We start from the raw sequence: 121,896 nt of genomic DNA on the forward strand, positions 1-121,896 counted from the left end.
AATTCAGCTGGGCTCCGGCCCGTCGTTGTGCTTGGGGTGCTGTGCTGTGCTAGAAGAAATGCGGCAAGGCGGTATTCCCAGTCCCCTTGTGTCATGCGGCGGAGGCTGTCCTTGGTGGTCCGCACCATGCGCTCCGCTTGGCCATTGGTGGCAGGGTGGAATGGTGCTGAGCGGATGTGGCGGATGGCGTTCTGCGCTGTGAAGGTCTGGAACTCCTCTGACGTGAATGCGGTTCCATTGTCTGAGACGAGGGTGTCAGGGAGCCCGTGGGTCGCAAACAGCTTACGTAGTACCCGGATGGCTGCCGCCGTAGAAGTGGATGGTACCAGTGCGACCTCCAGCCATTTGGTGTAGGAATCCACCACTATGAAGAATGTTTTTCCCTGGAAGGGGCCAGCGAAGTCCACGTGCAAGCGTGACCATGGATGTCGGGCGGACTCCCAGGGCTGGACTGGGGCCCTTGGGGGATCCGGGCGGGATTCTTGGCAGGTCTGGCAGTGTTGGACCCAGGCCTCTATCTCTCTGTCAATTCCCGGCCACCACACATAACTCCTGGCAAGGGCCTTCATCCTCACTACCCCTGGGTGTGTCTCGTGTAGGGCTGTGAGGACCCTTTTGCGGAGGGGCTGGGGAACAACAACCCTGCTTCCCCATAACAGGCACCCCTTGTGGGCCGACAGTTCATGTTTGCGGTTTGTGTAGCCAGCGAATTCTGGCCCGGGGCTGCTGCTGGGCCATCCTCGCCACACCCAGTCCAGGACCCGGGAGATGACCCTATCTTTTGTGGAATGGTGCGCAACTTCTTGTGCCTGAATGGGTCGGTCGGGAAGCAGCTCCAGGGTCATAACCTCTTGCGCAGGCGCTGGGTCGGGGCCTGTTTCTGGTAGTGGTAGCCTGCTGAGGGCGTCTGCGTGGCCCATCGCCTTCCCAGGGCGGTGGATTAGTGCATACTGGTAGCCGGCAAGGAAAATTGACCACCTGAGGACACGTGGAGACAACACTTGGGGGGTCTGCTTCTCAGGGGCAAACAGGCCAAGCAACGGCTTGTGGTCAGTCACTATGGTAAAGGGCCGCCCGTACAAGAAATCATGGAATTTTTTTACGCCCTTCACGATTGCCAGACCCTCCTTGTCAATCTGTGAGTAGTTTCGTTCGGCTGCAGCAAGCGTCTGGGAGAAGTATGCCACCGGCAACTCTCTTCCATCCGGGAGTTGGTGTCCCAGGACAGCGCCGATGCCATAGGGAGAGGCGTCGCATGCCAGCACCACTGGCAGCCTCTCGTCGAAGTGTGCTAAGACCGAGTTCGAGACGAGCAAGTCCTTGACTGCCTGGAATGCGGCCCTTTGTCGCTGGCCCCACACCCAAGGGGCCCTTTTATCTAGGAGTCTGTGTAGGGGCTCCGCTACCGCTGCCTTATGGGGAAGGAAGGCATGGTAAAAGTTCAATAGTCCCAAGAATGACTGAAGTTCGGGCTTGCTCTTGGGCGCTGGGGCCTCACAAATGGCCCGTACCTTGTCACCGGTTGGATGGACCCCTTCTGCGTCCACCTTAAATCCCAGAAAGTCCACCTGCGGCACTCCCAGTAAACACTTTTCCCGCTTCACCTTGAGGCCCGCCGTCTGGAAACGGTGCAGGACGGAGCGGAGGCGGTCCTCAAATTCCTCTGGTGTGGGCCCGGCGATCAGTACATCATCGAAGAAGGGGGTGACGCCAGGAATCCCTTTAAGGAGAGAGTCCATTAGATTCTGGAATATGCCTGGTGCCACGCTAACGCCAAATTGCAGCCGCTTAACTCTGAATGCCCCTCTGTGCGTCACAATCGTCTGAGCCTCTGCTGTGGCTTCGTCCACAGGCAACTGTTGATACGCTTGGGCCAAGTCCAGTTTGCCAAAGATTTTTGACCCAGCCAGGGTGGCGAGGACATGGCTGACCACTGGCACTGGGTATGCATGGGCCGTGAGAGCCTTGTTTATGGTGCATTTGTAGTCTGCACAGATGCGGACCGAACCGTTAGGCTTGACGGGTGTGACAATTGGAGTTTCCCAGGGGGCGTTGGGCACTGGCTCCAGCACTCCTTGCTCCACGAGCCGGTCCAATTCCTCGTCTATGCGGGGTTTCAGGGCGAACGGGACCCGGCGGGCCTTGTGCCTGATGGGTCGTACAGCGGGGTCTAGCTGTAGGGCAATGGGGGGTCCTGTATATCGTCCCAATGCCCCATCGAAAACCCCTGGAAACTCTTTGCATATGGCGTCCACGTCCACTTGTAAGCTAGTGCGGTTCACCCCGGTAACGGCTAGCCCCAGAGGTCCAAACCATGCCAGTCCCAGTAAGCTAACGTAGGGGCCCTTAACTACCAGCAAGTCCAATTGTTGCTTTCGCCCTCGATATTGCACCCTGAAGGTCCCCACCCCCATAGTAGGGACCTTACGTTTCTGGAAGTCCCGGAGGGTGAATGGGGCCGGCCTTAGTTTGGGACCCCCATTAGGGCACAGTTCCCTTAATGTTCGGGCCGAGATTATGGATAGAGTTGAACCCGTGTCCAGCTCCATGCGGCATGGGGCTCCCTCTATCTGTACCTCTATATAAATTTTCTCTGTGCTGGGATGGGGCAACTGGAATACCTGGTAGTCCGTGATCTCCGTCGAGTTGCCTTGGTGCATGGTGCCGTGTGACCTGGGGCTCCTGGGTCGGTCATCTGATGCTTGTCGACGGGTGAGTCGAGCCCGACACACCCGGGCGATGTGTCCCAATTTTCTGCACTGCCTGCACTCTGCGTTGCGGAAACGACAGGTCCTCCTCTCGTGGTTCTCCCCGCAGCTTGCACAGTTCCCTCCTTCTCGTCGAGGCTGCTGTGGTGTGTGTGCTGCTTGAGTGCGCCGCTGTACTCGGTGTACTTCCTCCCTGTCAGATTCGGATTCGTCGGTGAGGTCTTCGTGGTAGACCCTCGGTTGGGATGGCGGGGCCGGTCGTGCTTCTTGCGTTGACCTCTCGGCGGCTTCGGTTGCCAGGGCTTCCTCCAGAGCAATCTGGAACGTGAGGTCTTTTTTGGCGTAGAGGCGTCGTTGCAACATCTCGTCCCTCAGGCCACCGACGAGGCGGTCACGAAGCATGTTCTCCAATTCTGAGAAGTTGCATAACCGGGCGGCTTGGCGGAGGGAGGTCACAAACCCAGTTATGGTTTCCCCCGGGGCTTGCCGCTTTGCGTAGAAGGCATTTCGGCAAGCTACCACCGAGGGCTGTGGTGAGAAGTGCTCCTTCAGCCGTTCCATTATTGTTTTGTAAGAGACGGTAGCGACATCTCTAGGTGCAAGGAGAGCCCGGGCGATTTCAAACGTCTCCTCTCCACAGACGCTGAAGAATGTCGCCCTCTTCATGGCATCGTTGGTGACTTCTTTCGCTTGCAGGAGGAAGTTGAAACGGGCGGCGTACCCTTCCCAGTCTCCTGATGCTGGTTTGAATGGCGAGAAGCTGCTGTCGGTTGCCATTCTGGGTTCCTTGGGTCCTGGAGCTGAAGCCTGGATGCACGGTGCGATGCAGCGGTGCAGCAGGTGGCGGTGCTGCGGTGCAGTGCGTGGTGGCGGTCAGCTCAGCAGGATCCCACCTTCGTCGCCAGTGAAATATACTCGGAGTCAAGAGTGAATTTCATGCTCTTTATTCAGCTCATAGTCATCAAGGAGGAGAAGAGAAGACGAATGAATCTTTTCCCCAAACCATCTGCTTATATACATTATTTACACAATGGGCCTTGCGTGATTGGCTACTTCAGGGCTACACCTGTGGGCCAATTATATTGTGGATTGACTTCTGCCTGCAGCCTGATTGGCTGCTCCTACAGGCCAATCAGGTAGCAGATTCACTTCTGCCAGCCGCCTGATTGGCTGCTCTAGCAGGCCAATCAGGTTGCGGATTCACTTCCACCTGGAGTTGGATTGGGTAGCTCCCGCTGATTCTGAATCCTATTGTTCTAGGATTCAGCTCAGTACATAACAGAGATGGTATAAAATGTGAAGAGGGGCAGGGAGGGAGGAGCCCTCCTCCCCACCCCCATGTGATCCATCAGGGACCTTTCAGTGGCAGGATGATTGAGAGCAATCAGAGCGTGCAGGCCCCCTCCCTCCCCTCCCCTCCCCTCCCCTCCCCTCCCCTCCTGGGAGGCTTTCCAGATAAACACAGGGAGTTAGCAGGTGTCAGGAGGCTGTCAGCGTCTCCCCGGCTGGTTGCCCAGGAAATTATAAAGACGAGGAAAAGTTTCTTACAGTTCTTTTTTATTTCAGTCTTCTATACAGAGAGAGGCTATAGAACCCAGCCTCTTGGATAATGGTGTTGTGCCAAGTGAATCTCCACCTGCCCATCTCTCCAACAGCTTCCTCATTCGTCATTCTCGTTGTCTCCTCTACAGGTGCTACTATGTGTGCCCTCTGTCTTTGAGCTCTTTGCTCTCCTATTTTTAAGGCTCACCGGGTTCTGGGAGATGGAGGGTCTGGGATGCTTGTTCTGGCTCTCCCACGATTCCCCAGCTTTTCCCCTCATCTGCCTCTGAGCTGTGACCTCCCTCAACCCCCTGTTGTAAATCTATACTGTCTCCCTCTTGCTCCTCCCTGGAAGGGTGAGGATGGAGAAGTCGTCTCCACCATTCCTCCTCTGCCCAGTCCCTGACATCAGCAGCACCTTGGAAGAGGTGGATTGAATCATCCCTTACAAGCGTCTTGATGAACAGCTGCCCAGATGTTCTTCCCTTTCCACTGCACCAGGTTAGAAAGCCTGTCTGCCAGCCTCCTCAGCACAGTTCCTCCCCCCCCCCCCCGCGCCTGCCCCTCACAAAGCTCAATTAACAGAGGCCAGAAGTGACAGAAGGTGGCCTTGGCTGAGTGGCACCCTGCCCCATTGCAGGTAAGAATGTGAGTGACAGGAAGAAGTTCCGATTAAGTTGCATTGTTCCCAGTTTAGAGGATATGACCCTGTCTGTGATGATCTAGCAATCATGCAATCTGTGATTTGGCTGCAGATCCTCCTACAGAACTACAATTTCATGGTTTGCAGGAGGTTTTTAAGCAGAGCTTGGATGTCTATCTGTCAGGGGTGCTTGAGCTGTGATTCCTGCACTGCAGGGGGTTGGACTAGATGACCCTCAGGATCCCTTCCAGCTCTATGCTTCTATTATTCCTCATATGGGGGACAAATGCCTAGATAGGCTCCTGTCGGTACAATTGTTCTCCCACTTCCACTTTCCCTGGCTCTGGAACATGGGAATGAAGGAAGTTGACTTAGACTGACTGAGTCAGACCATTGGGTCCACCTAGCTCAGTAGTGCCTGCACTGACTGGCAGCAGAGGCTCTCCACGGTTTCAGGCACAGGCGTCTCTCTCAGCCCTACCTAGAGATGACACCAGCAGGGATTGAACCTGGGACCTTCTGCTTCCAAGGTAGACACTCTGCCCCTGAGCTATGGCCCTTCCTCTCTGCTCCTCAGCACAAGCAAGTGAGGTCTCTTCTTCCTTCATCACAGCTTTCTCTCCAGGCCAGGAACTCCTTACTTTCTTCTTTGCCATTTCAAACCTGGCCAGAACCTGGGAAGAGACCCACCAACCTGGCAAGGTGCTGCAATGGGGCCAAGTTCTGGTCAACCCCTCTGAGGGCAGGATGCTGGTATAAATGGGCCATTGGCCTGATCCAGCAGGCTCTTTTGGTGTCCTTACAGAACCTCCAGGTCCAGGGGCAGTCTATCAAGATTCCTGGGGTCATAGGATCAGGATCAGGATGCTGATGTAGATCGGCCACTGGCCTCATCCAGCAGGCCCTTCCGATCTTCCTACGTACAGGGTGGGGCCAGGTGCTTCGAAGGGTTGCAGTTGACTGATCGCCCACCCCACCCCACCCCAAGGTTCCCTTTCTCTGTAGGTCTGAAGGGATCTCCATCATGAGGGTGAAAGCCCACCCACCCAGCCCACTGCTGATGTGGCTTGACTCCCTGGCAGGCCCCACCCAAGAGATGGCTGCCTGCGTCCTTGGCGAGTGTCCGCGTGCCGATGAGCAGAATGCAGAGCCTCCCATCCCTCCCTTGCCTGAATGCAAATGACGGTGTCAGAGCCCTGCAAGGAAGCAATCCCGCTTTGGGAAGAACTAATTTGTGCCCATCGCAACAGCCAGCTGGGAAAAGACATGCTTTTCGTCAAGTGAGCCCATCTCAGCTACTTAATCTCAGGGGAGACAGAGGCTTCTTCTTCTTCTTCTTCTTCTTCTTCTTCTTCTTCTTCTTCTTCTTCTTCTTCTTCTTCTTCTTCTTCTTCTTCTTCTTCTTCTTCTTCTTCTTCTTCTTCCTGGAAAAACAGCCCTGCAGTGAAGAGCAGCTGACCTTCAGAAGGAGGAAGAGGAAATTCTTGCCCTCTGCCCAAGAGGATTCCATAGCCCTTGCTCACAAGCATGTGTTCCCGTTTGCTCCAGCCGTGATGGACGGGGCTGGGGGTTTTCATTTCCCTTTTCTGACCACCCCCACCCCCACAAACACATTGTGGGAAATGGGAGGGAATTAACCACACCGGCTCCAGAGCTCCTTCTAGGCCCTCCACCGACATCCCACAACAAGCCTGTTTTGACCCCCACAACCAGCAGAATTTTGCTGGTGGAACATGCCCACTGGGTGTATCTGGAGGGGGGCACTTTGATGACAAAAGAGCCCCCTTCTGCCAGTGAGTCTTTGCTTCCAGCCGCCGTGGAGCTTGGCCATTCTGCCGCATCTCTGCCTTTTGGCCTTTGGCTTTGGGAATGCTGCCAAAGATGGCAAATGTTTATAGAGGCTGCGATTTGATTTTATGACCATGGCTGAATTTGCTTTAATATCTGCCCTATTAATTCTTCCCTGTGTTTTGTTAGCTGATGTGCAGTTGCCTGGTCTATGTTTTATTGGATCTGAGATCTTTTGTTGTGGCCCCATAATAAGTGTCCCCAGGGGCGTAGCGAGGTGCTGTGACATCCAGGGCAGCAAATTGCCATGCACCCGGGGGGGGGGTGCATGGCGTCGCTACGTAGTGACACATGCGTGTTACGTAATGCATGTTACGTAACATGTTGCATGCATCATTACGTGGCGGGGTATCGCCGCCGCCCCCCTCCAAAGCCACGCGCCTCCAGCTACAAACTCCGGGTAGAAAGCCCGCTTGGTGCAGACTTTTTACTGGGAGGCTGGAGGCTCGGCTTGGGAGTCGCGGGGGTGGGGGCGCCAAATGGCACACACCCCCAGAGTGGAACCCAGGGCGTACCGACCCCATCGCCCCTCATTGTGGTGCCCCTGAGTCCCCCCCCCACATTCCTGTCCCGCTCAGAAATCTTTCCTGCCTGAACTTTAATACCACCTTTCCCTACTTCCAGATGAAAACAAACACAAGGGTGGAAATGAGAAAATCAATTCTGCGTCCAGGCTTCACAGCCGTGAGCTTCTGAGTTCCGCCCCTTGTCTAGGATCCTTCAGGTGGGCACAGCTGGGACCTTCCCTTCTGCTACAGAAGCTCACCTGGAAACGCTGCTTCTGCCCCACAGCAGAGGGTGAGGCTGAGAGAAGAGGAGGCCCTTTCAGAAGTGCGTGTCGTCGTCCCCCGCTCATGTGAAGGAGCCAGCCCAGAGTGGCTACAAATGCGTGGCTTGTTGTTTATACCCTGTTGTTGTTCCTTTGTGGCTCTGTGCTGAGATACGGCCCCCATTACCTGCCAGCCCCAGATTTGTAATGGCCTTCGGGACATTTCATCTTGTTAATGCTCCTGGTCTCAATCCAGCTATTTGTAAATCTTTCTCCCACTAGCAAGGCTTAAGCAAGGAGAACTTTAATATGTAACACAATTTTTCTTTTTATAGCCTGTAAAGCAGCTCCTCCAGCGAGTAATGGATGGCACCTGGGACTGTTTTTATGGAGTAAACAGAGATTAAAACCATTCAAGACCCCATTTTTGCTCATTGTTCTGTGCCAGGCTCTGAACTACGTCCTCCTCCCGCGGAGCAGGGAGGGCTCAGCACGTGAAGCGTGTCCCTGGAGAAGCAGCTGCAGGATGAGGAAGGTGGCAAGGGGCAGGTGAAAGAGACATGTGGGCATCTATCCATCATCTGGGGCAGGAGACGGGTTGGTGGCAAAGAGCAGCTTGGTGAATCACTGGCTCTGCCCAGCCGCAGCAGCAGCAAAACCGGGCTTGGGAAGGTCCGCCTCCACAGCCTAGCCCTGCAATGCCTTTTCACTCCCTTCACTTTTTCATAGAATCGTAGAGCTGGAAGGGACCCCTAAGGTCATCTAGTCCAGCCCCCCTGCAATGCAGGAATCTCAGCTAAAGCATCCATGGCAGAGGGCCATCCAACCTCAGCTTGAAAACCTCCAAGGAAGGTTTTCCCGCAAGGGAGTCTGTGTGGGATGTAACATAAGCAGTCAAGTACAACACTTCCTGTTTGCCCAGAGTGGACACGCAGGGGGGTGTTAGTCCAGACAGGAGGACTTCCTGTCACACCTGGTCTGGAGCATCCTCACCCTGCGTGTGAGACCGGGTATGTGGGCATGACCCTGGCAGACACCATAAAAGGAGCTGGTCACAGAGCCACCACCCTCTTCTTCCTCTTGATGCCATTTCTCTCCTGATACAGATGTATTTTGCTGTCTGCTGGCTCTCAGCCAGCAGCACATGGGCTTAATCCCCATATGGGGTGAACTCAAACTCTCTTCTGTAACTACAAGCTAAAGCCTGCCTTCAGGGAATCCAACTGTGAACTGAATGTGAGTAAACATCTTATTATTTAGAAAGAAGATTGTTGTGTCTCTATTCTGTTTAGGAGGGATAAAAGGGAAAATTACAATGAATAACCCAATCTGGACAAAGCCAGACTGGATTGCTTAAGCAAAGAGATTCAAACAAATCTACCAATTAGCTTCCTGCTATAAATTGGGTTATGTCGCCCTGTTGCTGACTCACAAGCGTGAGTGAGGAAGGATACTATTAAATCCATATTTCCTCTCCTCGTATCCACAACATTCCCACAGTCTGTTCCATGGTTGAACAGCTCTTACCACCAGAAAGTTCTTCCTGATATTTCGTCAGAATCCCCTTTCTGGTAACCTGAAGCCATGGGTTCCGGTCCTACCCTTCAGAGCAGGAGAAAACAAGCTTGCTCCACCTTCCATGTGAGAGCCCTTGAGATATTGGAAGATGGTTCTTATGCGACTTCTCAGTCTTCTCTTATCCTAAACATCCCCAGATCCCTCACCATTTCTCAGCCTGATGAATTGGCTGCTCCTTGCAGCTCCTGGTGCAGTGAAGCTGGCTGAAGAAGGGGCCTCCCCCGCCCCCTCAGGCCCTGGGCTGCTCTTTCACTCTCCCTTCTCACCCTTTGTGTCTCTGAGCAGAAGATGGAGCAAGCAAGCCCACCTGGCAGCTCACCTGGCCACAATCTTCTTCCCCAGGAGGGCAGGATGCATTTGCATTTAAATTTCATTTCACTTTCTAAATGGGTGGCAATCACTGCCTCCTGTGGCAGCGAGTTCCGTAGTTTAACAATGAGCTGCTTAAAGAAGTACGGTACTAAAGAACCAACCTAGCTGGCTTTAAAAGAGGACGAGACAAATTCATGGAGGGGAGGCCGATGGATGACAGCTGGAGGCAGCAAGGATTCTGAATGCCAGCTGTTGGAAACCGCAGGAGGGGAGAGCGGACTCTTGTGCTCGGATCCTGTTTGCAGGTTTCCCATTGCGGCATCTGGGCAGTCACATGGGAAAGCAGTGATGGTGGGCTAGATGAACCACATTGGCCTGATCCAGCAGCCAGGCTCTTCTTATGGAACCTCCAGGCCCAGAGGCAGCCTATCTCAAATCCTAGGTTCTATTTGGCCATTGTGGGAACAGGATAGAACAGTGGGTGGCGCTGTGGGTTAAACTACTGAGCCTAGGGCTTGCCGATCAGAAGGTCGGCGGTTCGAATCCCAGCGATGGGGTGAGCTCCCGTTGTTTGGTCCCAGGTCCTGCCTACCTAGCAGTTTGAAAGCACGTCAAAGTGCAAGTAGATAAATAGGTACCACTACAGCAGGAAGGTAAACGGCGTTTCCATGTGCTGCTCTGGTTCGCCAGAAGCGGCTTTGTCATGCTGGCCACATGACCTGGAAGCTGTACGCCAGCTCCCTCGGCCACTAACACAAGATGAGCGCCGCAACCCCAGAGTCGGTCACGACTGGACCTAATGGTCAGGGGTCCCTTTACCTTTACCTTTACGGGAACAGGATGCTGTCAGGAGGACACAGGAGAGGCAGCCGTGAGATTGCCAGCCTGTCTCCAGCCTTGGAGAGGCAGACCCAGCTGCCCTCTGAGCAACTGGCACTGCAGTCCTTGTGGTTTTGCCCTGAGATCTTCCAGAGGGACGGGAGTCTGAGGCAGATATGGCCAATGGTCTCTGCCTTGTAAAAAGCAGAGAGAATCCTGCCAGACACTTGCAGACAACGAAATCAAGCGAATGCTCCCGTTCAGACAGGCAGGATCCGAATCGCGAGTCCAGCGCCGCCTTCTCCATTCTTGTGGAACCTCCAGAAGGAGCTGCCACCTTGGATGAAGCAGGAAATTCCTCCTCCGCCTTTGCTTAGCCTCTTATAAATATATCTTATTAACCCATATAATAAAACAGCAGCAGCTGCATTATTGATGTGACACTGCCTCTTTAAAAAATGCCCATTTTTAATCAGAATCGGGATTTACGAAGAATTTCCAGTCCCGCTGGATTTAAATGGCTTTGGAGAATACCTCTTGCAAATAAAGGGGGGGGGGCTTTGGCTCAGACTTGGGTGGTCACTGCCTGTCCTGTCTAGGCTGTGGGGACGAAGCCCCCCTCCCTGGATCCTAGGAAAGGGTCCCACTGGAACCCCCCTCCCCAACCTTCTCACTGTGGACTGGTGGTGTGACAGTGTGACAGAGTGGGGCAAACTCCATTATTAGAAAAAAATTATCTCATAAAGGTAAAGGTAACCAGGGGATTCAAGAAACATGGCGATTTTCACGCTATTTGGCATGATTTTATTGTTCATACAAATAATGAAGCACATGGAAGAGAAGTGCCTGCAGCATATATTATGGTCTGGCTCGTATAAATTCGTCTTATTATTTTTTGATCCATTGCCGTCCTGTAATAAAGAAAGCAAAGAAACAATTAATAGCAAAATAGATGCAATAATGAGAAACCGATTCAAATGTGAAGTGGGGGTCTTGTCCTTGACCGCATCTCATTATCCTGCATTTTATTGATTTTGAATTTCCTTTAAGTTATGCTCTTCTTTTAGTTTGTCTTTGTATATACGATTGCACCAAGAATTCAATGAAGATTGTTTTTTTAAAAAAAGAAGCAAGGACCCTCCATATCACCAGGGGGCCACAAGGAGCCTTAGAATCATAGAAGTGTAGAGTTGGAAGAGACCCGCCTGCCCCCCAAGAATCATCTAGTCCGGAGCTGGAAATCGGGGCTCCTGGCTCTGTTTCTCGTGACAGTGGTGGGTCCAGGAGGACCCTCAAGCGCTGGTCTTGTCCGGAAAGGCGGTTTCTGTTGCGCCTGCCTGACATCAATAGGCAGGGAGTTCCAAAGTGGAGGCGCCGCCCCATGATAAACAATAGTGTTCCTACAAATGCGGGACGGGGGTTATTTGGGGGTGGGTTTCCCTGTAGCAGAGCCAGCTCCGCCGAGCGAACCTAAGCTGCTAGCAGCGGGAAGGGAAGGGGAGAGGAGACCACCGGCTGGAGCCACCTTTTTCGTGCTCACGACACTCAATAGACATGGGGGGCAGGGGTGCGAGGGGGAGGGGCTTCTCTCGCTGGGAGGCAGGACTCCTTGGCGCCCCCCCCAGTCCCTTTTCGCCATGCGGAGATGCCCCGTTGCTATTGGGTTTCGGGGAGCGCCCCCGTCGTCCTCCCAGAGCGCAGGATCGGACCCGAAGCCGAGCTTGGCCTCCGCAGAGTCGTCGGGGTGGTGGGGGTTGGGGGTTGGGGGTTGGGGGTTGGGGTGGTTTCTAGCCAACGAGCCGCCTCCCTTCGCACTTATCCAAATTGAATCCCATCAGCCATTTTATTGCCCAATCACCCCTTTTCCCGAGATGATTTGGCAGCTCTTTCATCACAGGCTCCCGACTCAAACCACTCCGAATAATTTTGCATCGCCTGCAAATTTTTATCACTTCCCGGCCCGCTCCTCCTTTGATCCCCATCTCGGCACAGCACCCCCACCCCCCACTCCCGGCAGTGAAGGTGACCAGCCTTGCCTCTCCCGCTGCTCTCATTTGATAGAGTCATAGAATGGTTGAGTTGGGAGGGGACCCCGAAAAGCCATCTAGTCCAACCCCTTGCAATGAAGGAACCTCACTCAGACGGCCATCCAACCTCTGCTTAAAAAACGTACAAGGAAGGAGAGCCCACGTTTCGCTTGTTTTCCTACTTGCTCTTCCATGGAGCAGATCCGATCAAACTGTGGAGCGAAGACTCGATCTGGCGACTGTTCACACCCGGCTGCCCTGAGAAACATCCTTCCTGCATCGCAGGGGGTTGGACTAGATGGCTCTGGGGGTCCCTTCCAACCCTACCAGTCTGTGATTTCCGTGATCACTAAGGGACCTGCTGGCGGTGGGTCGCCGCTCAAGATGACCTGGCCTTTCCCACAGCCCCCCCCCCCCGCGCACACGCGTGGTCAGCCTTGCTCCGGACGAGAAAGCCCAGCCAGCACCCTGCTCAGCCCGAGAGGCCGTGGCAGGCAGGCAGGAGGAGAAGGACCCTAAGCCCCTTGCGCGGGACTGCAGCCCCAGTCCAGGGGCTGCAGTCAGGGCAGGATGCCGCAGCTCGTCCGCATTTAATGCTTGTCCGCATTTAACAGCTCCAGTGCTCAGTGGTCTACGCTGGTCTCCCATTTGCTACTGGGGCTGAGTTCGAGACTTTTACCTACGAGGTGGCCTCGCCCACCCAACCACTTGCATCAGCATCACTGGCAGAGTTGCAGGCGCAGTTGTAAGAACTCGGTCAGCACCTGACCATTGGAACTCCCTGCCTCATGACACCAGGCAGGAGCGCTCACGGGACTCTTTCCAGCAGCTGCCAAAAAACAGCCCACCAAAGAGCTCAACGTGGCGCACGTGGCGGCTCCTCCTTGTTCTCACTGGATTGTCATCACACAACCCAGCGAGGCTGGCAGGCAGTGACTGGCTCAGTCACTCTGTGAGCTGTGTGGGAACTTGAACCTTGCTTCCCCCCCCCCGCCCTCCTCTGTCACTCTAACTGCACCCACACTCTGAAAAGGGATTTTGAGGTGTGTCTTGGGGAAGTTCCTCGCCAGCCAGGAGGGCTCTGCCCTGCCTGCACAGTCGGGGGCAGCAAGGCTTCTGAATCCCAGATGCCGACAACCGCTGGAGGGGAAAGGGCTCTGGTGCTCGGGACCGGGTTCCCACGGGCAACTACTCAGCCATTGTGAAAACAGGATGCTGAACTCAATGGCCGACCGGCCTGATCCAGCAGGCTCATATGTCCGTATGGAGCCTCCAGGTACAGAGGCAGTCTATCTGGATTCCTAGGTTCTTATGGGCTGTGGGTTCTTATGTCACTGTGAGACGAGGCTGCTGGACCAGATGGCCACCATCCTGATCCAACAGGCAAATATTGGCCGCTGGCCCCCCATGCCAAACCCTCCCCTGGGGAACTGGTCAGCCTGCTGCGGGGAGGGGGGGGAGCTGGTGGAGCCAGGACTGAGCCCGCGGGCATCCCGTTGGCCAAGCCGGTGGAGAGTCTCCATCCAAGCCTGGGCTCCTCGACATATCCCCCGTCCTTCAGACCCCTTCCCGGTGTGTCTCGTCAATTTTCCCAAGCATGAAAGCATTTGAGCTCCTTTGAATATCCTCAGCTCAGGTTTCGCTCAACGACTGTTCCGAGAGGGGGAATTGCCTTTCTTTCATCCCAGTCCCCCCAGGGACACTCCTCTGTCTTGTCTGCCTGTCTGCCTCTTATGCTTTATACCGTAGTTCAGCCTGCGAGGACAGAGGATGAAGGCGTCGGGCTCGGGCGGGCTCACCAAAGACGCAGCCCGCCCCCGCCCCCCACCTTGGCTTGCAAAAAGGATCTCTTCCTGCAAGTGGGAATGGGCTCTCTGGGGCAGATGGGGGTTGGACAAAGAGAGCCCCCCAGCCAATAATTCCTAAATGCCCCAAGAGGCAAAACGAATGAACAAATCGAAGTACAGTAGACCTTTTGTTCCCAGTGAACGTTGGAGGCCGGTTTTTGTGCCGTCCAAGCAGGAGGCGAGGGCGAATTCCCTTCTTTTCTAGTTGGTCCCAATAGCTGCGTGCTGTCTACACAGGCTGGCAGCCGCGGCTCCGCTGGGCTTCAGATGGGGGGGCATTACCAGCCCTGCCTGGAGACGCTACGACTGGGGATCGACCTTGCGACCTTTTGCCACTTGGGGAAGAGATCCAGGACTCATCGGCTGGGGATCCCAGAGACAAGTCACCTCCATCTCCAGTCTGGGCACGCATTTCCCTGCAAATGTCAAATTCCGAGTCTGAGGCCGACCTCCCTGCATTTCCCACAGAATATGGAGAGAGACATTATTTCTGACTTAATGCGCATGCTGGGCAGGGACACCCCCCTTTCTTTTATAGCCTTTTTAACATCAAAGGGAATGACCTTGTAGCCTCCAATATAATCCGGCGATAAGCTTGTCATATCAATGAGACGCGGAGTTCTCAGGCACAGGCTGCTCAGCAACGGAGACAGATCCTGCCATTCTGCAAGCCCCCCCCCACTCCTCGCGGCAACAACCCCCCCCCCGTTCCCTCCCCTCCCCCACCGCCTGATGGGCCTGGATCCCTCCCTTGACAACCCACTGATGAGATAAGCTCCGGGAAGAAAGAGATTCAGCCTTAAAGCCCGCGTTGATGGTGGAGGAGAGTTGGCGTGGGAGAGAGACAGGATGCCCTCCCCCCCATCTGCCAGGAGGGAGGAGGAGAGAAGAGGGTCGAGGGCAGGGTGACATTTCCTCTGGGGGCACCACCTCCTTCAGCCATGACAGCTCCAAATGGTGGTGGGTGGGGCTCTGCTGCTTGGACACACAGACCAAGACCAGCCCCCCACCCTATTTGCCCTCCTTTCCCTTTTATTCCTGATCTTTATGTCGATTTGGGGGGTCTTCGGCCCAGGGAGAGGACAGGAGATTGCTGCACTGGTCAGGCAAGCTTCTTGCAAGACAGGGACTTCAGCTGGCCATCCGAGTGACCTCATCAGCATCCCAAAAGAAGACCTTCCAGGCTTTCCTCCACCTTCCGGTCACCACCAACAAGAGCCACTGGCCAGACTGATGGGAGACAGCAGAGCTGGAAGCTGGAGGCACAGACACCTGCTCTGTGCTGGATCCAAAGCTACGAGTGGCGGAGAAGCAGGGTCTGTTGGGGTTGTCTATACAGCGAGCCCCCCGTCCTCCTCTGCTCAAGTTGTATAGATGGGGAAATAAACGCATAGAACTTCCAGACACAACTCTCTCTGCCGGCCTTTATTCCAGGGAAAGTGGACCTGGGCAATCGCTGGATTCCCTGCAGCCTGCTTGGAAAGGGGGTGGGAGTGGACAGGGTGGCGTAACAGTATCTACCGGTAGCAGCCCTCCTCTCTGTGGGAAGCAACTGGCTCCTGAGCCTTGGCGGCTGGCGACCCACTCTTCTTATGACATCCACAATACCGGGGCGGATGTTTTATGAACTGGTTAATTGCAGCAATTTAACGGTGGCTGCGCTTACACAGTGGAGTTATTGTCCCAAAGTCAGCTGAGATGTGCTGCAGGCAGTCGGGCGGATGCTTCCCCCTCCCCTCCAGTCCAGGGAGAACCCCACCCCCACCACGGTAGGGATCCCTTGCACCACAGCGAGCCACGTCGTCCCAGGGTCCATCCTGCTCCTCAGCACTAAACCCGGCAGACAGCCGCTGCCAGATTACAAGCGCAGCCCATGTAATCTCTTCAACTCTGCCACTCACTGCAAATCGGATTCACCAACCATTCCCCCCCCCGAAAGAGGCCTGGGAGAGTCTCTCCTTCAAGGAAAGCGGCTTCTCTCTCTCTCCTCACTGCCTTCCCACCCCCCGCCCCGTTCTCACAAGCTTCCTCCTTCCCAGTCCCATTCCATTTTCCAGAGGGCGAGATCCCTTTATTAGCAGGCTTGACGCTGCCTGGATATGAGCCCAGAAAAACTTCTCTCTGCCTTTCCGTTACCGTCTCGCCTGGGCAGAGAGACCCGCCTGCAGGGATGCTGCAGATGGGGGAGGGGGACACACACAGAGAGAGACAGAGAGACAGAGAGACAGAGAGAGAGAGAAATAAAATAAAATAAAATAAAGTCTAGTAGCACCTTAAAGGTAAAGGGTAAAGGGACCCCTGACCATAGGTCCAGTCGTGACCGACTCTGGGGTTGCGCGCTCATCTCGCATTATTGGTCGAGGGAGCCAGCGTATAGTTTCCAGGTCATGTGGCCAGCATGACAAAGCCGTTTCTGGCAAACCAGAGCAGCACATGGAAACACCGTTTACCTTCCCGCTGTAGCAGTTCCTATTTATCTACTTGCATTTTGACGTTCTTTCGAACTGCTAGGTTGGCAGGAGCTGGGACCGAGCAACAGGAGCTCACCCCGTCACAGGGATTCGAACCGCCGACCTTCTGATCAGCAAGCCCTAGGCTCAGTGGTTTAGCCCACAGCGCCACCTGGGTCCCAATAGTAGCACCTTAGAGACCAACTTAAGGAAATCAGCCCTGAGTGCTCCCTGGAAGGACAGATCGTGAAGCTGAGGCTCCAATACTTTGGCCACCTCATGAGAAGAGAAGAAGCCTTGGAAAAGACCCTGATGTTGGGAAAGATTGAGGGCACTAGGAGAAGGGGACGACAGAGGACAAGATGGTTGGACAGTGTTCTCGAAGCTACGAACATGAGTTTGACCAAACTGCGGGAGGCAGTGCAAGACAGGAGTGCCTGGCGTGCTCTGGTCCATGGGGTCACGAAGAGTCGGACACGACTAAACGACTGAACAACAACAGAGACCAACTAAGTTTGTTCTGGGTATGAGTGTTTGTGTGCACGCACACTTCTTCAGATACACTGAAGAAGCCACCAGGCCCTTATATATAGTGGGAGGGTGGGGTGGGGTTTTTCTCAGAAGGAAGAAAGAACAAAGAGACTTCTCCAATGTGCTTGGGCTCCTTTCTTCAGCCTTACTCCGCCCCCTCTGGCCAGGCGTCCTTTGTCCTTCCTGGCCAGGTGGCGGGTCATAGGCCAAGTCATTCAGGTGGGTGGCACCGGCCAGGTAAGCCCCGCGCTGGTGTCGCAAACCCCGCCCACCTGAGGGGAGGGGTGAGGGCAGATATTCTCAGAAGGGTATTAGGAGATGGGTGATTGACTCAATGGGTATGGTAAACCTGTTGACCACTGTTAAGGACTGCAATCAGTCCTACAGGAAAAAGCAAGTAATAGTACTACTGTATATGCAGATGACCAAAAAGCTTTAGCATATGTAATGAGTCAAGAATCCAACATCTCTATTCACACACAGCAAGAGTTCCATTTAAGTCTCCAAAGGAGCATATGGATAACTTTATTCCTATGAGGAATGATCGCATTCTTACTTATTCCATTTGTTGAATTTATACCCCGCCTTCCTCCCAAAGGAGACTAGGGCAGAAAACAATTCAGCATCTTAAAATCAATTCCAATGCAGTCTAAATTAAAAGCAGTGATCTCCTGAAGTATAAAAAGGGTGCTGGTACTCACCATGAAGTTGTTGCAGTAAGTGCCACACAAGAGGCTCCCTTTGAAGGTGACCCAGAAATTGCAACTACTGTAATCCAGAATGCAGCAGCCAAACCGGTGACTGGGAGCAGCTGCCGAGACCATATAACACCAGTCCTGAGGGACCTGCATTGGCTCCCAGGACGTTTCCAAGCACAATTCAAAGTGTTGCTGCTGACCTTGAAAGCCTTAAAAGGCCTCAGCCGAGTATACCTGAAGGAGCATCTCCCCCTCCCCCCATCATCCAGCCCGGACACTGAGGTCCAGCGCCGAGGGCGTTCTGGTAGTTCCCTCGTTGCGAGAAGTGAGGTTACAGGGAACCAGGCAGAGGGCCTTCTCGGTAGTGCCCCCCCCCCCGTGGAATGCCCTCCCATCAGATGTCAAGGCAATAAGCAACTACAGTGGTACCTCTACTTACGAATGTTTCTACTTACGAATGGAGCTCTGTCCGCCATCTTGGATGCGGTTTAGATAGGATTTTTTCTACTTACGAATTTTTAGATAGGGTTGCTTCTACTTACGAATTTTTTCTCTCAATGCAATCCTATGGGATTTGACTTACAATTTTTTCGACTTACGAATGTGTGTTCGGAACGCATTAAATTCATAAGTAGAGGTACCACTGTATCTGACTTTTAGGAGACACCTGAGGCAGCCCTGTTTAGGGAAGTTTTTTATGTTTAATGCTGTATTTTGTTTTAATATTTGGTTGGGAGCCACTCAGAGTGGCTGGAGAAAGCCAGACAGATGGGCGGGCTAATAATAATAATAATAATAATAATAATAATAATAATAATAATAATAATGGGCTAGGAATGCTGCTGGTACTGAATACCCTCTAGTACCCCCATAAAAGTACTGATTTTTTGCAGAGGGTCTTTAGTGGGCCTCAAATGTTCCTGCCTCCAACCTTGACCCAAAGGCATAGAAGCCTCTCCTGCCAGCATAACTCAGAATGGGTGCAGGGTCAAGTGTCCTCAGGCAACAAAAAGTGAAATGCAGCAATAGGAGAACCCAGGAAATCTGAAACTGGTGCGGAATCTAATATATAATGGGCAGCTTATCAGTAAAGTGCTCTTCAGATGAGTCACCCCAGGTGGTCTCCACTGGTCCCTGGGTTGGGCAGATCCCAGAATTGAGCCACTGTTGGGGGAATCCAGTGTGCTTTCTTTGCCCCCATAATAGAAGTCAAGTGTCCAGATCAAGGGAAGCCATAGTCCCACTTTATTCTGCCTTGATCAGACCACACCTGGAATACTGTGTCCTGTTCTGGGCACCACAATTTAAGAAGGATGTTGATAAGATGGAACATGTGCAAAGGAGGGCAACCAAGATGATCAAGGGCCTGGAAACTAAGCCTGATGAGGAACAGTTGAAGGAGTTGGGTATGTTCAGCCTGGAAAAGAGTAGACCTAGGGACTGTGGGGACTTCGGCCCCCACAATAAAATATTTGAGGGAGCTGGTTCCCCACAAAGTTGATGGGCATTCCTACTCAAATGGTGTGTGTGTGTGCACCACATCATGTGATCAATTATGTGGGGTGGGGCTTACCTGAGCCACCACATTATTTTATTCAAGTTGGCACCCCTGGAGGAGACTGAGAGGAGATATGAGAGCCATCTTCAAATATCTCAAGGGCCTTCACATGGAAAACTGAACAAGCTTGTTTTCTCCTGGAAGGTAGGACTCGAGCCAATGGCTTCAAATTCCAACTAAAGGTCAGGAAGAACTTTCTGACAGTAAGAGCTGTTCAAGAGTGGAAATTGTCTCCCACAAGAGGTGGTGGACTCTCCTTCCTTGTGGGTTTCTAAGCAGAGGTTGGACGGCCCTCTGTCATGGATGCTTTAGTTGAGATACCTGCATTGCATGGGGTTGGACTAGATGACCTTTGGGATCCCTTCCAACTCTATGATTCTTTTAGCTGCTGGGGCTTCCACTCATGTGATGCCTAGTGAGCTGTCTGAGTTCCAGTGGGGCTGCACAGGGGCAGCGGGGCAGAGCCTGTCTACGTGTGCATTTGCAGGGACTCCACCTTGCTTGGTTGCTGGGCTCCTGCCTCCTTCCCTGCTGAGATTTTCTAAGACGCACTGACTCGCAAGAGAGATCCATGGTCCATTCAGAACTGGGGAGTGCAAGAGACTCACAAGAGTTCTCTTCCGTTTGCTCTGCTCTCCTCAAGCACACAGACCCCCCGCTGGCTTTATGGAGTTTTGTAACAAATGTCCTTGCACCAAAAAATTATTTACAAGTCAGCGTTGCTTGGTAACAAGGACTCCCCCAGCATCTGGCTCGATGAGAAGCAGGTCTGTGGAGACTCGTGCACAGAGAGGGAGGCCCTGATGCTGCTGGCGCTGGGACTCTTCACGTGGAGCTCTTTTGAGAAGCTTCAGACCAGCATCTGTCTCAAAGGCAGCTCACAGGTGGAGGAGGCTCTTGGGGGTAGCTGGGCCTGGGGGTCTGCTCTGGCCTCCAGCATAGCGTTGGAGAATTGGAGAAATGAAAGGGACACCACGGCTCATCTAGTCCAACCCCTGCAATGTAGGAATCGCAGCAGAAGAAAGCAACAAGTGGGAAGGGATGGAAGGTCAGGAGTGAAGGAGAGAAGAAAAGAGAGAAGGGGAGTCCCCACTAGTCAGACTCCCAAAAGAGTCTGCAATATTTTCCACCAGAGCACACCCTATATAGGTAGCATGGCTGTCCAACAGGTCGATCGCAACCTAGTGGTTGATCGCGGGCTGTCCCTGGTCGATCCTAGTCAATCTTGTGATTTTGTGGTCTCCACCTCAACAACTTTGGCTCACCCTTCCGGGAAAAGTTCATCAACAAATTTGGCTGGCCCTTCCCCTCCAAAAAAGCTCAACAACTCGGGTCAATCCTATGGGAATGTTAGGGATGTGGATTAGGATATATTATTAGATAGATCCTATCCAAGCTTGTGTTAGCAAGCTTCCAATATTAGCAGAGTGACATTCCCCTTTTGTGCGCAGCAAAGCATGTGCGTTAGATTCGCTAGAATCTCTATAACAATATTACACTTTATAGTTCAATATTACACTTCCTGGCAAAGGTCCCCTTTGTCCCTCTTAAAAGAAAGACACAACACAGTGTTTATAAAATAAGATAGAGTTTACTTACAGTTTCATCCTGAGTTACAGCATAATCTCAGAAAGGCAGGCTTGCTTAGAAAAGTTACAAGTATATATACATCTAGAGACTACTTAGTAAAGTAAGACTCCATTTGGTCTCACTCTTGGCTGCAGGCCTAGAGTGAGAACCATGCTAACTAGAGATTCTCTGGAGATGTGTTCCCATCGAGGGAGGAAGTAGCTAAGAGAGAGAGTGATTGCAGGCTAGGGGCTTATCTAATCCAACTCATTTGCATGTCTGAGGGAACAGGAACTGACCTGTAGTCAGGTGTTCCTCCAGGTGAGTTCCTGTTAGTGGACACTCTAGGAACTGTTGTGACTTGTCTGCCCCAGTGTTCCATCCCACAAATCCAATGCGTAGATCACTGACAATTTATTTATAGTGGGAGTAGATTGCAGTCTTTTTGAAGTTGGACACCCCTGCTATGTAGGGAAAATATGTCCCCTTTGGCTGCTTATCTCCTGCCCAACCCCTTTCTGCCATCCCTGCAACCTCACCATCTCTCATCCAAGCAGAGTTCTTGAAAGCCCTTACTCAACCCAACTGTGGGAATGTTGTGGATATAGGAGAGGATATATTGATTAAATACTATTCTTCCTAACTCACACTAGTGAGCTAGTAGCAGAGCACATTCCCTTGTATAAAGCAGGAAGCTAGTTGATGGATTCGTTTGAGTTAAGCAACTTTTATAGGGTTTGCCAGGATCACATCCATCTACCTGGTCACATGCAGGGGGAGGATGCTCCAGACCAGGTGTGACAGGAAGTCCTCCTGGCTGGAGCAACATTCCCCTGCATGTCCACTCTGGGCAAACAGGAAGTGTTGTACGTGATTGCTTCAGTGATGTTACATCCCATGCCAACTTTATCCGCTGTACTAGCAGAGCCCTCCTTGAGTCTCCTCTGAAGTTGCTCTTCACTCTAACAGTCGGTTGCAGGTTCCTCCGAAACCGGATCACAGCTTTGCAGAATTTCTACCTCAAGTTCTGTTGTTGTTGTTGTTGTTTAGTCGTTTAGTCGTGTCCGACTCTTCGTGACCCCATGGACCACAGCACGCCAGGCACTCCTGTCCTCCACTGCCTCCCGTAGTTTGGTCAAACTCATGTTCGTAGCTTCGAGAACACTGTCCAACCATATTGTCCTCTGTCGTCCCCTTCTCCTAGTGCCCTCAATCTTTCCCAACATCAGGGTCTTTTCCAAGGATTCTTCTCTTCTCATGAGGTGGCCAAAGTATTGGAGCCTCAGCTTCACGATCTGTCCTTCCAGGGAGCACTCAGGGCTGATTTCCTTAAGAATGGATAGGTTTGATCTTCTAGCAGTCCATGGGACTCTCAAGAGTCTCCTCCAGCACCATAATTCAAAAGCATCAATTCTTCGGCGATCAGCCTTCTTTATGGTCCAGCTCTCACTTCCATACATCACTACTGGGAAAACCATAGCTTTAACTATACGGACCTTTGTCGGCAAGGTGATATCTCTGCTTTTTAAGATGCTGTCTAGGTTTGTCGTTGCTTTTCTCCCAAGAAGCAGGCGTCTTTTAATTTCGTGACTGCTGTCACCATCTGCAGTGATCAAGGAGCCCAAGAAAGTAAAATCTCTCACTGCCTCCATTTCTTCCCCTTCTATTTGCCAGGAGGTGATGGGACCAGTGGCCATGATCTTGGTTTTTTTGATGTTGAGCTTCAGACCATATTTTGCGCTCTCCTCAAGTTCTAAATGGGCACAAAAGAGCAGGACTTTGCATGGGGAAGATGCCTCTTGGGGCTGCTTCCCAGAGGATCACAGAGCTGTGGAGTTGGAAGGGATCCCGAGGGTCATCTAGTCCAACCCCTTATAACGCGGCACCCTCTCAGCAGCAACCACAAGTAACGATGGCTTTTATGTGTGATCAGACCTTCACATCATCACCTTGAAGAGAAATGCTTTGCAACTGGGGCAGCTCACCTGGCGATGGGGGGAGAGATCAGGTGTTGTTGTGGTACATGTGTGAGGGTGCGGGGTGTGTGAGTGAGTCAGCGGCACACACAAGGAAGCATTGCAGGCAGAAAGGCAAGGCCTCAGCCTCAGACCTTGGTGGACTCTGATACTGGCCAGCAGACCTTGCCCTCTCTCTTTCTTTCTCTCTCTCTCTCTGCCTCTCTCTGCCAAGGGGTACAGTCCAGGGTGGCAAAAACTGGCACTCAGCCCCCTCCCCTCACGGTGCCCTGAAGCAAACTCTTCCTGCTCAGTTTTTTTTTTTAGAAATCTGATGGTTTTCTAAAATTAATTGGTTCACCAGGGAGCCAGCAAAGATTCTCGTGAAACAATCTGAATTTTCCTTTTCAATAAATGGCTTAATCAGTAGGAATCCTGGCTTTTTGATTGAGCAATTTGTTAGAGGAATTTAATTTTATCTCAGTGCAGGGGAACGTCTTCTGGCTGGGGCTGCTTCCTGGGGCAGTCGGTATGGGATTACTAGAGCAATCAGGCACAACATTTTCCTGTTGCCGAGAATGGACACCCAGGGGAATGTGGCTCCAGACAGGGAGGACTTCCTGTCCTCCCTGCTCTGGAGCTTCCTCCCCTTGTGTGTGACCAGGTATATGGGAGTGACCCTAGCTGACCAGATCAAAGGGCTGGCCACGCACCCATCTCTCTCTTGGTCTCTTGCTCTCCTGGCTCTTAGCCAGCACATGGCTCAACCTTCACACAGGATGGAGCCCACAAGCAGAAAGTCTGAGATGTAGCTCAGACTTCTTTTCACTGCAACCACAAGGTAAAGCCTACCTTCAGATTACTGCTGTGAACTGAATGTGAGAAAAACTTTTGAAAGAAGACTGTGCTGTGTTATTATTTTAAGAGGGAAATAAAAGGGGAAACTTACCAGGAACAATCCAGACTATACAAGCCAGACTGGGTTGCTTAATTAAAGGAATCAAACAAATCATCAACTTGCTTCCAATAAGTTGCAAGGGGAATGTGCTCTGCTGTTTACTCACTAGCGTGAGTGGTGAGGAGGGATAATATTAAAACAATATAACCTCTCCTACCTTCCTTAACATTCCCACAGTCGGAAGGCTGCAGCTTGGGGTGGGGGTGGGGAGCGCGTATTTGTGGAAGATTTGCAGGAAACCACAATGACACTCTTTGTTTTCATCCCTCTTGTTCCTCAATCAATACTTGCATGTAGCACAAGCCTCTAAAACCTACAAGGAAGAGGAGACCACTCAAAAAGCTCTTTGTGATGTTATGGAAATGACAGCCCCCCACCCCACCCCACATCTTTAATGTTACAAATATTATGCCTGAATGTATCCTTTCGAATTGACAGCTCAGGGAAGATACCTAGCTTTATAAATTCGTAGAAAATCCATACTTTAACTGACTCTCCTCAATTCAATGCCATTTTGGTCCTTAAAGAAAGGTGAATTTGGGCTCCACCTCCCTCCATGAACCAAGAAGCAGGAACAAAATAAAAAAAATCCTTCAGTAGCACCTTAAAGACCAACTAAGTTTTTATTTTGGTATGAGCTTTCGTGTGCATGCACACTTCATCAGATACACTGAGACAGAAGCCACCAGACCCTTATGTATATTCAGAGGGTGGGGGGTGGGGGTGATGGGAATGGGTGATGGGCTGATAGGAGTGGAAAACCTGTTGATGACTGTTAACGACTGCAATTGGTCTTGCGGGGGGGGGAGCAAGGGCTAAGGTGCTAAGGAAAGCTTGATCATGTATAATGAGATAAGAATCCTATGTCTTTGTTCATTCCAGGTGGCTCCATAGTTTTAAGGAAGTCACTGTAGGCAGCAGGAACAAGGCACCCCGCCATTATTCCCCAAGCGTGAGAGCACATACAGGGCACCCCACCCAGGGAGTGGCCAAGGGGGCAACAATAGTTTAGCCAGTCAGGTGTTCTGAAAGCCCATCTCCAGACAAGTCCTGAGGGCAAGGAGATGTCAAGAGTTTTATTGTTCTTTTGGTGATGGGGGACTTAAGAGGTGTTGGGAAAGGTGTCTGATCAAGTGACCTAATGTTGCACTTGTGTAACCCTTGTAGACCCCTCCCCATTTGTGACATGCTAGGGATGTAGTGATGATGTATCAATAATGCTGTACGAACTGTATTATGGGGGAAGGAGGGAAGTTTTAAAAGCCAATGTCACCCCATGCTCGGGGTTCTTACCTCCTTGGGGACTGGTTGTGGAACAATTAAGATCATAGTCTACTGACCGCTCATTTGCTCCAAATTACTTGTCTGGAATTTCCTTCTTTTACTGATGTCATGGATCCGCAGAGGACTTGCACCCTGATGGGCTGCTGAGTAGTCTCTCACCTCGGAATTTTTCCTTAACAGTGATGTTCAGTCAGAATCTCCTTTCTTGCAATTTGAATCCATTGGTACAGTTCCTCCCCTATGGAGCAGCAGAAACCAAGCCCTTGAGATATTTGGCTATTGCACGGTCTTCTCCCCCCCCCCAAGCTAAACAGACCCAGCTGCCTCTTCTAAGACTTGGTTTCCAGTCCCTTTTTTTTAATTAACGATTTTCTTGATTTACAAAAATATGTGCAATGTCTCTCATAACATTTTTACAAATCAGTTTCATTTGTTGAGACATAGGGAAGAAAAAGGGGGAAAGAGCTAGATGGGGAAAAGATGGGTGGGGGTGGGGTGACAATGTTTCTATTTTATTTAATATATGTGGGTTTTTTTGTCAGCGTCGCTTGTGCAGGTTCTCTCCTATTTGCTTGTGTTCCTTTGGTGGTGAGAGATGTTGGGGTTGGCCTAGGGTATGGTTGTTCATTTGTGGTTGGCTGTGGTGGTCTTTGTTTTGTGTGTGAGTGGGGTGGGTGGGTGTTTTGGATCATGTTAGCCATATTGATTTGTATGCTGTTGGTGGATTTTTGTCATTGTCTTGTTGGGCTGTATATGTGATAAAGGGGAGCCATATCAGGGTGAACCCGTCTTCTTCTATTTGTCCCCATGTCAGTTTCAGCTCAATGGTTAATTTTTCTAGTAAGGCTGTTTCCCATACTATTTTGTACCATTGGTCCACGCTTACTCCTGACAGGTCTCTCCAGTGTCTGGTTAGGGTGTTCTGACTGCTGAGAGTAAGTGGGTTATGAGTTCTTTGTGATGTAGGTGGGCATTATTGTCTTGGAAAATGTTTAGTAAGGCCAATTCTGGGGTTATTTCTAATGTTTGCTTGGTTATTTTACACATTTCTCTCATGGTTGTTGTCCAGAATAGTTGGATTTGGGGGCACTCCCACCACAAGTGGGAATATGTGCCTGTTGAGGTGCACCCTCTCCAGCATTTTGGTGAGGTTCCTGGGCGTACTAGCGCTTGTTTTCTTGGTGTTACCGGTAGGTACCACCTGTAGGTGAGTTTCAGAGTGAGTTCTTTTGGCTTCCAGTCCCTTGACCATCTTGGCCACCCTCCTCTGCACACCCCTCTGGCTTGTCAATACCCTCCAGAATGCTCGGTGACTGCCAAGGGAGGGCAGAAAGACCAGTGCCCCCCTGCTTTACCAGCCAACTCCACGACTCAGATTTCTCCTGCATTATGGGATGAAAGAGGACACACAGATTCACCCACCATGCCCTGGCTTGACAGAGCCCATCAGGAAGTTCTTCTGACATCACAAAATCCCATGAACTATGCAAGTGGAGCATGCTGTTCTCCTGCCTGGTTCCGCATCTCTCGACACACCCGCCTGCCTGTCGTTTGCATTCATGTCAAGCTTTTGAGCTCTTTTAATAATTGAAAAAACAAAACAAAAAACATACACCGTGCTGAAGAAAGGCAGCCCTGTACCACCTCGGTTAAATTTTAATATTTGAAGTTGACAGGATGGCAGAGCGAGGGAGAAAACAGATTTCTCTTAAAAAGAGTTACTCGGGCTTGACAAATAAATAAACAATAGCCCGAAATAAGCCTGGGAGGGAGGGGGAGCCTGGAAGATAATAGGATGGCAAACTCAGGCAGAGTGGGAGACGAAGGGAGCTTCGAGAAGACCCCACAATTCTTTCTGCAGATCTCTCCTACAAGAGGAACAAGACCCTTAACTAATCTTAACTATAAAAAAAACAGAGCAATGAAAAGATCTCTCTCCATCCAGCACTCTCATGTCCTGACAGTCAGGCTGGTCCCCCAATATTAAAATGTGACTGGAAAGCAAGGGAGTAACTTTTTATGCCGATATTTGCAGGTGGCTGTTGTTGTTTAACTGCCTTAGAAAACCAGCAGTACAAAACTCCCCACATTTTTTTCACTCTGTGGTTTGCCGGGTGGGTCATTGAGAGCCCCCTTATATATCAGCGAAGGGAAAGAAGAGGACCTTCTTCCTGAGGTTGGATGTTATGTGCCGCTCACCCCATAACAGGATTCCAGGAGCCCCTGGTCCTCACCAAGAAGCTATTGGTGGCTCCTAGCCAGGACTTGGGTTGTGCTCAGCCTCCTGTGGGAAGAAGCTGCAATGCCTCCGAATCCCACTTGCTGGAAGCCACAGGAGGGGAGAGCTGTTCTTGTGCTTGGATCCTGCTTGCGGGTTTCCTGCAGGCAACTGTTCCACCACTATGAGACCAGAGTGCTGGGCTAGATGGGCCATTGGCCTGATCCAGTAGGCTCCTCTTGTGTTCTTAGGTTTGCTGCCTGTGTGCTTGCTGCTCTGGGCTCCGTTGGGAGAAAGCGTGGGCCGGGGGCTATCAATTTAACTAAGGAGGATGTGTGGGCCACTGGGAGGCCTCAGAGGACTCTGCTCCTCCCTGCCTTTCACAAATGAAGGGCTGGTTCAGATCCACATTAGCCACACTGAAATGCCGAGCATGTGCCATTTCCAAAGGCAGCCTTGAGAGGGTCTCCAGGCAAACCCACCTTCTCTCCTTACCTCCATCCACTCTGGGCCATGGCTCCCAGCTGCATCTTCTGAGACTCTCAGGCAGGGCCGGCTCTAGGTATAGTCCCGGTGGCGCGGGGCGCCAGGGCGCCGGGCTGGCAGGTGGGGCGCTGCGCGGCAAAGCTGTGCAGAAGCCATGCTGCGCGCTGCGAGGGTGCCGGAGCAATCTCTGCGCCTCAGCGCCAGGGCGCCCAACCTGCTCGAGGCTGCCCTGCTCTCAGGAGTGTGTGCAGGAGCCAGGCCCTGTGACCAGTAGGGCTTCGCAGGACTGGGGCTTTCCTAAGTTTGTTCTGAGCGATTTCCATAACAGAACAGGCAAGGCGAGGCCGCACAGGTAAGGCCGATTGGTAACTCACAGCACCTGGTGGCAAGGGGCGGGAAGGGATATAAGCTCAGCAGTTCCCTTTGGCTTTTTGCAAAAGCAACATGCTTCCTGCCTTGCTGTGCTTGGCTTATTGAATCCTTGCTTCTGTTGGATTTTTTGAATAGTCAAGTTACTTTAGAGCCGGTCTAATGTAAATAATGTCTGTTTAAGAGAAACAGGTGCCGGTGTTTCTGTTAATTGCTCACAGGCGTGGGCTCTGCTTCTTGTATATAAGGCTCTGCCAGAAAGCCTTCTGTATCTCTTAGTTAGATCTTTCAGTTTGATTCATCTCTAAGTAGATCACTCTCTCAGTTGTTCTCAGTTTAAGCGATTCCAAGTTGAATCTTAGTAAGAGAGACTCTCAGTTTAAGAGATTCCTTAGTTGAATCTTAGTATGAGAGTTGCTTAGTTATAATGCTAGTTTGCTGTTAATTCTTGGGTAGTTTAATGGGAGTTTTGTGGGAGTTTGAGGGAGGTTTGGAATGTGGGAGAAAGCATTTATCTTTAGTTTAGAGTCTCTTTAGATTCAGTTTGTTTTTCAGTTAAAGAAACCCAACCGTTTGTATTTTCATCTGCATACTTTTACAAGTGTGCAGCTAGTAAGGGGTTTCATATAAGGGAGATAATTCCCTACGCTCTTGGTGGTGTTTTCTTAGCCAGGTCAACTTCTGACTGCGTATACTCTGTGTGAAGCATACTTTAAAGGGCCGCTGTAAAACTGGGATATATGATTTAGGTTAAGCAGGTTTCAATATCCAGTTTTCTCCAATATTATTATTTTCATATATATATATTATTTCTCAATAGCTTCCTGATCCTTGGACCCTTGGCTTCCTGACTCCCATTCCTGCTCCCACCCTGCTGTCCTGCTCCCACTCCCGATGTCCTTAGCTGGGACTTTGACTGCCTGTAAACCGGACTGTGACAGTGACCTCCCAAGGGAATCACAGAAGGCTGCTACTACACCTCTAGGTCTGGACTCTGCAAAGGAATCAGGATGTTGTCTGGGTGGTCAAGGGGGGGTGGGACAAGCAAGGTGTCCATGAGACACAGCACTTTGCAGAGGGGGTTAGGACAGAGGTGGCTCTACAAGGAGGTGGAGTGAGGTGGGCCCTTGAGTGGCAGTTTGGGAGGGGTGGGCACAAAAGCTCTTAGGACTTCACCAGCTGGGTTCTCTGCAGGGCCCCACATCTCTCCCTCAGAGCAGGGATGCCAGTGGACCCTGCAGTTAATACACATGTTGGGACCCATATTTCAGTGGAGGGTGATTGACCTATGCTGGGGGGGGGGAGTCAGTTAGGGGAGAAGAGGGCATCTCCCCCTGGTGAGCCCTGACTTGTCCCTAGCAAAGGCGGGCAGCAACAACGGCCGCCCTCCAGATCCCACCTTCCTCCTCCTCTCTCCCTCCTTCCTCTTTTGCCATCCAGCTTGCAGGGAGCGGGATCTGGCCATCCCGTAGCCCCAGACATGCTTGTCTTCATTTCAGAGGCTTATGTGGGGCTTAGCAGGAGCCTGATTCTAATCAGCCTGGAGCTCATCTGGAAGAAACTGCACTTGCTGCCAGATAAGGCTGCTCACATCCCTAACTCAGCAGCTTAGCCAAATGGGTTTAAACAAACAGGAGGAGCTTATGAATGGAAGGGGCCTTCTCACCTGAATCTCCCTCCCCCCTCCCTGTTTTCAGCCCTGCTGGAATGATTGCTCCACCCTGCTAGGCTCACTGCCCTTCCCTGGGAACCCAAGAGGCACCCAGGATTTCCCAGCAAGCTTCTGGACAAAAGAGCCTCCTGTTGAGAGCCAGTGTGGCCTAATGGTTAGTGTTGAACTAGGACTTGGGATACTAGGGTTCAAATTTCCACTTGGCCATGGAGAAGTTCACCGGGTGACCTTTGGTCAGTCACAGCCTCTCAGCTTGACCGACCTCACAGGGTTACTGTGAGGCTAAAACAAGGAGGAAGAGAATCGTGTATGTCACCTTGAGCTCCTTGGTGGGATAGAAATGCAACAAAAATACAGAAAAAGAAGGGGCGGCCAGCAGCTGAAGAAGGGGACCCAATCCAAGCTGTGAGGGGGCAGCCCCTCTCTTAGCTGTGTGGGATGTAACATAAGCAGTCAAGTACAACACTGTCAAGAGTGGACACAGGGGGGGGGTGTTACTCCAGCTAGGAGGACTTCCTGTCACACCTGTGTGTGACCATGGGAGACCCCATAAAAGGGCTGGTCACACAGCCATCTTCCCTTCTTTGTTTTATTCCATCTTGATGTATTTTGCTGTCTGCTGGCTCTCAGCCAGCAGCACATGAGCTCAATCCCCATATGGGATGAACCCACACTCTTCTGTAACGACAAGCTTAAGCCTGCCTTCAGGGATCCAACTGTGAACTGAATGTGAGTAAACTTATTGTTACTTTTAAAGAAGACTGTTGTGACTTTATTCTTTTTAGGAGGGATAAAAAGGGAATTTCCCAGGAACAAAACCCAGTCTGGACAAAGCCAGACTGGATTGCTTAACTAAAGAGATTCAAACAAATCTACCAACTAGTTTCCTGCTATATACTGGGGAATGTACTCTGCTACTGAGTCACTAGTGTGAGTGAGGAAGAATACTATTAAATCCATATATCCTCTCCTATATCCTCAATATATCCTCTCCTCTCCAGTGTGGTGTAGTGGTTAAGAGTGGTAGACTCGTAATCTGGGGAGCCGGGTTCGCGTCTCCGCTCCTCCACATGCAGCTGCTGGGTGACCTTGGGCTAGTCACACTTCTTTGAAGTCTCTCAGCCCTACTCACCTCACAGAGTGTTTGTTGTGGGGGAGGAAGGGAAAGGAGAATGTTAGCCGCTTTGAGACTCCTTCGGGTAGTGATAAAGCGGGATATCAAATCCAAACTCTTCTTCTCTTCTTCTTCTATCCACAACATTCCCACAAGCTGCGTCAGTCCCTTGGAGAAAGGCAAGGCTGCCTCCATGGCCGTGGGCACAGACTGCACCATGGCATGAGGAGAGTGATGGGGCAGCTCCCCTTCTGCTCTGTGGGGCTGGGAATCCACCTCTGTCAGCTCTGAGCCACACACCCCATCAGCATCTGGCAGCCGCAGCCCCATCTGGCCTGGAATTATTCATTTGGTGGTGGAATGAAAGGCCACTTAAAGCAAGTAGGAATCCATGCACTGAGGCTGAGCCACAGCAACCACAGAGGAATGGCTGATGAAGCAGAGGGGAGAGGAGAGCCTGGCTGAAGCACAGGCCCAGGAGCTTTGCAGAACAGCTTTGATTCACCTGGACCAACGGCTTCAAGTGACAAGGAAGGATATTCTGCCTAAGCATCAGGAAGAACTTTCTGAGGGCAGTGGCGAACGGTGCTGCTTGGCTGCCCCGGGGTGGCACCCCCTGGGGGTGGGGCATCGCTCCACAGCGCACATGCATCCTGATGCATGTGTTGTGACATCACGATGCGTGCGCCAGGAGGAGCCAAGATGGAATGTGCATGTCCGCACATGTGCAGTCCATCCGGGTTGGTGCTGCTGCTCTGCTTGGCCGGCGTGATCGGCCAGTGGCGCTCGGGGGGCACACTCGGGCGGCGACGCTCAGCAAAGGAGGTGAGGGGCGGGCCAGGGGCACTGCCCCCGCCAGAGTGGAGCTAGGGGCAGCCCACCCCCTACGCCCCCTCTCTTGCTACGCGCCTGTCTGAGGGTAGGAGCCATTCAACAGTGGGATGCACTCTGTTGGAAGGTGGTGGAGATGAGGAGGTTAAAAGTGTAATGATCAAATGGGCACAGGATATGGGTCACAACATATTGATGAAGGATTAGGGGAAATTGTGGAAAGTAGATTTAAAGTTTACGGATTGTATACATTTAAAAGAGAATTATATGAAAGTGATGTACCGATGGCATATAACTCCGGTAAAACTTGCTAAGATGTATAGATCAAGTTCTAACCAATGTTGGAAGTGTACGGAAAAAGAAGAAATGTTTTATCACATGTGGTGAAATTGTAAAATAATCAAAATGTATTTGAAATGAAGAAAATGTTTAAAATAACCTTTCTCAAAAAAAAAACCAGAAGCCTTTTTATTAGGTATTATAGGACAAGAGCAACCAAAGGAGATGAAGAACTTATTTATGTAGGCCACAACAGCAGCCAGGATTCTAGGAGCACAATCTTGGAAAGATGAAAAGACACCAACGAAAGAAGACTGGGAAGCCAAAATGATGGACTATGCAGAATAGGCAAAACTCACAAAAAGATTAAGAGATAAAGATAATAGAGAATTTAGAGAAACACTGGAAATAATAATAATAATAATAATATATTTATACCCTGCCCTCCCTGCCCTCTGAGCCAAATAGGATCCCAGACGGCAGACTTAGCTTAGAAAAGGTACATACACCTGGAAACTATCCCATAAGGAGATAGCTCCTTTGTCCTCTCTTGGTTGGAAGCCTAAGCTTGGCTAAGCAGATGTTGCTTCCTCAATGAAATGTAGTCAGAGAGAGAGAGAGAGATGGCGGCCAGCCCTTCGCTTTTGTTACCTGCACAGGTGAGGCCATGCCCACCTCTAGTCAAATGCAGAGGAAATCTGTCCCAGCCTAGGAGATACAGGAAGTTCCAACTGGCTGGTCTAGACATCCCCTTCTATGTCCACTCTAGGGATGTTGTACTTGACTGCACACAAAAGCTCATACCTATGACAAACTTAGTTGGTCTCTAAGGTGCTACTGGAAGGATATTTTTTTATTTATTTTATGTTTTGACTGCTCTTGTGTTTCACATCCCACACCCTCCAGCACAAGGCAAAAGGGCCGGCAGTGGCCACTACTCCCTGCTCTTTGAGAACAGCTGCATGAGGTCAAAGGCAGCACCGGATCAGAGTAAACTGCTACTGTATATGGGACTTGGAAGAAAATGATGGTAGGGAGGCATGGGGCAGAAAGGCTGTGGTGTTAAGGAAAGCCTATCGGGCAGTGCATTTTCTCCCCACAAAATCACCCTGCAACCTCCTTGGACGAGACAATCCATTCAAAACAGTCCTCCCTCAGAGATCTCCCAATTCTTCTTTGCAATCGATAATCCATTAAACTGCAAAGAGACTTCTTGGAGTTAAGGCCAGCTCCTTTCTCTCTCTCTCTCTCTCTCTCTCTCTCTCTCTCTCTCTCTCTCTCTCTCTCTCCAGCCACGCCCCCTTCCCAGGATAATGCCACAAAAAGGAGCTTTCAAGACTCTCCCTTCAGAGTTCCGTCCAGCAATGGGTGCATGAAAGCATTTCTTTCTGAGGCTCAGCAAGAAGAAGCAACGAGAAAGAGCAAAAGGGATTTTTCTTTCCCCCCAGAGTGAATTACAGCTCAGAGAGAGAAAATCAGGCACACCCTCTTGAGTAAAGGGCTTCATGTTTGTTTCTTGCAGAGCAAAGTGAAGTAGCTTTCCTAAGTTTCACGAATGCAGCAAGCGGCCCACAAGTAATATATGAAGTTCCGGGGTAGAGACATAAATGCATACAGATGAATGGGAGAGGCCCCCTGTGTCAGAATACTCCTCCTTGACAAAGGAATAGCAATTGGCTTTCAGATGAAGCCCGTTTCAAACCCTTCTCTGGGGGATGGCGGAGGGAGGGAAGGAGAGTCCTGGGCACTGGTTGCTTCGTGTGAAGGAGGCTGAGAGGGTGGTGGGCACTTTGGCAAAGCCCCTCCACTTGCCCAGCCCCCTCTGTGGAAAGGAGACTGCTTTAGGGAAGGGTGGATCTTCTATGAAATGAGTGAAGCTTAAGCTTCAGGGCCCCTAATCCCACAGGCAGGGCCAGTGCTAGGGTTTTCTGCGCCCTAGGTGAGATCACCTTCCGGCGCCCCCCCCCAGGCGTCTGCCTCCTCCCTGTGGGCCTGGTCCAGCTTTTACCCCCTTCCTCCCGCTTACCTGCAACGTCGACGGCTGGGTTGCTCTGGCTGCCCTCGGGCTTCAGCCACAAACCCCCGGGCACAACAGCAGCTGCTCCCGCCTGCCCAAGAAGTAGAGCGTGGCAACGGCGCCTGGAGCTGAAGACCCGGCTCTGGCACACGCGTGCCGTGGGTAGGGGCTGCTCTCACCCCACGTGTCCTCCATACACTGCTGCCCTCAGCATTCTGGGTACGCCTGGGCTGCGCCGGCGCCGCTGCTGCCACCCGCCCGGTAGGTGGCGTTGGGGCTCAGCGGCCGCACGGCAGAGCGAGTCCTGCGAAGCCAGCAGCGCTCCCCGTCATGCCAGCGCCCCCTCCATTTTGGCGCCCTAGGCAACTGCCTAGTTTGCCTTAATGGACGCACCGGCCCTGCCCACAGGGGACCAAGAAGCAACTTTAGTTCACATTGCTTAAAATGTTTGGGTCTAGTAGACCCCCTTTGAGTGGCATGACTCAAATGGATTCATTTTTCATCGGATTTATTTCAAGAATCCCAATGTTTTGAGAGTCGGTAGCACAGATGTTGTAAAAGTGTAGCAGATCTGTCGTGGAACAGCCCACTGAAGAAGAACACAGCGGTTACCCTGCAGTTACCCCGACTTCATTGCTAGTTATGAAGGGACCCCCGTGGCTGTTCTCAAACCTTAGGGCCCCCAAAGTATGTGGGATGTAACATAAGCAGTCAAGTACAACATTTCCTGTTTGCCCAGAGTAAACACGCAGGGGGGTGTTACTCCAGCCAGGAGGACTTCCTGTCACACCTGGTCTGGAGCATCCTCCCCCTGCATGTGACCAGGTAGATGGATGTGACCCTGGCAGACCCCATAAACGGGCTGGTCACGCAGCCACCTTCCCTTCTTCTTCGTTTTAGTCCCTCTTGCTATTATTTTGCTGTCTGCTGGCTCTCAGCCAGCAGCACATGGGCTCAACCCCCATATGGGGTGAACTAAAACTCTCTTCTGTAACTACAAGCTGAAGCCTGTCTTCAGGGATCCAACTGTGAACTGGATGTGAGTAAACTTATTATTTATAAAGAAGATTGTTGTGCCTTTATTCTGTTTAGGAGGGATAAAAGGAGAAATTACAAGGAATAACCCAATCTGGACAAAGCCAGACTGGATTCCTTAAGCAAAGAAATTCATACGAATCTACCAACTAGCTTCCTACTATATATTGGGGAATGTTGCCCTGTTGCTGACTCACAAGTGTGAGTGAGGAAGAATACTATTATATCCATATATCCTCTCCCTAGTATCCACAACCTTTCCACAAAGTGTAGGCCCACCCCTGTTTACGAGAAGCAGGATGAATCCACAACCCCTGCAATTGCACCGGCACAGAACTTCCCGCAATGGTGCAGAACCTTTTCGGCAGACTGCCTGCCTCCACCCTCCCTTCACCGGCTTCACGGCTTATAAAACCAGGAGTCCAAATGGCCGGGGGTGGACTAGAAGATCCTGTGGGACCCCTTCCAGCTCTATAGTATCTGTGGTTCTAAGAAGGCTGCATCCACAAAGAGACCAAGAAGGAAGGACCAAGAAAGGCCTCCTTCCTGCCCCCTTGGGGTCCTCACTTGGCCACTAAGTGGTTGCCTTTTGATATGGGGCTTCACCCTGGGAGTGTTGCAAGTCCTCCTCTGGACTTTGTCAGCAGGTGCCGAGGGAGCGCATGTGTGGTGTGGAGGGTCAGAGAGGAGAGGACTGGTGATGGAGCTGCCCCCCCCTTTCTCTCATATTTTCTCTCCTACTCCCCGCAGAGAAATTAAGCTGCTATTGACCCTCTTCAACAAAGCTGCTGATTTCATCTGTGACGATAAGTGAACATGGCAGGAATATTATGCTGCCATCTCCCCACCCTGCCGCTTAAGCAGGGAGGAAAAAAGCGCTTGGATTGAGTCAGGTTTGCCTCCGACAAGAGAGGTCACCGAGATGAGTCCTCTTGCATATGGATAAGTTATTCTGCCCTGATGGCCTCTTGGCCTCCCTAATTGTGGGCAGGCCAGCTGCTCGTTAGAGCCCCGCTGTAGGGATGATGATGTTGGAGGGCTCTGCAAACACAGAGTGTTCAGGGAGGGGGGTTGAGGGCCAGCCAGGGACCTCTCCTCAGATGAAGTGGTTTATCTTCTGGAAAGTGGTTAGAATAACAGGCCAACTCTCACACAAAGAGCCACAGCAGCAGTTGAGCAGGGAGGGGATGGGCAGGAAATATTGAGGGGGAGAGGGGGCACGAGTCTCACCCACTCTCCCTCCAACCTTCCTGGAATTCCCATCAAGCTTACGGCAGCAGGTTGGCAGCCCATGGAGACCACTTCCACTGGGGAAGCATGCAGAACTTGGGGGAAGATGTCCTAACAAGTCTTCCCACTCATCCCACCAAGCTTTAACAACAACAACAACAACAACAACAACAAATCCTCACTCCTGTCAGCAATCATGCTGCAGCATTCTGCACTAATTGCGGCTTCCGGATCAAGTGCAAGGGAAGCCCCACAGAGAGCGCATTGCAGGAATCCAGCAGTGAAGTCACCAGCGCATGAACCACTGTGGCAAGGCTTGCCCGCTCCAGGAAAGGCTGCAGCTGCCGAACTAGTTACAGCTGGCCAAAGGCACTTCCAGCCACTGCAGTAAAGAACCGCTCTTGTTCTGGGTTCCTGCATTGCATGGAGTTGGGCTAGATGACCTTCCAACTCTGTGATTCTATGCATTTGAAGGTCTAAGATGTAAAATAAATATTCATAAATGTACCAGGGAAACACATACATAAGAATATAAACCATGCATCTGAAATAGTACAGGAGAACAATCCTGAAGCCATTTTGATTCTCCCAAACTGACCTCAAATATCTCTCTGCAAGGAGGAAGGAAATGGGGAAAGCTTTCTCATTGTCTTTGGACTGTAGGGGCTTAAACCTCCCTGTATCTGTTTGTTGTTGTTTAGTCGTTTAGTCGTGTCCGACTCTTCGTGACCCCATGGACCATAGCACGCCAGGCACTCCTGTCTTGCACTGCCTCCCGCAGTTTGGTCAAACTCATGTTCGTAGCTTCGAGAACACTGTCCAACCATCTCGTCCTCTGTCGTCCCCTTCTCCTAGTGCCCTCAATCTTTCCCAACATCAGGGTCTTTTCCAAGGATTCTTCTCTTCTCATGAGGTGGCCAAAGTATTGGAGCCTCAGCTTCACGATCTGTCCTTCCAGGGAGCACTCAGGGCTGATTTCCTTAAGAATGGATAGGTTTGATCTTCTTGCAGTCCATGGGACTCTCAAGAGTCTCCTCCAGCACCATAATTCAAAAGCATCAATTCTTCGGCGATCAGCCTTCTTTATGGTCCAGCTCTCACTTCCATACATCACTACTGGGAAAAGCATAGCTTTAACTATACGGACCTTTGTCGGCAAGGTGATGTCTCTGCTTTTTAAGATGCTGTCTAGGTTTGTCATTGCTTTTCTCCCAAGAAGCAGGCGTCTTTTAATTTCGTGACTGCTGTCACCATCTGCAGTGATCAAGGAGCCCAAGAAAGTAAAATCTCTCACTGCCTCCATTTCTTCCCCTTCCATTTGCCAGGAGGTGATGGGACCAGTGGCCATGATCTTGGTTTTTTTGATGTTGAGCTTCAGACCATATTTTGCGCTCTCCTCTTTCACCCTCATTAAAAGGTTCTTTAATTCCTCCTCGCTTTCTGCCATCAAGGTTGTGTCATCTGCATATCTGAGGTTGTTGATATTTCTTCCGGCAATCTTAATTCCGGTTTGGGATTCATCTAGTCCAGCCTTTCGCATGATGAATTCTGCATATAAGTTAAATAAGCAGGGAGACAATATACAACCTTGTCGTACTCCTTTCCCAATTTTGAACCAATCAGTTGTTCCATATCCAGTTCTAACTGTAGCTTCTTGTCCCACATAGAGATTTTTCAGGAGACAGATGAGGTGATCAGGCACTCCCATTTCTTTAAGAACTTGCCATAGTTTGCTGTGGTCAACACAGTCAAAGGCTTTTGCATAGTCAATGAAGCAGAAGTAGACGTTTTTCTGGAACTCTCTAGCTTTCTCCATAATCCAGCGCATGTTTGCTATTTGGTCTCTGGTTCCTCTGCCCTTTCGAAATCCAGCTTGCACTTCTGGGAGTTCTCGGTCCACATACTGCCTAAGCCTGCCTTGTAGAATTTTAAGCATAACCTTGCTAGCGTGTGAAATGAGCGCAATTGTGCGGTAGTTGGAGCATTCTTTGGCACTGCCCTTCTTTGGAATTGGGATGTAGACTGATCTTCTCCAATCCTCTGGCCATTGCTGAGTTTTCCAAACTTGCTGGCATATTGGGTGTAGCACCTTAACAGCATCATCACCTGTATCTGTTAAGTACCTGTATCTGTTAAGCTGAGCACACTCTCAATATGCAGAAGAGTTACAGGAACTAAGTATTTACCATCACAAAAGAATGGCCAGATTGCCCAGAAAATGCCATCAGTGACCATTATCAGGTATCTGGCAGACAGAATTTCTGCTGTAGACTGCCTCCTCTGCTATACACCACCCCTTGTGTGATGTATGTATGATGTTTCAGGGGGGTGGTCATGGGCTCCAGGGTGGACAATTTCAAAAGTCTGTATAAGAGCTTGTACACCAATGTTCAGGGTTCCTTCTTCCTCCTGTGTGGTGGGGAGCACCCTGTTGCAACAGTTTAATAAAGATCACACTTACTAGCTGCTTTGCTTCTCAATATTCTCTGGTTAGCCTCTGTTATTTTCTCCTACTGACAGGGAACCTACATAAGGACTCTATATGGGCTCCCATAAGGGAAAAGGAACAGGTTTTTCTTATAACACCACCCGGAGGCAAAAAGACATTCTTCCGATGCTACTCTCTGGACTCATTCCTGAAGGTAGAATTGGAACCCCTGTAACCCCATGTCCCCAATTCCTATTTCCCGAAACTGGTCCAGGAGGATACCGTGGTTGATGGTTTCAAATCAAGAGATTTCAAGAAGCAGCAGCAAGATCGCCCTCATCCTGTCCTGCTCTCTGCAAAGGTCACCCATCAGGGCCACCAAGGATGACTCAGGCTTGGACCCAGATTGGGATGGATTTAAATACAGTACTGTAATATCCGCCCTCACCCATCCCCTCAGGTGGGCGGGGTTTGCGACACCGTGCGGCGCTTACCTGGCCAGTGCCACCCGCCTGAGTGGCTTGGCCTATGACCCGCCACCTGGCCAGGTAGGACAAAGGACGCCTGGCTGGAGGGGGCAGAGTAAGGCCAAAGAAAGGAGCCAGAGCACATTGGAGAAGCCTCTTTGTTCTTTGCGTACACACGCGCTAAATCCTGTCTGTGGTGCCTACCCGCTTCCCCAATAAAGAGGCAAGAGTCAAGAGTATGGATTAAAATTGGCCAAAACTTTATTGAATTTGGGAAGTGGGAAACTTGGCCCAGGCCTTGGCAGGTAACCCTCTCAGCCCCTCTAGCTGAGGATATGCAGGTTGATGAGGCCAGTGAGAGGGGACTGTAAAGCGCACACTTACACAGCATGCCCTTCCACTAACCCCATCTGGGAGTTTGACCTACGAGCCGCCGCTCCAGGGCCAGGGACTCCCGATTTTAGCCCTTTTAAATGGGCCCCTGCAACGCCGCCGCATGGGAACGGAGCCTGATTGCATCCCTCCCAACTTGAAGATAGACAAAAGGAAACCTTGCCAAGGCCTAAAACCGCCAAAGTTGTGACGAATTGCTGCGGGGAAGGCGAAACCTGCCAATGCAGGGGAAATTCCTTCCCGGTTCTGAATACAGCAACCATCTTATGACTGCAGGAGCGCCCGCTTACCTGCAACGCAGAATATTATATTGGAAAATAATATATATATGATAAGAATAATATTGGAAAAAACTGGATATTGAAACCTGCTTAACCTAAATCATATATCCCAGTTTTACAGCGGCCCTTTAAAGTATGCTTCACGCAGAGTATACGCAATCAGAAGTTGACCTGGCTAAGAAAACAGCACCAAGAGCGTAGGGAATTATCTCCCTTATATGAAACCCCTTACTAGCTGCACACTTGTAAAAGTATGCAGATGAAAATACAAATGGTTGGGTTTCTTTAACTGAAATACAAACTGACTCTAAAGAGACTTTAAAGATAAATGCTTTCTCTCTTAGCAACATTCCAACCTTCAACCCATTCCAAACCTCCCACAAACTCCCACATAACTCCCATTAAACTACCAAAGAATTAACAGCAAACTAGCTTTATAACTAAGCAACTCTCATACTAAGATTCAACTGGGAATCTCTTAAACTGAGAACAACTGAGAGAGTGATCTACTTAGAGATGAATCAAACTGAAAGATCTAACTAAGAGATACAGAAGGCTTTCTGGCAGAGCCTTATATACAAGAAGCAGAGCCCACGCCTGTGGGCAATTAGCAGAAACACCGGCACCTGTTTCTCTTAAACAGACAGTATTTACATTAGACCGGCTCTAAAGTAACTTGACTATTCAAAAAAATCCAACCTATTATGCTGTAAAGAAAACACCATTAACCTGATGATCCTTCCTTCCTTCCTTGGCTGCATCAACACAAGTCTAGTGTCCAGATCAAGGGAAGTAGCCTTACTGCCTTATCTCTGCCTTGGTCAGAACACACCTGGTGTCCTGTGTCCAGTTCTGCTTAGAAGACCCCCAAGGAAGGAGAGTCCACCACTTTTCTTGTGTTTCAAGGATTGTGTTATTTTATGGATTTCATGGGTTTTTAAAAATTTATTAGATTTCCCCCCCTCAATGGTCTGGTGTCGAAATGAATCAAACTGAATTATCTGGGCTGGAGCCACATCCGTTCTGGGGCCAGACATCTAGAGAGGGGCTGAGCTTCCCCCCCACACACACACACACCAAAGTGTCTCTTAAGAGGCAGGGGGAAATGTGCTTGCAAGTTGCAATGCAAGCGTGCTTGGTTTGTTTTATTTTTAACATGCCTAAAACTAATGCTTGGTTTTATTGCAAGGTGTAAACACGGGCAGGGGAATGGAGCGCTCACACCCGAAAAGTGGGCGTTGAGATCCGTGGAGGGCAGATTTGGTGATTTATGACAGATGTGAAACTCAAGAGATCATGGAAAAGTAATAAAGATCCAAAATGAAAAATAAGCAGCTGCAGCAGAAGGGACAAAGGCCAGCCCGGGGGAGGGGCCTGCCCAAAATTGACAACGGGGGGGGGGGAGCAGCAAGGAAGGGGCATGGGGGGGTAGGTAGGAGGCACACACGTGCAGCCTTATTCATTTGCATTTCTATACCAGGGGAAGCTAAAACCACCAAAAATAAAATCTTACACAGCTTATTTTTAAAGCAGAAAATAATTTTATTTCAGATTTGAGGAACACAATCATATTCATTAAGTTATCAGCTACAGCATTCAGACTGCGCTTGTAAACTGGATCAGTAGACAGTCTAGTGTAAAATTGGCTAGGCAAACAACTGCTCAGAGGCAATTCTCAATTCCATCTCACCATTGTCAGAGCAGAGAAGAGGAATGGAATGTTATTTATGATACTTGAAATTCAAGCACAACATTGTAGTGCTTGAGCAGAGGGATAGATATTTCCAAGGTAAAAACAACAAAAAGATTAGGCAAATATTTCTAGTACTAGAGAAAAAACACAGTAGGGCCTTGAAAATATGTGGTTGGATTCATAGTACACTAGAAGGAAGGAATCTTTGGATCAACGGAGCTTTACATTGGGAAGATCTCTTCATATCCAGGACCATATAACACCGGTCCTAAAGCAAAATTCAAAGTGTTGGTGCTGACCTTGAAAGCCCTAAACGGCCTCGGCCCAGTAGACCTGAAGAAGTGTCTCCACCCCCATCATTCAGCCCGGACACTGAGGTCCAGCACCGAGGGCCTTCTGGCTGTTCCCTCCCTGCGAGAAGTGAGGTTGCCAGGAACCAGGCAGAGGGCCTTCTCGGTGGTGGCACATGCCCTGTGGTACACCCTCCCACCAGATGTCAAGGAAATAAACAACTATCTGACATTTAGAAGACATCTGAAGGCAGCCCTGTATCAGGAAGTTTTCAATGGCTGTTTTACTATATTTTTATATAAGTGGTAAGCCATCCAGAATGGCTAGGGAAACCCAGCCAGATGGGTAGGGTATGGATGGATAGATATTATTATTATTATTATTATTATTATTATTATTATTATTATTATTATTATTATTATTCCAGTTCACAAACTGCAGTAGAAGAGCTTACCGGATAAGGCCTGAGGTTCTTTAGATGCATAATTGCATCCCTTCTTAACTATAGTCCAAAGAGAGGGTTCCGTTGAGCCAGGATTGCAGTCAACCAGAAGAGGCGGCAGCAGAGGACACAGGCCACCAACAAGGTCTTGGCAACACCCCGTGAGGCCGCTTGTGCACAAACCACGGCAGGACACTGATGACCACCCCCAGAACATGCTCATCACAGTGACTGGCACCGCAAGGCTGCCATCTGCCATAGCGGGGCTTTTGCTTGCTCCCGCCCTCCCTCCGAACCTTACACTGTTGAAAAAGCATTGGAACTAACCCTTCCTTGGGGCTACTTATTTATTTATTGCAATTCTAGCTCACCTTTTTCTCCAAGGAGCACGAGATGGCCCACATGACTCTCCTGCTTCCCACTGAATCCCCACCACAGCCCTGTGAGGCCAAGATCACACCCAATGAGCTTCCTAGCCAAGGTGAGAGGATTTGAACCCTAGTCTCTCCCAGGTCCTGGTCTGACACTCTAACCCAGGCATCCCCAAACTGCGGCCCTCCAGATGTTTTGGCCTACAACTCCCATGATCCCTAGCTAACAGGACCACTGGTCAGGGAAGATGGAAATTGTAGTCCAAAACATCTGGAGGGCCGAAGTTTGGGGATGCCTGCTCTAACCACTGGACCACCAGAGGCTCTCTTGGGAAGGGTGGGGGAAGGACGAATCAGCCAGGGAGCCTGGGAGATACTGCAGGCTCTGACACACAGCCTCCTCAACAGGCAGCTGGGCAGGCTGGCCAGCCCACTTTACTCAAGAGAAGCACCAACCATTCAGAGAGGAACAGAAATGAATGTTTGTGAGGGCAGCAGGAGAGAGGAAGGGCATTTCCAAAGGCATTTTGTGAGGAAAGGAAGGAAGCCGGATAGGATATTGCCACTACTGCTGCTGCCTGTGCCAGGCGTGGTGGTGGGTGGCCATATTTTGAAGACCAAAAGTGTGGACGCTATGACAACTCTCATTTTAAATACCCCTACTATATGTAGGCTATAGAAGCGGCGATATGTTGTGGGGGGGGGCAGGAGAAGAGAAGAGGAAAGCAAGTCTTCAACCACCAGTTATGTCTATCTCTCATCCAGAAAGCACAGCCAGAGACATTTTGGCAAATGAAAAAAAATAAAAATCCACTTGGGCAGAAATTTTACCCCTGAAAAAGAGGACAGTGTCCGGGAAACGAGAACACATGGCAACCCTAGAAACCCCAGTTATCGCCATTGGACCCACGCTGACCTTGCAAAGCCTCTGAGGAAGGTGCTGGGAAGGGGATCACCCCACCTGCTTGGGGTTTCCCCCTTTTATCAGGACAGCAGAGCGGTGGCGTTTAAAGTGGCTAGTCATCTCAGCCCCACCCATCCCAGCCATGGGGATGAACGCAGGCGCCTCTGTGCGCTCACGCGGCTCCTCTTGTGCGGCTCCTGAATTGCATCGCTGAAGGTCAGGTGAACAGAAGATGCTGGAGGGATGGAAGCCACTTGCACCCACGCAGCAGCCTTGAAGGAAGCCACGTGCCTCCCTTGCGTAAACAAACCAGAGGCCCCAGGAATTTCCCCCTTTCACAGAATGTCACCGTTTCCCATAAATCTTCTGTTTCTCACGCAGAGAACCTGCAGGCCGGTTGTGGGAAGAGGAAGAAGAGGAAGGAGGATGGGGGAAAGAAGAAGGGAGGAGGAAGAGGAAGAGGAGGGGTGGAGGAAGCGCTTTCCAGCATGCAACGTGGAGCACTGCATCCCCACTGCAGAAGAGCTCCTGCTTTCAGGTCCTGCATTCCGGGGAGCCTCTTTCCCCAGGGCATCGATCTGGTTGGTCTCTGTGAGGACAGGATGCTGGACTAGGCAGCCCTCTTGGGCCTGATCCAGCTGCCGCTGCTGCGGCTGCAGGGCTCTGTCTGCTTATGCTAAGAGAAGTGCAGTGATTTGAGTGGCTGGGCTTAATTCTGCCTTTGGAGAATAGCAAGGAGAGCGGAGTCCTGGGCAGGTCTGGTGTTTAGCCCAGGGAAGGGAAGACTGAGAGGTGATGCAAGAGCCCTCTTCAGATCTCTTGAGGGCTGTCGCGTGGAAGAGCAGCCCTCCCCAAACCACAGGGACCAGAGCAGCCCAATTCACAGTGGATAAACTCAGTGCTTTTTCGGGGGAAATGTGGGGGGGGGACTCACCACCAAGTTTGTTTGTTTGCTTGCTTGCTTGTTTACATTCTTATTATTGTGGGCCCAGTCACAGAGCCTCCCCACCCCCACCCCGGGTATTGGCTAAATGTAAGATGTGATTAATAAATGAGAGTTGCCACATTTCAAACAGTGAAAATCAGGACAGCTGTGGAGTTTGTTTGGTGTTTTTTTGCAAAATCCTCCCCCTCCCAAAGAAGGTGTTGAGCTATTTTTAAGGAAAATTGCCAAAACCAACACGGGTTGCCAGGATTTCCCCGGACGTTTTAGCGATTTCCACCCAGACACTGCTTCCGAATGCATTGTTCAGGATACGTTCGGGAAATTCCAGACATATGGCAACACTAAATAAACTCCAGCAGACAATGATCTGGATTAGAGATGGCCACAACGTTATTGATTTCAGATACAGGTGGATTTGGGGCCCAGGCAATGGGTGTATATTAGTTCCAGCCACCCCCACCCCCTGCCCTGCACAAAATAAATAAATAAAGTCTAATTTTAAATTGTGAAGGAACTCAGTTCCCCCAAGTTTGTGCTTTAAAAAAAAACCCTGGAGGAGCGCAGCCCTCCCCCGCCCCAAATGCTCAGAGTGGACCTTGATCCGGAGCTTCAGGAAACAGCCCAGATGGTTGGCACCCTAACAGCGATTCTCCTCCTCAGGCTTCCCTCTAGCCTCCCGTCTGCAATGGAGATATTGCAGCATCTCAGCTACTAGGCATAGTTATCACGCAGATAACAGACTGGTAGCTGTAAGGCAGGTGGCAGGAGCAGAGCCAGCGATAAGAGCGAGAGATGGGCTACCTGTTGCTCGGTTCAGGGCGAAGGCCAGAGACACAGCATCCGGGCAACATTTTCCACAAAAGCTTGCTATTCTGTGAGCTCTTAATTGTACAAAAGCTAGTAGCTTTGTGTTATGTACTGAGCTGAATCCTAGAACAATAGGATTCAGAATCAGCGGGAGCTACCCAATCCAACTCCAGGTGGAAGTGAATCCGCAACCTGATTGGCCTGCTGGAGCAGCCAATCAGGCGGCTGGCAGAAGTGAATCTGCTACCTGATTGGCCTGTAGGAGCAGCCAATCAGGCTGCAGGCAGAAGTCAATCCACAATATAATTGGCCCACAGGTGTAGCCCTGAAGTAGCCAATCACGCAAGGCCCATTGTGTAAATAATGTATATAAGCAGATGGTTTTGGGAAAAGAGCCATTCGTCTTCTCCTCTCCTCCTTGATGACTATGAGCTGAATAAAGAGCATGAAATTCACTCTCGACTCCGAGTATATTTCACTGGCGACGAGGATGGGATCCTGCTGAGCTGACCGCCACCACGCACTGCACCGCAGCACCGCCACCTGCTGCACCGCTGCCTCGCACCGTGCATCCAGGCTTCAGCTCCAGGACCCAAGGAACCCAGAATGGCAACCGACAGCAGCTTCTCGCCATTCAAACCAGCATCAGGAGACTGGGAAGGGTACGCCGCCCGTTTCAACTTCCTCCTGCAAGCGAAAGAAGTCACCAACGATGCCATGAAGAGGGCGACATTCTTCAGCGTCTGTGGAGAGGAGACGTTTGAAATCGCCCGGGCTCTCCTTGCACCTAGAGATGTCGCTACCGTCTCTTACAAAACAATAATGGAACGGCTGAAGGAGCACTTCTCACCACAGCCCTCGGTGGTAGCTTGCCGAAATGCCTTCTACGCAAAGCGGCAAGCCCCGGGGGAAACCATAACTGGGTTTGCGACCTCCCTCCGCCAAGCCGCCCGGTTATGCAACTTCTCAGAGCTGGAGAACATGCTTCGTGACCGCCTCGTCGGTGGCCTGAGGGACGAGATGTTGCAACGACGCCTCTACGCCAAAAAAGACCTCACGTTCCAGATTGCTCTGGAGGAAGCCCTGGCAACCGAAGCCGCCGAGAGGTCAACGCAAGAGGCACGACCGGCCCCGCCATCCCAACCGAGGGTCTACCACGAAGACCTCACCGACGAATCCGAATTTGACAGGGAGGAAGTACACCGAGTACAGCGGCGCACTCAAGCAGCACACACACCACAGCAGCCTCGACGAGAAGGAGGGAACTGTGCAAGCTGCGGGGAGAACCACGAGAGGAGGACCTGTCGTTTCCGCAACGCAGAGTGCAGGCAGTGCAGAAAATTGGGACACATCGCCCGGGTGTGTCGGGCTCGACTCACCCGTCGACAAGCATCAGATGACCGACCCAGGAGCCCCAGGTCACACGGCACCATGCACCAAGGCAACTCGACGGAGATCACGGACTACCAGGTATTCCAGTTGCCCCATCCCAGCACAGAGAAAATTTATATAGAGGTACAGATAGAGGGAGCCCCATGCCGCATGGAGCTGGACACGGGTTCAACTCTATCCATAATCTCGGCCCGAACATTAAGGGAACTGTGCCCTAATGGGGGTCCCAAACTAAGGCCGGCCCCATTCACCCTCCGGGACTTCCAGAAACGTAAGGTCCCTACAATGGGGGTGGGGACCTTCAGGGTGCAATATCGAGGACGAAAGCAACAATTGGACTTGCTGGTAGTTAAGGGCCCCTACGTTAGCTTACTGGGACTGGCATGGTTTGGACCTCTGGGGCTAGCCGTTACCGGGGTGAACCGCACTAGCTTACAAGTGGACGTGGACGCCATATGCAAAGAGTTTCCAGGGGTTTTCGATGGGGCATTGGGACGATATACAGGACCCCCCATTGCCCTACAGCTAGACCCCGCTGTACGACCTATCAGGCACAAGGCCCGCCGGGTCCCGTTCGCCCTGAAACCCCGCATAGACGAGGAATTGGACCGGCTCGTGGAGCAAGGAGTGCTGGAGCCGGTGCCCAACGCCCCCTGGGAAACTCCAATTGTCACACCCGTCAAGCCTAACGGTTCGGTCCGCATCTGTGCAGACTACAAATGCACCATAAACAAGGCTCTCACGGCCCATGCATACCCAGTGCCAGTGGTCAGCCATGTCCTCGCCACCCTGGCTGGGTCAAAAATCTTTGGCAAACTGGACTTGGCCCAAGCGTATCAACAGTTGCCTGTGGACGAAGCCACAGCAGAGGCTCAGACGATTGTGACACACAGAGGGGCATTCAGAGTAAAGCGGCTGCAATTTGGCGTTAGCGTGGCACCAGGCATATTCCAGAATCTAATGGACTCTCTCCTTAAAGGGATTCCTGGCGTCACCCCCTTCTTTGATGATGTACTGATCGCCGGGCCCACACCAGAGGAATTTGAGGACCGCCTCCGCTCCGTCCTGCACCGTTTCCAGACGGCGGGCCTCAAGGTGAAGCGGGAAAAGTGTTTACTGGGAGTGCCGCAGGTGGACTTTCTGGGATTTAAGGTGGACGCAGAAGGGGTCCATCCAACCGGTGACAAGGTACGGGCCATTTGTGAGGCCCCAGCGCCCAAGAGCAAGCCCGAACTTCAGTCATTCTTGGGACTATTGAACTTTTACCATGCCTTCCTTCCCCATAAGGCGGCGGTAGCGGAGCCCCTACACAGACTCCTAGATAAAAGGGCCCCTTGGGTGTGGGGCCAGCGACAAAGGGCCGCATTCCAGGCAGTCAAGGACTTGCTCGTCTCGAACTCGGTCTTGGCACACTTCGACGAGAGGCTGCCAGTGGTGCTGGCATGCGACGCCTCTCCCTATGGCATCGGCGCTGTCCTGGGACACCAACTCCCGGATGGAAGAGAGGTGCCGGTGGCATACTTCTCCCAGACGCTTGCTGCAGCCGAACGAAACTACTCACAGATTGACAAGGAGGGTCTGGCAATCGTGAAGGGCGTAAAAAAATTCCATGATTTCTTGTACGGGCGGCCCTTTACCATAGTGACTGACCACAAGCCGTTGCTTGGCCTGTTTGCCCCCGAGAAGCAGACCCCCCAAGTGTTGTCTCCACGTGTCCTCAGGTGGTCAATTTTCCTTGCCGGCTACCAGTATGCACTAATCCACCGCCCTGGGAAGGCGATGGGCCACGCAGACGCCCTCAGCAGGCTACCACTACCAGAAACAGGCCCCGACCCAGCGCCTGCGCAAGAGGTTATGACCCTGGAGCTGCTTCCCGACCGACCCATTCAGGCACAAGAAGTTGCGCACCATTCCACAAAAGATAGGGTCATCTCCCGGGTCCTGGACTGGGTGTGGCGAGGATGGCCCAGCAGCAGCCCCGGCCCAGAATTCGCTGGCTACACAAACCGCAAACATGAACTGTCGGCCCACAAGGGGTGCCTGTTATGGGGAAGCAGGGTTGTTGTTCCCCAGCCCCTCCGCAAAAGGGTCCTCACAGCCCTACACGAGACACACCCAGGGGTAGTGAGGATGAAGGCCCTTGCCAGGAGTTATGTGTGGTGGCCGGGGATTGACAGAGAGATAGAGGCCTGGGTCCAACACTGCCAGACCTGCCAAGAATCCCGCCCGGATCCCCCAAGGGCCCCAGTCCAGCCCTGGGAGTCCGCCCGACATCCATGGTCACGCTTGCACGTGGACTTCGCTGGCCCCTTCCAGGGAAAAACATTCTTCATAGTGGTGGATTCCTACACCAAATGGCTGGAGGTCGCACTGGTACCGTCCACTTCTACGGCGGCAGCCATCCGGGTACTACGTAAGCTGTTTGCAACCCACGGGCTCCCTGACACCCTCGTCTCGGACAATGGAACCGCATTCACGTCAGAGGAGTTCCAGACCTTCACAGTGCAGAACGCCATCCGCCACATCCGCTCAGCACCATTCCACGCTGCCACCAATGGCCAAGCGGAGCGCATGGTGCGGACCACCAAGGACAGCCTCCGCCGCATGACACAAGGGGACTGGGAATACCGCCTTGCCGCATTTCTTCTAGCACAGTACAGCACCCCAAGCACAACGACGGGCCGGAGCCCCGCTGAACTACTAATGGGCCGGCGCCTTGCAACTAGACTGGACCGACTTCACCCCGACAGAGCTCAGGATGAGGTAGTGGTGGGGAAAGGCAGGAACCCCCGGACATTTGTGGCCCAGGACCCAGTGTATGCAAAGAATTTTGGGGCAGGCCCAGCATGGGTACCCGCCACAGTCACCAAGGTGACCGGTCCCGTGTCGTACGAGGTACTAACGGAAGGGGGGCAATGTTGGCGCCGCCACTGCGACCAGCTACGGCGACGATTCCCAGGAGGAACCCGGGAGGAGAGCGGGACAGAGGGGTCCCAAGGGGACAGCAGGGCAGTGAGGCCTGTAGAGCGAGAGGGGTGGGCAGGGGAAGCAGAAGCAGTAGGCACAGAGGGGCGCCCCGAGGCTGGAAGGACACCGGAACCAGAGCTACAACCTAGTGGTTCAGTGGCGCCAGACCAGACAGCCCCGGCACAGCCAGCAGCCTCGGAACACGAGCCAGAACCAGAACCCCTGACCAAGGAACACCCCAGGCCACAACGCACACGGAGGCGGCCAGCAGACCTTGGGGACTACGAATGCAACTTCCCGGGCAGGACTGGAACTTAGAGGGGAGGGGTGTTATGTACTGAGCTGAATCCTAGAACAATAGGATTCAGAATCAGCGGGAGCTACCCAATCCAACTCCAGGTGGAAGTGAATCCGCAACCTGATTGGCCTGCTGGAGCAGCCAATCAGGCGGCTGGCAGAAGTGAATCTGCTACCTGATTGGCCTGTAGGAGCAGCCAATCAGGCTGCAGGCAGAAGTCAATCCACAATATAATTGGCCCACAGGTGTAGCCCTGAAGTAGCCAATCACGCAAGGCCCATTGTGTAAATAATGTATATAAGCAGATGGTTTTGGGAAAAGAGCCATTCGTCTTCTCTTCTCCTCCTTGATGACTATGAGCTGAATAAAGAGCATGAAATTCACTCTCGAGTCCGAGTATATTTCACTTTGGAAACCAGCCATCATTGAAAGCAGGTTTGGAGGCATGTCCTCTGAGGACTTTGCCTGATCTCCTGGCATGTCTTTGGCATGGCACTGTGACGGTGTGTGTGTGTGTGTCCCCAGTCAGAGGATTACTTTTGAGGAGGCGAGTGCAGTGACTGGTGAATCCACCACAGGGGTCAGGGGCTGGTCTGAATTGGAAGATTGGGCAGTGCAATTGCAGGAAGATCAGATCCTAAAAGAAGAGGAGGGGGATTATTCAGACACACACTCTTTGCTTCTAGCATCACCAGAAGCAGGGAGACAGGCAGAAGCTGCACAGTTGAGAGAGGAGCTGCCCAGCTATGAGATAGTAGCTAAGCAACCAGAAGGGAGGGAGCAGGTGGGCGATACATCATTCGAGAGTGGAGGGCAACCCCCTCCCTCCTCCTGAACTCAGAGGACCGAGCGTGTCAGAGAACAAAGGAGATGCGGGGGGAGGAACTTCCATTTGGCTCCTTGCTGCGGAAATTGCAAGGAAGAGTCAGGGTAGGCAACTAATATCCTTAAGGAGAGTTGCCTGTTTGTGCTTGTAAGAGAATGCTGTAATAAAAGGACTATAAATCTACCAAATGCTCATTAATTCTTATCAGGAAGCCACCAGAAGGGAGAGGGGAATTCCTGTACTTGACAACAGGGGTAGCCAGCTGGTTCCTCACCTCGGCTGGGAAGACATAGCGCTTCGTAACCAACCTATGTGTGGTCTTGTGTCTGGCTGAAGATGTCCACCCTTCAGTCAATGTATCACAAAAGGAATCTGGAAGGTGAACGTAACCACCCAGTGCTGGCCGTCAGGAAAGCACCTTTTGTTCCCTTGGGTGCGGTTGTCTCAGTGGTGTAGCGTTTGGGGGGGGCATAGGGGCAGTTGCCTGGGGTACAAAATTCTTAGGGGTACAAAATTTCGACACCTGGTGCAGCCACAATACAACTGCATGCTTCTGTCGCTGGGCTCCATTGAAAATGGCTTCCATATTCAAACCAGGAAGTGACCTCTCCAGACAATGGAACAATTTCTCTTTCATTTTCTCTGCAGCTATGATCTCTCGGGTGACGTGTATGGCGTTAGGCAGCTGAATGCGCCTGTGAACTCCATCCGTTTCCCTCCCTTCTACCCAGCCCCTCCGCATGGCCCTGGGTGCTGGCAACTCATGCTACGCCACTGGTTCGTCTCCACAGGTTCTGTGCGCTTTCATCTGGCCTTCCGGCAATTCTAGACATCGTCTAGCTTTGGCCACCATGACAGTGAAGAGTTTTGACTGATAAAGCATCCCTTTGGGCAGGGTGGATGGGGGTCTTCAGATTCTTCCACCGAAAGCTCCCCTTCCTCCTTTCCCTCTAAGGGGAAACAAAGGCTGCTGCCACCCACTGCCTCTTTGATCTGCTGTCCCTCCTGGCTATATAGATGACGGCATGGGAGATGGTGGTGGTGGTGGTGATGGAGACCTTTGGTGTCTTCTTCTTCGCCCCCTAAGCCTGTGCCCATGTTTCCTCTTTACAGTGGATGCTCGGGTTGCAAATGTGATCCGCGCGGGAGGTTGCGATTCGGCGCCTCTGCGCATGAGCAAAGTGCGTTTTAGTGCTTCTGTGCATGTGCACATGCCAAAACCCGGAAGTAACCTGTTCCGGTACTTCCAGGTTCGGCGCGGAGCGCAACCCGAAAAGACACAACCTGAAGCGGGTGTAACCCAAGGTATGACTGCATTTCCCTTCCTGTGAGTGGAGCAATAGGAGGGGTGGATTGCTGGATTATCACCTTGTCAGTGGTGAGTGGGCTTGCATGTTCCTATGACCCTTGTGAGTGAAGCCATCAGGAATCTCGTACTCCCAGGAGGGTCACTCAAGGCGATAAGGTCAAAGGAAAGGAGCTAGACAAAGAATGATCCAAGAAGTCCTCAATGGCAGAACAGGCGGATGATAACAAGTGGTTTGTTACAACGGCTGTGAAGGCGGATGAAGGTTGCAGCAGATAGGAATCTACTGGTTTGTCATGACTACTTCATGCCATTGGAACAGAGCCCTACTGCGAAGATTGTGCGTTGGTCAGCGTCCTGACACTCGAACTTGTGGACATTCCCTGGGGCTGAATGCTGGAACACCCAGGACAGAGAAAAGCAAGTCCTTCACACAGTTAAACTGTGGAACTCACTGCTGCAGGAGGCGGCCACCAACTTGGATGGCTTTCAAAGAGGCTTAGACAAACTCATGGAGGAGGAGAGGGCCATTGACGGCTTCCATCCAGGATGGCTCTGCTCTGCCTCCATGGTTGGAGGCAGCCATGCTTTTGAATCTCTGTTGCTGGAAACCACAGGAGGGGAGACTTCCTCTTGTGTTCGAATCCTGCTTTCAGTCTTCCCATAATGAGAATCTGGTTGGCCACTGTGAGAAAAGGATGCTGGGCTAGAAGGGCCATTGGCCTGATCCAGAAGGCTCTTCTGATGTTTGGTTGTTGTTGTATTTTTTTTTAAAAAAAACACGTTTGGTTAATTCTGCATATTTTTTTAAACACTAATTAAACTTAAAGATGCCATTAGAGGCTGCGGCAGAAAAATTGCCTTTTATTTTTTTATACCCTAATTGCACCTGTAATGAGGCAAGTTTTAAAACAGTGTACCTTGGTGCTTACATTCCCCCCCCCCCGCTGCATGCATAATTTCTTTTTTCCCCTTTTCTTTTTTTGACAAAGTATTAATAATAAATTTTTAAAAATGTGCACCCCACCCCTGAGACCATTCCACTGTAACTATCCAACCTCCCAAAATTTCAACACCTCTTGCGATGGCTTGACCCCTTTCCGTTTTAACAGTACAAATTCTACGAATACTTTCCACATCTCCGCAAAATCACTTCTCCTGCATATACCCCGTTTTACCTTAGTAGCACATGTTAATTTATCATTAATAGCTATTATCCCACACGTCTTTGTACCATTCTTCCATTTTATATTCTGCTTGCCCCTTCCTAGCTATAATAACTCGTGCAGCAGCTGGCAATAAATTTGTGAGCAAGTCCTTCCTAGCCTGCAAACCTTCCACCCCATCCGATGTTCTTATGTTCAACCATAAACAAATGCATATGAACTGACCCACTTTTTGAAATGAACATCAAAGGTCTGCCCTGCTGGTATCTCCCATGGCCTTCTGCAAATACACATTTTATGGCACTTGCTTCCACCACATGATACTGATTAAGAAGATGAGCCTCAGGGTTGCCCAGGAAGTGGCCCAGGGTGGGCCTGGACATTCTGTACCCTCTCTGGGGGTCACCAACATGGTGCCCATGGGCATAATGATGTCCCCTTCTCCATGGTGCCCAGAAAAGGGGAGGTTGTTGTCTCCATGGGCACTACGTTGGAGACCCCCCCCCCCAGAGAGGATGAGTTCATTTTATCCATATGACAACAGAGCAAATCGCAGAACATCTTTTCAGGGATGAAGGGAACCTCTGGTTTGATGGTGGTTTTGAGATGCTCTCTTGTCAGAAGGAGGAGCCAGTCCACAGAAAGAGCCATAGCTGGGAGGGGGGGGGGAGAGTGTCTTGCTGACAATGGCGTGCGGTGAAATTTTTCATAGGGGAACAGTTAGGGCCAGAGGTGCCAACTTGCGAGGGGAATGGGGGGCACGATGTCATGTGTGTGACGTCCTGACCTCCCTAAGCCAGTCAGAAGCTTCCTGGGCTTTGCGAAGGAGGTACCAGGGCTCTGACAGGTGGGCTTGGGGAAGATGGCAGCATGGATCCTAGACCCACCAAATCCTCATACCTTCCTCCCTAAGCCGGGCAGAAGCTTCAAGGGGAGCTTCTAGAGGGGAATAGCCTGGTCCTCTTAGTCCAAGGACTGCACATCACTGCTAGCTGGTTTTTTGTCCTGGTCGAAGCCTCCAGAGGGGCGCCATTGAAACTCCCAGCCTGTGTTTGTGTGTGACGCACGCAAATGTGCATGGGGTGTGTGTGTGCCAGACTGGGTCTTTGACTTGGGTGACATAAAGACTAGTTTTGCCCCTGCCTCAGAAGAACCAGGTTCTCCTTTCATGGTCGTACTAGAAAGTCTTAGATCTGTGGGTCTGATGGTTCAGTTAATGGAGATGTTGCATTCCGTTACGTGATCGCCATGGCAGGTAATTCCAGGCACTGAGCTCACCCTTCTGAGAAGAAGCTGCTTCTCAAGGAAATGCTCTGCCCGTGCCTCTCTGCCCCCAAACACAAAGGCCCCCTCTTTACCCACAGGGACACCCCCCCCTCAACATCCTTGCAAGGTTTATGCCTCGCCTTTATCAGCAGCAGGCCAGCTGTGCAACCTGATTCTCTGGGAATGCTAAGATATCTGCAAGCAGGGAGGCGGGGAAATAATCTCTCAAGAAGTCGTGCAAGACCCAGGAGGATTGGGGTGGGGGTGGGGCAGCCCGTGCAGGTGGCACAGGAAGAGCTGTGGAAAGGGAAGAGAGCCCCCCCCCTTAAATCAAGTGCATGAATAGTCAGCACACAGGAGGAGGAAGAGAAAGAAGCTGGGAGGAAGAGGAGGGGGAGGGAGAGGAGGGCTGGGTAGGCTTTTAGGGCCTGATCCAGCTGCAGGGCTCCTCTTATTTTTTTTGGAAGATACCAGCAGGGGGGATTTAACAGCAGGGGGGGGGAGGCAGAGGGAACCTCAGCCAGGTGGAGCAACTCACGTCTCACATGCAGACAGAGGCATACCTAGGCTCCCTTGTGCCCTTGGCAAGGAGAGAACGTGGACAGGTGGGCTGGCTCCTGGCCACTCTGGCCCAGTGGAGTGGAGAGGTGCAATGTTTGTGCCCCTCTGGTGCACCTGGCTGGCAGGGGACAACCTGGCCAATCCCTAGGGATGCAGGGTGTCAAACTCTCCACTGTATCCTGACCCCCCTGGAAGCTTCCAAATGCTCCACTTACAATGCATTGCAGAAACCCAACAGGATCCTTGCCAAACTCAGGCCTTTACTTTAAAATGATATTTTAAAATTGACAGAGGAGGAGTAAACACGCTTGCTCCGTCTTCCGTGTAGCAGCCCATGAGATGGCTCTCCTATCTCCTCTCAGACTCCTCTTTTCCAGGCTAAACGTACCCAGCCCCTTCAACTGTTCCTCATCAGGCTTGGTTTCCAGACCCTTGATCATCTTGGTTGCCCTCCTCTGCAGACATTCCAGCTTGTCAGTAACCTTCTTAGAATGTGAGCCCAGAACTCGACAAAGGACTCCAGGGGTGGTTTGACCAAGGCATGAATGTTGCGGGGAGTGGGGGTGGGAATCAGACAGCACAGGGAGGGGGTTGTAGGTGAACCTCCTGCTCCCACCCCCCTCCAGGCAGGCCATCTTCCCCTCCCCTCTGCCCCTTCCCGGACTCTGAGCCCCTTCCCTGAGCCCCACAAGGATGGCAGTAGCCTAGAGGGAAAGGCCTGGCCTCCCCCACCCTCCCTCTCTCCCCAGCCCTCCCTTGCAACACAGCTGCCAATGGCAGGGCTGTCCTCGCAGGAACCATCAGAATGCCATGGAGACGGCAACCAGGTAGCTGGATATGCTGAGCTGGATTCCATCCAGCCCAGCCCTGCCCAGTCCTGTCAGACTCCTGACAGAAAATTAGTGTTTAACCAGAATTTAGGAGGCTAAGCACAAGCGCCACAGCTCTGCCCAGGTTTGACAGCAGCTCCAGCTCAGGGGAAGCGGCCAGCCAAGAAGTGATTAGCGTTTACCATGCACAGATTCCCAGAACATCAAAGGGCTGTTGGGGGTGCAGGCAGGTGTCACGAAGCCCCCACAAAGCCACAGAAGCATGTGGACAAGGCTGGGAGCCCATGAAGCCCATGAAGGCCAGAATCCCTCCGATGCTTGGCTCAAGTAGGTTGGAGTGTGTGTGTGGAAGGACAGATCCTGAAGCTGAGGCTCCAATACTTTGGCCACCTCATGAGAAGAGAAGACTCCCTGGAAAAGACCCTGATGTTGGGAAAGATTGAGGGCACAAGGAGAAGGGGATGATGGAGGATGAGATGGTTGGACAGTGTTCTTGAAGCCACCAACATGAGTCTGACCAAACTGCGGGAGGCAGTGGAAGACAGGAGTGCCTGGCATGCTCTGGTCCATGGCGTCACGAAGAGTCGGACACGACTAAACGACTAAGCAACAGCAACAACGTAAGTGTCAACTAAAGAGATTGGCTAAATGACTAAATGACTAAACAACAACAACAACAACAATGCTAAGAATATTAAGAATAATCTTTATGCAACCTTTTATTGATCTTTCTGCTGACATCGACTCTTTTGAAGCAGACGGTGAGAGAAATTTCAAATTGCTGACATCGACCGCAGGCTTCTGCTATTGATCCAAGAACTATACACAGCAATACACAAATGAGGGTCAGAGTAGGTCTGAATAATGTTATGGCTGATGCTTTTAAAATGTTATGAGGGGTGAAGCAAGGTTGCGTCCGTTCTGGCTCCCTCTGTTTTCAACATTATATTAATGGTTTGATGCCATATTTAGCCAATGCAAACTTCCGCTCTCCAGTCACTAGGAACAGAAAGAACCTCACTCTAGATCAGGCAAGTCCAGCAGGTAGATCGTGATCTACCAGGACATAATTGGACGTATGCGGTAGATCACTGGTAGATCATTAGCTCCCCCAAAGAAGCTGAACAACTGTGGCTCCCCTAAAAAAAAAGCTCAACATTTTACCTCCTCCCTGAAAAAGCTCAACAACTTTGACCCGAACCCTCCAAAAATGGGCCTTCCAGTGTGGTGTAGTGGTTAAGAGCGGTAGACTTGTAATCTGGGGAACCGGGTTCGTGTCTCCGCTCCTCCACATGCAGCTGCTGGGCGACCTTGGGCTAGTCGCACTTCTCTGAAGTCTCTCAGCCCCACCCACCTCACAGGGTGTCTGTTGTGGAGGAGGAGGGGAAAGGAGATTGTTAGCCGCTTTGAGACTCCTTTGGGTAGTGATAAAGCAGGATATCAAATCCAAACTCTTCTTCTTCTTCTTCCTAAGAAAAGCTCAACAACTTTGACTTGGACTCCAAAAAAGGGGGTAGATCACTGCCAGTTTTTAACTCTGTGAGTAGATTGCAGTCTCTTGGGAGGTGGCCACCCCTGCTCTAGATGTAAGCAGATAAATCAAGTTTCAGTGTTTCTGTGTCTTTCCTGATTGGGTGTCAGGGATTTCCTGGAGATGTCCAGCGTGTACTGTAAACAGGAACGCCTAACTATAAATTACTTCACAACCAAGATTGTGATTTTTGGCAAACACAGTCCTAGGTATCAATGATGCTTAGATTAGCAAGCTGTAGAAGAGAGTTGCTCCTTTAGATACATTTAGTGAAACCTTCCCTAGGAAGCATCCTAGGGAGGCAGTAGAAGTCAAAGCACAGAGGACCACAGGGGCCTCAAGGAAGTTCTGTCACAATAAGGGAGGGCAGCTGATTGAACCTGCCCTAAATATATTTGGTAGCAAAGTCCTTACTCAAATGCACTATGGTGTTGAAATCTGGGGCTCTGATACAAACTCCATCAGCATTTTGGAAACTGTGCAAATAATCTTTTTCAGAAGCTATACTCTCCGCCATCAAGAATATCAGCAGCTCTTCTTCATACAGAATCAGAGTGGCAAACAGTTAAGAGGAGAGCAGACTGTGTTCGGTTAAAGTATATTTTCAAAAATTCTACTATGCTTACTGAGCATTTTCCTGCTCTTTGGCTATATAGAATTGGGTGATAACCAACTCTGGAAATCAAGACGTTTTAGAGACTCTTGTTTTTTTCTAGAATTTAACTCTGCTTTGACCTTGAGAGACCAGTGAGAGATTTTACTTTCTTGGGCTCCATGATCACTGCAGATGGTGATGGCAGCCACGAAATTAAAAGACGCCTGCTTCTTGGGAGAAAAGCAATGACAAACCTAGTCAGCATCTTAAAAAGCAGAGAAATCACCTTGCCGACAAAGGTCCGTATAGTTAAAGCTATGTTTTTCCCAGTAGTGATGTATGGAAGTGAGAGCTGGACCATAAAGAAGGCTGATCACCAAAGAATGGATGCTTTTGAATTCTGGTGCTGGAGGAGACTCTTGAGAGTCCCGTGGACTGCAAGAAGATCAAACCTATCCATTCTGAAGGAAATCAGCCCTGAGTGCTCACTGGAAGGAAGCTGAGGCTCCAATACTTTGGCCACCTCATGAGAAGAGAAGACTCCCTGGAAAAGACCCTGATGTTGGGAAAGATTGAGGGCAAGGAGAAGGGGACGACAGAGGACGAGATGGTTGGACAGTGTTCTCGAAGCTACGAACATGAGTCTGACCAAACTGCGGGAGGCAGTGGAAGACAGGAGTGCCTGGCATGCTCTGGTCCATGGGGTCATCAAGAGTCAGACATGACTAAACAACAGCAACAACGTAAGTGTCAACTAAAGAGATTGGCTCTTCTGGATAGAATCTAAAAGGTACCTGCACCAAATCTCCTCCTTGGTAACCACTCTTGAGGACAGAGCATTTTAGAGCTATTTATCTGACAAACTCTCACCAGTATCCTTAAGAAATGCCTTTATTGAGCTGTGTTTCAAGTACCGTCTTGGATGGCCACTACAAGATCCAGCACACAGACATAGTATTTGTGGTCAACCTCAGGTGGAAGACATCGCTCATGATCTGTCAGCCTGCCCCTTATATAGAGATCCAAGAGATGAGTGTCTGAAATCTTTGTTCGCCCAAGCAAGCAGGCACACCCCAGCAGAGATGATCCCGTTTCTTTTGAGTCAGAATAATAGCTTCTTTACACATAGTGCTTTGGCTGCAGGGGAAAAAAATCAGGAAAAAGGGAGTTAGATAAAATCACTATAATTTGTTGCGGTGATTAGTGGGTTTGATCTGAAATCAAGCTGGACAGCATTTTTGCGTCTCTGGTGATTTCTCTCTCTTTCATCATGGATGTTGGTAAACTGGATTTTAGAAAGGAAAAATAATATTGGAATTGGAGCTGTCAGAGATGCACAAGGGAAACTGCTCAGGAATTTGGCAGTCTTTGGTATATTATGTATTTTTATATTATGGGTGTATGCTCCAGATTATTTTATTAACACTATTGCTTAATACAAGTTGGTCATGGCCTTTGGCTAGAACAATAAAATTATGAACTGATACTCTCAGGAGAGCGGAGCGCCCTGAGGGGAAGGGAGCGTCGCTTCCCGATCTCTCACTTTATTTAAAACCATTTACAAACGTTTCCTTTCGGCAACTCCAGCAGCCAAACCAAATGCGCAACTTTCGTTTTCTTTGGTCCACATCAGCGACGCCGAGGGGGGTGGGGAGTGATCATGTCGTCTGGACAGACACACGGCCCAGCCCAGTCTTGCGGTTGACAAAAATGCAGCGCGAAGAATGAAAACCAGAATCCCATCAGGCACTCTCTCCCCAAAAAGGGGGTTCCCTTAGTAGACGGGCAGAGGACCAGTCTCCTCCACGGGGCAGGGGGGCTTGGCGATGGGAGCGCCCTGGAGGCGCGGTCTGTCCGCAGCCGGCTGGAAAGCTGGGCTGAAGGGCGGGGGACGTTGGGCGCAAAAGGCATAGCTGCCAAGTTTTCGCTTTTCTCGCGAGGAAGCCTATTCAGCATAAGGGAAAATCCCTGTAAAAAAAGGGATAACTTGGCAGCTATGCGCAAAAGGCAGCGACCATCTCCCGAAAATCAGATTGGCCCTCCGCGTCCTCTGGGGGCAAAGAGCGCCCCAAGTGCCCCGGAAAGCCGAAGCAGCCCTCAGCGCCCCACCCCAGCCCACCGCTGCTAGGAGGCCTGGCGGCATCACGGAGGGAAGCGCGCCCGGGGGCCGCGTCTTGCGCCAAAGGGCATCCCCCGCTCCGCTCTCGGGAGCCAAAAAGCAGACGAGGCAACGCCAGAGAAGGGGGCGTGGGGTCGAGGGGCGCTCCCGGAGCTGGCCGGTTCCTGACGGCGGAGAGGCTCCCCCCAGCGGGCATGTGCGAGCCGGCCGAGCCGGGGCTACGGCGCCTGCTCGGCTTTGGCGATGGGGTGGGGGGAGAGGAGGAGCCACCGCCGCCTCCGCGACGCCGGCAGCCGAGCCGCGCTCCTACCCAGGCAAGCAGGACGAGGACGCCGGAGCGGGCAAGGCGCGGCCGGGCCACGGGGCAAGGGACGCGCCCGGATGGAGGAGCCGCCCTCCGGCCCCGCCGACTGAGCGACGCCCGCCGCGGCCCCGGCAGGCAGACAGGAGGAGCCGCCGACGGGCGCATGGCCAACCGAGCCGGAGCCGCCGCCGCGGAGCCCCCAGGAGCAGCAGCCGGGGAGGGGCGGCAGCAGCAGCAGCAGGGAAGGCGCCGCTCCCGAGGGAGGTCGTGGGGCCAGGTAAGAGGGCGCGGCTACATGGGGGGGGGGCCGCTGGGCACTCGCGGCTGCTGGGGAGGGGTCCCTTCCTCCCCGGCTCGAAATTGCCTCGAAATTGGCCGGCGCTTGCAGCCTCCTCCTCTGCCCCGAGGCGGGGCAGGCGGCCATGAGCGGAGGGATTCCACCCCCCCCCTCCCACGGGAGAAGCGCCCACGCATCCTCGCCCTGTCCGGGGGCGCTGGGTTGTGTGTCCCCCACGCCCCGGACGAGCGATCCTCCGCTGCAGCGCAGGCGTGGGGAGAACGCCGTTTCAGCATCCCAGAGGCAGCAGGCTGCGCCCCCAGGGAAGTTTGCCGCTGGCTCCGGGCCCCGCAATAGCCCCTTTGGACGGCAATGCGCGCTGTCGTGCGTTTGTGTGTTGGGGGTGGGGGGCGCTCCGTGTTTTCAGTTCCGCCTCCCGTTCTCAAGGCTTGGCTTAAGCGGCCCGCCCCTCCCGGAGCCAAGACCCCGCGACCTGCTCGCTGCAGCCACAACAACCTTGATTTGCGGGCGGGCAGGCGGGACGGCTCCTCTTCTACTAAGGCGGCGCCCCCTTCCTCGTCCGGCCCGGCTGGGCTCGAGGGTCCTGCCCTCTGTCATGGCTCAGCATCCGCACGGCGGCGCCAAGGACGGGCCCAATCTGCCGCTCCGCAGCCGCCTGGAAAGGCGAGGCGAGCTCCGAGGGGGCGCCCCCGGCTTCGCTCGCCCCCCACAGTTGACTGGGGCGGGTGTGCTGGAGGCGGCGGCCTAGACCCCTGGGGTCGTCGAAGGTGGCGGTCCTGCTTCCGAGTCAGCCGTCCGATTTTGGTGGGCAGAGAAAGCGGAGCTGCCGGAGCTGGAGTTTCCAGGCCGAGGCCTCCTCTGGAGCAGACGAGGGCGGCGCCCGCGGGAAGGTTGGGGACTCGCCCGCCCCGTCGGGGGTCGCTCTCCGCCGCCGCATCCCTGTCCCCGCAGGAGGGAGGGGGTTCCAGGCGGGCTTCTTGACCCTTTCTTCTGGGAGCCGGTGGCAGGACTGAAGGAGGAGCTGCAGGCAGGCAGCGTCCTGGCCGCTCCTCGGATGTTTCTCCGGGGGAGCAGCTTCCCAGGTTCTCAAAGAGAACCCAGACCTTGCGGAGGGGGCTCCTCAGTGCCATTCAGGCTGCCGAAGACCGAGTCAGGCCATCACTCCACCCAGCTAAGGATTGCCTGCGCTGACTGGCAGCAACGGCTCTGCTGACCGCCGGGGGGGTCCCTCCCGGCCCTGCCTGCAGATGCCGCCTTCGGGGTCGGGGCTCGAACCCGCTGGGCGAAGGGGCTTCGCGGAGCTGGTGCGCGGGAGAGACTGAGACATTTCGAAGCGTCACGTGGTTCCTTCTAGGCCAGAGAGAGAAGGGTGCAAAAGATGCGCGGAAGCAAATGGTGGTCCAGTGGTCTGAGGGGAGGAGGGGAAGGGCTTGCCGCTGCCTTCCTTGCGGGCTGCCAGTGGGGGGAGCTAGAGAGCCTCAGCAGCCTCTCCTGCTCTGGGGACGCAAAGACCCCACCCCACCCCCGTGCGCCCCTCCTGGGGTGTCCCTGACTCTGCTTTGCTGGGGTCGGCAGCAGTTCTGTGTGTCTCTCCAGTCAAGGGGTGTCCTGTGGAGGGACGGAGCCCTGCTTTAGAGGAGAGGGGTCCAGTGGTCAGAGCTCCAGGGTTAGACCCCTCTCTGCTGCGGTTCTTGGAAGTGCTGTTGAACCTCTCCAGGTTCAGTTCTTCTACAGGGGGTCTGTCCGCCTTCCTTCTGCCCGCAGAGTTCCCATTTCCTGCTGACTTGGCTCTGGAAGAGCTGCAATGCCCTCTGGTCGATTGGAGTGGGAGAGTGGCTTGTGGCTTAGGAACCCCTCCCCCCCCAATTCCTTGTAGATCTCCTTCCGGTGGGACTCCAAAGGTCCTTTCTCAGGCTGATGCCGGCTAGGGTAAGACTCACCGCCTGGGCCCTCGTTGGCTCTCTGCTGAGCTCTGGTCAAGGCAGGCAGCACCCCAAGTGGGGAGGGTGATATTGGGGTGAGCCTTTGGTGCCTGCCTGCAATGGCCCTGAGAGAGTCTGCTTCAGTGAGCAAGGTGCCCCCTGGGGGGGGGCGGGGGTGTCCCCATGCACTAACTACCATACACTCCTGCACTGTGGCTGCACAGTGGGGCCGGCCCCATGGGGCCTTTAACTCCCCTTGGTCTCTGGGAGCCTCTATCTTCCGCAACCTCAGGAGCAAAGAGAAAGATCCCTTCCGTCACTGATACGCTTCCTGCAACGGGCATTTCAGGGAAACGGGAAAAGGTCATTGCTGCCCACGCAAATGCTTCTGCGCTAATATAATATGGCAGAATGCTTCTCCGGGTTCCGTAAACGAAGCTTTGCTCCTTGGAGAGATGCTGGCTGATGCAGGACGCATTGGGGGCTGCCTTTCCCTCTCTTGGTTTGAGCCTTTGGGGACTTGCGGAACGAGCAGCTGAGACCCGGAAGTCCTGCCTCTCCCTTCCTGCCATTTTGCCCACCTTGAAAGGTCAAGGCTCTTCCTGCCAGCCTTCTGCGCTCTTCCAGGTGCCCTCTTGGTGGTCTGGATGTGTTGTGCAGCCTCCGCCCTCTGGCCCCGTCTCCTCTATCGGTCCTTCTCTCTGGGCCTGAATGTGCATTGCACGGGGTTGGCCTAGATGACCCCTGGGTTCCCTTCCAACCCTACAATTCTGTGAGTCTGCGAATGTGGCTTTCACCTCCCACCCTCACCTGTGTGGGCTTTTTGTGGCTGTGCATTCCAAATATACTTGATTTGGGTTGATTCCTTCCTGCAATTAGCTCATCTCCTCCTGCTGCCTCACCCTCCCCTTGCGCTTTCATCTTGTGTGGTTAACTACCAGGGGAAGGGGAGAGAGGCTGATCCCCTGGCCAAGGGGAAGGGGATGGCCTAGGGTCTCTGGGCCACTCAGTAGATGAGACGTAGTGCTGGTGGCTCAGAGGCTGTCTGTTCATGGATGAGGAGAGAGTCGCCTTCTGCTGACGTGGCTACCAGACTTCTATATTGCGGAGCTAGGAAAGAGGCCCCCAGAAGTCCCTCTGGCTGGCCATTTACCCCAGTGTAGCCCACTGTGCTCAGCCCTGAGTGCTCACTGGAAGGACAGATCGTGAAGCTGAGGCTCCAATACTTTGGCCACCTCATGAGAAGAGAAGACTCCCTGGAAAAGACCCTGATGTTGGGAAAGATGGAGGGCACTAGGAGAAGGGGACGACAGAGGACGAGATGGTTGGACAGTGTTCTCGAAGCTACGAACATGAGTTTGACCAAACTACGGGAGGCAGTGCAAGACAGGAGTGCCTGCCGTGTTTTGGTCCATGGGGTCACGAAGAGTCGGACACGACTAAACAACAACAACAAGCCCACTGTGTGGGCTGGGGACTCCTCCTGCCTTCTGACCAAGGTGCAGGCCTGCTACGTCCAGTGCAGGGTCAGTGGCCCTCTCTGTGTGGACTTCCATGGCATAGAGCAGAGGTGCAACTGGGTCTCTTGCTTGGAGACCTCTTGTGTGGAGGTCTCCTCATCTTGCAGGGCCAACATTACCTTTGCTCAGCTGAGGGAAGGTGGAGGAGTAGGGTGTGTCCTGCTTTCTCGCTGCGGGAATGGGCAGAGGGGGAGAGAGAGCTGCCTTGTATGGAGTCAGGCAAGCTCAGTCCTGTCTGCACTGACTGGGAGCAGAGGTGCTCCAGGGCTTCGGGCAGAAGCTGTTGACTGCCCAGGACCTTCTGCCTGGAAGGAGGTGTTCTGCCACTGAACCACGAGGGCCTTTCCTCGAAGTGGAGCAGAGTGACTTTAAAAGGAAGGCAAACTGTTTGTAAGCTGCTTTGAGCATGATTTTTATGGGAATGTTAGGGATGTGGATTAGGATATATTATTAGATAGATCCTATCCAAGCTTGTGTTAGCAAGCTTCCAATATCAGCAGAGTGACATTCCCCTTTTGTGCGCAGCAAAGCATGTGCGTTAGATTCGCTAGAATCTCTATAACAATATTACACTTTATAGTTCAATATTACACTTCCTGGCAAAGGTCCCCTTTGTCCCTCTTAAAAGAAATACACAACACAGTGTTTATAAAATAAGATAGAGTTTACTTACAGTTTCATCCTGAGTTACAGCATAATCTCAGAAAGGCAGGCTTGCTTAGAAAAGTTACAAGTATATATACATCTAGAGACTACTTAGTAAAGTAAGACTCCATTTGGTCTCACTCTTGGCTGCAGGCCTAGAGTGAGAACCATGCTAACTAGAGATTCTCTGGAGATGTGTCCTCATCGAGGGAGGAAGTAGCTAAGAGAGAGAGAGATTGCAGGCTAGGGCTTTTGTCTAATCCAACTCATTTGCATGTCTGAGGGAACAGGAACTGACCTGTAGTCAGGTGTCCCTCCAGGTGAGTTCCTGTTAGTGGACACTCTAGGAACTGTTGTGACTTGTCTGCCCCAGTGTTCCATCCCACAATTTTTGTGTGTGTGGAAAAGTGGCAAAGAGATTGATTGATTGATTGATTGAGCAACCAGCTGTGCATCTGAGGGTCCTGCATATCTGTCTGTCTTGGAAAGCCAGAAGGGACTTGGGTGGACCAGACTCTGTGGGTGGACATGGGGCAGGTGATTGTCTCTTTGGCCTCCTCTAGGAAGGGCTTGTGTTCAGACCATGCCCTGCCCCATCTCCCAAGAAGAAGGAGGGCCAGGGCAGTTTTTGTTTATTCGTTGCATTTATATCTCACTTTTTTCCTCCAAGGAGCTCCAAGTGGTGCAGATTGTTCTCCCGCTCCCCATTTAATCTTCACAACGATCCTGTGAGGTAGGTTAGGCTGAGAGGCAGGGGCTGCCCCCCCCCCGCAGGTCGCACCCAGTGAGCTGAGTGGGGATTTGAACCCTGCTCTCTCCCAGGTCCCAGTCTGGCACTCTCCCCACTACAGCACACAGACTCTCTCGGGAGTCCTATTGAAGCTGCATGGAGTTCGGTGCTTGGAGGGAGGAGGATGTTTGCTTGGGAATCCGGGGGGGGGGTTTCTGATTCTGGTCCACTGTGGCAGGTTGCCTTGCTCAGCCATTCTTCGGATGGCCAAGTGAGGCCTGCGGGAATGGGGAGCAACATGGCTGCTTGCTCAGCGCAAAACCGCCGGGGGGGGGGCAGGCAAAGCAGGAGAGGGAGGAAGGAGGGCTGTTTTGGCACTCGTGATGAATGGCCAAGAGAGGCAGCCGGCTTGTTTGAGGGGTCTGTTCATTTATCAAAATAGATGGCTCTGTTTTGCTGCAGCTTCTGCAAACGTGGGTTCCGAAAGGGGTTGGGGGTTGAAGTTTGGGTCTTGAGGACGTCAGTTGCAGGGAGTCTTGGAAGACGACGATTATTTATTATTGTGATGGTTGTCATCTGCTTCTACCCCGCCTTCCTCCAAGGAGAGAAAGACTGTGTACGTCGTTCGCCCTGCATTTTATCTTCACAGCAACCCAGTGAAGCAGGTTACACTGAGAGAGGCAGGGACTGGCCCAAGGTCACACCCAGGGAGAGCTTTGCGGTTGAGGGGGGAGGATTTCATCCCGGGTCTCCCAGATCCTGGTGTTACATTAATTTTAAGGTGTACACATAGTGGACATACACTCCACAGAAGACCTGATCCCTCACCTTTCTTGGTGGTAGATAATAATAATATTATAATAATTTATTATTTATACCCCACCCATCTGGCTGGGCTTCCCCAGCCACTCTGGGCGGCTTCCAGCAAAATATTAAAATGCAATAATTCATCAAATATTAAAAGCTTCCCTGAACAGGGCTAGCTTCAGATGTCTTCTAAAAGTCAGATAGTTTCCTATTTCCTTGATGGGAGGGCGTTCCACAGGGCAGGTGCCACTACCAAGAGGGCCCGCTGCCTGGTCCCCTGTAACCTTGCTTCTCGCAGTGAGGGAACCGCCAGAAGGCCCTCGGAGCTGGACCTCTGTGTCTGGGCTGAACGATGGATGTGGAGACATTCCTTCAGGTCTACAGGTATACACTCCTTCAGGCATCTGTTTTGCATGCAAAGGCTTCCGGTTCATTCTTTGGCACCTCCAGGTAGGACTGGGAACATCCCTGGGCCAAAACCCTGGAGAGCTGCTGCCAGTCAGTGCAGACAATACTGAGGTGTGAGGTGGACTCTTAACACCAGTCTGACACTCTAACCACTCTAGGAAGCATAGGAACCAAGCAAGCTGCCTCACGTAGAATCAGGCCGTGGCTACATCTGTTTATGCTGATGGTTCGTGCTCAGGGAAGCCATTGTGATGTGGCCTCTTCTATTGGTGGACTACAACACTCATCAACCCCAAACAGCATAGGCAGGGGTGATAGTAGCTGTAGTGCATCAACATGTGGGGGCTACACATGGTCTGCAAAGAGGGTCAGTGGCTATCTAGGTTTCAGCCAGATGTAAAGCTATCGTGGCTGATCTTAGAGGACCTGCCCTATGTTTTGCTCAGAAGACTCAATTTCCATGGCATTTCTTCTCACTATAAGCCTTAAATAATAAAAAGAACGGTTTTCATGTCTGCTAAGCAGGTGCCCTGAATTTGAGAATTTGCACTCTGGCATTGTAACAACAGGGATGCGGGTGGCGCTGTGGGTTAAACCACTGAACCTCTTGGGCTTGCCGATCAGAAGGTCGGCGGTTCAAATCCCCGTGACAGGGTGAGCTCCAGTTGCTCGGTCCCAGCTCCTGCCAACCTAGCAGCTTGAAAGCATGTCAAAGTGCAAGTAGATAAATAGGTACCACTACAGCAGGAAGGTAAACGGCATTTCCGTGTGTTGCTCTGGTTCGCCAGAAGCGGCTTTGTCTTGCTGGCCACATGACCTGGAAGCTGTACGCCGGCTCCCTTGGCCAATAACATGAGATGAGCGTCGCAACCCCAGAGTCGGTCACAACTGGACCTAATGGTCAGGGGTCCCTTTATTGTAACAACAGGCATTGTTTCTCTGGAGAGTGGATCACCACCACCTGACATTCAAAGCTCTCAGGTGACCCTTCCTAGTTCTCCTCCGTCTCCTTGATCTCCCCTGCTTTTCAGGAAAGGGGGTGGACGCTCCTTCCTGTACGCTGTCATTCAGCACCTCCTTGGCAAGTGTTCAGGGAAAACCCATCCCCACCCCCCTGACTGTTTTCAACACTTCCTTTGCTCACTACAATTAGGAGCCATTTCTGAGTTAGAAAATTGCAGGCTCTTCAGCCGAGCTCAGAATAGATTCCCTCGGAGTCTGTGTGTCCTCAAGAAATGGCTCATCTTTACCTTTGTGGAATTCCTCCCCTCCCTTTCGGAGAGAGGTTTGTTTTGAGGCCTCCAGCATCAGCCAAGCGGCTTCTCTCCCCATCACCCTCTGTGCCCATCAGAAAAGTGGCTGGCCTGGGCAGACTCTTCTCCAGCTGAGCCAGCAGCAAACACTTTCTCTGCTTGACCCAGAAGCTTTCTAGTGACTGGGAGGCACCTGAGGAGCGAGGGGCCTCCTAACCTTCGCAGATTTCCTGGTGGGCCTTTTCAGTGTGGAGAAAAGGACAGAAGCTTGTAGAATTATGCAGGGCATAGAGAAAATGCACAGCTTCTCTCCCTCTCTCCTAACATTAGAACTGCTGGGCATCCAGAGAAGCTGAATTTTGGAAGGTTCAGGACAGATCAAAGAAATGACTTCTTCATACAGCACAGAGTTAAACTGTGGAACCCCCTCCCACAAGAGGCAGTCATGGCCACCAGGGTGAGGGCTTTAAAAGAGGATTAGACTAATTTGTAGAGGAGGAGAGGGCTATCAGTGGCTCCTAGCCAGGATGGCTCTGCTCTGGGCTCCCTGGTCAGAGGCAGCGATGCCCCTGAACCCCAGTTTCTGGAAACCACAGGAGGGGAGAGTTGTGCTCGGATCCTGCTTGCTGGTTTCCTAAAGGCATTTGGCCGGCCACTGAAAGGGCAGGATGCTGGACTCTAGGGGGCATTGGCCTGACCAGCAGCCTCTTGTAATGCTCTTCTGGCCCTTGTGAAGCCCCGTGGGGTTGGGACGTCTGCTGCAGCCTGCGTCTGGCCAAGCAATGAGCTGCACATCCTCACCTGCCCTCCCCGCGCATTCTGTGGGCTGGATCATCCCTGTTTGCTCAGACAGTTTCAGCTGTCAGAAAAGGGCTTCCTCTCCTGCCACGCGTGGATGTTCAGAGAGCCAGACCCTGTGAATCTTCCAAAAATAGATACCCCATTTATCAAACCTGCTTAAAGGCACCCGGCGCGTTGGCGGTGGCTCAGGCCTGCTGCGGGAAAGAGAGGCTGTGATTCAGGAGCTGGTGGCGTGTCTTGGCCTCATAAGAGGATGGGCTGGCAAGGAGGAGGAGGCAACAATGCCTGGAGAACACCTTCTCCACGACCCCAACTGCTGGAGAGGCCGCTAGTTCTGGCAGGCAAGGGAGAGTCCCTGGGCTTATGACCTTCTCCGTAGCTCCAGTGCAGTTCTGGATGCGTGCTTCCATAGCGGAGTAATCTGAACCCCTATCCAACTGAGCTCAGTGTTTATGTCCTCCGAGTGCTATTCTTAAAATCACGACTACAAAAGCACATTATGCAAATATTAATCTAGTGCTAACCACCCAGCTTTCTTCCTGTGCTGATCTAATGATTTTTTATGGCAGCCTCTTTTGAAGCACTGCATTATAATTCTGTATAGAATTAAAAATCATCAAAGGCACCCCACTGCAACCATGCAATTACTCTTATTTGTTTTATATCTTCTGTAAATAAAACAGCATTTATATATGACCCGCCCTTCCAGTCACTCATTCTGCAAGTGATTCCATCATCATTTCACAACAACCGGCCAATAAACATGGAGCTGGAGACAGGCAGCCTCTGTGGCCACGGAGGGGGGGGGGTTGTAGCTCAGGAACATGTGTGGGGTAGAGGTGAGGCAAGGCTGGAACATTGAGAGGATACCATTGGGTGCCAGATAGGTCCTGCCTTTCTGCCCATCAAGAGGACTTACCCACCTCCTTGGGGGGGGGATACAAGTGCAATGAAAAAGTCAGCTGGTTCCTTGAGACTCTACTTCCTGGCTAGAATCCTCCAGGACTTTGCAAGGCTGGTGTCAATATGAGCTGGAAGGGTGTGGGGTCAGTATATCTTAGGCAGTGTTTGGTGGGAGAGAGTGGGGAGGGTCAGGTGTGGATTTGGCGCTGTGCTGCTAAGCCGCTCTCTTGTTTCCTGGGCCTCTGGCTCTCATTGAGCAGCTTGCTTTGCCTTTATCTCCATGAGTGAATGGAACCCTTTCCCTCTTCCTGGGTAAGCAGGTGAGGCCTCAGCAGCCTTGAGAGCTGGAGCCTCCCCCCCCCGGCAGTTAACAAGGTCAGGATTCATAGAGCTGTAGAATTGGAAGGGAACCCCAGGGTCATCTAGTCTAACCCACTGCAGTGCTGAAGAATCTGACAGGTGGCCATCCGATCTCTGCTTGAGAAACAACCAAGTAAGGAGAGTCCTCCAAGTCTATTCCACCGCTGAAGAGCTCTTACCCTCTTCCATGGATTATCCTTTCAGATATTTGAAGATGGCTATCCTATCCCTTCTCAGTCTCTTCTGCAGGCTAAACATCCCCAACTCCCTCAACTGTTCCTAATGTGTTATGGTTTCCAGACCCTTCTCTGTCGCCTCCTCTGTCCATCTCCAAGCTGTTTCCATGTGAATGGCTTCTCCATATTCTCTGCTCCCTGAGCTGCATCAATACCACTTATTGTGGTGTAGTGGTGTAGTGGTTAAGAGTGGTAGACTCGTAATCTGGGGAACCGAGTTCGCGTCCCTGCTCCTCCACATGCAGCTGCTGGGTGACCTTGGGCTAGTCACACTTCTTTGAAGTCTCTCAGCCCTACTCACCTCACAGAGTGTTTTTTGTGGGGGAGGAAGGGAAAGGAGAATGTTAGCTGCTTTGAGACTCCTTAGGGTAGTGATAAAGCGAGATATCAAATCCAAACTACTACTACTACTACTATTCTTCTTCTTCTTCTTCTTCTTCTTCTTCTTCTTCTTCTTCTTCTTCTTCTTCTTCTTCTTCTTCTTCTTCTAGATTCCTTTACACACACACACACACACACACACACACACACACACACACACGTGTTTATTATGACATTTACCTTGAACGTTTCTACAGGTGGCATATTAAAGGTGGTCTTATCGCAGCACCCCAGAGCAGATGCCAGCATGCAGTGGGTGGGGGCGTGGGCTGCAAGTGAAAAACTACAGTGAACCTGGGTTGGGGGGCAAATGACTGCAGTCCAACCCCAAAGGCAGTGGGAATGGAAGAGGAAGTGGGGCGGCAGTGGGAAACTCCAGAGGAAAAGGACATGAGTGCATGAGAGAGATTACAAGGGAGGGAGGGGGTGGGCTTCTTGGCCCTGCCCTTTCCCCTTTGGACAAAAGGATGCTCTTATCAGAAGGAGCCATGTGACGTCCCCTAATGCAGTTGTTGGCCAACCCAGCCCAAACTATTGATTTGCTTTCAGCACTAATGCAGCAGAGCCAGGCTGAGCTTGCCATCTTCGGCAGATGCGTCAAACCCTTTAACGTGAATTATTCACCGTTGCAAGCAGGCCCCGCGGTGGAGTCACTAGCCCTCTGGGGCTTCTGCAGCACCAGAATCCATCACGGCCAAGTCCCCAGAGGAGCAAAATGTGGGCACAATTAAGTTGGAAGTGCTGGACTGCTGGGATGGGTGTGTGTTTGCGCAGTTCTGTTTCAAGCAGCGGCCTTGCAGAGTGGAGGCTTCAGCACCCTGGACAGCTCCCTGCTGGACTCTAGGGCAAGAAGGAGCCTTAAGCAGGAAAAGTGGCTCTGCCATCCTTTTCACTTTAGTTGCAATGTGGCCTTTCCTCAGGCTAGAGAGGTCCTGCCTCTCCATGGATGTCTCCTGGGCAAGCACTTCAGGAGTAGCCTGTCCGTCTGGCCCTGCAGATCGCTCCCTCTCCCTCTCTGAATCCTGGCCTCATACACAAACCCCAGGAAGTCACAGAACTGGAGTTCATTGTTTGGGTTGGGGAAGAGGGAGTCACAGTCTGCAATCCCGGAGAATGAAGCTCAGGGATGTGGCCAGAGAGGAGGGTGCTTTGGAAGGGGGGAGTTCCAGTGAACGAGGCTAGAAGCAACTGGGCTGAGCTTTGCAGGCCACTGACCAGGTGAGGCCTGCACCAGCTGCTGGTCTCATGGGCTCGACTCCCCACCCAGCTCAGGACAGGCTCCTTGGGCTCTGCTTCCTCCTTGCATGCAGCTGGAGAAGGAGCTGGGTGTTTCTCGCCAGGGTGCCTCCCTTTGGAGAGGGGGGTTCCTGCAGAACAGAGTTGGTTTCCCCAACTCTGCCCCCGCTTCTTCACAATTAGGGCTGCCAACCAACCAACCAACCCACAGTAACTGTTTGATCATCTGCCAATTAATAGATTAATGTGCCTATTATCAAAACATTACTCTAGGGGTGCCTCCAGGAGGTACCAAAGCGAGATGCCAGCCAGCTTCCCATTCCTCTTTTGAAGGAAGGACATATTTTCTTTTCCGTTGCTAACATTAAAGCACCAGAGCTACAAGCATCCTCCCAAACCAAACACGAGTGCCTTTAATTTGCAGCCTTGCCAATTAAACCCCCCTCCCTCCTGATTAATCAACAAAATGTATTTTGAATGCTTGTGTCCTGCCTTTTGAGCCAAAGGGCCTGTAATTAAAAATGGTAAAAAAACTAGATACATAACAGTGATTGAAATATGATATTCCCCCAAACAGTCAGTTAAGCAGCAGGGATGGCAGATGAGGCCGACAGCAGGAGATTCCAGCTAAGCAGTCTGGAGTGGAGATCCCTTTGGCACTCGGGGCAACAGGGCTTTGCTTGGTGCCAAAAGGCTAACCAGTGGGGGGCGGCAGCGAGATGACCCCCCCCCTTCCAAGAGGGAAGAGGCAAGCGACTTTGTCAAAGCTTCGGGACCCCGTATAGAAGGCCTTTATACAAACACACAAAGAGAAAGGAGAGGAGGAGTCCAGAGGAGGGCAACCAAAATGGTCAAAGGCCTGGAAACAATGCCTTATGAGGAACGGCTTAGGGAGCTGGGTATGTTTAGCCTGGAGAAGAGAAGGTTAAGGGGTGATATGATAGCCATGTTCAAATATATAAAAGGATGTCATATAGAGGAGGGAGAAAGGTTGTTTTCTGCTGCTCCAGAGAAGCGGACACGGAGCAATGGATTCAAACTTCCAGAAAGAAGATTCCACCTAAAAATTAGGAAGAACTTCCTGACAGTCAGAGCTGTCCGGCAGTGGAATTTGCTGCCAAGGAGTGTGGTGGTGGAGTCTCCTTCTTTGGAGGTCTTTAAGCAGAGGCTTGACAGGCATCTGTCAAGAATGCTTTGATGGTGTTTCCTGCTTGGCAGGGGGTTGGACTGGATGGCCCTTGTGGTCTCTTCCAACTCTATGATTCTATGAGAGTTCTTCACAGGGTCAGGGGGCACTGAGACACTGGGCCTCAGAGGAATTTCATTGGGGTGGAGAACTCATTTTCAGTAAGTGTTGCTATATATTTAGAATTGCTTTTTGCTCTTCTGTAGTAGTAGTAGTAGTAGTAGTAGTAGTAGTAGTAGTAGTAATACCCTGCCCATCTGGCTGGGTTTCCCCAGCCACTCTGGGTGGCTTCCAACAAGAGATTAAAAATACATTAAAACATCAGTCATTAAAAACTTCCCTAAACAGGGCTGCCTTCAGGTGTCTTCTAAATGTCAGATAGTTGTTTATTTCCTTGACATCTGATGGGAGGGCGTTCCACAGGGCGGGCGCCACCACCGAGAAGGCCCTCTGCCTGGTTCCCTGTAACCTCACTTCTTGCAGTGAGGGAACCGCCAGAAGGCCCTCGGAGCTGGACCTCAGTGTCCGGGCAGAGCAATGGGGGTGGAGACGCTCCTTCAGGTATTCTGGGCCGAGGCCGTTTAGGGCTTTAAAGTTCAGCACCAACACTTTGAATTTTGCTCAGAAACATCCTGGGAGCCAATGTAGGTCTTTCAGGATGAGTGTTATGTGGTCTCGGCGGCCACTCCCAGTCCCCAGTCTAGCTGTCGCATTCTGGATTAGTTGCAGTTTCCGGGTCACCTTCAAAGGTAGCCCCACGTAGAGCGCACTGCAGTAGTCCAAGCAGGAGATAGAGCATGCACCACCATGGTAGACAGCTGCCCTGGACACAGAATTGTGACAACATTCAGAAAAGCCTGGCTGCTGAATCACGCCCAAGGGTGCCCATCTAGTCCAGAATCCTGTTCTCATTGTGACCAACCAGGCACCTCTTCTTAGAAACCGAGAAGGAGGAAGCAGTGATGGCCACCAACCTGGATGGCTTTGAAAGAGGGTTAGGAGGAGGAGAGGGCTATGGATGGCTCTTAGCCAGGACGGAACTGCTCTGCCCCCACAGTGGGGAGCAGCAGTGTTTCTGAATGCCAGTTGCTGGAAACCCCAGGAGTGGAGAAGGCTCATATTTGAGAGTTTCAGAACCAGTGAAGGCGGTGAAGGTCCTGTGTGAGTGCCTGGAGGCGGTTGGAGGATGGATGGCGGCTAACAGATTGAGGTTGAATCCTGACAAGACAGAAGTACTGTTTGTGGGGGACAGGAGGCGGGCGGGTGTGGAGGACTCCCTGGTCCTGAATGGGGTAACTGTGCCCCTGATAGACCAGGTGTGCAGCCTGGGAGTCATTTTAGACTCACAGCTGTCCATGGAGGCACAGGTCAACTCTGTGTCCAAGGCAGCTGTTTATCAGCTCCATCTGGTACGCAGGCTGAGTCCCTACCTGCCCACTGACTGTCTCTCCAGAGTGGTGCATGCTCTGGTTATCTCTCGCTTGGACTACTGCAATGCGCTCTACGTGGGGCTACCTTTGAAGGTGACCCGGAAACTACAACTAATCCAGAATGCGGCAGCTAGACTGGTGACTGGGAGCGGCCGCCGAGACCACATAACACCGGTCCTGAAAGAACTACATTGGCTCCCAGTATGTTTCCGAGCACAATTCAAAGTGTTGGTGCTGACCTTTAAAGCCCTAAACGGCCTCAGTCCAGTATACCTGAAGGAGCGTCTCCACCCCCATTGTTCTGCCCGGACACTGAGGTCCAACTCCAAGGGCCTTCTGGCGGTTCCCTCGCTACGAGAAGCCAAGTTACAGGGAACCAGGCAGAGGGCCTTCTCGGTAGTGGCACCCACCCTGTGGAATGCCCTCCCACTAGAGGTCAAAGAGAACAACAATTACCAGACCTTTAGAAGGCATCTCAAGGCAGCCCTGTTTAGGAAAGCTTTTAATGTTTGATGGATTTCTGTATTTTAGTGTTTTGTTGGAAGCCGCCCAGAGTGGCTGGGGGAACCCCGCCAGATGGGCGGGGTATAAATAATAAATTATTATTATTATTATTATTATTATTATTATTATTATTATTATTATTTCCCATTGGGGCATCTGTTTGGCCACTGTGAGAGCTGGATGCTGGGCTAGACTGGCCATTGGCCTCATCCAGCCATTGGCCTAATTTTTTGGACCTGAACAGCATCAATGCTCTCCCCTCTTGCGATTCCCAGCAACTGCTTCTGTCCAAAGTAGCTGAGAGTGCACAGAATGTAAACCAACAGCAGTCACAATCCATATCAAAATATTATATCAGCCCATTCAATAAATCTTTTGGTATCAGTTTGTTCAGTGAACAGAATATCCACAGTTCAATTCAATAAAAAAAAGCCCAACCTATAAAGCAGTAGCAAAGAAGGAGATGTGAAATTACATCCAGGTCAGAATAGAGATTAAAATCAATCGGAGCCATGAGATCAAGGGCAGTAAAGTGCACTTAAGTGAATTGATATGAAAAGTGCAATCAACACCAAGCAATCCAGAATGGGAGTGTTTTTTTTTAAAAAAAAAAACCCTCTAGAAGTTTAAGGATCAATCGGCCAATTGGTGTCCTGGTTCAGTGAATGAATCTGAGCTGTTTTCTGCTGCGTCTGGGCCCTCTTGAACCACAAGAACAGCAGCTGCTTCCTCTCAGCATCTCTTGGGATGGCTCCAGCCCTTTTCATAGAAGGATAGAGTTGGCTGGTACACCCAAGGGTCATCTAGTCCAACCCCCTGCAGTGTAGGTGTTTTGAAGGGGATAGTCCTCTCCATGTGCTCCCTGGGAGAGGGAGAGGAAGCAGAGGCCCTCCTGGGCTCACTGTGGCAGAGTCCCGTCTGGGTTTTTGCTACTTCTTGATGGTGGTGGTGGTGGGGATGGGGTATGCACTTGCATGCCTGCCTGGGCTGCTGCCACCGGCTGCCTGCGGAGTGAGTCATCCCAGCCTTTGCAATGGCAGCAGGAGCTGGTGACTTTTGAGCAGGATGTTCTGATGGGGAGGGACACTTGTGCGGGTGGTTGGCTGGCAACGGCGCCCAGTTGGCTGCTAGCCCTGTCAGCACTCCCAGTTCCTCTGCCTGCCACAGATTCTCTGTGCAAGTGGAGTAATAATGATCAGCGGTGAACTTGGCACGGTGCTGGGTTCTGTCTGTCTTGCCGCTCGGAAGAAAAGGGCTTTGCTCCTTTTTGCAACAGGCATGCTGTGTTGATTGCAAAGTTCCACATTCAGCTCGACAGGCTGCTTCTGTCACGCACAAAAAAACCAGCATAGCACTGCGTCCTGCAATTGTGTGTGAGGGTTTTTTCTCCCAAACTAGTGGGATGGGGAAGGCGGGCAAGATCCAGCAGCTTCCTGAACAAGGAAATGGGGGTTTGTCTCCTGCTCCCCTTGGCATTCAGTCAAGGGTGCTAATGTTTAGCACCCTGCCCATCTCACCCACGGCATGGTCCCCCCCCCCAATTGAGAGCTGTTTTTCCAAGGTCTCTTGCAGAAGCAGGTCTTTGCCAGCTCTGCCAGCTCTCAGCCTTTGACTAAAGATTGAACCTGGAACCATCAACATGCAGAGCACACAAAGCGTGAGCTGTGGGTGTTTTTGCTAACACACCACTTCTTCCGCTCAAAAGCAGAGCATAATATATAGTCCCAGTTTCCTTATCAGCTCAACGCAATGGGTGCCATCATGAGCGTCAGAGAACTTAAGAACACCAGAAGAACCTGCTGGATCCTGTTTCCATAGTGGCTAACGGTCCAGGGGTTAGCAAACATTTCAGCAGGGCACCGGTCCACTGTCCCTCAGACCTTGGGGGGGGGGGCTGGACTATATTTTGAAGAGGGGGAAAAATGAACGAATTCCTATGCCCGCAGAGATGCATTTTAAATAAAATCACACATTCTACTCATATAAAAACACACTGATTCCTGGACTGTCCGTGGGCCAGATTGAGAAGGCGATTGGGCCGGATCTGGCCCCCGGGTCTTAGTTTGCCTACCCATGGGCTAACCAGATGCCTGTTATGGGGAGCCAGCCAGCAGGATTCGAGCAAGGGGTTTCCAGCAACTGACATTTTGAAGCAGTGCTGCCTCCCAACAGTGGGGGCTGATCCTTGCCTTCCCCATGACTCTCCATAGTTCTCTCCTCCATGAATTTGTCTAATCCTCTTAAAACTATCTCTGTATATATTTATTTCCCCAATCCATGTGGGCAGTTCAACCCAGAAGTCATGTAGCCACTGAGAAGGAAGAAAATGCTTCCTCTGGGGTAATGTTGTTCTGCCCAAAGTATTGATTTGTTCTGCGTTCTGGAAATTGCATTGAGGTCCAGCGTGGTCGTTGCGCTCTTGGACCTCTGTGCGCTCCTGGACTAGCTGAGGGCAGGGAGGTGTTGGGAGAAGAAGCCACCGAAAGGGATTCTGTCTCTGCTGCCCCTTGAAATCTGGTGCAGGGGGCAGAAGCCACTAGGCAAGCCAGCTGCTTGACCTTTGGCAGGATTGTTCCTGGAGGTCTTTGTGAGTCCAGGGCAGGTGAGTCGGGGCTTCCTGCTCTCTTGCCCAAGGCCCTTGTGTTCTGTCCTCTATAACAGCGACCTGCTGCGCTCTGTTAAGGCAGTAAAGGTGAATGTTTCTTCCCTGTATGGTGGGGGGAGGAGAGAGGTGAGGGGGGGGCATCCAACAGGGAAGAGCTCCCTGGCCATTTCATGCCTTGGGGCACTGGTCTTCAACTGGTGGGTCAGGAAATAATAATAATAATAATAATAATAATAATAATAATAATAATAATAAGTTTGTTTATTTATACCCCGCCCATCCGGTTGGGTTTCCCCAGCCACTCTGGGCAGCTCCCAGCAGATTAAAAATGGGTAATACTGTGGTACCTCGGTTTAAGTACACAATTGGTTCTGGAAGTCTGTACTTAACCTGACACGTACTTAATCTGAAGTGAACTTTCCCATTGAAAGTAATGGAAAGTGGATTAATCCGTTCCAGACGGGTCCACGGAGTACTTAAACTGAAAGTACTCAAACCGAAGTGTACTAAAACCGAGGTACTGTATTACTGTAAAACATCAGACATAAAAAAATTTCCCTAAACAGGGCTGCCTTCAGATGTCTTCTAAAAGTTAGATACAGTGGTACCTTGGTTTACGAACTTAATCCGTTCCAGAAGTCCGTTCTTAAACCAAAGCATTCTTGAACCAAGACATGCTTTCCTATAGCAGCAGGGGACTCAATTTACAGATGGAACACACTCAACAGGAAGCGAAACACCTACTTCCGGGTTTGCAACATTCTTCATCCAAGTTCTTCATAAACTAAGCTGTTCTTAAACCAAGGTACCACTGTAGTTTTTTATTTCCTTGACATCTGACGGGAGGGCGTTTCACAGGGTGGGCACCACCACCAAGAAGGCCCTCTGCCTGGTTCCCTGTAACCTCATTTCTCACAGGGAGGGAACCGTCGGAAGGCCCTCGGCGCTGGACCTCAGTGTCCAGGCTGGACGGTGAGGGTGGAGACGCTCCCTCAGGGATTCTGGGCCCACTGGTGGGTCGTGGCCTGATGCAAGGTGGGTTGCAAGAGGAGCCCTCCCACGATGCAAATTTTAAGAAGTGGGTCCCCCAATGCATGTTTGGGGTACAAGGGGGCCCTGAGTCTTAGAAGATTGAGGTTGCCTGCTCTGGAGCCTGGCTGCTGCTCGAGGCACCTGTGCGAAGGGATTGGCCAGCTTTTGAGTTGGAGGGCCAGGCCCCCTTCCTTGTCCGTCCCTGCAAGGATGGGCCCCCTCTTAACCCCCCCTCATTTGCTATGGCCTCATGCAACCAAGGAGGAGATCCTCTTTGCATCCAGAGAAGATCATGACCTGGCTTCCCAGATTCTGCCTGCTATCGGAATATGGTCTCTGCTCACTTCCAAGGCTGGAGCATTTGACTCAGCAAAAGGTGCTATCCTCTTCACATGGCATGTGGGTGTGTTGGGTTGGACTGGGGGCACAACAGATGGGGCGGGGTCTGTTGTGGAGCTCCCTAACCTAGGTGGCCAAAGAAGCACTTTCTCTCTGGCTGTCCCATGATGTATCTCCTCTCTCCTCTCTCCAAGGACTTTCGGGGGGGGGGCATTTGAAGGGGGAACAAACTTCTTCCATAGGCTTTCCTTCCTTGGAGATTTTAAAGCAGAGGTTGGATGGCCATCTGCCATGGCTGCTTTAGCTGAGATTCCTGCATTGCAGGGGGGTGGACTAGATGACTCTTTGGGATGCCTTCCCACTTTCTGTGATTCTCTTGCTTTCCTAGCTCCCTGTTCAGCTGCTTCCACTCTATCCTTGGGGCATGTCGGGGGGGGGGGGCTGAGCCAGAGTGGGGCCCTTCTCCTCCCTTCCCTCCTGGATGTGCATTTGCCACGAAGCTTCTAGGAACTCCATTCTGCATTTCTGGCTCTGCCTCCCTCCAGCTCTCCATCTGCTCCTTCCTGTCTTGCCAAGTCCTTGTTCTTCGGGAGTCGGATCTGTGCAGTTTACCAGGAAGTGATTACTGTTTGGCTTGCAGAGGTTCTCCTGCAAGTGCTCCTAAAGGAGGTATGAGGTTGGATCCAGGCTGTTCCCCTTTTCTTGCTGCTGCTGCTGCTGCTGCTGCTGCTGCTGCTACACATTTCTCCGCTAAGCTCTACATGGGGCAACCTTTGAAGGTGACCCGGAAACTGCAATTAATCCAGAATGCGGCAGCCAGACTGGTGACTGGGAGCAGCCACCGAGACCATATAACACCGGTCCTGAAAGACCTACATTGGCTCCCAGTACGTTTCCAAGCACAATTCAAAATGTTGGTGCTGACCTTGAAAGCCCTAAACATTCTCAGCCCAGTATACCTGAAGGAGTGTCTCCACCTCCATTGTTCACCACTGAGATTCATCTCCGAGGGCCTTCTGGCGGTTCCCTCAATGCAAGAAGTGAGGTTACAGGGAACCAGGCAGAGGGCCTTCTCGGTGGTGGCACCCGCCCTGTGGAATGCCCTCCCATCAGATGTCAAGGAAATAAACAACTATCTGACATTTAGAAGACACCTGAAGGCAGCCCTGTTTAGGGAAGTTCTGTTTTTAATCTGTTGAGAGCTGCCCAGAGTGACTGGGGACAGCCAGCTTCTTCTTCTTCTTCTTCTTCTTCTTCTTCTTCTTCTTCTTCTTCTTCTTCTTCTTCTTCTTCCTCTCCTTCTCCTTCTCCTCCTCCTCCTCCTCAGAAATGTGGCAGAGAGAGGGTACCAGGGTTTGGGGGGAGATGGTGGCAAGGATGGAGGCCAAGGGGCTGTCTTAGTCCTTAGTCCTGCCTTAGCATGCTAGAGAGAAGAGTGGGGTGTCCACAAGCTCATCTTCACACCTCTGCAGTGATAGAAGAGGCTCCAGGAGAAGCCGTTGTCCTACTAAGGCTTTCCTTCCTAATTTTTGTGATTGGAAGATGCTTTAGACTGCTTTAGACACCATCACCATCGAGTTCCACCTGCCCTTGCTGTACTGGCTCAGGAAGGCTGTGTGAAATGATGCCTGTCATGGAGAAAGTGCATGGGGGAAAGTTTTCCTCCCTTTCTCACGAGACACCAGACCTCACAGACACCCAATGAAGCCGAATGTTCAGGGTGGATAAAGGGGGGGGTCCTTCCTCACACAACTGTGGAACTCCCTGCCACAGGTGGCAGCGATGGCCACCAACTCGGATGGCTTTAAAAGAGGGTTAGACAGATTCATGGAGGAGGAGAGGGCTATGGGTGGCTGCCAGCCAGGGTGGCTCTGCTCTGACTCTGACAGAGCAGGCCGCAGTGCTTCTGAATCCCAGTTGCTGGAGGCCATGGGAATGGAGAGTCTTGTGTTTGAATTGTGATTGCAGGTTTCCCATAATGGGTATCTGGCTTGCCACTGTGAGAACAGGATGCTGGACTAGATGGGCTATTGGCCTGATCCAGCAGCCATGCTCTTCTTATTTTCTTCTAGAAGCCGCAGGAGAAGAGGAATCTGGACCAGATGGGCCCCCTTTGGCCTAATCCAGCTGGCTCTTCTTGGGTTCTGGGCTCCCAAAGTGTTTCCTGGCAGGACAGGAGCAGCTACTTCCTGCTTGGGATAAAGCAAGCCAGCCTGACAGTGCTGAGTGGCGCCCAGTGGCTCAAGCAAGGGGCCTCTGCAGCTGGACTCAGTAGAGACTTTAGCGCCTCTTGCCAGCTGACTTACAGCCTTTGCTGCAATAAAGCCAGGACTCCTGGCAGGCGGGGGGGGGGCAGGTTCCACCCACGAAAGGACTCCTCTGCAGGGAAGACAGAGAAGAGCAGTGTGGCAGATGGGTGGGATGAGGTGGAGGCCTCCTGAGATTTGCTTGGCAAGGGCAGGAGCTCAGCCATGGATTTAAAGCTAGTTTGGTGCTGATCTCGCTCCCGTTCCATTATTCAGGGTGCTGACCTGGCTCTCAGGAGCTAAGCCTTGCTGCATTTTGTCAGGGAAATGCAACTTCCTGCTGAGCTGGGCACATCGACACGCCCCCCCCCAAAAAAAACAGCTGAGCGCTTGTTGCCAAAAATAATGCCAGCTGAGCTGCAGGTGAGAGAGGAGGGTTGAGAGCTGCTCTCAGAAGAGAAGCCACTTGGGGGCAGTGAGGTTGTGGCTGTGAATGACAGGGAAGTGGGGTGGAGAAGTTTTTCCCATGAGGTGGAGCTGAGATGATGATGATGATGATGATGATGATGATGATGATGATGATGATGATTTATACGCTGCCCATGTGGCTGGGTTTCCCCAGCCACTCTGGGTGGCTTCCAACAAAAGATTAAAAATACATTTAAACACCAGTCATTAAATAACTTACCTAAACAGGGCTGCCTTCAGATGTCTTCTAAATGTCAGATAGATGTTTCCTTGACATCTGATGGGAGGCTGTTCCACAGGGTGGGTGCCACCCCTGAGAAGGCCCTTTGCCTGGTTCCCTGTAACTTCACTTCTCGCGGGGAGGGAACCACCAGAAGGCCCTCAGGCACTGGACCTCAGTGTCCGGGCTGAACAATGAGGGTGGAGAGGCTCCTTCAGGTCTACTGGGCTTAGGCCATTTAGGGCTTTAAAGGTTAGTACCAACACTTTGAATTGTGCTTGGAAATGTCCTGGGAGCCAATGTAGGTCTTTCAGGACTGGTGTTATATGGACTCGGCGGCCGCTCCCAGTCCCCAGTCTGGCTGCCGCATTCTGGATTAGTTGCAGTTTCCGGGTCACCTTCAAAGGTAGCCCCACGTAGAGCGCATGGCAGTAGTCCAAGCAGGAGATAAGCAGAGCATGCACCACTCTGGCCAGATAGTCTGCAGGCAGGTGGCCCCAGATGTGGCTTGGCTCCTCCCGCAGGGGCTCCTACCTGCAAAGAGATGGAAGGTTCTTGTCTGTGTGGCACTTGAGAGAGTTTTTTTCGGCGGGTGGGGTGGTCCTGGTACAAAGCATGGACCAGGTCAGCTCATTAAGAAGAGTGGCTTGTTGCCATCCTCGTTAAGCCTCGTTATGTCACGGAGACTCCTTTGCCATTGCCTTTTGGGGAACCAGGAGGAGGGAGAGGCTTGGTGTACATATCTGAAGTTGCATTAAAAAGGAAGAAAGACCCAGGACTAATCTATACTGGAGGGTTATAATTTTATAAATGCGTTATAAAAATATGACACCAGGGGGTGCTGTACAGCAGCCAATGGAAAATTGCGTTGAGAGCTACAGTGCTACCTCGGTTTACGAACAGAATCCTTTCCGGAAGTCCATTCTTAAACCGAAACCGTTCTTAAACCAAGGCGCACTTTCCCCAATGAGGCCTCCCGTCGCCAGTGCCCTTCCACCGTTCAGCTTCCATTCTTAAACCGAGGTAAAGTTCACAAACCGGGACACTACTTCTGGTTTTGCGGAGTTCGTAAACCGAATAGTTCGTAAACAGGGCTGTTCTTAAACTGAGCTACCACCTGATATAACTTTTTTTTCTTAGCACTTTTTTTTAGATCAGTGTAGATCCAGCCCCAGGCATATTAAGCATGTTTGAACCATAATCTGGAATGATGTCTGAGTACAATGCAAATTTGCATATTTGACCCCGAGAATATCTTAAAAGTTGAACCCTGACCTTTTTATCGAGGGCTTTGAGGACATCCAGCCCATGATAAGCACCCATAAGTTCCATTAATTTCAATGGCGGAGCATTGATGCTGGTGGCGCTTAAACATGCTTAACTCTGACTGCATTGGGCCATTGAAACCTGCATTTCTACAGTGGTACCTTGGTTCTCAAACTTAATACGTTCTGGAAGTCGTTCCAAAACCAAAGCATTCCAAAACCGAGGCACGCTTTCCCATAGAAAGTAATGCAAAATGGATTAATCTGTTCCAGACTTTAAAAAGCAACCCCTAAAACAGCAATTTAACATGGATTTTACTCTCTAACGAGACCATTGATCCATAACATGAAAGCAATAATCCATGTACTGTATTGTAAAATAAATAAGACAGAATTGTAGATGATAAAAATTAAAATAATTATTATTTCTTACCTGCACTGATGGTAGTCATTGTTTGGATGGGGGGCTTTTATCCATTTCTGAAGTCACACACACACAATCAATCAGTAGCTGAACTGGATTCCACACAGTCACAAAAACAAATGAACTGAAAAAGTCTCAAAACAAAAATGCAAAATAAATAACAAAAACAAAAGCGTCAAACTGAATATTCTCCGGAATTCTATTTGACTTCCAAAATGTTCAAAAACCAAGGTGCAGCTTCTGATTGTTGCAGGCGCCCTGGAAACAATAGCCGACAGCTGCATCGAACGTTCAGCTTCCGAAAAACGTTAGAAAACCGGAACACTTACTTCCGGGTTTGGGGCGTTTGAGAACCAAGGTACCACTGTATTTGAAGAGTGAGCCATGGGCAAAATAACATGCCTCACTGTAAGAGAAGCCTGCATGTGTCGTCCGTCCGTCCCCCCGCCCCGCTGTGGCCCTTCTTGTGCTCAGTGACCCATCACACCGCCACCTGTGTGAATGGAGGGCCTTTGGCTGGGCATGCTCAGAAGCTCTTCTGGGTTTCCGATGGCCAGGGGTGGGGTGGGGTGGGGTGGGGTGGGGGGCAGCCTTCCAAGCACAGTCATGGTGGGGGTCTGCATGCATGTGCCCCCTCCCCCTTCACATTTCTATGAATGCATAAACGCGTCGGCGTCTTCCCTGCCTGTATTTTACTTATCAATAAAAATACCTTATTAAAAAATATCCAAGCGGTTTACAATAAAAAAATACATAAAATCATGCTGTTCTTAAAAAGTTAAAAAACAGGCACCGATTAAGCACTGTGGAAAGATGTATTCTTAATTGCCTGCATAGGCCTGGGGGAATTGAAAGGTTTTCAGCAGGCATTTAAAAGTTAAAGCAAAAGGCATCAGGGGGTGTGATTCATCCTGGCTGCAGCAGCTGAGCCCCCTTCTCCTTTGCTTTTCACATCAAAGGCTGCAGCAGTGACCTGGAATCAGAGAAGAGACCCCCGAGGGTCATCTAGCCCAACCCCCTGCAGTGCAGGAATCACAGCTAGAGAATGCCTAGTAGGTAGGGGTGCCACCTTTGTTCTGGCCAAATACAGGACCAGGCGGAGTGGCTGGGGAGAAGGTCTCCCCGCCCCCATGCTAAAGTGACTTCAGAGCAATCCATTATAATCTATGGCAGCCAAACAGGATGGCCCTGCTTCAGTCTCTCTCTCTCTCTCTCTCTCTCTCTCTCTCTCTCTCTCTCTCTCTCTCTCTCTCTCTCTCTCTCTCACACACACACACACACACACTTGTAAATTTGTCTGTGCTTGGCTACCCAGAGCTTAAATACATGACCTTCCACAAACCCTTTCAATACAAGACATAGCATTTTGTCGTGAAATACAGGACAAAACTGTTGCAATACAGGACACCGCATCATTTTGCATTGAAATACAGGGAAATCCTGCATTGTGCAAGGAAGGAGAGTCCATCACATTTGCAGGGAGTCTGTTTCTCTATTGAATGGCTCTTGCTTCCCAACCTTCTCTGACCCCATCTTTCTCTCCCTCTCCCTCTCCCTCTCCCTCTTCCTCTCCCTCTCCCTCCCCCCCCCCCACTTTTCCCACCACCTTCCCATCTGCCTCTTCTCAGATGGTGGCACAAGGCAGGATTTGCTCAGTCGAATCCCCTGGGGCTCATTGCAGCTGAGGCAGCCTCTGATCAGGTTGCTCCTCTGCAGGCGCGTCACATTGTGGCTTTGTGAACTAAGCAGAGGCCTGACTCTGAGGCTGATCCGGGCTGTTGCTTCTGAAGGTTAAGGGGTGATATGATAGCCATGTTTAAATATATAAAAGGATGTCATACAAAGGAGGGAGAAAGGTTGTTTTCTGCTGCTCCAGAGAAGCGGACACGGAGCAATGGATTCAAACTACAAGAAAGAAGATTCCACCTAAACATTAGGAAGAACTTCCTGACAGTAAGAGCTGTTCGGCAGTGGAATTTGCTGCCAAGGAGTGTGGTGGAGTCTCCTTCTTTGGAGGTCTTTAAGCAGAGGCTTGACAGCCATCTGTCAGGAATGCTTTGATGGTGTTTCCTGCTTGGCAGGGGGTTGGACTGGATGGCCCTTGTGGTCTCTTCCAACTCTATGATTCTATGAATATAAGTTTCTGGGAGAAAGTGCTCTTGTCCCCAAATCCTGCTTGCAAGTTTTCCATCATGGGCCTTTAGTTGGCCTCTGTGAGAACAGGATACAGTAGTGGACCCAAGGGGCCCTTGCCCTGATGTAGCTTGAGGGCTCTCCACATGTTCTTATAGAACCTCCAGGTCCAGTGGCAGTCTATCCAGATTCCTGGGTTCTTAGGAAGCTGGACTAGATGGGCTGTTGGCCTGATCCAGCATCCTCTTCTGGGGTCCTTATTTCATGCTGACTTCCATAGGAGCCAACTCCCAGGGGCCAAGGTCCCTTCACCCCCCCCCCAAATAAAATATTTGAGGAGCCTCCCCCTCTAAAGTTGATGGGCATTGCCATTCAGATGCTGTGTGTGCACTGCATCATGTGATCAATCATGCAGGTGGGTGGGGCATACCTGGGCTCCCCCAATATTTTATTCAAGTTGGCATCCCTGCTGACTTTTATTTCAAGGTGCCGGCAGAAAAAAAGTGGGTGTAGCTATTAGGGCTGCTGCCCTTGCCTCAATTTACTGGCGCCGCCCAGCGACACAGCCCCCTCGCTCCCTTTCCTGCAACCTCTCCAGGGTGGTATGGCTGCCCCATCTTCTATTTTTACTCTGCCGTGGTCTGGGTGACCTTTTGTTTCTTCCCTCGATGGTAGATCAGCCCCGATGTTTCCAATGAGGGCTATGCGAAAGGGAGATCCAGGGCGTTTGGCACTGAGAGGCAGAGGGAAAATCAAGAGAAGGATTTGGTGCTGCATAATCTCCTTTGGGTGCTGAGAAAGCAGCATCTCCCCCGCACCCCTCCTTCCCTTTAAACCAGCGGTTCCCAAACTATTTTGGGGGTGCCCACCTCCTTGGCTGCACAAACTCACCCACAGCGCCCCTCCAACCTTGCAAAAAGCATTACTGTATCGAGAACAGCGGTTTGCATGACCCACCATAACACCCACAGCAGTTCCAATTAATTGCACATTTATTCAGATCCAGTCAAAAGTATTTAGTTTAATTCAACAGAACTGAAGCTCTCGATCCAGGAATAGCGGCTTTCTAAGGTCTGGTGGACCCCTCCAGCACCCCCCTGCCACCCCCTTGCTTCTTAGTCCTCCCCCCCCCAGAGAATCCCTTCAACCCCATGGGTGGAACCACTCCCTATTTGGCAGCCGGCCTCAGCCCCTCCAGGACCTCAAGACTTAGTGGTTGCCCAGGGAGCTGGGCTGGGAGGGCCTCAGGGATTGGGACTTGGCCACACTTCTGTCCCCCCCACCCCCAGTTGCAGATCCAGACCCCAGTTCTCTTCCTTTTCCAATCCGCTGGTAGTGGCACTCTGGATGCTGAGCCAGACTTCCTGGGACTCCTGATCTGACACAAAGATCAAGGCAGGAGACTTGCAAACAAGCCGTGGCGCTGAGCGACTGTTGTCTCCCGCCGAGCATGTGAGCAAATATTTGCGAGAATATTTGCTAGCTGCTTTTTACAATCTGTGGTGGGCGGTAGGGGGGAGACGCTGACAGACACTCGTGAAGCAGGCCTGATGGCCTCCGTGCCCTTGATATGTGCCAGAGCAGCTGGAGCCAGACTCTGCCAGGTTGGAGGTCCACAAAGCCAGTCAGAGAGGGCAAGGAGGTTCCAGCGGCTTCCTCCTTGCTGCCCGGCTGAGCACAGCAGGGACTTGTCAGGGTCTTTTTGCCTCTGATGCAAAATACCTGCTCATTAAGAGCAACATGAAAGGTGGGAAGCTTGTTAATTGGACCTTCAGTCTGCCAGGATCTCCCTTGCAAGTCTCTGGGGCTTAGAGGGAAGGTTGCGGCCAGGATCCGGCTTGCTGGCTGTTCTTTTAACTTTATCCTACGGTTCCACAAAGCCAGAACTGGCTGGGCCGGATGCTGCCGGTGGCCTTTCTCAGAGAGTGGCATCACCTGCTGCCACCGCCCCGCACACTTTGGACCAAGGCGTGGCTTCCGACTGGCTGCAGGATCTTCCTGCACTCAATTGGAAGCTGCGTCGGAAGTCTGGCTTACGGAAAACATTCACAAACTTCACGTTTGGGAGCCAATTTGTTCAGGAGCCAAGCCATTCGACAACCAAGGACCAAGGTACCACTGTACCGGGGGCTTCCTTCTGGGGGTGTCCTGGGGTCTGTGCCCACCTGGCATGATTCAGAGCAGCCCCCATCCTGTCGCCACCAAAAGCCTTTGATTCCCACTTCAACCATTAAATGAGATTGATTTGATTCCCTGCCTTCTTCCTGACACAGTAGAACTTCGGTTTTCAAACGTAATCCATTCCAGAAGACCGACTTCCGAAACATCCGGAAACCAAAAATCAAAGGGCTGTCGACATTTTCAATGGGGGGCAGGGAGAGGAACATGCCTCGGGAACCGTTTGAGTTCCAAAAAAACGTTCAGAAACCAGAACACTTACTTCCAGGTTTGCAGTGTTTGGGAGCTGAAATGTTCAGCAACAGAGCTGTTCGAGAACCAAGGTTTGACTATATAGAGGTTCCTTTGCCAGGACTCTGCTGCTGCTGTGATGTGCATGCCCAGAGGGGCTGTGGAGGCAGCTGGGTTTTCCCTTGGCCTCTCTCTCTCTCTCTCTCTCTCTCTCTCTCTCTCTCTCTCTCTCTCTCTCTCTCTCTCTCTCTCTCTCTCTCTCGCAGTCGACATGGTCTGCAGTTGCCTGGGATGGTCTTCCTTCCCCATTTTCACCGGGAGCGGCAGCAGCAGCCTCTCCTGGCCTCCCTTCTAGCAAGAAGAGAAGAACCTAATGTTAAGGAGGGGGCGAATTCTGGGGTGAGAGACTACTCAACAGCCCAGCCTGTCGGGGTGCAAGTCCCCTGCGGATCCATGCAGTCAGTAAAAGAAGGAAGTTCCAGCCAAGTCATTTGGAGCAAAACAGCAGTCAGTAGACCATGATCTTTAATGTTGCACAACAGGTCCCCCCCAGGAGTAAGAACCCTGAGCATGGGGTCTTTTAAAACTTCCCTCTTTTCCCCAGAATACACTTCGAGAGGCATCACTGATACATCATCACTACATAACTGGCATGTCACAAATGGGGAGGGGTCTACAAGGGTTTAGGGACGTTGGTGGAGCTGTGGTCTAAACCACAGAGCCTCTTGGGCTTGTCGATCAGAAGGTCGGTGGTTCAAATCCCCACGACGGAGTGAGCTCCCGTTGCTCGGCCCCAGCTCCTGCCCACCTAGCAGTTCGAGAGCATGTCAAAGTGCAAGTAGATAAATAGGTACCGCTCCAGCAGGAAGGTAAATGGTGTTTCTGTGCGCTGCTCTGGTTTCGGTGTTCTGTTGTGCCAGAAGTGGCTTAGTCATGCTGGCCACATGACCTGGAAAAACTGTCTGCAGAGCGGACAAACGCTGGCTCCCTCAGCCTATAGAGTGAGATGAGCACACAACCCCAGAGTTGTCCGTGACTGGACGTAACTGTCAGGGGTCCTTTACCTTTATACAAGGGTTACAAAAGTTCAACATTAGGTCACTTGATCAGACACCTTTCCCAACACCTCTTAAGTCCTCATCACCAAAAGAACAATAAAACTCTTGACATCTCCTTGCCCTCAGGATTTGTCTGGAGATGGACTTTCAGAACACCTGACTGGCTAAACTGCCTCTGTGGATGTCTATTGTTGCCCCCCCTGGTCACTCCCTGGGTGGGCTGCCCTGTATGTGCTCTCACGCTTGGGGAATAATGGCGGGATGCCCTGTTCCTGCTGCCTATGTGATTTCCTGCTTCTTGGTTCATAGAAGGAGTTGGAGCCCAAATTCACCTTTCTTTAAGGGCCAAAATGGCGTTGGAATGAGGAGAGTCGGTTAAACTAAAGTATGGATTTTCTACGAATTTATAAAGCTAGGTATCTTCCCTGAGCTGTCAAGTCGAAAGGATACATTTGTAACCATTGTAACAACTTTAAATATGTGCGGGGGGGGGCGCCATGTCATTTCAGTAACACGAAGAAGAAGAAGAAGAAGCTGGATCCGACCCGTGGCCCATCTCTCCCAGCAGCCTGTTCTCACAGCAGCCAACCACATGCAGAACATGGGCTACCAGAGTTTTTGCACAAGAGCAACCCTCCAATCTCCTTGCCTTGGAGCGCTTTTGCTGCTCTGGGTCTGGGCAGAGCCCCCGCTGTGCAAAGCCCCTTATTTGAGCATGCAAATCGCTGCTGCTATTGCATTATTCTTCGAAGCTTCAAAGCCCTCTCTCATTTCGGCAGCGTCCTGGCAGGAGTGCCATCAAGGCCTTTGTGTGCAGCTGTTGCAAAAGCCTCTGGCTTTCTGTTCCTATCCTGGGAGTCCTCCCCCCCCCCCCCGCTTGTGCAGTTGTTGTTTGGTGTGGCTTTCAGAGCTCAGCATTGTCTAAGGATTACTAGCACTGTGTTGCACTTCAGAGACATAAAAGGCAGGGATGGGGAAAACAGCGAGCCGAGTTTGTCAAGCCGAGTTTGTCAGGCTCCGCGCAGCCCTTGAAAGCCAAATCCTGCTTCTGCTGTCCCCTCCTTGCTCCTACTGAGCTCACTTGGTGCAGCTGCTTCCAGTTCAGAACACAGGCAAGGCAGATGAAGGAAGAAGGGGCAGCTTTGCTTTGCCCATCCTGGGCTCCCTTCCTGAGCAGAAGGGGAGGTCCTGGCCTCCAAGTATATGTGGCTGGGGTTGGAAAATCCAGCCAGCCAGCCCCTGAGTGGGTGGGCTGCAGGCAGGGGTGGCCTGTCCCTTTCTGCCACCTGTGGAAAAATGAAGCATGGGTTGGGGGAATTCCACTGCACATAAACCCAAAGGGGCTTACAAGATTGCCAAAAGGCCGTATCTCACAATAAAGCAAGGGAAAAACAATTCAGTTAACAAGCAAGAGTGCTAAATGCATGAAACCACAATGAAAGCTTGGCAGGTTCCCTGATGTGTAAAAGGGTGGGAAGTGGGACTCCACACTCTCTGCAACATTTCACAAAAAAAGTGGGCTTGCAGAACAGACACCGGAACATCAGAGCTGACCCAGCAAAAGATCCTTCTGCAAGCCGGTTTTGCAAAAAGCCAGCTGGTCTTGACCATCTGCCCGATGCAGCACAACCACAATGCTCTATTCTGCTTTGGTCAGAGCCCACCTGGGGTCCTGTGTCCTTTTCTGGGTACCATAATATAAAAAAGATGTTGACAAGCTGGAATTTGCACAGATAATCAAGGGTCTGGAAACCCAGCCTTCTGAGGAATGGCTGAGGGAACTGGTGGTGTTTAGTCTGGAAAAGAGGAGATTATACATCCATATCCCCCCCCTTTATTTCCTTTCCTTAATTCAAACTCTGATCAAGATGGCTTACAACATAAAAAAATACATACAGTAATTGCAGACATAGTAAAGTAGCCGTAAGCAAGAAATAAAACCCATCAAAATATGCAATTGAATTGAACAATTGCCACGTGAATCATGATCTCTAAAAATAAAGATGCAAAAAAATTGACATCAACAACAGCAGCAAAGCCCCCTAAACAACCCCCAGCCCAAGAGTCTGTTCAGCAGTCTCAGCTTTTGCAGCTGGAGTCTGTCAGGTTCCCCCCCCCCCCAAGGCCAGGTAGGGAAAGGCCTGGGCCACCACAGACCCATTGGCCTTTCCAGGGAACAGCCTGGAGCCACTTCTTGGAGCCTGGAAATCATGGCCACATCCCCACATAGGACTGGAATGGCTCTTCCACAAAGCCAGGATGGTGAACTGGGCAAAACCTTTTTATTGGGGGGGGGCAGAGGTAGAGAAAACCAGGTGCTCCTGTATCTTTAACATGTGACATGCAGAAATCCAGCAGGTTAAACCTTTTCGACTGTGAAATGTAAGGACGTGGGTGGCGCTGTGGGTTAAACCACAGAGCCTAGGGCTTGCCGATCAGAAGGTCAGCAGTTCGAATCCCCACGATGGGGTGAGCTCCTGTTGCTCGGTCCCTGCTCCTGCCCACCTAACAGTTCAAAAGCAAGTCAAAGTGCAAGTAGATAAATAGGTACCGCTACCGCTGAGAGCCAGTGTGGTGTAGTGGTTAAGAGTGGTAGACTCGTAATCTGGGGAACCGGGTTCGCGTCCCCACTCCTCTACATGCAGCTGCTGGGTGACCTTGGGCTAGTCACACTTCTCTGAAGTCTCTCAGCCCCACCCACCTCACAGGGTGTTTGTTGTGGGGGAGGAGGGGAAAGGAGATTGTTAGCCGCTTTGAGACTCCTTCGGGTAGTGATAAAGCGGGATATCAAATCCAAACTCTTCTTCTTCTTCTTCTACAGTGGGAAGGTAAACGGCGTTTCCGTGCGCTGCTCTGGTTCGCCAGAAATGGCTTTGTCATGCTGGCCACATGACCTGGAAGCTGTATGCCAGCTCCCTCGGCCAGTAAAGCGAGATGAGTGCCACAACCCCAGAGTTGTCCGTGACTGGACCTAATGGTCAGGGGTACATTTACCTTTACCTTTACTGTGGAAATACAACTATGGGAAAAGTTTTCCTTGTTGGCAATTTGTCTGAAATCTGGTTACTTCCCCCCGTCCCCCACTCTGTCCGCCCCATTCAAGCGTCCCATCACAACCAAGGACACAGCGAAATATAAACCGTTCAGGGCTGGGGTTGTGAAAAGAAGTTGTCTCAAGAGTCTTCAACATCTTGCGTGTTTTTACTGCAGAACATCCTCACCGAGGGAAGTCATAGATATGTTAGAAAAGTCATCTCTGTAGGGGTTTGCTAATGAAAAGCTGTGCTCAAAATGCTCAGGCCACGCAGTGTGTGAAGGGCAGTATCAGATTATTCCTGTAATTCCACCATTCCCTCCACGGTGCCCAGATAATTTTAGCTACATGTTTGCATTGGTCCCTGGAGCCAACATAAAATCACGCCGAGTCCCTCTGAGCGCCAGCTGGCTCCACCATCTCCCGCCCGCCCGCCTTTGCTCAGGAACCTGGGCATAAAGGAGCATAAAGAAGCATTGTCTCCCCCCCACTGATGAGGACAAAACTTGGGGTGCGGTACGTAGGCCGTTTCCCAACTTCGCCAGCGCCTAGCCCTCCAGGTTCTGAACCTGGTCAGGTTCAAGGAAGAGACCACGGCCAGGCAAACTGAAGTACAACAACCGCTAGGAAGCCTGATCATTTATTGCTGCAACAAGGTTCCAATTCCCCAGCCAAAACAAGGAAGAAGCAGCCCAGAACAAAGGGCACATGGCTTCTTAAGAGTTCCCACAATTTCCCACAGTACATTTTGCACAGCACCATGAAAACATCGTAGGTCTGTCACAGAAAAGGTGTGGCTTCGAGAACTGGACATGTCCCTGTTCCATCCTGCCTGGTTCAAGTACTCACTTCACACAAGTCATTGGAAGTATTCATACATCCCGTTGTCAGGAAGGAATCCCATACCTTCTCACCTTTACAGGTATTTGTTCTTCCTGAGTCTCATTTCCCTCTGACAACCCTTAGTCTGGTTCCTTTGTCTGGGCTGTTAACACCTGGTTTGGCTGCTGGGGGGGGGGGGGATGCTGAGGACCTGAGGATACATCTTGAGGATTATGGAGTCCCTGTTCCATTCAGGCCATGTGTCAGGTCCCCTCCCCTTACATCCCACAATTTTATTACCTTTTGGAACGAAATAAAACCATCTATTTTGGGTGAATTTTTGTGTTTCAGAAAATGGGGTTTCCTTGTCTTGTGGTGGTACTGGGAGCGCAGTATAGGTTGTCTAATGGAGGAAGATGTACAAAAAACAGTGGTATCTCTGTGCACATAACCCTGGGAGCCTTTGCTCTGGAGCTGTGGTTGTCGAGTCCTTATAGTGCAGCATGCAAGCTCAAGAGGCCAGCATTTCCGATGTGTTGGCTGGATACGCACACACCTTTTGTCCATAACACACATACCCAACCTCTGCTACATCTAGGCTTGTGGGGAGCTGTCTTAAAGAGAGCCAAAGCTGAGCCCACAGGAGGCAGAAATGGCCACCAACCTGGAGGGCTTTCAAAGTGGGTTTTTTAATGGCAGAGTGAGTTTGACTGTTGTTGTTGTTTAGTCGTTTAGTCGTGTCCGACTCTTCGTGACCCCATGGACCATAGCACGCCAGGCACTCCTGTCTTGCACTGCCTCCCGCAGTTTGGTCAAACTCATGTTTGTAGCTTCGAGAACACTGTCCAACCATCTCATCCTCGGTCGTCCCCTTCTCCTACTGCCCTCAATCTTTCCCAACATCAGGGTCTTTTCCAGGGAGTCTTCTCTTCTCATGAGGTGGCCAAAGTATTGGAGCCTCAGCTTCACGATCTGTCCTTCCAGTGAGCACTCAGGGCTGATTTCCTTCAGAATGGATAGGTTTGATCTTCTTGCAGTCCATGGGACTCTCAAGAGTCTCCTCCAGCACCATAATTCAAAAGCATCAATTCTTCGGCAATCAGCCTTCTTTATGGTCCAGCTCTCACTTCCATACATCACTACTGGGAAAACCATAGCTTTAACTATACGGACCTTTGTAGGCAAGGTGATGTCTCTGCTTTTTAAGATGCTGTCTAGGTTTGTCATTGCTTTTCTCCCAAGAAGCAGGCGTCTTTTAATTTCGTGGCTGCTGTCACCATCTGCAGTGATCAAGGAGCCCAAGAAAGTAAAATCTCTCACTGCCTCCATTCCTTCTCCTTCTATTTGCCAGGAGGTGATGGGACCAGTGGCCATGATCTTGGTTTTTTTGATGTTGAGCTTCAGACCATATTTTGCGCTCTCCTCTTTCACCCTCATTAAAAGCTTCTTTAATTCCTCCTCACTTTCTGCCATCAAGGTTGTGTCATCTGCATATCTGAGGTTGTTGATATTTCTTCCGGCAATCTTAATTCCGGCTTGGGATTCATCTAGTCCAGCCTTTCGCATGATGAATTCTGCATATAAGTTAAATAAGCAGGGAGACAATGCGCTGAGTTTGACTATGTGCTGCATGAAGAAGAATCCAGCAGAGTGCTGCCTACAGTGGCCTTGCAGGGTTTCAGACTCCCAGCCGTGCCTGGAGAGGCCAGCGGGATTCGAACCTGGGAGCTTCTGTTTGCAAGGCAGCCACTCAGCCCCTGAGCCATGGCCCTTCAGGGCTCCCGGAGGGGGGGAGGGCATTCCAGGCCTTACTACCGATCCAGGGACGTACATCCCTGCTTTCGCCAGGAGCTGCAGCCTGATGCCAACGCTGCCGGTGGAATTGCGACTCTGCAGCTGCGGTTGCCATGGCGGTTGGACGTTCCCCGCCTGCTTTGTCAGGTTGATGCTCTTAATTGGCCTCCAGCCGAGAGCCTAGAAATTAGCTGTGTAGAGGAGCGATCTGGTGGCAGGCGTGGCCTTCAATGGCGCACTCACCTGGGCGGAACTAGGGGCCCCAGGGTGGCTGAGCAGGAGCACCTGCCATTTCTGGGACCTGCCTTCAGATGAAGCTGCTGCCAGGATCATGCCCTTTGAGGAGACCTCCTTGCAGACAGGGGCCACTGGGGGTGGGGTGGGGAGACGCAGGGCTTGCCCCTTTCCCCTTGCTCCTTGGGGAATGGGGGGTTTGCTGGGATTGGCATAAAACGGGAACCTGATGTCTCCTGGGAGATGCTCCTTCTGGGGAAAGGGGCCTCTTGCAAAGTGGGGGCCTTTCAGCACCAATGGAGGAGACTGAGCAACGAGAACTCAGCCCTCCCCACGCCAGGAGATGTTTCTGTCTGGAAAAGTGTGCTGCAGTGGTCTGTCTGGGACCTGGGAGAACAGGGTTCAATTCCCCCCCACAATTTGGCCATGAACCTCACTGGGCGGCAGTCACTGCCTCTCTCAGCCTAACCTACCTCACAGGGTTGTTGTGGGGGTTAAATGGGGAGGAGAATGATAAATGCCGCCTGAAGCTCCTTGAAAAAAAAAAGTGGGCTATAGAGGCAATAAGAAAATGAGTGAGCGCCTTTTGTCTTCTCAGGCAAAGTTCTTTCTGACGCAGCCTCCTCTTCCCTTCCCTTCTTTTCTTTCAGGAGGGATGGCAGCCTCTGAGCCCAACCAGGGTGGCTGGACTGATGGGCGAATGGCGGATCTGTCGCTCCAAGGACATCCTGTGCGCCTGAGCTCCTGATGACAGGCGGTCCGGGAGGCTGGAGCCGGCCGGGCAGTGAACTTGAAGATTGCTTGAAAGTAAGTACTGCAACTCCCTCCCTCTTTGGTCAGGCCAAGCCGGGCTCTTCTGTGGACCTCCGGGGGCCACCAGAATTGTCAGGATATGGAGCTAAAGGACCCCCCTCGCTCTCCCCACACAAATCCTGGGCATGTGGCAGATGTTGCCTCCGGCACTCGCTCCCTCAAGTTCTGTTGCCGAATTAGGTTTGATGGTAAGACACAACTTCCCCGTTCCCCAAATTACCCTGTTTCTCATATTTTAAGACATACCCATAAAATAAGCCATAGCAGGATTTGTAAGCATTCGAGGAATATAAGCCATACCCCGAAAATAAGACATAGTGATAGGCACAGCAGCAATGCCGGCCGCGGCAGGAGGAGGAGGAAAAAAAATAGAAATACCTTGAAAATAAGCCATCGTGTGTTTTTTGAGGAAAAAATAAATATAAGACGTGTCTTATAATATGAGAAACACGGTAAGGGGAAATTGCTGTGAAGGGAGATTTGAGCCTGTGCGTGCATCAGCAAAGCTCCGCCGCGAATGCAAAGCACTCCCCCCCCCAAAAGGTCACCGCACCCAAGATGAAACCCACCCACCCACCCCACCCAGGGCTGTGTTTTGTTTTGGAGTTAATTTGCATTTTAAGCTCCTGCGATTCAATCCGCCGCAGCACACCTGCCTCGTTTGCCAGCGAGTAATTAGATTGCTGTTCGGGCGTCTTGCACTTCTCCGCTCTCTCGGAGCTCGATTCCGTTTTATGTTGAGGGTTTCAATTAAGCTATTAACACATTTTATGATTCAGAAAATTGCAAAAAAGAAAAAAAGTTCATTCTCTTCCAGCGAGTGAACTCAAAGGCATTTTGTATCTGTCCAGGAGGCAGGGAAAGAAGCTGAGGTGCGCTTCAGCTGACCTGGGCAATTCTGTGCGTCTGCCAGAGGAGACAACATTGCCGCCTTCTGTAGTTTGCTGGGCTTGTCATATGAAGCAGAGCACACAGGTGCTCACCTGAGCTATGGGGAGGGCTACCCCAGGGCCATCTTTACCCGGAGTTGCAAGGGGTGCGGGGCACCCCAGCGCCGAATTCGGGGGGGGGCACCAAATGTATACCTACTGTATACCAATCCCTCTCAATCGGCAGCAGTGAAAATCAATGGAGCGAAAGTCCCCACCCCCCTCATCCATTGCTCTGTTACTCCGTAGCGTCAAATATTCCCGACGACTCAGGAAACAAAAGTAGTTATTTCCGCTGCGTCCTTGTTACAGGTGAGCGGATTTCCCTCCCCTCAAAAAGCTCAACAACTTTGAGTTCGTCTCCCCTAAATGTGGGGGCGCTGGGCGGATCTTTGCACCCCGGCGGTGCATACGCTAAAAATGGCCCTGGGCGACAATGTGGGGAGGGGAGGCACTTGTGGGGTGTTTCCTGTGGGTGCTTATGGGGGGGGCAGAAGGCAATGGTTCCTTTTTCTTTTTCTAATAATATTTTCATTAAGTTTTCAACAAAAATAACAAAATTAAAAAACAACCAACCACCACCACCACAAACTACACACACACACACACACACACACCAGCAGTATCAAATCCATAAAATGAGATTCTCTGAGCCCGGTGACTTCCCTCCCCCCTCCAGTGCCTTAAATTTCCTTTTCAAATGCATATCATTTCCATTCCAAATTATTTTTTCTACCTCAAATTCCCTATACTACTTTTAAGATTACAAGTGTTCTTAAAATCCTGCCAACCTGTTTATAAGACTTTTGCAAATACATGATAAACATTTCCCATTCTTTTTAAATTTCTCATTGTCTTGATTTCTGAGCTTTCCAGTTAGTTTCGCCTTTTCAGCGTAGTCCATTAACTTGGTTTGCCAGTCTTCTTTGGTCGGGGACTGCTTCCTCTTTCCATCTGATTTCTGCCCCCGCCCCCTGCCTTTGAACTGGATGCCAATTCCTACAAGTTGCTTTGCGGTTCTCACAGGCCTGGGCCTGGGAAGACCATCCTTTGTGTCAGATATTGTAAAGGCAGTTGCCGGCGGTTTCTGCTGCATAACCACCAGCTAGCTTGCTGTTAGCATCATGTTGCTGCTGTTGGCTTCCATCTGTCTCAAGAGACAATGGATTGTGCCTCCGAGGGTGAAGTCAAATTGCTGGAGAATCGCAGCCCCTGCCTTCCTTGCTTTTTTGCTGCAACCCAATCGCTGCATTTTGCTGCATTTGCATCACCAAAGTGATCTCCACAGGGCTGCCCCCCTGGTGGGGTCCAAAGGATATCAGAGCAAAATGCTGGGCTGCAGGAATTGCCGAAAGGAGGCATACAAAATGCCACCCAACCGCCTTAGGGACCCCCCTGTGGACTAGTGTAAGCTTTACTCCTTAGCCTTCTCTTCCCCCAAAGACATCTCGCAAGGCAGCAGGTGCATGTCATAGAATCACAGAATTGTAGAGTTGGAAAGGGACCCCTGGGGGTCATTTAGTCCAACCCCCTGCAATGCAGGAATTACAGCTAAAGAACCCAACCTCTGCTTAAAACCCTCCAAGGAAGGAGAGTCCACCACTTTCCAAGGGAGTCCATTCCACTGTTGAGAAGTTATTATTATTATTATTATTATTATTATTATTATTATTTATCATTATTATTTCTTGAATTTATATACCGCCCTGTACCCGGAGGGACATGGGTGGCGCTGTGGTCTAAACCACAGAGCCTTGGGCCTGCCAATCAGAAGGTTGGCGGTTCAAATCCCCGTGATGGGGTGAGCTCCCATTGCTCAGTCCTAGCTCCTGCCAACCTAGCAGTTCAAAAGCACGTCAAAGTGCAAGTAGGTAAATAGGTACCGCTCTGGCGGGAAGGTAAACAGCATGTCCGTGCGCTGCTCTGGTTCACCAGAAGCGGCTTAGTCATGCTGGCCACATGACCCGGAAGATGTACGCCAGCTCCCTCAGCCAGTAAAGCGAGATGAGCGCCGCAATCCCAGAGTCGTCCGCGACTGGACCTAATGGTCAGGGGTCCCTTTACCTTTACCTTTACCCGGAGGTCTCAGGGAGGTTCACATAAAAGGATCACAGTATATAAAATAAAAATACTGTAAAAGAAATAACCCAATAATACCCCTCCAAAAGAGCCACATTTTAAAAGGTTATGGGATGTTGATCAGGTCAACCAAAGGCCTGGTTAAAAAAGAACATTTCTGCCTGACGCCTAAAGGTGTATAATGAAGGCACCAGGAGAAGTTCCCAGGGGAGAGCATTCCATAGATGGGGAGCCACTGCAGAGAAGGCCCTGTTCTTGTGTTGCCACCCTCTGGACCTCTTGAGGAGGGGGCATACGAAGAAGGGCCTCAGAAGATGATCTCAGGGTCCAGGTAGGTTCATATGGAAAGAGGCGGTCCTTGAGGTATCTGAGTTGTTTAAGACTTTACATGTCAAAACCAGCACTTTTAATTGGGCCCAGAAACTAGTACTGTCTAGAGAAAGCCAGTGCAGTTGGATCAGGATCAGTGTAATATGCTCCGACTGTCTTACTCCAGTGAGCAACCTGGCCACTGAATTTTGCACCAGATGAAGTTTCCGAACCATCTTCAGAGGCAACCCTACATATAACGCATTGCAGTAATATAACCCTGAGGTTACCAGAGCATAGACAACAGTAGTTAGGCTCTCCCTGTCCAGACAGGGGCGTTGCTGGGCCACCAGCCGAAGGTGATGGAAGGCACTCCGGGCCACTGAGTTCTTAAACGCCTGAAAGCTCTTCTGAATGTTGAGTCAGAATCTTCCTTGTCATTTGACTCCATCGGTTTGGGCCTTACCCTCTGGAGCAGCAGAAAATAGGCTTCACCTTCTTCCATGTGAGAAGCTCATTAGATATTTGAAGGTGGTCCTCGTGTCACACCTCCATCTTCTCTACTAAGGGACTGTGGCTCCAGCTGCACACTTAGCAATGATATCCTGGGGCACGGTGACCTTGGTCTGCTCCTTTGGGTTTCTCATGCTCTAACTGCACATGCAGGAGCATCTGAAGAAGGTGCTTCTAATGCGCTCCTTCGCTCTGCTTCTCCTTGGAGAGAGAGCATTGCAAGGCCAAATGCCTGGCTGGCTTCTGCTTCCCAAATAACACCTGAGAGTTTCACTCTGGTTTCAAAGCCCAGCCTCCTGAAGTCTTCTCAGGTCTGCCCACCTGGTGGGGCCGGGCTCTCCCAAGGAAGTGGCAATGGTTGGCACGGGGCAACCCAATCGCTGCCCTCCTGACCCCCAGAATGGTGCAGCTGGCCCACTGGCCAGGGGGCCTCTGCAGCCCTCTTCTCGCCACTGCCTTGCCTGCCCCTGCCCCAAAAAGCGGAGCAGCAGGGCTGGGTGGGTGACTCTGCCCTTCTGCCCACAATCTGGGTGGGTCCAGTGGTCAAGAAGGCAGTTTCATCACGTGCAGGAGAGTGAAGCGAGGGGCAGGTGGGGCCCATCCACCTGGGCAGGGAACCCATCTAGGAGAAGGAAAACTCTGATCCTAAACCTCCGCTGCCTTGCAGGAGAAGAAAAGGCTACAGTAAGAGCTGTTCGGCAGTGGAATTTGCTGCCAAGGAGTGTGGTGGAGTCTCCTTTGGAGGTCTTTAAGCAGAGGCTTGACAGGCATATGTCAAGAATGCTTTGATGGTGTTTCCTGCTTGGCAGGGGGTTGGACTGGATGGCCCTTGTGTTCTCTTCCAACTCTATGATTCTATGATTCTAAATCTGGAGTCCCTAAGATGCTTGGATGACGCCTTGCATGCCTCCTTCTGGCATCTCCTGCAGCCAAACTGGTGCCAAACAGTTCACTCTGCTTTCCTTTGGACCCCATCAGAGATGCCGAGAGACGGAGGGTCTTGTCACCTGGGCAGCCCAGGACTTCCAGACACTCTGCCTAGGCTTCCACCCCGGAGAGGTCACTTTGGTTCTGACAATGCAGCAGCTTGACTTCACCCCCAGAGGGGCACTCCATTGTCACTTGAGGCAGACGGGTGCCAACTGTTGTGTAGAGAAGCTAAGAAGAGCCCCAGAGCAGCCCCTGGATCAGGCCCCCGTGGACCCACGTCCCCAGCCCCATTTCTCATAGTGGCTACCAGGTTCCCCCATGGGATGCCCCACAAGCAGGACCAGAGCACAACAGGCAGCCTCTCTCCTCACTGCTGCCCCCCATCAGTGACTGGCCTTCAGGGGGTCTGAGGCTGTCAGTTTTATTTCAATTAATTATTTGTATTTTACACATTGTGACCAATTCTGATGGCTTACAGCTTTTAGCAATAAAGATTTCATTCATTCATTCATTCTACAAAGTCAAGCCGGGAGGCGGTGGGAAAGGAGTCGAGCAGGGGAGTTCTGCAGGGCCCATCTAGGCTGTTCCAGCCTGAAAGCTTCCCCACAGATTCTCCACAGTGGGTCTCCTTTCACCTCCCAGCCTGGGATAGTTATTTCTCCCAAACTAAGCTAATTGTAGGAGGAGTCTAAACAGTCCCTTTCCGGATTCAGAATTCTGTATCTTGCTGCCTTGCATAAATAGGTTCCTCAGAAGCGGGCAGTTGCACCAACTCCCACCTCCATCAATGAGGGATTAAGTGTTTCCAGTCAGCTCCCTCAGGTCTGCTAATCATGCTTTGTGTCAGTTGCTCAGCTCAGCGGGTGGCAAAGCTGCCCTGTGCCACAGAGGCCGGATCCTGCTCTGGGTTTTCAGATGCCCCATGGGAAACCTGCTGTGCGAATGTTCAGGGATGCCTTGTTTGATTATATCCTATTCCAACTTGTGTTAACAAGTTCCACAATTTAGCAGAGTTACATTCCCTTTTTAAAGCTACACAGCGGATGCGTTGCTCAGGCTCTCTAAAGCCTCTATAATAACTGTCCTGGTATTTTCCCCTTGATTCCCTCATAAAATATAAGACATGACACAGTCTTCTAGAAAAGTATAAAAGAGTTTACTCACACATCATTCTGTTCACAACAGGATCCCAGAAGGCAGACTTAGCTTAGAAAAGTTACATCAGGCATCCCCAAACTGCGGCCCTCCAGATGTTTTGGCCTACAACTCCCATGATCCCTAGCTAACAGGACCAGTGGTGAGGGATGATGGGGATTGTAGTCCAAAACATCTGGAGGGCTGAAGTTTGGGGGTGCCTGTGTTACATACACCTGGAAACTATCCCATACGGAGATAGCTCCTTTGTCCTCTCTTGGCTGGAAGCCAAGAGGGCATCTTAGGCTAAACAGATGTTGCTTCCTCAAAAAATGTAGTCAGAGAGAGAGAGAGAGAGAGATGGCGGCCAGCCCTATGCTTTTGTTACCTGCACAGGTGAGGCCACACCCACCTCTAGTCACATGCAGAGGAAGTCTGTCCCAGCCGAGCAGAAACAGGAAGTTCCAACTGGCTGGTCCAGACATCCCCCTTCTATGTCCACTCTAGGGATGTTGTACTTGAGTGCTCTTGTGTTTCACATCCCACACCTGCAAGCAAGACTGGAGCACAGAGAGCCTCTCCCCTTCTGCAGTTTCCAGAAGCTGGGATTCAGAAGCACAACTGCTTCCAGCTTCAGAGGCAGAACATAGCCCTCAAAAGCCCTGCTCCCCTCCAGGAGTCTGTCTAATCCTCTTTTTAGAGGCAACCAAGTTGGTGGCCATTACTGCCTGCTGTGGGAGGGAGTTCCACAGTTTAACTGTGTGAAAAAGTACTCTCTCGCTCCCTCCCCCCCCAAGCCCATCTATGCACTCTATTCTTTTCCGCTTGAGGCAAAACAAGAAATGCCGCCTTGCCGTGATCCTGCCACCACTGCCTTTTTTGCTGCCACCATGCGCCCTGCCTCACCCTCCGCTGGTGGAGAAGCGCACCACCTCCTGCACCAGCAAGACTGTGCTGATTTGGGGTGAGAACATGCCCCAAATGGATGCGATTTGCCCAGAATCAGTGCCCATGGCAGCGGTGGTTCTCTGCTGCTGGTGGGGGTGGTTTGGCAGACAGGGCACCCGTGGGCATGCTGCCGGGGGGGGGGGGGGGGCTTCTGTCATTTGATACAGTGGCTGCACCCTGCCTAATGGCTGGGCCAGCTCTGACTCAGCTGCCGTCTGCCTTTCTCGGACACGGCTGTCCAGTTTGTGGGTAAATTTATGTCCTGCCGTTGATGTTTATGGAATACTAATGTGACTGCTGAGTTTTGTTTGGGAGACCCCCTTCATCTTAGTTTTCATTCTTTTTCTCGGGTCTCATAAAATCATAGAATCATCTAGTCCAGGGGTCAGCAACCTTTTTCAGCTGTGGGCCGGTCCACCGTCCCTCAGACCATGTGGTGGGTGCGACGAAAGTCCCTCTCACTTTCCGTCTTATAACTCTGACCTCTCAATTATTAAAAGCACTAGCAGGGATTTCTGAGGTAAATCAAACCGCCCACTTATCCCTCTAGCCTTTCTTTAAACCCTCTAGCACTTGTGGGTTTTCAAAAATAAAAGAGAGTCCTCTTCCAGCCTAAACGTGACCAGGTACCTATATAGACTTGGGGCTATAAATAAGACTGTTCCTATGTTCACTCAGATAAGGGTTTCCCTTCACTAGAACCTCCCTTACTGTAAAGCTAGCCTCCTTCCTGAGGTAACTTTATTATCACTCAGAACCTGTCTCCTCCTTTAGCCCCCCCCCCTTTCTTGGTGCACTCTCAGCCACAAACTAACCCTTCTCCTCTAAAAGGCAGTTTTGACAGTTTAAAAGAGTTCCCCACCACCTGGGTTCCTGGGTACCTTAGCTGGAAAATGAAATAGACGATTACTAATGTGACACTTTAAAGATGGATATTTATTGGCTTGAATCTTAATGGTTGCTTTCTGGTAACATTGGTACGAACTTAATTTCACAGATAACGTTCTTGGTAATCAAATAACAGAATACCTATCCACTACTTCATCTACTCTAAATTCTACCTTCTCCACAACCACCCAAGCTCCCACACAGAAAAAAGCCCAACCGCCAACTCCCATAACTGTTCCCCTTTCCATTTAAACCCCATGCAGGCCACGCCTCCCATGGAATGTTGCTGCCAGTTAACCAGGGAGACTGGGTTAACCCTTCAATAGGTTGGTTGTGAAACAAAAACATAACATAACAGTTTTCAAATTCGCCACAGTGGGCCAGACTATTTTTTGCGGGGAATGAATGAATGAATGAATTCCTATGCCCCACAAATAACCCAGAGATGCATTTTAAATAAAAGGACACATTCTACTCATGTAAAAACATGCTGATTCCTGGACCGTCCGTGGGCCGGATTGAGAAAGCGAGTGGGCCACATCCAGCCCACGGGCCTTAGGTTTCCTACCCCTGATCTAGTCCAACCCTCAAATGAAGGAATCAAATGAAGGAGTTTGGAGGGACCCCAAGGGTCATCTAGTCCAACCCCCTACAATGCAGGTATCTCAACTAAAGCATCCCTGATAGGTGGCCGTCCAACTTCTGCTTAGAAACCTCCAAGGAAGAAAAGTCCACCATCTTCTGAGGGAGACATTTTCCACTGTCAAACAGCTCTTACCGTCAGAAAGTTCTTCCTCACATTTAGTCAGAATCTGCTTTCTTGGAACTTGAAGCCCTTGATTCAAGTCAAACCCTCCAGGGCAGGAGAAGGCAAGTTTTCTCCATGTGACAGTCCTTGGAGATATTTGAAGGTGGCTCCCATATCTTCTCTTAGTCTCCTCTTTGCCAGGCTAAACATACCCCTTCTAAGTCGATAAGGAAAATTCTTTCTCCGTCTCTCCTAATGCTAGAACTCATGGACACCCAGCGCAGCTGAGCACTGGAAGATTTGGGACAGATAAAAGAAAGTCCTTCTTCACACAGTGCAGAGTTAAACTATGGAACTCCCTTCCACAGGAGGCTGTGATGGCCGCCAACTTAGATCGCTTTAAAAGAGGATTAGACAAATTTGTGGAGGAGAGGGCTGTTGGTGGCTATTATCCAAGGTGGCTGTGGTCTGCCTCTCCAGTTGGAGCAGCAATACTGAATCCCAGTTGCTGGAAAACACAGGAGGGCAGAGGGCTTGAATACTGCTTTCTAGTTTTCCATAGGTGTCTGGTTGGCCTCTGTGCTGGATGGTTTGATCCGGCTGCAGGCTTTTCTTAAGTTCTTCTGACATGCCACCCATTGAGCCTGAGTTGACAGAAAGGCCAAAAGTAGTTCCTGCTCCTCAGTTGCACCTGAATGGAGGAGGGGCCAAGTTGTTCTCCTGTTCCAAAATAATGTCTGGTTGTTCTGTGACCCCTCTCCTCCAGCAGCAGCTTGTTCTGCGTATGACAAGATCACTGTGGTTTCCCCCAGACCCAGAAACCGCTGCCTATGCAGGCAGAAAGCATTTTATCTCCTACACCCCCTCCCTGCGCAAAGGCAACCTTGCAGTCTCCCCATGCATAAAATTGGCTCTTGTCCGCTGAATATTTCATGGCAAGGCAACAAGATCTCCATCTCTGAATAAACCACTCTAGCCTGGGAGGGTTCTGCATATGTCGGAGCAGATGGCTGCTGCGTTCTCCAGGAGCAGCGGAGGGTTGGGTTGGCCTGGCCTGGCCTGTTCTCCTCGCCTGCTCCACACAGGGGAAGTTCAGCTCACCTGGGGCAAGCGGCTCATTCCAGATGCAGTGGGTTCAGATCCACCCCCTGCACACCTCCCAGTGGTTGCCAAACTACTGATATATCCTTGGAGCTTTCGGGAGCAAAGGAAGACAGGTTGCCACCAATTTGCCTGACAGCCATAGCACTTATTTTGCAGTCTGGGGAGGTGGGAGATGAGAGGGGGGGACTTGGCCCTCCCCACCTGCTTGCTCTGTGCCCAGGGAGATAAGGGGGGAGGGTAAGTAAGCTGTGAAATTGCTCTGGTCTGAAAAGCCATTGCAAGGCAGCTGCTGCCACTGTTGCTACAGCAGTGAATGCCAAGCAAATGGTTGCCTGCTCCTTTGCAGTGCAACAGCCCCAGGATCTTGCAGTAAAGCCCCTCCATCAAGACTGGGTGCCTTCGGGAAGCAAAGTCCCAGAGGTCTCCCACCTTTCCTAAGCTAGGGGCACAAGGGCCTGAAGATGCCCCCCTTGGGCTTAGCACGGAGGGGGGCAAAGCCCTGCCAGAGCCCCCCCCTCCCCAATTGCCTCCCACCCACTCTGACCCCTCTTTTGAATTAACCTTTTAATACCGCACCAAAGCTCATCTCCGACGCTGTCCTTGCGTTACACATTGCTTGTGGCCTTGCTTTAATTCCCAAACTTTCGCAAAGGACCATGATTTTGCCTGGGAAATGAGCACGTCTAGTAGTGCTGAGAACTGCGGTTTCCCCTCTCTTAATTTGGATATGTGTGGGTTCCCCCCCTTCAATCACTAAAGCGAGAAACTCCCGCTCCCCTTCTAATGCAAATGAGTGTCTTTAGCACCCACAACATGAGATGGCGATGGAATGAAAGGACTGTGTATTTTATGGGCTCCAATTAGCGCTGAAATATTAAAACATTAAATATTAAATGGGGATCATCCTAGAAGCTGCTACAGAGAACTGAAATAACCCAGGAGAAGGAGGCGGGGGGGGGAGCAAGTCCTGCCTCCGTTGGAGCAAAGGTGTAGGAAAGGCAAGCTGGGAGGCAGAGGAGCCTTCAGGTTGAGAGTGGCTGGTGTGGCTTGTGATGCTACAGACTTCAAGGCTTTTGACTTCAGGGCTGACGACTCCTTCGCAGCTGCTTGTCTCAGATAATTGGCCCACCTTCAGATGAAAGCAAGACGCCACTTCAAGGCCTCGCCTCGCTTTCAAAGGACTTCGGGGATGTTAACCAGAAACATGTGGTGTTGTGTCAATGCCACGTGGTGGTTCCCAAAATAACCTCAAGTGCTCTGAGCTGGCACACCTTTCATGCCCTTCCTCTGCCTGGGTGAATTGGGGGCAGGCCGATGACTCACAGAATGGCAGACTTGGAAGGGACCCCAGCGGTTATCTAGTCCAACCCCTGCAATTCAGGAATCACAATTTTGTGCTCTTAGTCCAGTTCACTTCAGAGGAAGGTTATTGAGGGCTCCTAAGCAGGGCGGCTGTGCTCTTCCTCCACAGTCAGAGGCAGCACATGATTCTCAATGCCAGTTGCTGGAAAACGCAGGAGGGGAGGCTTCCTCTTGTGCTCGGATCCGGCTTGCTGGTTTTATTTGTTTGTTTGTTTGTTTGTTTGTTTGTTTGTTTGTTTGTTTATTGACCACAACATATAAAATCAAACCAAAAGCAGTAACCCAATAGCACACACCCCCAAGAGCCATATTTTAAAAGGATATATACTGTAGGATGTTCATCAGATCAACCAAAGGCCTGGTTAAAAAGGAACGTTTTTGCCTGACGCCTAAAGGTGTGTAATGAAGGTGCCAGGTGAACTTCCCTGGGGAGAGCATTCCACAGACAGGGAGCCACTGCAGAGAAGGCCCCGTTCTCGTGTTGCCACCCTCCAGGTGTCTCGAAGAGGAGGCACATGAAGAAGGGCCTCAGAAGATGATCTCAGGGTCCGGGTAGGTTCATATGGAAAGAGGTGGTCCTTGAGGTATTGCGGTCCTGAGCCATTTAAGGCTTTATAGGTGGAAAAAAAACCAGCACTTTAAATTGGGCCAGAAACTAATTGGTAGCCAGTGCAGTTGGATCAGGATCAGTGTAATATGCTCAGATCGTCTTGCCCCGGTGAGCAACCTGGCCGCTGAATTTTGCACCAGATGAAGTTTCCGAACCGTCTTCAGAGGCAGCCCTATATATAACGCATTGCAGTAATCTAACCTTGAAGTTATGGGACGTGGGTGGCGCTGTGGGTTAAACCACAGAGCCTAGGGCTTGCCGATCAGAAGGTCAGCGGTTTGAATCCCCGTGACGGGGCGAGGTCCCATTGCTCGGTCCCAGCTCCTGCCAACCTAGCAGTTCGAAAGCACATCAAAGTATAAGTAGATAAATAGGTACAGCCCCAGCGTTACAGCTACAGCGGGAAGGTAAATGGCGTTTCCATGCACTGCTCTGGTTTGCCAGAAGTGGTTTTGTCATGCTGGCCACATGACCTGGAAGCTGTATTCTGGCTCCCTCGGACAATAACGCGAGATAAGCACCGCAACCCCAGAGTCGGTCACGACTGGACCTATGGTCAGGGGGCCCTTTAGCTTCACCTTTAACCTTTTAATGTTCTGTTGGAAGCTGCCCAGAGTGACTGGGGAAGCTCAGCCAGATGGGTGTGGTATAAATTATTATTATTATTATTATTATTATTATTATTATTATTATTATTATTACTACAGTATTATTATTATTAATTACCTTGAAGTTATCAGAGCATAGACAACAGTAGTTAGGCTCTCCCTCTCCCAATAGCTGGGTCACCAGTTGAAGCTGATGGAAGGCACTCCGGGCCACTGAGACATCTGGGCATCTGGTTGGCCACTGGGAGAAGACCATGCAGGTCTCGATGGGCCCCCTTTGGCCTGCTCCAACAGGCAAGCTCTTCTTATGTTCAGTTTGGCTGTCAGAAGTTGTATCTGCCTGACTGCATAGTGAAGGCATTCAAGGATTTGCCTGCCTGGCGAGGGCCATGATGGGGCAGGGAGCAGGGAGAGGGCAGTGGCCAGGATTTCCTTTCCCCGCCTGCTGGGTCTTTATGATCCCCTTGAGTTTGATGGGTGCTGTACTGTAGCAAACACACTGTGGCCAGTGAGCCTGGTTGGGGGGTGAAAGGCAGCTCCTGTTAGGATAGCCAAAGGCAGGGGGTGCCCAGAAACAAGCTCCTTTTCTGGCAGCAGGATCACTTTTCTCTTCCTTGGTTTGCCTGGGTGTTTCCTGAGGAGGGATGTCCTTGCTCTGCCTCCTTTCCTACATTCTTTCTCCCCCCCCATCCTACAAAATAGTAGAATGTTAAAATAACTGCTGTGAATATTCATGAAACACCCCGAGCTGTGCCAGAACCAGATGCCAGAAAGGGCAGCTCAAGGAAGGAGGTTTTCTATCCAAGAGTCGCCGGGCTTTTCCAGGCTAAGGGAGCTGCCTCTGAACTCCTGGACTTCAGCACCAAGGCCAGCTCCAGGCAAGTGGCTCAGACACAGGCTGGAAAAGCACAGAGGAGAATTGGGGTCACCCCTGTTTCCAGTGTTTGCCCAGTGTTTTCTAGGCGCAGGTCAGAAAGGGGAAACCCGCTGTTTCCCACTGAATCAGAACAAATGTCAAGAAAACCCGGAAAACAGCAGGTTTCCCCAGGGAAATCAGTGGGGCAAAAGAAAAACCTCTTGAACCCGTGCCTGGAAACCACAGGGCAAATGGAAGCATGAATGAGCCAATTGTCAGTTCCCAATTGTGTTTTTCTAGACATAAAGAAAAGCTACACACACAAACAGAAACACACAACCAGAGGGTGTTGTATAGTAAAGTCCTCATGGAACAGAAGTGGGGCAGCTGTTCTCCTGCTTGCCACTTTTAGAAAAGCATCTTTGGCACTGAAGATGCAAGCTGGAATGAAATGCAACCATGGGAAGATCCTGCTGGAGCAGGCTGAAGGGCTAGTGCATCCTTCCTCCGAAAGGGAGGAAGCCCACAAGCAGGAACAGAAGGTCCTCCTCACGGGACATGTAGCCAGCAGGGCTAATAACCTTTGGCTGGCTTCCCTCCAGCATGCCTCCCTGTGATTCATGGACTTGTCCTCACGCTTCAGCTTTCAGGCAGCTCTCTCCTTATTAAGAGGCTGCTGTTCTTGGCTGTGCGGCTCAAGACAAGCTACAAAACAAGAGTAATTGGTTCTCATGAATATTCTTTCTCCCCCTAACTGAGCCTTCTCTCCTGCACTATCTTCTCAGCTTGCTGGCAGCCTGCATGCATTACGCACTTTAATAATCCCACTTCCAAACAGCGCCAAACACTGATTTCTGCACGCTGATTGATAGTTCCACACATCAACGGAACTATTCCCCGCAGGACTCAGGAGCGGATGAGGGTTGGGAAGGCTGCTGCGTGTTGTGAGTAGGGAGGGGTGGGGAGGGGATCCTCCAGCTTCCTGCTCAGAGCAGATGGGCTCTCCCATCACCTTGCCTGTGGGTCTGTTGTTGGGTCGCTCTCTCTTGCCTTCTTTTTCTGTGCTCCTGATGCAGTCTGTCCCATCACAGAATAGTAGGGTTGGAGGGGACCCCAAGGGCCATCTAGTCCAATCCCCTGCAATGTTGGAATCTCAGCTAAAGCATCCATGACAGATAGCCATCCAACCTCTGCTTCAAAACATCCATGGGAGGAGAGTCCACCACCTCCCAAGGGAGACAATTTCCACTCTTGAATCGATCTTACTGTCAGAAAGTTCTTCTCCTTTCCCATTGCTTGAAACCATTGGTTTGGGTCCTAGCCTCCGGAGCAGGAGAAAACAAGATTGCTCCATATTCCATGTGGCAGCCCCTCAGAGATTAGGAGATAGCTGTCACGTCACCTCTGCGCTTCTCCAGGCTGAACACCCCCAACTCCCTCAATTGTTCCTCATAAGTCTTGGTTTCCAGACCTGGGCATTTTGTCCCTGCAGCCGAAGTTCTCCTGAAGTTCAGCTCTCTCCCCCATTTCCAGAAGTGATCCTGGGACTTGCGGCTGCTTGTCAAAGGCCAGACCAGCAGCGGAGGCCAGCCCTGGCGGTGCTTTCCTCCACACTTGGCCAGCTTTAGTCAAACTGGATCCTGACAGATGCAGACGGGACGTTGCTCTTTGTGCTTCCACCTCCCATTCCAGGTTGTAGCACATGCGTCGGCATTCCCGCAGCACGCAACACCAACCAGCTCAAAGAGCAGCAATGAGCAAAGAACAGAGGAGCAGGGGGCATTTCCTGCTGACCACCATCTTTGCAGACCACATGGCGGAGGGTGGGGGCTTGGCCCTTTCACCCCTGGAAGAAGGGAGAGCCCAGGACCATGGTGTCTTTCCACAAGCAGACCTTGGATCTGCACATGACACGAGGAAATCCTTTGGGTGTCTTAGCGGCAGCCACTCCCCATGGCACGCAGCACCTGTTTCCTCCGCCTCTGAATAATTTTATAAACCTCTGTCATGTCACCTTCCGGGGGGGGGGAGAGAAGGCATCATCGGGGAGCTGTGAGTGATGACCTGTCATTTTCCTCCTCTTGCTCTGTCTGGCCTCACTGACTGGATTCTGTTCTTTTCCACTTCGCTGGGTGGATACTGCCCTCTGAGGAACACCTGGTTTTCCTCTCGTCTTTTAGCTGTTTGCTGCCATTTCATGACACCCCCAGTAACGCCTGTGACCCCCCCAAGCACACTGTCTGAGCAGCATCCATGGCTGCTTCACTGCCTTTGCTTCTTGTAATGTCTGCTTGGAAAGGCTCCAAGTACAGCTTTAGCCTCAGGTTAAAACCATCTCAATCATCGTCCCTCGCAGAAATCTTAAACGCTCCGTATCAGAGAATGGAGCTGACATCCAGTGTGGCCGCAACTGGAGCAATGCAGCGACCAGTGACCTGCTTGTTATGTTCAAAAAAAATGCTTTGTGCACATGGCTTCAGCTGCCCTGACAACCACCCTGCAAGGTGGGCAGGTATTATAATCCATAAGCAAGAATTATAATAATTCTAAGCAAGTGTGCAATGGGGTGGGGGCAGCACCTGGGTGTCTGCAAAGGTTTTCAGGAGGGGTTGAAGCTACGTACGCTGAATAAATAAATAAGTGCACACAGGTAGCATCAGAGGGGAAGCCTGCCATTTCTGGAAGCTCTCTCACCGCTCCCGCTCCCACCCCTGTTTCTCAGTGGGCAGACCAGCTGTCCATCTATAGGCCAATGCCTGTTCACCACTCCCAATTGGAGCCCCCAACACTTTCCCTGTCAATGCTCTCCCTCCAGGTGGAGTGAAGGGGTCTGACCTTCCTGGGTCCTTTACAGGGACATCCTAGCTAGCCCATGTTGCCACAGCCGCAGCCGTGGACACCTCCCTTAGAGCAGCAGCAATGATCATTCCACTTTCAGCGAAGGCCTAGCAAAGAGGGATGGAGGACCAGACAGGAAGGTCCTTCTCTTGGGCCTTTGGGCCATGGGGGGGGGCATTTTCCTTCCTAAATGACAGCCATTGCCGTGACCTCATTCACTACCTAAAAGGTGGAGGCAGGTTACTTCCTTGCAAAATGAATGAGGAGAATGGTGCCTGCCTTTCTTCCTGCTATCTTGGGTTCTGAAAATGCCAGGAATTTAATCTTTTTTTTTTAAGCCACTCTGACATCTGAGAACCTGGAGACTGTGCTGGACAGGGACACAAGGGGTGTCCAGCCGTCCTGGGGGAGGAAGGCCTGCGGGGGAGAAGCCCCCTTCTTGACTGCTCTGTGGTGGCCTTTTGCTGCTGCTGTTAATGCCACCTGGTGGCGAAGCTGCAAACCTGCATGGATGCTTCAAAATCCAGCGCAGGTGTCGCTGTTGCCACCCAGCGGGTCAGAAGGAAACTGCAAACAGCGCAGCTTTGTGCCTGAGGAGAATAAGTGTCGTGTCTCAGCATAATTTGAAATGCTGGTTTTCTATGCATTAGGGGTTTTCACCATCACAGTGTGTGAGTGTTCCCTGACCCCCCTCTTTTCCTATCTTGGGCTGCAGCTCCCTCCTTACATCATTTATTCCGTCATCACCAGGTTGGGCATCACTTTCCTCTTGGGTGAAGACAGAGGCAAAGGAGCTGTTGAGCAATTCCGCCTTCTCTCTGCCACCCAAGAGCATTTCTCCAGCCTCTCCACGCTGAGCACCAACCACTTGCCTGTTCTTCCTCTTGCTTCAGGCATAGCCGAAGAAACCTGCAGTAGAATATGTGAAATTGGGATATTTTGTCCACACCTTTATAAACTAAAAAATTAATGTCCAGTAGCACCTTAGGGACCAACTAAGTTTGTTCTGGGTATGAGCTTTTGTGTGCATGCACACTTCTTCAGATACACTGAAACAGAAGTCAGCAGACCCTTATATATAGTGGGAGGGTGGGGTTTTGCTGGGGTTTTATGCCATCAAATGCCAGCAGTACCCTTTGGCTCTCTATATTGGACAAACAAACAGGCCAAACCCTAAATCTGATATCAGGAATCACAAACCAGAGAAGCCAGTAAGAGAACACTTCACTCTCCCATGACATTCAATACAGGATCTCAAAGCAGCTGTCTTATTGCAAAAGAATTTCAGAAATAGACTGGAAAGAGAAGTTGCTGAATTACAACTTATTACTAAACGTGATGGTGACAGCAGTCACGAAATTAAAAGACGCCTGCTTCTTGGGAGAAAAGCAATGACAAACCTAGACAGCATCTTAAAAAGCAGAGACATCACCTTGCCTACAAAGGTCCGTATAGTTAAAGCTATGGTTTTCCCAGTAGTGATGTATGGAAGTGAGAGCTGGACCATAAAGAAGGCTGATCGCCGAAGAATTGATGCTTTTGAATTATGGTGCTGGAGGAGACTCTTGAGAGTCCCATGGACTGCAAGAAGATCAAACCTATCCATTCTTAAGGAAATCAGCCCTGAGTGCTCACTGGAAGGACAGATCGTGAAGCTGAGGCTCCAATACTTTGGCCACCTCATGAGAAGAGAAGACTCCCTGGAAAAGACCCTGATGTTGGGAAAGATTGAGGGCACAAGGAGAAGGGGACGACAGAGGATGAGATGGTTGGACAGTGTTCTCGAAGCTACGGACATGAGTTTGACCAAACTGCAGGAGGCAGTGCAAGACAGGAGTGCCTGGCGTGCTATGGTCCATGGGGTCATGAAGAGTCGGACACGACTAAACGACTAAACAACAACAACTAAACTGAAAACTAGGGAGAGACCTGGTCTGAATAGAGATATTGGATTATTGTCTCGTTACATATGCTAAACCTTATTTTTGGTCATCTGTATACTATCCCTTGCTTTTTCCTGTAGGAAGGACTAATTGCAATCGTTAACAGTCCAACAGGTTTACCATACCACTGAGTCAATCACCCATTCCCACCACCCTCCTGAGATAAACCCCACCCTACCCTCCCACTATATATAAGGGTCTGGTGACTTCTGTTTCAGTGTATCTGAAGAAGTGTGCATGCACACGAATGCTCATACCCAGAACAAACTTAGTTGGTCTCTAAGGTGCTACTGGACAATTTATTTATTTTAAAATTTATTTTGACTGTGTCAGACCAACACGGCTACCTACCTGAATCTACCCTTTATGTTTGAGTTGCATTTGCCATTCTACTGCCCATTCCCTCTGCTAGAAGAAATCCTTTTAGAGCTCTTTGCCCTTTTGCTTTAAGCAGGTTGGACAATTTTCTATTGCCCGCAGACATGGCCACCTCATTGCTCATCCCTGACTCTATGTCGTTTATGCGCTGGTTAGACTTTTTTGCCGGGGGGGGGGGGAGGCCTCTGCTCTCTACACTGCTGCATGGAGAGGAACATCCCTTTATTCCTGATCTCTTCCTCCTCTTCCTTAGCCACCTGCTGGTTTGCCAGAGGGATTCTCCTCTTTTTCCACATTCAGCTTCCTCAGGAGGGACTCTGGACAAAGTTACAAAGAAATGCATGCCCACCTATGCAAATTCACAGAGGAGAGGGCTCAGCCAGGCTCCTGAACAGGGCCAGATTGAGGTTTGATGAGGCCCTAAGCTCCTGAAGGGAATGGGGCCCTTTCTATGTCCAGCTGTCCTTTGTCAACAACAAATGGTTGCTGTTTTTTGTGTAGAATAGATGCTAGATGGTCATTTATGGACCTAAAGCCCTTTGCGCATGTTGCCCTGAAACCAGTCCATGCAGAATATAGGCACCCTATATAGAGAAAGGAGCAAACCAGTGATATTTGAGCAAGCAGGCTAGCAGGCGGGGCCCATGACTTACATCACAGGAGCCTCCACAACACACAAACACTGTTGCTGTAGGTAGGTTTTATTTTATTTGTTTTTTACCTTATATTTTGGAAATGTACATCCAGTTGTTTTTTCCCTTTAAATTTTTTGGGGGCCCCCAAGAGAGTGGGGCCCTGAGCTATAGCTTGTTTAGCTTATACGTAAATTCGGCACTGCTCCTGAATCCCAGTTGCTGGAAACCAGAGGAGGGGAAAGCGCTCCTGTGCTCGGATCCTGCTTGTGAGTTTCCCGCAAGATGCACCTGGTTGGCTGCTGAGAGAAGAGGATGCTGGCCTGATCCAGCAACCAGGCTCTTCTTAGGTTCTGAGCTTTTGTGAATTTCCGGTGGCGATGCGGGTAGAGAGAGACAGCCAGCTGCAGATAAATGCTACAATATAGGCTGTGAATCTACTGCACTGAAATTTTTCAGAGCTTATTTGGTGGGGGGGGGAATACAAGAAGGCTAGAGGAGTGATTATAATTAGGTGCCATTTGTTCCTGATTATGTCAAGGTTAATAATAAGGGAGCCTAATTTATATAATTAGATTACAACCCTCTGTGGTTGCACAGGGTTGGTAAAGAGTCAGAAGCAGCTTTCTTCTGGGAGCAGATGATGAAAACTGCTTCAGCTGATAGAGCTGCATGAGAATATATGTATGCAATGCGTGTGCATGTGTCAACACACACACCACACACACACACACACAGAGAGAGAGAGAGAGAGAGAGAGAGAGAGAGAGAGAGAGAGAGAGAGAGAGAGAGAGAGAGAGAGAGAAAAGCTGGGCTAACCTGAGCCCAGTGTGGTGAGAGCCAGTGTGGTGTAGTGGTTAAGAGTGGTAGACTCCTAATCTGGGGAACCAGGTTTGTGTCTCCGCTCCTCCACATGCAGCTGCTGGGTGACCTTGGGCTAGTCACACTTCTTTGAAGTCTCTCAGCCCCACTCATCTCACAGAGTGTTTGTTGTGGGGGAGGAAGGGAAAGGAGAATGTTAGCCGCTTTGAGACTCCTTCGGGTAGTGATAAAGCGGGATATCAAATCCAAACTCTTCTTCTTCTGTTCATTCATGTTTCTTTTATCAGCCCATTTACTTTTAAAATATATATTCTTAAATATAGATTCTTGATTAAAAATTAAATATAGATTCTTGATTAAAAATACAAAAAGAATTATAAGGTAAAAGAAGAAAGAAGAGGAGAACTTATTATTCAACTTATTCTGAACTTTACCTAATATATTGTCCAGGGCCAGCTTACCCATAGGTGCTAGGGGTGTGGGGCACCCAGGTGCTGGGCTCTCAGAGGCGCCAGGCTGAGAGACCAGGGCCGAGATTTGGAGTCCGGGGATTGAAGAGCCAGGCCAGCCGACAGCCACTGCCGAGCGGAGCGGAGCCCGTCAGAGCGCTGCAGGGTTTTCTGCTGCGGGCGCTGAGGCAGCCACCCAGCTCCGCCCTCCTGTGCACCTGGGATTGGTGGCCCGTCGAGAGGGTGCTGGGCAGTTTTTTGCACCCCGGCGCCGCATATGCTAAAGACGGCCCTGACAGTGTCAGCCCATTTATTTTCACATAAAGAAAGCACTTTATGTCCTCCGTTTTGGGGGGGGCTGTGACCATTTCTGCCCCAGCTCCTTCAGGCCAGCGTCTTCTCTCCCACTTTCCCACCCATCTATTGCCAGGTGATCTTATGGAGGAAGCCATAATGGGGTGGAGGGAATGGGGTGCCCCCCCTGGGACAACATGCCACCCGGGAGGTCAGTGCAATCCAGCCCCTGAACCCCCGCCCCCGCTGTCAGCAGCCTCCTCCCACCCATTGCGCCTCCATCAGAATGGGATTCAAAGGGCTCTGGGGCCACTGCAGAAGCGCGTCAGACAGGCGCTGCCTGGAGGACTTGGGGAAGGAGAGAACATGCATGGTGGAGGGAGAGCTGTTGGAAGAGGGGCACCAGTGCAGGCTGGGGCTTGAACCATATTTGGGGGGGGGGTGCTGAGTCTGAAGACAAACCCCAATAGCCAACATTGGCAGGGCTGCAAAGGAGAGCTGTGCAGAGACTCCTACGCAGTCCTTTGGCTACCCCACCCCCAGTCACCTCCTGCTCCTGCTGTCTCTCCTCTGGGGTGGGTGTGGGTGTAGTGTATACACATAAATATATTCACTTGACATGAGTAGGATAGCACCCCCTCTCTCCTTCAGGCACTGTTCTGATAAGGCCACATTTCCTTTAAAAAAAAGATTTAATTGTTTTTTTCACAGTTTTATACATTTTAACTTAACCTTTTCAAACATTAAAATACAATGTTCTTTTGAACCTTCAGACCTCCTTCCCTCCCCCCCCCATGGGTTCCATGTTTAAGATTAAGTTTACTGCATCTTTTTACCCTTATCCATCTGTTAAATATCCATAATTATCATAAATAATTCCACATTACAAGTGTCATTATAGAAACATCCTCGCTGCCGTTGTTGCATACATTAAAAGTCTTTTTGTCTTCTCTTGATATCTCTTCACCTGTTATACCTAACAAAAAGGCTTCTGGTTTTTTTAACAAATGTGTTTTTAAACATTTTCTTTAATTCATTAGATATCATCTCCCAGAAAGCCTTTACCAATGTACATGTCCACCACATATGGTAAAAAAAAATACCTTCCTTCCCTTTGCATTTCCAACAAAGATTTGAACTTGTTTTGTACATTTTAGCAATTTTACTCGATGTTAAATACCAACAATACATCACTTTCATTAATTTTCTTTCAACGAACAGCATGCAGGAAACTTTATTCCTCTTTCCATAACTTTTCCCAAAATGAAAGTTTTATATTATACCCAAAATCTCTGATAAATTTCCTCCTCCCTCCCTCCCTCCCTCCCTCCTCTTCTTCCTCCCTCTGTCCCCTTGGCCTTCTACTCTTCTCCCAGGTGTGCTGCTTACCTTACCATGGAAAGGCTGGTCCTGTCCCTCCTGGTTATGAGCACCGTGGCGAAGGCCACCACATGTCCCACGCGCTGCATGTGCCAGAGCCTCTCGCCCTCCTTCACCATCCTCTGCACCAAGACGGGGCTGCTCTTTGTGCCTCCGAGCATCGACCGGCGGACGGCGGAGCTGCGGCTGATGGACAACTTCATCACCGCCCTCCGGAGGAGGGACTTTGCCAACATGACCAGCCTGATCCACCTGACGCTGTCGCGGAACACCATCAGTCAGATCATGCCTTATGCGTTCTTTGACCTCAAGGGCCTTCACGCGTTGCACTTGGACAGCAACCGACTCACCCACATCCACGAGGATCACTTCAAAGGGTTGGTCAACCTCCGCCACTTGATCCTCAGCAACAACCAACTGAACTATATCTCTCCCGGGTCTTTGGATGATTTCATTGACATGATTGAGGATCTGGACCTGTCCTACAATAACCTGGTGAACGTCCCTTGGGAAACCATCGGGAGGCTGTCCAACGCCAATACCATCAGCCTAGACCACAACCTCATAGACTTCATCCCCGAGGGAGTCTTCTCCAACCTCCACAAGTTGGCTCGGCTGGACATGACCTCCAACAAGCTGAAGAAGATTCCCCCGGACCCCCTCTTCTCTCGTATCCCTGTCTACGCCAAGCAAAAGGGGTCCCCCTTGTCCTCCCTGGTGATGAGCTTCGGGGGGAACCCCTTGCACTGCAACTGCGAGCTCGTCTGGCTGCGGCGCCTGACGCGGGAGGACGACCTGGAGACGTGCGCCTCCCCGCCGGAGCTGATGGGCAAGTACTTCTGGTCCATCCGGGAAGAGGAGTTTGTCTGCGAGCCTCCCATGATCACCCACCGGACCCCTAAGCAGGTGGTCATGGAAGGCCAGGGGGCCTCCCTGAAGTGCAAAGCGGTGGGCGACCCTGAGCCGTACGTGCGCTGGATTTCGCCGGGCGGGAAGCTGGTCTCCAACACTTCCCGGACCGTCTCTTTTGAGAACGGCACCCTGGACATCTTGGTGGCTTCTGTGGAGGAGAAAGGGACCTTCACTTGCATCGCCTCCAACGCTGCGGGGGAGTCCACGGCCCCCGTGGAGCTGGTGGTCAACCCCTACCCTCACCTTGCAAACAGCACCAACTGTGATAAGGAAGCAGAGCCAGGCCCCTCGGACATCCTCACCTCCGCCAAGTCCAGCTTCCCCAACGAAACCAAATCCCAGCCAGAGAGGAAAGTGGTGGCTGTTGAGCTGACCTCCTCCTCTGCCCTCATCCAGTGGCCTTCGCAACACCACATCCCAGGGATCCGGATGTTCCAGATCCAGTATAACAGCTCGGCTGACGACATCCTGGTCTACAGGTGAGCAGGCTCCTTTCCCTCATGCAAACGTGGGAGTCCCGTGCTGGAGGAAGGGGTGGGAAAGTGTCCTCTGTGCTGGAGGGAAGGAAGAGTCGAGGGCTCCCATCTGCATGTGGAACAAGCATGTCCCCTGAGCTGCATGGCTGTGGGGACACGACGTAGACTCCATGTAAATAATAATAATAATAATTTATTATTTTATACCCTGCCCATCTGGCTGGGTTTTCCTAGCCACGCTGGGCGGCTCCCAACAGAATTTAAAAAGCGATAAGATATCAAACATTAAAAACAATATATAAAATAAAAACAATAACCCAATAAAACACACACACCAAAAAGGAGCCACATTTTAAAAGGGTATGGGATGTTGATCAGGTCAACCAAAGGCCTGGTTAAAAAGGAAAGTTTTTGCCTGGCACCTAAAGGTGTATAGTGAAGGTACCAGGCGAACTTCCCTGAGGAGAGCATTCCACAGACAGGGAGCCACTGCAGAGAAGGCCCTGCTCTTGTGTTGCCACCCTCTGGACCTCTCGAGGAAGAGGCACATGAAGGAGGGCCTCAGAAGATGATCTCAAGGTCCAGATAGGTTCATATGGAAAGAGGCGGTCCTTTAGGTATTGCAGTCCTAATAAGGAGGACGGGAAGTATCTAAGATGAAACAGGAAGAAATATTTTGGTTATATACTGTTCACATTGCGAATAAGAAATTTTGTGATTATATATTCTTTGTGTATTATTTGTATATTCTTTGGTGAAGTGGAAAATTATATTCTATATTTATGTTAAACCTATGTAACTTTTTTTAAATAATAAAGTTTGTTTTAAAAGAAAGAAAGAAAGAAAAAGATGATCTCAGGGTCCAGGTAGGTTTATATGGAAAGAGGCGGTCCTGGAGGACTGTTTAACAAAACCCAAAGTGGTCTACAAGGAGATAAAACAGTAAAACCCAGAAAAACCTACAAGCCCACTTTAAAGCATACAAAAGCTAAAATCCTAAAACAGATTAAAATCGCCTCCACTTTCTCAGCACTTGCTTGAGGTCAACAGGCAGGGAGTTCCAAAGATATCACCACACTGAGGGTTGGAGTTCTTACAAATGCAGAAAACGGGCATAGCGTGGCCAGTTCTGCCCATCGCCTGAGTTTGTGCCTCCGGCCCTCTGCACGCTCCCGGGGGCACATGATGCTTGTGCTGTGGACTGAGGCCCCCCTGTGTCCGTTTCCCTTGCAGGATGATACCCGCCGCCAGCAAGTCCTTCTTCCTGAGCGACCTGGTGGCAGGGCGGGACTACGACCTGTGCGTCCTGGCCGTCTACGACGACGGCGTGACGCTCCTGACGGCGACAGCCGTGGTGGGCTGCGTGCAGTTCTCCACGGAGGAGGAGTACCGGCAGTGCCACTCCCTCCACGCCCAGTTCCTGGGCGGCACGATGATCATCATCCTGGGAGGCGTCATTGTGGCCGCCATCCTCGTCTTCATCTTCATCCTCCTGGTGAAGTACAAAGTCTACGCCAACCCCCACAAGAGCCAGGGCACCAGGGTCAGCAGTGTCTGCTCCCAGACGAACGGCAGCCAGGGCGGCGGCTCTGCGGCGCAGCCGGGCTCCAAGCCGGCCGAGGGGCTGCCGCAGGACTGTGTGGCGGTGCCTGCCATGGGCAAGACGGTGGTCGACTTGGAGAGCGAGAGAGCGGCCCCCGCAGACACGGCCCTTCGGAGGAGCGACGGCTTCTCCTAAGAGGCGCGACGAGCGCAGAACAATGCCCGGCGTGGTTGTCTTTTAAGCGTCACGACTATTGTCTATTTTTAAGATCAGATGGTTTAAAAACTATTTTTTTAATCTGTAAAAGTTATTGCATTCTTAACTATTTTTGTTGCACTATATTAAATATAAAGTGTGTGATTTACAAGGGCGTGGGCTTGTTCGTACTCCCATCTACATCGGTGGGGGGCGGGGGGGGGGAGAACTGCCTTTGGGGAATGCTTATTCGTTGATAAGTAGCAGCAGAGCAGCGACCCCCTTCCCCTGACCTTAAGCAAGCAAATCTTTTCCCCAAGCAAGCCTGCCAGAATGCCAGTTGCTGGAGACCACAGAAGGGGTGAATGGCTCTTGCGCCCGGGTGCTGCTTGAAAGTTTCCCATGAGGGCATCTAGTTGGCCCCTGTGAGAACAGGATGCTGAACTAGATGACCCCTTTGACCTCACTCTTCTTACAGAGGCCTTTTGTGACAGCAGAACCTCCATGCCCAGGGGCACTCTACCTCTGAATACCAGATAATGGGGAACTACAACTTGATAATTCTGCTGTGCTTACGGCCTCCTTGTGGGCTTCCTGTGGAGGCATTTGGTTGGCCCCTGTGAGAACAGGATGCTGGACTGGATGGGCCCCCCGTAGTCAAGGCTAAGGGCTCCCTTTGTGTTGGCGGCCAGCCATTAGCTGTGTTGCTGAATGGCATCTCCTGTCTGCCTGGGTCAACTGAGGCTGCCCCTCCACTCGGACCATCCTTCCCTCTCCTCTGCAGCTCACCAGGAGAGGCAGGCTCTTGCTAAGACGAAGGTCTTTCTGTGCTGGAGGCCAGGAGGGTCTGCTTTCCTCCCTCACCACCAGCTTGCTTTAGCAGGGAGGCCTGGTATCCCCATGCCCCTGCATCCCCATGAGATTTTAGGCCAGCCTTGATAAGTTCAGTTCACATTAAATAATCACGTT

At 51.2% G+C, this 121,896-nt stretch overlaps 1 protein-coding gene across 1 annotated transcript; it reads left to right on the plus strand.

Moving 5' to 3' along the window:
* Window positions 1-60,557: 60,557 nt before the first annotated feature.
* LRFN3 (leucine rich repeat and fibronectin type III domain containing 3) lies at window positions 60,558-121,007 on the plus strand. Its single transcript, XM_035118523.2, has 4 exons — window positions 60,558-60,808; window positions 95,885-96,041; window positions 117,798-119,192; window positions 120,423-121,007. The coding sequence occupies exons 3-4, from the start codon at window positions 117,817-117,819 to the stop codon at window positions 120,925-120,927; spliced, it is 1,881 nt and encodes a 626-aa protein (XP_034974414.1). The 5' UTR covers window positions 60,558-60,808; window positions 95,885-96,041; window positions 117,798-117,816; the 3' UTR covers window positions 120,928-121,007.
* The last annotated feature ends 889 nt before the right edge of the window (window positions 121,008-121,896 follow it).

This window comes from Zootoca vivipara, chromosome 6 (genome assembly GCF_963506605.1).
Source record: "Zootoca vivipara chromosome 6, rZooViv1.1, whole genome shotgun sequence".
NCBI lineage: Eukaryota > Metazoa > Chordata > Lepidosauria > Squamata > Lacertidae > Zootoca > Zootoca vivipara.

Coding starts and splice junctions, on each gene's coding strand:
- LRFN3 (XM_035118523.2), top strand. CDS start 117,817: ATGGAAAGGCTGGTCCTGTCCCTCCTGGTTATGAGCACCGTGGCGAAG. Junction 119,193..120,422: donor GACGACATCCTGGTCTACAG/GTGAGCAGGCTC, acceptor TTTCCCTTGCAG/GATGATACCCGCCGCCAGCA.